This window comes from Pezoporus flaviventris, unplaced genomic scaffold, assembly GCF_033815535.1.
Source record: "Pezoporus flaviventris isolate CSIRO_AGI_PZ_B2104156 unplaced genomic scaffold, CSIRO_AGI_Pfla_v1 ptg000005l, whole genome shotgun sequence".
NCBI classification, from domain to species: Eukaryota; Metazoa; Chordata; class Aves; order Psittaciformes; family Psittacidae; genus Pezoporus; species Pezoporus flaviventris.
The window spans coordinates 7682253-7826431 of record NW_026892553.1 but is presented as its reverse complement, the minus strand read 5'-3'; the positions used below and the strand labels follow the sequence as shown (position 1 = coordinate 7826431).

General features: G+C 46.2%; 1 protein-coding gene and 1 long non-coding RNA gene across 3 annotated transcripts; both read right to left on the bottom strand.

Annotated features, from left to right (window-relative positions):
• Nucleotides 1-13385: 13385 nt before the first annotated feature.
• On the bottom strand, nt 13386-24672 carry LOC133265212 (uncharacterized). Its single transcript, XR_009741888.1, has 3 exons — nt 24581-24672; nt 15090-15198; nt 13386-13812 (listed from the first exon to the last, which is right to left on the bottom strand). It is a non-coding gene; the product is annotated as an uncharacterized LOC133265212 (long non-coding RNA).
• A 43627-nt stretch (nt 24673-68299) lies between these two features.
• LOC133265433 (gamma-aminobutyric acid receptor subunit beta-4) lies at nt 68300-141079 on the bottom strand. Of its 2 annotated transcripts, none has more exons than XM_061445952.1 (9): nt 140073-141079; nt 136024-136112; nt 113522-113589; nt 93765-93985; nt 81357-81439; nt 77033-77170; nt 75217-75369; nt 72190-72434; nt 68300-71697 (listed from the first exon to the last, which is right to left on the bottom strand). In XM_061445952.1, exons 1-9 carry the CDS (start codon nt 140150-140152, stop codon nt 71320-71322), a joined length of 1455 nt encoding a protein of 484 aa, XP_061301936.1. In that variant the 5' UTR covers nt 140153-141079; the 3' UTR covers nt 68300-71319. The 2 variants fall into 2 exon arrangements, with proteins under 2 accessions (XP_061301936.1, XP_061301935.1); XM_061445951.1 differs by having other exon boundaries at nt 72178-72434; nt 140073-141078.
• Nucleotides 141080-144179: the final 3100 nt, after the last annotated feature.

Here is a 144179-nt window from a genome sequence, read left to right as displayed (position 1 = left end):
TGCCTCAAACTTGAAGGAGCAATTGGAATAGTGGTAACTTCTTTTTAAGATCATAGAATTTACCTCCACTACTCATAGCAGTAGTTAAACTAACCAAACCAGCATCCTGGACCATCAGAGGTGGTCCAGGGCTCTTTTACCTGTGTAGAAAGAACTGAGAATGTGACGCATCAGAGCAGTAGGTCTTTCTTTTTATTCCATATACTTCTAATGAGATTCACTTACAGCTGCTACAAGTTATACACTGGCTGCCTCATGCATTTTGCCTACAGGGTTGTAGATCAAGTTAGTAAAAAACTGGAGCAGGCTTGGTGTAATTCCACAAGTTATTTATACTCCTGTGTAACTTTGTGCACTCTCAGAGGTATCCTATTGCTGCTGTTGTGGAAGCTATAATTCTTTCTGGCTGCATCCTACCTTAATGAGAAATCACTTCCATGTGCAGTTTCACTAGTATTTCTCTGCCCAAATAAAGAAGGAAAGACTGAGGCCAAATTTTAAAGATACTGAACAGACAATAGCTCAGCTTCATTTCAGTTGGAGATATAATTGCTCAGTACTTGTGATTCCCTTGTTGACAAGGAAAAGAGAGAATGTCTTGATACTCAAGTGTTTATGTCTGTTTCTTTTCACCACTCGGGACCTGTGTAATTCTCATTGAGGGATGCTGGGAGTTTTTCCTACTCTGTAATTTTAACTATTAAAATAATTTTAGCAACAGGCAGTGACTAAAATTAATCCTGTAAGATTAATCATTAATCCTCCTAAGGAAAAAAAAACACAAAACAAGAAACCTACCAAACCCCAAAAATACAGCAGAAAGAAAAGACCTCTGAAGAATCAAATGATATTTAGAAATCAGTTTGCTATGATGTCTGTTCTAAATGTAGTCAAATGAAATAATATTTGAAATTAATAATATTGCTTTAACGTAGTTTGCCTTAAAATGCTCACCATTTCCCATGCTGTCTAATTCACATCTCCTGGAAGAGCCAGTGATAAAAAGCTAATTTCAGTGTCAGCCAGGTGGAAGTTAGTTATACGACTTAGACTGTAACCTGCTGCTTTATTTTACAGGACCTCATAAGTAACAACCAGCTTCTGCCCATTCTTTGTCCTTTAAACTCATGTAAGACCTCACATATAGACACAGAGAAAAGGAGAGCAAGAAGAGGAATGTATTCCAGAAGGGAGAACTTGAAGGTAGTTATGTAGAACCGTCTATTGCATTTGTTTATGCAGTGTAAGGGAACATAAGTTCTGTGCTTAACTATTTTCCTTTAAAAGTGCATATCACAGATTTCAAGTGTGGGCTGTACCAAACACAAACAAGTGTTTTATTCATTCGGCTGCGGGTTTCTCCCGTTCACTCCTCTGCATTCTCTCTCATCACTCTCAAAAACGCGAAACGCACGTTTCCAAGTGGGGGGATGACGGGGCAACTACGATTGAGCTTTTTCTAAGCAACCCTTGCTTTTTCACGATTCATTAAACCCTTTCTCCCTCGCGTGTAATTGGACCCCTCTCATTTACATGCATGAGGGATGCATAATTCTGAGAGAAGTACCGCGGTCCAAAAAAAAAAAAAAAAAAAAAAAAGGAGGAAAGAAATAAAAAAGAAATAAAGGAAGACGGCTTTTGGGCCAGGGTGCAGGAGACACGGGGAAACTTGGCGAGAGCGACCTGCGTAGCAGCGTTGCATCTCTGGAGGGAGGGAGCTGGTCCTGCTGCTCGGTGCTGGTGTGGTGCTGTGCGGGGAGGTGAACTGCTGCTGCTGGGAAAGCTTTGGGCTGCCTTGAGTGACCCCGGGGCTGGGGCTTACTTCAAAACCCAATCTTTGCTGTGACCTCAGCTCCCCAGAGAAGTGCTGCTCTGTGTCTGAGGCAGCAAACAGCTTGACTGCCTGGGATCCTCTGCCCGTTGGCACCTGATTAATTAATTAATTATTGCTAATAGAGCATTTGGTGCTATGGTGAAGCCTCCAGGGCTGAAATCCCAGCCACTGAAGCTGAACTGGCAGTTTTAGGGTGGCAGAAGTGAAGAGGCTCTTTCTCCCTTCCCCTGCACTGTGGAAAAAACCTCTTCATATCTAATGGATTTTTCCCTGTGAGACAATAGTCTTGTTCCTCCAGTTCATAGTGGGGAAAAGTCTCCAGCCAGAAGATGAAATATTTGACTGAGTTAAGTTTCTACTTTGAAAACTGCATCCCATGTTTGGGGTCCTCTCTTCCTCTGCACAGGCTCTGCTTGGCACATCTTTATGCAGCTCTTAAAGTTGTGCCAGTCCTGAGCTGCTTTATAAAAAGCTCTAGCATCATGTCTCCCACTAGTAACTCCTGGTTTATTGGTAAGATGGTAATATAATCAAGCTTGTTGTGACCGAGATACTGAATAACAAAGCTTATTTTTTAAGCTGTGGTTTTGACTATATAATGCATAGTCCAGACTGTCTGTGTGTGGGTCAGACAAAAAGTTAAGCACTGGTACCTGCCCTGCAGGAGAACTGCTCTAGCAATACTTGCTCTGTCCTACCTAGGCATCTCTGCCTGTGCTGCACTTGTCAGCACTCCCGTAGGGGGAACAAGCAAGAACTCTATTTTCCCTGGTACAAAGAACACTAATGCTGACTGATACTTTGGGCAAAGTATAAATACTGTCACATTTCAGGTGAAATCTTTGCAAGAGAGCAAGCAGCATATGGAGCTTTAATAATTTACTTCTAGAGACAGCACTTGGCTTTATGTGTCTTAAGGGGCAATGATTTATGGTGGTACTAATTTGGTTGTTTTCAATCCCTTAATAGAAAAAAAGGATGTGTTAATAACCTCTGGTGTAGCACTTAGGGTTGTGTCTGTTGTTAAATGTCAAAACTCACTTCAGAGATTATTTTTAATCAGATTTATTTTTATAATTGTTTTTGCTAAACTAATTGGGTACATTTGATGGAAGAAACTATTTAAACACAATCAGGGCTAATATTTGTTTGCACATTGTTGACAGGAAAAGTTTTTAAGGAATTAAATTTTTGAAGAGTACATAAATATATTAATGAGCGTTTCTCCTAAGCTCTTACTTTATATGCTTAAGCCCATCTTTTAGCTTAACTTCCATTTAGAAAGTTGAAAGAAACTAGGAAATCCCTGCAGAGAACAGCGAGCCACACTTCTGAATTTCAATGTGTCCTTCTAGACAAGCGCCTTTGATTTTAAATGGTAACGTTGTTGCTTTAATCAGGAGACAATCCTTATATATTAGTTGTACTGGCCTATAATTGTAAGAGCTAAATGATACACAAAACTGGATACACATCTTTGCAGGCCGATTAATGGGGAGGACTGAAAGCAAAAGTAAACACTAACCTTACAAAATGGAAGAAGTTAAAAGATAAGTGTTAAGGACCTTTTTCTTTTTGGAGAATAAAACAAGATTTAGTAGCTTTCCACTTAATTTAAATGAAAAGAATCGCTACCTTACATATTGCACTGATAATGCAGGGGAGAGTGAAAACAAAACCGTCTTTGTAGCAGTGACACCTCCTATAGTTGTTGTGAAGAAACTTTTCCCCTTGGTATCTACTAACCAATTCTAATTAATGCTGCACATTCCTCCACTGAAATCATTTAATGCATAACAAGGGGGGGGGGGGGGGGGGGGGAGGTGGTAAAAAAAAAAGAGAGAGAGAAGAAATTCTCAATGCTGATGATTGCCCTGTTCGAATTATGGGAGTGAAAACCCGGGCCCCCTAACCTACTGTCTATAAAGCAGAGCTTTCAAAGAGAGCTGCGACCTACAAAAGCTGTCAATCTCCCTTGCCCCGAAAGCCTGGGTTCACATGGATTCAAGTGACAGCCCTCCTCCCCCTCGCACAATACATCAATCTGTCTCTCCCCCGAGCACCCACAGCCCATTGTGCGAGCCGCAGGTGCCTAATGTAGCACCCATGGCCCCCCTGAGAAGCGGCCCTGCACAAAGGGCCCGGCGGGTGCGCGGGCAGATGGGCAGAGCCGGGGGTGCCACATAACCCATGGGGGGTAACTTTGTCTGGGGGGTGCCTCTGCTTCAGACCAGCATCTTCCCCCTGCCTTGGTAAACCCAGTCCTGTGGCAGGGGCTGGTGTGGGGTGTTTGGTGCCGGGTTTCTGGCATCTGGGAAGAATGGGTGTTACGAATGAATGCAGTGCTTTCTAAGGTATCTGTGAATACAGAGGTGATGGCTGCTCCTGCCTGGTGCGGTGATCTGTGAAGGGGCTCAAACTCTCTTCCCATCATCTTAATGGGCAAACAAGCCCTGGGGGTGTCTCTGTTCTGACCTACCTGCATCTATTGGGCACAACGGCAATGTAGAAGGGTGGTGTAGTCACCCAACTGTCCAGGCACTGAAGGATGGTTCTGTGCAGCTGTGCTGGTGGTGGCCCTAAAAGGAGTTGACTGCTCATTTGATAATGGGCTTTGGGCAGTGAAGATGTGGCCTGTAATAGTGTCCCAGGCTTTCCCTAGATGGTGGGTAAATTGCTTTTTACTTGATGTCTCAGTTGCCTGATGTAAAATGGAGTGAAGGTTTTTCTCTTGTAAATGTGGGGAGATAGGATGTGTCTGTGGGATTGTACAGTGTCCAGCATGGGAGGACATTTCTGCCATAAAATAAATTAGTGGCAGTGGTAATGTAGATGATAAAGAAGACTTTTATCCTGTGCTGCGTCCTGCTAATGCACTGCACAGTGGCAGAAGCGGCACTGGTTCATTTTCTGCTGTGTGAACTGTCAATATTTTCCCCACCTTTAGACTACATTGTTTAGTTGGGTCTGGATAATCCAGAGGGTATTCATGGAGTTATCAGGAAACTGCACAAGGAAACTGGGTGTGGAGGAGAGGGAGCTCATCCATGCGCATACCATTATGAATGGCACATGAGCTGCTGTTAGTGTTTTTCTCCCAACACTTAAAGCACAGGTCTTCTATTCTGATCTCTTTTAGTGGAAGTAATATAGTCTGCTCTTGAGTAATCCCAGAAGTTACTCAAGAACTTTGCCTTTACTCAAGTTAAAATTTTCATGAAATATTTTATTCAATTCCCCTTTATGTATACCAAAACCAAGCAAGCAAACAAAAAATAACAGCACAAACTTGACTTCTGTAAGTTCCTTACCAGGTAATTTTGTTCTAAAATGCCCCAGCAAGTCTCCCTTTCTCATCACCACTGACACAGCCATATTATTTCAGTGCTGCATCCTCACCTGCAGGCTCCATTGGGTTGTGGGGACATCCCAGAGCTCAGTAGCGTGTCAACTACAGCAGCGTGACTCCTGCAGCACTGAGTTGAGTGCAGGCTAATTGCTGAAGTATTTCCTTTGCTTTTGGTGAGGTTTTGCTTCAGTGATTGCAAATTAAAGTGACACTGCAATTCAAGTCAGCACAATGAAATGATGCTCTCACTGCTTTGATCTTGGTCCTTGGATAGATAACTCCTTAAAAATAAAAAAGGAACTGCCGACTAATTTGGTACTAAGCATCAGTCAGAGATCAAAAATGTCAAAGTGCAGAGCCTGCTTGTAGGTGTGATGATAACATCTGTAGGTGAAGACAGGTAAAAATGTTCTGGTCCTCCCGCAGCAGCTAAGTGTGTTCCACTTTGCTGGCTGAAGAGCTATGTTTCAGCTTTCATTTCAGATGGATGTTTTACAAGCAGAAGCCAGAGCTGGAGCTGAGAGAAACAGTGGAGCAGGGCAGTCCAAGCCAGCCAGGTAGTCTTAGTGGTAAAACTGTTTATTTTGGGTAAAAGAATCACAGATGTAGGATGCCAGATCTGTTGTGGTGAAGTGAGAAGCTGAATGCATGAGCAGTAACAGTTTGATGGCTGTTAACTTTCTCTTGGTTGGGACTGACAGAGCAACTTCAGCCAGATTTTGAGCCTCCTGCCAAAGCATATGACAAAAGCACATTCATATTGGCATTGGCTTATCTTAGCAATTTCTTGCAGTATGAGATCAAATGAACATGTTGTCTGATACTTCTGGTTTTCTTCACTTGCCTTCAAGGCTAGATGAGTAGATTATTCAGTATATCAGAACATGGGAAAGCTCAGCTGTTTCAAGCCAAGTTTTGTCTACAACAAGATTCTATTTGTAAAAATTCTCTAGCTTAAAGTGTAGGGCCAAGTCATTAATTTGGAGGCTTACAGCAATCATCATCTTCTCTTCTGGGAATTGCCAAGTAGCAGGTTTTATTTCCTTTTCAAGGTTGCCTCAACTCCAAAGTTCACAGGTTCACTGTTTAATGTTGTTCATGAAAGACAGGGATGTCCAAACTTTGCTGGGACAGGGCAACAGTGCAAACCAAAAATTATCTGGGTAGCACTGTATTTTGCTTTCCTTTTTGTCTTAGCTTCTAAATTCTTGTGGTCACAAATGACATGGAAATGTTTCCCTGGAGCCAGCACTTCACCAAAGATTTGAGAGAGAGAGACACCTTTTTGCCTTGAGCAAGGGTTCAACCAGGCAAAAAAACCCTGATGTGTTTGACACCTCTGTCATGGTTATCTGCACAAGGAGCCAGGGTCTGGCAGTCCTGGGTAAACAGTGCTCTGAATCAAACTTTGTTCTCCTGAACTTAAGCACCTTAGGAGAAGTTTAAATGTATGGCTGGTACAGGAAAAGATGTTCTAAATATGGCATCTCTCTTTGAAGGTAACTGTATCACTGCTAACATTAAAAAAAAAAACAATAAATCCACTAGCTCTTCAAAAGACCCATCTGCTGCTTTCTTATAAAACCAACCTCTTGCACATACACAAGTTAAAAATAAAGGCAAGAACCTGGACACCAAGATGAGCTTAACTCATCTGAAGTACAATTTGCAGCAAGGAAACTGGAACTGAACTACAGAAGTGATTCATTACCCATATATTCAGCTCCAGCAGAGAGTTGCAGACAGCTATGCTGGGCCTTAATCGCTTCTGTTAACATCATATTCTAGAGCTCATTAGTGATAAACAATGTGTATTAATATCATTCAGACAAGAACTAAAGATTAAGGTGGAAATCTATTTGCTGTGATGGCCATTAGTCAATTCAGAGCTGTTGAATGATGCTTGAGAATCTAATATGAATTGGGTGAGTCAATATTTCATCAGGCAGATCCTCTCATCTTCCTGTGGAAAGTTCTTTGTCTAAAAAAAGTTACTTAATGAAAAGTGCATGCATGAAAAGTACACACACTAAGTACTGCCTTATTGGTCTCCTCACAAAATGTGGATAATTGGATAAGAGTGGATAAGTGTAATTATAAGAGTGGACAAGGCCAGTTTGGGGTCTGATAGAAGCATGTCCACTGCTTGTCACGGTGGTAAGTTTGGCCCAGTGTTGACAACTTAAATGTTTTCAAAACATAGAGGGTTCTCAGCTTCAGTCCCATTTTCGTGGTCTGGGGAGGTTACTTGCTTTATTGTGAGCAACTATGTGTTGGGATATATAGAATCATAGAATAGTTTGGGTTAGAAGAGACCTTCAAAGGTCACCTAATCCAACCTCCATGATTTCTCCAGACCTGACTGGCCAAGAGTACAATTTGTTACTCATTGTTCTTAATTCATAGTAATGAGATCCCACAAATAGCCTAGCATCAGATGTATGAACATCTGATACCAGCGGCACAAATAGCCTTCTTCACACTCAGAAGCTGTAGAAGCTGTTGTAGAGTAAATTTACCTGCTTCCTCCCCACACACCATTTCTTCTGTCTGAGTATCAGCAAATGTCGATTTCCCTTCCTAACTTTGTTCTGAATGTCTTTTCCCTTAGAATGTAGAAGACCCACATTGCTGGCAGCCTGTGTGATCTCAGGAACAAGCATGGTGCATGTGACACAAAGCACAGTGGGGGTCTTGTTCCTAGGCTGGGGAGGTAAGTCACATCCATCCATCTGGTGTTTTAACTCCCAAGTAAAGGGCTGATGTAAAGGGAGGAAGTACATCAAGCGAAGGGGGAGGAATGTGGTCCTGCGTATTTGAATGAGAGCCCAGTTCTGGCGTAGAAGTTTGTTCAAGGATTTGGAACATACTGAGAGGGTTCAAAGGAACTTGAAAAAGGGAACTTAAAGTCTTTAATGTTAAATTTGGGAAACTGTCTGGTTTTAGTTTATTTTTAAAAGCAGTAGAGAGGTAGTTTGGCTATTGAATTACTTATAAAACAGGAGAGCTGGAAAGGAGCCATTTCTATGTGTGTTTCTGAAATGATCAGCAAGATTTGACAGCTAGAGGCATACATTTGCTGCCTTCAGTGAAAGTGCCATTTCTTACCAATAAGGGGATTGCACATTGAATGATCCTGCTTGGATGAGCTCAGAATGTCATTGTTTAGAATACCTCTCCAAGATATACTTTATGCACCTTCTGGTAAAATTCTGTAACCTGTGTATGCACAAGGTCAGACTACATGACCCTAATGCTGCCCATCAGAGCCCTCAGAACCGAAACTTCTATGAGTTTAGTTGGAAAGCTGCTAGAAAATCAGCTGGATTCATTTGTATGAAATCACATGGGATTTCTCTTGACAGGTTTCACGTGTAAATTGCCTGTGCCTCACCAAATAAACCCCAATTTCTCCTACTTCTTTTTTGGTTGCTATCTCTGGTGTGGTCCATCTAAAGAAATTACTCTGGCAAACACCTGAGGAAGTCAGCATCAGGGTTTTTGTTATCAGAGATCACCTATTCCTGATGCTGAATGTCTGCAGCAACGTTCAGGGTAATATTTGCTAATGTCAGCACAACAATCCCATGTTTTGCTTTGTTTCTCATTTATTCTCTAGTGCATTATTTTTTCTCTTTCCGTCAGAATTAAGAGGGCATTTCAGTTTACAGGAGGCAGCACAGCTGGTCCGTGTGGCTGCATTTGCCAAACCCCCAGACTTTTCAGAACACAAACTGCCTGAAGTTACCCTTCTTGTTTTGCTCTCCCAAAGGCTCTAGGTTTCCAATTCCCAGTGCCTTTATTTCTCCCAGCTGAGAGCTGGATCTGGTTTGTGGGTCCTGCAGTAATAACTGAACAGCGAGGGGCTCCTCCTTAAAGCCGGGAAGGGGAAAGGGAAAACGGGAAAGGAAAAGAAAAAGGAAAAGGAAGCTCGCACAAGCACTTCTGCCCAGTGCCCGGTTTCAGCGGGCACTTCAGGAGCATCTCTCTCTTATTTGTAGGCAGAGAGCGCCGCCTGCCGCAGGTATTACATTGAGTAAGATGCTTACAGCGCAGGCAGGAGCAACATGTAATGTTTTAACTTCAGATTTTTTTCAGCTCCTTAGATAATGAGGAGCTGAAGTCCAGGGCGCTAGAGAGTGCACTGATGGGATTACAACAGCTTGTTTAGGAAAAGGAATTAATTGCACGTTAATCCTCTTCTATTTCGATTTTGCAAACGTAAAGATTTTATCTTGTATCCTATAGCTTGTATCTTATATACAAGATTTTCTTGTTTCTCTTGTATTTTATATCTATGTCTCATATCATCTTATATCTTTAAATGTCATACCTTATTTTATTTTATTTTTCATTTTACTTTTGAGAAGTAGCACACTTTCAATTATCTATAATACTGACACCATTCAAAACTGTATGACCTAAAACGAGTACCAAAGATGCTTTTGTAACTTAAGCTTTTAGAGGATCATTTCAGCAGATCAAGAGCAGCTAGTTGCCGCTGTTATTCAGACAAAAATCTTAATTTACACCAATTGAGGGTATTAATTTTCTGTTTTAAATGGTGAATGGCAAAAAACCTCCACCCTGATCTGTTAAAAAATGATCTGTCTGTGAGTCAGGACCCTCTCATATGGTCTTGTAGACCGATCTGATCAATGACTGTCAGAGCCCCGAGGGCACTAATAGGCCCTAATGGCCCTGAGCAGCCAGTCTCATCAGGGGCCTCCCCTCCACACCCTGCCTGTTTTTAATCTGAGCCCTGAGTTGCAGTATCTGCTTGATCTGCCCTGCAGGAATGCTGATCCCTGGTTCAGCCACAGCCATACCCTGGCTACGTTTAGGTCCTGATCTGTGGACTCATGTCCTGGACCAATATTGGTTCTGTCTCATCACCATGGTCCTGCCTGGTCATCCTAGGGTTGTGTCTGATGATGGATATTTTTGTTTGACCTGATCCTGAGCTGTGGATTGACTTCTAAACTTGACTATGGACCTGCCTGGTCACCATGGACTTGTCTGGTGATCCAGGATCTTGGCTGAACCTCACTTAAAGCACCTAGCTCCAGAAAAGAGCTTCTCCATATTAGGTATCCCACATGGTACGAAGTGCAGAAAGCTGCATGTCCTGTTCCGTCAAGATTACCCCCAGAGTGCCAATAGGAACTATGTCAGGGGGTACCTTCATTGACACACACTTGTCTGAACCGAGGGGAGTCCATCAGATCCTATTCAAAAATAGTGCCTGTGTCCTGGAACTAGCTGGTTTTGGACTGCTGGCTTTTGTGACAAGCAACAGTCCCTTGCACAGTGTTCCTGTTGTTAGCGTCGAGACAAACCGGGATGGTTATATGAGGTGCTTTACTGAGGTGCCGGGAACCAGGGGTACGCACCCAAATCTGGTTCCGATTCCCGTTACATCGCGTTCGCAATTTATACACTAAGAATTTCGTAACTAATACATATTCAACACAGATTACATCATTGACTAATCCATATGCATCAAAGATTGCTACATCAATCTATTACGACATCAGCCTCTTCTGCGCTTGTGCCGCCCCCTCTGGTGGTCGCCCTGATGAAGTAAGGAGTCTTCCTCAGATGAAGTAGGAAGTCTTCCTCAGGTTGTCCTTTTCACCTTTCCTTTACTTGGCCAGGTCCCAATCGTCTTCCGGACGTTAGCATTCTCTTATCTTCACCAGGATGCTTCTGGTATGCCGTTTTTGGCTATCTTAAACTTAGGTTCTGCTTGGGTAGAGTTTTACAATACATACACCTATACTCCCCTCACCATGTGCAGTTATGTTAGCTCTTGCTACCAAGACTACCATTGTATCATGTAGTTACAGAGTAACTATGATACAAAACGGCAAAGTTACAACGTCTTCTATTATACAAAGCCTCACTATTGATTTATAAATTTCTCAAATATAATCACTTTACTATTTTATATGATTATTTTATTGTAAAAACTTCACCCTCTCTAACACTGTTGCTCAGGAGAAATGTCTGGAAAGAAAGGAACAGCTCTATCCCCAGCCCTGGAGACACGTGGTTATGCTGTTTCATGCCACCTGGCACAGGCTGCCCAAAGAATATCGTGCCTTTGGAGTAAATGAGGATGAACCAAAACATGGTAAGGCTCTATTTTTAATTTGTGATTTTTTTTTTGGTGTGGGAAGTCAGTGGAGTTGTATTCATTTAACCCCCTTTGGGTTTCTCCCACTTGCTATTGGGCAGAATAGATTTACTTTTCATGTCATGGCAGCTGGAAGTAGGGCTTTTTATTGTGAGCACTTAGAGCTCTGAGGTGGAACTTGTCTCTTGTAAAGACATCACCTGAAGGTGGCTTAGTGCTTCTGGAGTCTCTTACTGTGAGGTAAGAAGTCTTACATGGGAGGGAAACTGACTGAGGGGAGAAGCACTTTCATTGCAGACTTTGAGCAGAACTCCTGGGTGTTTAAAGCAGTTCTTGTGTGGTGAGATTACTCTGAGACCTTTATGACCACTTCAAAATCAGCTTGTTTGAGGCCCCATTGCCATGAGGAAGAATATGCAGAGATGCTGGGGCAGAGTCACCTGCAGAGGCTGACCTGGAGCAGGTTGGTCCATGGAGTGATTCAGGCCCAGAGGTCACCCATCTGACTGCTTGCAGGCAGCAGGTCTAGTTCTGGCAGGTGTCTCAGGGCCTTGCGCCATGGAATTTACAGCTTCCTCATGTTTTGAAATGATGGAGTTATTTCTTTAGGCCCTTGTGGTCACTGGACTGTGTGGAGACTAACAGGGTCTTGTGTTATGTCTGGGCTGTGTGATGGCATGACAGGAGACCTCCTGCACAGAGAATGGAGAAGCCACAGGCAGTGCAGCAGCCCCCTGCCTGCTTTCATTTGGCCAGGCTGGATTCCTGGTGGGATCTGGGTTAGCCCATGGAAGAGGTAAGAGCCTTTTCACCAGCAGATCCAAAGGCAGGTGCCTTCCTTCCCCCTTCAACATATTTTAAAAGCGCTTTGCAATGACCTTTGGTTCTTCTGCCATCGTGTGGCTGAGAGAAGGATGCAGGTTATCCACTGTGCATGGTAAGAGCTCTATTGCTTTAGTAGTGACACCTTAGTGGATAAAAGGTCTTTTAATAAGGATTGGCTTTGAGCTTTCTCCCTTGCCTCAGCTCTCTATCAGGGAAATAGGGATTTACAACACTCCCCGCCAGAGCAGGGGAGCAGTGGGAAGGGCTCCTCAGCTTGATGTGGAGGAGTTTGAGATGCCCATCCGAGCAGATTCTGGGATGCAGGACGCTGAGAGCCTCCAACAGCTGAGGTGTGCAGGGCGTTGCTGTGGGGGCTGGTGGGGAAGAGCACACACTATCTTCAACCACCCTAGAGATGCAGCAGTGCTTCATCCGTGCCCTGCATGGCTCCTGAAGAAAGGAGCTGAGTTCTGCCCCACTGGGACTGTTACAGAGCAGGGTGTTAGAAAGCCAAGTCAAGTGAATGCCTGCTAGCACAGCCCACGGGAGAAAGGAGCAGAGAAAGGTAAAAGCCATTCCTAGTGTCGAGGTTCTTGTCAGCAGTATCAAGGGGGCAAGGACTGCAGTGGGAACAGGAACATGTGTGAAAGCACAGGGAACAAGCCCTTATGGATGTGGTGGGGTCTCATTGCTGGCATCTCAATCTGTCATGCACAAATGGTCCTGATTAAACCACATGGGCACTGGTGCTGGTGCTTGTGTGTGTTTGTAAGTGGATGAAATCTGTGTAAGAATGCATGAATGGCTTAAATCATGTTAAATAAATAGCACTCGTACAAGTGCTGCAAGTCCACCCACTCCTAAAAAGGCACAAAAAGCAGATGGCAACTTCAATTTCCAATATTTATTCTTATTAAAACAGTGCTACTCAAACTGATTTATGGCAGTGATTTATGGCCTTGCAGATAGAACATATTAATGTAAGTAGTTGGAGTTACACTTTCATCACTTTTGTTAAAAGGAGGAGAGAGCAAGGTGGTACAAGAACATAATTTGTAAAGGGGGTGGGAGGGAGGGAAGGAAAGAGGGGGAGGACATTTCCTTCCCCAGCTGTGATGCACTGAAAGGAGAGGAGTGATGCAGCTGGGAGATGAATGCGACTGTCGGCTCCTGCCTCTCAGTACTGGCAGCACAAAAGTTGGATCTTCCCCAACAAGGACCTGGGTGAAAAGCAGGGGATGAGGAGCCATGTGGGCTGTCTTTTTGTATGCTGGGAGCAGGAGTTCTCCTGCTGTGTCTTAAATTAACCAGGTGTTGCATTGTTTTAGCTGTGGCTTTCTCCTAATCCCATTCCCAAGAACAGAAATGACGCTTCATGTTGTTAATGTGGAATTCCTCAGGGAACAGTGTGGGGAGCACAGGATACTGGAGCAGAGCACAAGGGTGCATCCAAATGTGCTGTGAGAACTACATGCTTTAGGCCTGATTCCTTCCTTCTGGAGCCTTTTACTGATGGATGCAAACTCCAGGGACTGCTTCTTCTGAAGGCTTGTCTGGAAAACAAACTCACTTTTTGGTGCTCCAGCTGTCGTGTCCACAGATGGCCCCAAACAGCAGATAAGAACATGGGCAAAGATGAGTCATGAGTTCTTCAACAGCAAGTACCTGTGAGTCCAAATGTGCACTTGGGCATCTTGGAGCAAAGGGAATTCACATCCCAGCTTGACTATGCAAGTCAGTGGTGATGTGGGGAGCAAAGCTATGCTGTAGCCTTCCCTCAGTTGAGAGAAAAGGTTCCAATTGCTCACAGCAGTTGGGGGGGAGAAGACTTAATTCGCCGGGGGAGAACAGAGGACACGACACCCACCTACTGCTTGAGCATGCTTTGCCCAGCACTCTGTGCAAGTTGCTGTCTTGGCACAGAAGTGGTGCCACAGGGTCTGTATTGGCCATTCCCAATGGAGCAAGTGATCCTCAGCTCTCCTAGGACTCTTCTGTCATTACACAAGGAAAAAGCAACATTGCTTCAGAGCTTCTGCTGTTTGCACATCTCCTCAATGCACTGCCTGATGGTAACTCTTCCCTATGGGGATTTTTAGATGAGTCTTACAAATCCTCCCTCACCTCCCCCCAGATGTTTTATTTTCCCTGCTATGTCTTCGTTACTTCCATTACAGTTTTCCCAGTGCTCCACACAAATAAATGCAGAGAAGAAGGGGGGGGGGGGGGGGGGGAAGAAATTAAATCAGGAGAATTCAAGGCAATTTTCCATTGCCTTACCCTAACATAAGTACCATAACAGGGTCACAAGCCAGGTTAAGTAAAATTTACAAGAAGAGCTACACTCCTGGATGCAGAAGCTGGAGTAAACAAATAATTTTTAGCAGGCTATTAAGTAAAGTGGATGCTAGGAAGTGAAGCATGACAAAGAGCAGCCTTAGAAGTAAGAAGTGAGATAGCCTCCCTGTGCTTTTGCCTAGCACACCACCAATGCTGATTGAGTCAAGATCGGGTCAGCTCCTGCAGGACTTTTCCCAAGGCACTAACTAATCACAGAATGGCCAAGGTTGGAAGGGATTACTAGAGATCATCTAGTCCAACCTCCCTGCTCAAGCAGGGTCACCTAGAGCTCAGGGGTATGTCCAGATGGCTCCCAAATATCTCCAAGGAAGGAGACTCCACAACCTCTCTTGGCAACCTAATCAGAGCAACCAGTCCCGAAACACTACAGACCTTCCCAGGCAGCACTTTTTATTTGCCAAGCTGCTCTGACTCACTCCAGTACATCCACAGCCACTCACCTACCAACCCTAATGCTACAGATTTGTTACTGGGCCTTAGGGGCACCACCTCAGGGACTGCTGGGACCCCTCTTGTCAGCCTTTGGGAAGTCAGTGGTCAGGTCCCCAAAGGTAGATTAGGGTTTAGATTTGTTCACTCACCAGTTCAGGTCACTTCTGTATCTTCTGACATTCCTTGTCTAGAGTGGGCTTGTGCTCCTCACTGAGGCTTAAAACTCTTTCTGTCCTTATTGTATTGAAACAGCATCACCTGTGTGGGCACAAAATTCTTGTAAGGAAAAAAAGCAAAACTGCATAGCTTTTGAGCGATGGCAGCTCCCTTGCCTATTCATATTCATGTAGTGCTTACAGCACGAGACTCAGTTTCATCCAGGGCAGCATTGTTTCAGTAACATGGTAAGTCTTTAATAGGTAGCACAAACCCCTAAGAGCAGAGGCTGATTGGTACCATGTTTTGGTCTTTTCTGCACCCAGGGTAGAGGACTGTCCTATAGAAATTTTCACAGTCTTGATGTGGCAGCTCCCAGTCAGACACCAGTGCTACAGTCTCCACAGTCAAGCTGGACACAAGAAACTTGGTTCATAGCACTGAACTGAGATACAGCCCAAGAAACACAAGTATTTATACCTAGTGGTTGATGGCAGCTTAAGTTCTTTGTGTGTTAGAAGGTGTCCAAAATTTTCTTCTTCAGGTTTTGTTCCATCCTGATACTCTCCTGTCAGAAAAGGAAAACAGTGACTATGCTCCAGCTGAAACACCTCAGACCTGTCTCCTTGAATTCAACCAGTGCTGTACCATTTCCAGTGTGATGGTACACATCTCATACTCAGTGGGGTGCAGCTCTGAGCCTGGGTTATACCCTAGGCCCACAAGGTAAAATACACAGGGAGCTCATGACATTGTTCATTGCAGGTTCAGAAATGTGCCTGTTTAACAGATGCTTTGCGCAGGGCATGGAGGAGCACATCTCAACCACTGTGCAGTGATTCACAACTGCCTGCTGGTACCCTCGTGCCAGAGGCTTTTGGCTAATTTCCACCCCTCTGCCACTCAGTGCATGGTCTGATTTACGCAGACCTGCTCCGAGTACATTTGCAGAGCTGTATCTGAAAAGGCTCATTCTGCTGTCTGACAGCTGCAAGGGTATAAAGAAGATACATGTTACCCACTCCCCTATTGCCTTCGTCTCACCTCTAGGACATTTCTTACTCAGTAGGCTGAATAGGTCCATTTTCCTGACAACCTCTCTTTCCTGGAACAGAAATGAAGCTATGCAGTGCTCCAAACCACATAATGAACTCTAAGTCTCTATGCCCAAACATGGAAGTATTTACATATATAAGCACTAAAAGCTTCTTCATAACTTACCCACTTCAGAAGGCGAAGGACAGCAGAGAGGTTGACCATGACTTAGCTTAAAAGCAGCTAAACTTTTCACCCTAAGGGCATTGCAGCTCCAGAGCCCCTCCCCAGCATTACAGAGACCTCGAGCTCTTCACAGAGCTTTTCACAGAGCACTTACTTACTGCACTGTGCTGCAGACAAGAGGCTCAGATCACTCAGCAAATGAAAATATCAGAACACGCTTAATTTAAAAGCTAAATGTAATATCAGGATGATGCTTGACAGTGTTCCTTTAATAAAAAGGTGATGTTATTTGCCCAAAGATTTATACCTTTCAAAAGAAAATTTGATACTTGATGATATCTCTTTTTTAAGTGCCTATGCTTTCCATTCTTGTAATCCTTTTACCCACTATAAAATCCCAAAGGCTGTATTAACTTGAATTAAACTGAGAACCTTTGATATGTTTCGGATTTATGCTGGAGACCGTGTTGATAATTCAGGGATGTTTTGTTACTGCTGAGCAGTGCTTGAACAGAACCAAGGCCTCTTCTGCACTTCACCCCACCTCACCAGTGAGGATGCTGGGGATGCACAAGGAGCTGGGAGAGGACACAGCGAGGACAGCTGACCCCAACTGACCCAAGGGATATTCCAAATGACATCATGCACAACATATAAAGCTGGGGAAAGAAGCAGCAAGAAGGGGATGTTTGGATTGATGGTGTTTGTTTTCCCAAATAACCATTACGCATAATGGAGCCCTGCTTTTCTGGGATGGCTTAATACCTGCCTTGATCATGGGAAGTGTTGAATTAATTCCTTTTTCCCTTTGCTTTTGTGTGTGGCTTTTGCTTTACCTGTTAACTGTATTTATCTCAGCCCATGAGCTATTTCACTTTTACTCTTCTGATTCTCTCCCCATCCCACCGGAAGGTCAGGGAGAGGGGTAATGAGTGAGTAGCTGTGTGGGGCTACTCACTCATGATGACAGCTGGGGTTAAACCACAACACATGGTTAAGTTTACTTACCCAAGGGACAACAGCCAGTCATGTTCCCCCCCAGCATCCTTGTGAAGTCAGCAGTGCTCTGTAATTCACCTACTCAAATTGAGACATAATAATCCACTCCTGTGACTTGATGAAGGACCAAGAGCAGAGCTAAAGGTTCACCCTGATTTTCCCAGCGGCCATCCCACAACACGCCACAAAACATGCTGTAATTCAGCTGTTCAAAGTAAAAGAAGTCAGTGTCACAACTTGGGCTAAAGGAGAGTAGAGCTCTTCCGCTGCTCTGTGATAATTACCTTCAATGGCTTTATTCTCTGGTTCTGGTGGGCTGAGCCTGCTTCACCTGTGAGGGCAGAATGTACAACCATCAGGGGCATCATTCCAGAAGACATTTGCATTCTGCGAGTCTTGAATTTCACCTTTCCTCTGTGGTGTATGGCCCTGTCCCCTCCAAATGCTGTCTCCAATGGGAAGCCAAACAGACACACACAAATTCAAGTTCCACATCTCCACCCAAGCTCAGCTGACATCAGTAACTACTTTGTTTCTGAATACCTCCAAACAGCAAAGAGAGCTCTTTGCCCTGCAACAGCACATTTGATGCCTTGTGCTGATGCATTGTACTTTATGACATGAACTTTGAGAGTGCCCCAAGGTTATCAGCTATAAAAGCGGCTAATATGACAGTGGAGGTTTATCCAAGCATTGCTCCAAGCCCTGAGACTGGCAGCTCATCAATAGGGAAGGGGCAGTAGGCACTGAATGTTTTAAATCAAAAACCACGTCCTTAAAAGAGGATACTAACAATAGCGATTCTTTCCCCCATCCCACTAGGGTGGGAGTGAACAAGTGGGTGCGTGGTGCTTAGTTGCCAGTTGGAGTTCAACCACGACACAGAGGAAGCCACTCGAACTGTAGCAGGCATGTTTAGATCCAGAGGAACGATGCCATTACTGCCAGGGTGACAGCAGGCTGCCCCTGTTCATATCTGGGACAGCCACATGGCAGGCATTGGGAACCCCTCTACACGTTCCAGAGCAGAGGGAAACTGAGCAACACCTCCAATGCCACAAAAACTTATCTACGAGGAACAGTTCACATACAGGTTACCACTGAAGTGCATTGCAGGGGAATGACCTCAGCTTGTCTGCCTCTTCCTACGCTCAGCTAATTTCAAGAAAGTGCAGCAGCATGGATTTCAGAGTGCATTTATTAAATCACCTAATGTGGTATGTCCTGTGTTGCTACAGTCATTTCACCTTAACCCTGCCGCATGGGAAATGTCTGCATAAACAACATAAGCCATTATAGTGTTGTGATGCATAAACCCACGGTGGAATGAGAGAGAACAATTAATGAGTATAAAATTTTGTGTTGTTTTTCAGTTGAAAAAGAAGCCTGGGAATTTGAAGAGCTGTTTTTTAAAAAGCTGCCTAGGATGTCAAGGGAGAAAACCAAAAGAAAGAAAAGAGAATCAGCCTTTTGCATGTGATTCATGCCTAAAAACACCCACGCAGCTCATCACATTGACCTCAAAAGACAGAAATGCTGCAACAAGATGCTTCCAGAGAGGGAATCCATGGGCACTAAACCACAGGGAACAAAGAGTCCATGAATTACCCACTCTTCAGAGCTAATCTGCTGAGCAAATATTAATACAATTAGTGCTGATCCCTGAGTCTCATTGTTTTCAAGATATACTGAATTTTTTGAAGGATGGAAACTTGTCACTGCTGTCAGCAGATCTGAGCTGGAGGGAAAAAAGGCTGAGAAAAACCTAATGAAACAAGGAACTGTTTCTTTTCTCTCTGTGTAAGCAAAAAGCAACTGGGTATAGCCAGAGTGGCAGAGATGATGCCTAGTGTTGCTTTCATCAGGCTGCTCCAGAGAAACTGCTCTCTTGGCTCTTGAATTGGTATTGCCCATCACTGCTTGCTCTGCTGTCTCAATCTGTCATATGTCAAGCTAGTCTAGATTTACCGAGAAGGGAAGGTCTGAAGGGCCTGTGCTCATTCTCTGGGTGCCAGCACAGTAACCTGTGCTCCTGAAGAATTTCATATGCCCCAACAGTAGCTCATCCCATCCCAGGCAGGAGGTTCTTCATGGCTCCCTAGAAGAGAAGAGGCTGTGTATTAGGGTATGACGTAGAACAATAGGCCACCCACTGTCTCATCTTTGCAATCCTCATTGAATCCAAACATAGATCTCTTTCTTCACCCCAATTACAAGGATAAAGAAGAAACCTACTGCTTGGGTACCTACAGATGAATCTGCATGAATACTTACAAAACTGCTTTCAACTTCTTTTCCCACTGCTTCATGTGATATCTGGTCAGTTTCTGACTTCTTCACATATTTTTGGACTTCTTGAAAAGTGACCCTCTCCATAGAGGTAGAATCACTGAAGAGTTTGCACAGAGACCTTCATTTCCTCGGTACACACCCAAGTTTGAAAATTGCAACCCTCAATGTTCAACCCAGCCAATTCTTGCTAAGAGACAAGGGTTATGCTGCAGCTATCTATTGTGTGAGTGTCATAACCGCTGGCTTTGAATACGTCTGACTAGAAACAATGAACAAGCTGAAATACACTGGTCCGGCTCTGAAATCCACAGCAAGCATATTGAAGTGTCAGCCATAGCTTCAACCCTTTGAAGATAAGCAAAGCCTCTGAATGCTCAGGCTAGCAGTGTCCTAAGATACTCATAACTAAAAAGAAAAATCCATACGGCAGCCCAAGCACTGAGTCCTCAGCCCAGCCCCCTCTGAACAGTGCACTTGGAGTTATTCTGCAATGAGACAACATGCACATCAGAACAAGCAGCTCTTGTAATTCATTTATACCTTATTTGCATCCAGGATAGGTTTTTTTCATATTCTTAACATTGTTAAACATAGTCCTTGGAAATTCCTGGCCTAATACTGATTATGGTTCAAAAATGATGTGTTCCTGAAGGTAAAATATCTTGTGAAAATATGGACAATGGCCTCACACAAAGAGTTGTGGTCAATGGCTCAATGTCCAGCTGGAGACCAGTAACGAGTGGTGTCCCTCAGGGATTGGTGTTGGGACTGGTCTTGTTCAACATCTTTGTCGCTGACATGGACAGTGGGATTGAGTGCGCTCTCAGCAAGTTTGCTGATGACACCAAGCTGTGTGGTTCGGTTGATACCCTGGAGGGAAGGAATGCCATCCAGAGGGACCTTGACACACTTGTGAGGTGGGCTGATGCCAACCTTATGTAGTTTAACTATGCCAAGTGCAAGGTCCTACACCTGGGTCGGTGTAGGCACAGCGACAGGTTGGGCAGAGAAGAGATTCAGAGCAGCCCTGCAGAGAAGGACTTGGGGGTGTTGGTCAATGAGAAACTGAACATGAGCCGGCTTCAGTGTGCGCTCGCAGCCCAGAAAGCAACCGTATCCTGGGCTGCATCAAAAGGAGTGTGACCAGCAGGTCGAAGGAGGTGATCCTGCCCCTCTGCTCTGCTCTTGTGAGACCTCACCTGGAGCATTGTGTGCAGTTCTGGTGTCGTCAATACGAAAAGGACATGGAACTGTTAGAACAAGTCCAGAGAAGGGCCACGAGGATGATCAGGGGACTGGAGCACCTCCTGTATGAAGACAGGCTGAGAAAGTTGGGGCTGTTCAGCCTGGAGAAGAGAAGGCTGTGTGGAGACCTCATAGAAGCCTTCCAGTATCTGAAGGGGGCCTATAGGGATGCTGGGGAGGGACTCTTCATTAGGGACTGTAGTGACAGGACAAGGGGTAACGGGTTAAAACTTAAACAGGGGAAGTTTAGATTGGATATAAGGAGGAAGTTCTTTACTGTAAGGGTGGTGAGGCACTGGAATGGGTTGCCCAAGGAAGTTGTGAATGCTCCATCCCTGGCAGTGTTCAAGGCCAGGTTGGACAGAGCCTTGGGTGATATGGTTTAGTGTGAGGTGTCCCTGCCCATGGCAGGAGGGTTGGAACTGGATGATCTTAAGGTCCTTTCCAACCCTAACTGTTCTATGATTCTATTCTAAAAGATGAATGAAAACCAGTTAGCAACACTCTAACTTATCAGTTTAAGCATTTTGTAAGAATTCATCTTTTACTTTCCAAATATAAACACTTTTAGCATTAAAAAATATTTGTACTGGATAAAAATCATAAGTGAAATAAAAATCTAAGTTTAAAAGTGCACCATAATGAGTCACACAACTGTCCGCCAGTCTTAATGCATAATTTCTAACAGGAGCTGAAAGCAAAGGGAAGAAAAGCAAGAGCAAAGCAAGGATGCAAGATGCTAATACTCTGTAACACCTTAAAACCTTTTCCACCCCTGCGACTGAGGCACATACAGTTCCTCTGTCTTTAGCAACACTAGGAGGAATGCCTTTCATTAATTGATCATTTTCCCCTTGATGGCATGTAAACCTTTGCCATCCGTGATGTCTCTTTGCAGGAAGATCTGTAGTTCAGCCCCTTGCTGAGTGAAGAATCACAGCCTTTTTCTTGCTTCCAAACTGTTCCTATCAGTCTTATTTGGTGCCTCCAGATGCTTGCAGTAGAAGAGAGATCAACAATCAGTACCCAACCACTGTCCCTATTCTGCTCATATATATACAAGCTGTGGGCATATAGATGAGATGCTGGAGTAGATATTGGATAGTGTAACAGAATAGATATTAGAATTCAGTGTAATAATAAAGTATTTTGATAGACTAATAAATGTCCCCCACCCAAGTCTTCACAAAGCAAGAAATCCCAAAGGTTTAGTTTTCAACATTTCTGCATGAAAACCAGTTTTAAAAGAGCAGAATTTCCTTTGACACACAAAATCTGACTTCTGCTAAGCAGTGCTGTTGAACAAGCACATTCTGAAGCACTTTTCCTGTATTGTTTCTTTCCGGAGACAAGCTCCGTGCTGTCCCCTTTCCAGGTGACGTCTGTTACTAGTGAGAGGATGTGACAGGCCGTTTAGAAGTTTCCTTTTTCACGTACTCAAGAAAGGATTGCTCTGAAGCTTGCCACAGTGAAGTGATTTCTTGCCATTTTCTCTCTTTGTGCTTAGCTGCAGGTTTCCACCTCTGGTCTGCAGCACCCTAGGGAAAATACATACTACTTGTAAGCTGTCAAGGCAAGGCAACTCACTGAAGGAAGTCATAATCAGGAGGCTTAAATTAGCTGTAGAGGGGACTGCACCTTCCCTGGAAAATACCGATTGAAACTGAAAACAGAGAGGGCAGCCCTGGATGTTGGTTGGTAACAGAAAAATGATAGAAGCAGCATTTTTTTCTTCTCCCTTCTTGCTTCTCTATATTTTGGTCTCTCTGCATTTTAACCAGGGCAGTGCAGTGACTTTCCTGTCATAGATGCTTGTTTTGGGTGGTTTACGTTATTTTTTTCCCTTCCTCCTTTTTTTTCTTCTCCTCATTGCCCCTTTTCCTTTTCTCCGAAGAGCTTTCTTGGACCGAAAATGGCAGCCACCTGCTTCTATTGTGAGGCTGCTCCCAAATGCGAACAGCCACTTTACTGAACACAACTGCCTTTGGGCAGAAGCAGCCCCAGCTGGGACTAAGATCTACAAGTGGACAATTAGCAGCCAAGTAGTGGACTAAAGCTGGTTATTTTTATTGCTGCCTGAGGAGATAGGTCAGACAAGGCAAAACATTAGTATAACCAGCAAACTGTAAGCATCTGAAGCTTCTGCAGGCTCTGAAATGCCTGCGTGCCACATTTTTGCACAGCACCAGGTAGCAGGAAGATGTTTTTCACATCATGTTTGTAGCAAGAAAGCAGGAAGCACTATGTTATTGTTAATATCAATATCTCAGCTTTAAAAGCCAATTTAGTATTTTTTCTTTGCTCACCATGTTATGATTTTTCTTTGCTGCCAGCACCACTGGTTGCTGACAATGCCAGAATGGCATCTTTCACTTGCGTGTGCTAAACCTACATCTCCAGAACCAGTCCAGAGGCACGGGGCAGGCTCCAGATGAGCATCTGTCAGAGGAACTGCTGCCAGAGGAACTGAAAAGGAGGTGGCCGCAATTTTCTTATGCTTCTTTGCACATCAGCACCATCAGCTAGCAGTGCTGTTTGGCAGAGCTGGGCTGCTCTGTGAGGTGAGGATCTTGTTGCAATGGAGAAGTAGCCTTAAGCTGTGGATATGCCAGTGTGAAACTGCAGTGCCTGCAGGGAATGATCTTCCTCATCAGAGACATTTGGCTGGACTTTGCTTCTTTCCAGTTTTCAGGCATGTTTGATTAGAGGAAATGGGACATTGGAGACAGAACCGGAACCTGCTTGCCTGAATCCTCCATGTACTGTTATGACTGCTCTTCAAGCCACAGTGACACCCCATGTAGTGTCAACCTGGCAGCCGAATTCCCAGAATAGATGCACGTGATTTTTTCAAAGCCTGTTGTGATGTCAGAAAACTTCCCTTTTTAGCTTTTGCCTCATCTATCAGCTAGACCTCGCTCATGGTTGCTGAGCCATAAATAGAGTCTAGTGGTTAACGTAGGCTAAGATTCATAAAATCATTTGAATAAGTTAAAGATCATTAAGAGGGAGCCTGAATATCCTAAATAGCTTTTATTGCCTTAACCTCATGGCATGATGAGAGGCATGAAAATGTGATGGAAATACACGATGCTTCATTGTAATGTAGGGAAGCTCTTCCAACATACTTTACATCTATCATCGTGAAAGACTAAAGGCACCAAGTAGAGATATGTTTTTACTTGGCCCAAAAATGTTGAAGGCTGAGAAGAGGGGACAGACAGGCGGACTTGTACACCGCTTCCAGAGCACAATTCACCTTCCCCTGAAGTAACTGAAATACCTCCTAAAGGTGGACTATAAGTGAAGCTTTGAGTGAAAGCTTCCTATGGAGGCACCTGAACCATACTGAAAGAGGATTTAGAGTCTGCCCACCTATATGTGCCTACAGCTTCACCAGTGAATCCCCCCAGCAGCCAGGGTCATGAGCACAAACTGAAACCCTCTGGGACTTTCTGAGGTTGTGCCAATTGACAGCGCACTGACCATTAGTCTTCCCAGACAGAACAAAAGCCACCTCACTTCTAACCATCTATCTAGTCAAAGTACTGAACATCCCTGCCACAACCAATGAATCAAAACTATCACGGAGTCCAAAGAGCTATCTGGCTAAGAAGCTGGTAGAGATGTTGTACATTTAAGCCAGAAGCATTTGCTGATGTTTCTTTCTAGTTGTTTACCACACAGCAAGAACATGCAATGACACAATACCTGCAGATACACTCACGTGCACCCACTTCTTCAGGAGCTGGTGAGCCCACCCATGGAACACCTATTGCTCTGGCAGCTGATAAAATCTTGCTTTGCAGTGTCAAATCCCCTGGAGAGGAAAAACCAAAACTTTAGGGAGTGAGCAAAATATTACAATCTCCCCGTCGCGCCACTGCCCGGCAGTGAAGCACTTTATCTTTTCTGTCTGCATTCACCTCCTTTTTCCTCAGCTCAGAAATGGCAGCTTTGCTTAAATACTCAGAAAGAAACCTTTAAATGGTGAATTTTGGAAAGCAGGAAGACTGCTTCTTCATGTGTAACTGCCCATGAAGCAGTTTGCCTTCTAAATCCCCTATTATGCAGGACAGAAAGCTTCTTCCAATTCCTTTACTAAATGTCTCTCTTTAAGGATATGTGCAAGGAGTTCCCCACCCTGCTCCCACCTCAGCCCCCTTTCATTCACCTCCTCACTGTTGCTGTAATTCATGTTATGCAATTCCAGATGACCCAGGACACCCAGTAACACTGAGCCAAGTGGAGCATTATGTGTGAATAAAAGGAGCTATGGAGCAAACCCTGATGCACCTCATGGGAAAACTCCTGCATGCAGCAGGCACATTTCTCCAGCACAGAGTCATGGAGCTGTGCTGCAGCACAAGAAACAGCAAAGGTCAGAGTCAGATGGGGCCTGGTATCTAAGATAGATGGGATTTGATTTATTTTTAACTGGTTTGTCAGTGGCTGGTGTCAGGCTGCAGTGAGCTACAGAAGACAGCACAGGTTTATAAAATTACATCTCTAGGATTATTTATCTCTGTGGTGGAAGTGCAGGTCCCTGCCTGGTGACTTTCATGTTGTTTCAGATAGGGATTCTTAGGAGATTTCAATTTCAGATTAAAGATTTATGAACTTTACGTTCGTGACAGCATGACAAGTTTGCAGGTGATCTGTCTGCAGGCACGCGGCAGCTGAGGGCAGAGCTATTTTAATCCACAGGGCTGTTGTTTTGGTGGTGGTTTTTGTGTGTGTGTGGGGTTATTTTTATTTTCCTTCTTCTGTTGTTTGGTTTTGGTGGTGTTTGTTTATTGTTTTAAAGAAAACAGGAGACTTGCACCTTGGAGATGTTTAGATATGTTCCTACAGTGGCAGTCAGGTTAAAAGTCAAAGTTCAGCACATTTACTTATCCAGTACACTTCAATATTATTTTTGCTAATTGCAGCTTCAGTGCTCTTTCACTTAAACCATACTGAGCCTGCAGTAAAGTAAAAGATGGAGCATTCCCATGCCCTGTGCTACTCCTGCTCATCCCTGGCAGTATTCATCTCTCTGCTAGGGAATCTCTTTAAGGATGGGGCCCGTTCACTCAAAACACCTGCTAGTCCAGGCATGGCAACACCATTACAAGCCCTCTTGATTTGTCTCAGTAGCTGTCCAGTGCTGAGCAAGTTGACCTTAAAAACCTCGATGACTTCGCACATTAAGAGCCCCTGATGAGATCCCTCTCATGGATCTATCCTAGATTAGTTTCCACTTAATTCATAGGGTATTAATCTTTTAGAAATTGTTTGCTGCCTTTAAGCTGCACTTTGCAAGAGGCTGAAACACCAAGGGAGCCGTGGGTTGTAGATCAAGTATATGTAATCCTTTCTGCATGAATATTTAAGGCTGAATTTGTGTGAAGCCAGCAATATTGGTTTCTAAGCTAAAGGTAAAATTAGTGGGGGCAAAAGAATAGGAATCAATGAAGGGACAGCAAGGGGGTGTGTGATCATACCATGCAATCTGGGATAGTTTTAAATCCGATTTAAAGCTGCAGTTCCCATGGTCTACCACTAGATGGCGATAAAACCAAAACGCTAAAGCTGACTCGGCTTTATCATCTCTTCCCACCGCAGCTGGAGGAGTTTCCCCGCACTACGCCACAGTCCAGCTCTGCCCGTGAGCCCAGAAGACACCACTTGTCCCTGCAAAGTCCAGCAGACTGATATCACCTCCTAACCACAAGTCGCAGTAGTTGGGCTCTGCTGCTGTGCTAGGAAGCACATTGCATAGGTGTACCTGCCAATGGCCGGTGTGCAAGGTAAGTGTAAAGATTGGGAGAGTTTTGCTGTTGCCAAATAGGGTCATTCATTGCCAGTCTTGCAGTGAGGCAAACCTGAGGTACCATGGTCCCAGCTGCAGAGGGCTCCAGGAGGGGACGCTTGCCTTTTCTTTTAAGGAAGGTCTCCACAGAGCATCCTCCTCATTATGGCACACGTACCCAGGCAGGGACTGCCACTTCCACAGTGATTACCGTTTCCCTCTAGCAAGACTTGAGTAGTCTGGAAGGGAAATCTTAAGTAGAACATTTAAAACGCCAAAATAAATGGGACTGCTTGAAGCACCGCGCTGCTCAGCAGGCGTCAGGAGCTAAATTATTCCAGAAGCACCGCGTGCCTGTCAGGAGCAATTCTGTATTGGCAGAGAGAGGATGGACAAAGCAGCCTGATAGATCCCTTCCTTCCATTCCAGCATCTATAATTTCTCTGTTAATCACTTGTAATTGTGTCCTACATGTCAGGACACATTTTGATTCCTTGCTTGATAAAGAGCTGGGGCCAGTAAGATTATTCAATTAATTGCACAGTCCAATACCTCCCCCAGCACCAAAACCTCTCATCCCAAATCAGCCAGGATTGTCTTTCTGTACCTCTGCAAGAGCCCAAGGGGGAAGAGAGCAGAGCAGAGAGAAACGTGCATTCCCCTCATTTAAAAAATGTGAAACACATTCAGGATGTGTAATAGTGTTGTAAATCTTATTTCCATAAAGTACCTCCAGGGCTAACTCACGAGCCATCAATCATATTCCAGCTTCTCCCAGCTGTTAACTCATCTTCAGGGCTTTTAATGAAAGATTTTGCATGCATTTTCTAAAGGCAAGTCATACCAACAGGAGCTGGCCTACTCGGAGGTGAGGTTTACATAGTCTGGAACAAAGACCACCTTAGAGGCTCCCAAGCCCCTGCCCGGCAGGTTTCACTCCCCAGCAGAGTCCTCCCCAGCTCTGAGCAGTGTTACCTCACCCTCCATTCAATGATGCCCCATGGTGATGAGGTTTGGCTAAGGGACAGGCAGTGATGTATTTCCAGGTCACTTCCTTTAAGCGCAATCTGATTTATTCCCAGCCAGTGCACTGCCATTGTTCAGTGACAGAACCTTTAATTATTCCTTTAAATCTCATTTCAAATTCCAAGCACTGCCTCCCTCCCTCCAGCCTCCTGGAATTATAATCTGATTGTGTGGATAAACACACTGTTTCCTTTTATCCCACCCGTCTGAAGGCTCTTCTCTCCAGGAAAGGCCTTGTTTCATCTCCGTGTCATGTTGGGGAGGTGACAAGCTCAAAAAGGCATGGGATCTGCTGTCTTGGGGACCAGGGAACACAATTGTCCCCAATCTGGGAATGCCACAGAACATCCAGAGAGATGGGATGCACCTCTTTAAAATGCTGCACATACAAATCTCCCTTGGCAAGACAAGTTGCAGCAGCAAGGTGACCAGGCACTGGTGTGCTGCATTACAATGTCTGTTCAAAGCTGTTCTCCACTGACATCTCCCCTGCCCCAATCTGCTCACTCATCTCATGGGCCTCACCAAGTCCTTGTCTCTTTCTGCTCCTTGCAAAAACAACCTCTCTGATAGCCAGGCCTGTACCTCCCCATTCAACCTGCATGATTTTTCCTCCAGATGAGCCTGGGATAGCAGGGGAGAACTGTCCTCATGTTAGCAGCCAGGCAGCAGGTCTGCCCCCAACCTCTTCTTTCCTCAAGCTCTTTTTCCATATGCAAAGCCAGATTTGGGAGTATTGCATTGTCTAAGTCCATCCCCCAAATCAACCTGCTGGCTAATCCTGTTTTAAGCATATTCCACATTCAAGGGAGCATCACTGTGGTTGCAGAAGACCTTCTTTTGCTCCACTTACTTGCACACGGTAACATTAAAACCAGCCTCAAGCTGCAGGAGCCCGGTTGTCAAAGTGGCACAGTCTTTCCAAAACCAGTTTCTTCTCCACTGTGAAGGCTATAAAAATTAAAAGCCAGCAGCTACTTCAAAAAGGGAAAAAGCTGGGCATCTTCCCAGTGTCAGGACAGGCAGTTTTCAGTAGTGGTGCTCACTCAAGGTTGTATTCTCAACTGATAACTCAGGTTTTCATTGATTTATTTAACCACTTAAAAAGCCCAAACAAACCAACTAATTTTAAAACTAAAAAAATTCTACTTCATACTGAAGCATCCAGGTGTTCAGAGCTGTTGTTTTCCAAGGGAAGTATTTAAAACTTTTAATTCCTTTTCTCAGCTAAAGTTAATCAGCAAATTCGCCTCATTTCCTCAAACTGTGTCTTTAGCAGAAGAAATCACTGGCATTGCTAAATCCAGAAACATTTTTCTTTCTTAAAAAATAACAAAAGAAGATGTGGGTAATAGAAAGCCAAGTTAAGCATAGGTGGGACCGCATTAAATCTAGACAGAGGCACAGTGCAAGGAGAGACATGTCTTAGTTTTTGCTGGAGGAGAAAAGATGTAGAAGTTTAGGTATAATTGTTGGTGGACAAATAAAGCCTCTGCTTGTGCAGCCTTCCCTGTAGTTCTTTTCCTTCCAGACCAGCTTTAACTTTCTACTCTCACCATAAGCAGTTGTGGTTTCAGTGCCCTCCAATGATCCAACATCTGGAATGGGACTAACAACTATTCCCAGCTTCTCTCCCAAGTGCTTTGCCATCTTGAAGGACCCTAATGACTGGTTTAAGGCTAGCAGGGAACCTCCAGCTGCTCACAAAATCCAAGCACCCTCCAGCACGGTGTGAACTTCCAGCCATCTGCATCAGAAGTGATGGAAAGCCAGCATCTGGACAGGCCATGGAACCAAGAGACTGTACTTGCACATCTTGTAAAGCTGCTACAAGCTGGTTGCTGCTGTAAAGCAGAGAGAGGTGGCCGGTATTGCCGGTGACCTGGCTCTAATCCTGTGCTGAGGACGCAAAGCAGAAGAGGCCTAACCTCACCACAAGGTCATGCAAGTGTGTGTAAGGATAAAGCAAGAAACCAAAACAACTGAGCAAGTCAGAGTCAAAATGCTGATTGCTGCTGCATTTTGGGCAAGAAAGCACAGTCCGTGCTCCAACCTTTTGACTGTTGACATCTACTAAAACCCATCTCCCCAAGCTCAGCACCAGCACAAATGCATTCTCTCTGGACTGCATGCGTGTTGCTTGCTCTGTCTGCAACTCTCTCCTCTCTCCTTCCTTCTCTTTATTGATGTTTCTTCCTTTCTAGAAGCCTTCCTTCAGAGATGACAGTTCAATAGTGTAGCTATTCCTGATATGCCACTCTCCAAAGAAAGGGGAACATTTCTCTCCTACTAATCCATTGCCTACCGTGCTGCAGGCCTCACTCTTCCTGCCTGTTGCATCTCAGTTTAACACCACAAAACAGTGTCCTAGGATTACCTCATTAAAGGCAGAAGAATTCAAGAGTAGCTATCTGGCACCCTGACTGTATCACAGCTAAAATGTGGTCTTGCAAGTGACAGAGGCAGCCAAAAAGAAAACAACCATTAAAGGAAAAAACAACCCCAATTCCTTTTCTCACCTTTCTTTTGCTTTCATTCCTAAAAGATGATGGTTTTGCCTTAGCATTTCTGTAGGTTCCCCACTGCCCCACACAGCCTTTCACTATGAACAAAAAGATTGTCCACATTATTACCAGACAATCTTACTCACACTTTAAAGCTGTTTGCTACTTACCTTGGAAGGTACCATTCATATCACTGCTATAATCTTCGTACTTCTTTTGAGCAGGAAAAAAAGCCAATACCAAGTGCTATTAAACCTATGTGATACCAGCAGTTATCTTTATGGTTACCACTGCATGGAGTGCCTGTACTTCTTTTCTCCAAGCCTCTGCTGAGAAACCAACCCTCCCCACAAAATTCCCAACCCATCACACATTTGGCAGCTACCAATAATTTGTTTGGAGTCACACGGCTGCAACTGAACAGACCCATTATGAGTTCTGTGAGCAGCTTAATTTAGTTGTTGTGGATAATCTGTTTGTTTCCTTAGTGCTACATAGTTCAGATTGATTTTGCCATTATTTTCAGCTCCACAGGAAAGAAAATGTGTAAATAACTTCTTTTTTTTTTTCAAATTGTGACAATCATTAACTGTCAACAGACCATCAGACAGTCAAAAGCCAGCAGCAGAGATCACTCTGTAAGAAGGAAAAGACCACAAGCTCAACAGGCACTCTCAGGCTCAAGCAGAGCTAGTACACAGTGAACACAGCAAAACCCAGGCAGCCCTCCTACTTCTGGCCCCACACAACCATGGAAATCCATGTTTTCCTCAGTGAAAAGAGGGATTATGAGCCCATAAGGCTGTAACACGTCCTTGCACTTCTGGGAGAGTGCACACACAAGACATAGCTCTGAGCCTTGACTTTCTCCTGCAGAGCTCAAGACCTTCCTGGTCAAATCTCATACGCAGGCATGCAGCAAGCTCTCTGCCAACTGCCCTGCTTGAAGATCACTTGCTGGGACCACCCTGCATCCCCTCAAGAACACATCCCTGAGTGCTACCAGGGAATGTTAAAATCACTCCCAGCTCTGATTCCAGACCTATGATACAGCCAAAGCCGACTTTTCTGTTCCAAAGCCACTGCTTACTTTGCCTTTTCTTCTGACTTTTCTTGCTCTTCCCCACCACTTACCCATCATCTCAGACAAACCTACAGCAGCAGCTCCACATCTTCAGACCATCATCTTCACATCAAATTCTCCTGCTACACCCAGCCTTCACACCAGCCAATAGTGCAACACAGCACACCCCAACACTTACCTAAAGGCTTGCATCCAAAAACTGCTCTCAAACTCCACCACCAGCCCAACCCTCCTCCTGAAGCAGCCCTCTCCTGCTGGCCTTTGCCCCTTTTAGCTCTAACTCAGTATAGCTATGGCAGGTAGGGCTGACTGAGCAGGGCTTGTGAACAGGGTGATAGGTACCCCTGTTGTATTTGAACACCAGTTTTTGTGAGATGAGGCTTACTCATGAAGGGTGGGCAATCACATACCACCTCTTTTTCCCCTTAAATATGAGATTTCAGCAAGTCAGGGAGAAGTATACTTCCTGTTTAGAAAGCATTGCTTATGTAGAGCTTGATGCTCCTCTACAAAGTATGAGCAGGTATCATAAAACAATGTTCCTACTGCTGCTTGCTTCCAGGATTAAAATCGTGTGGGGACTGGGACATAGTTCTCCTAGCAACAGAGATCCTTCTCCTTACAGTTCCTAATTCACAACATGTCAAAGCTATCCATGTACCATCTCCCAGCCATGAGAAACAATCTACCCTCCATTTCATTCCAGCCAATCTGGCTATTTTACGGCTCAGAACAGCACACATCACTTACTGTTGCAATCTGCAGCACAGCTATACCAAGAGCAACACTCTTTATTTCCCAGAAGATTATATAAAGTCTTTAACCAGGCCAAATATTTTAAATAAACATTTGAAGACATGTTTGCATTCTGGGAATTCTTCAACGCTAGCAGATGGATTGATAGATGCACTAGATTAGTTTGGGTACAATATGATCCAACATGATACTCAAGTGATTCAAGCAAGGAAACCACATGCAGTGCACTGCTCAAGGAAAAATTATGTGTTTTCTTGTCAGGAGCATCAAGATGTTTTGATGCTAACCCTCTCTCCACATACATTTCCTATACAAATACGCTCTGCTATCATACATGGCCAGATGGCCACAAGTCCCTCAGTGTTTCTTGAAGTGAGCATCATAAGGAAAATCTTGTTCCCACATGCCCTGTATTACACAACTCCAGGGGAAACTCTAGTGAAGCATTTCCAGTGAGGCCAGTGCAGGACTGATGGCACAACCAGTTTTGATGGGGGAGAGATGTGGACACCAGACAGGGAGGAGAAGCATCAAACGTCAAAGCTTAATTTTATGTTAAGTCAGGTCTTCACATCGCCTTTTCACTCACCTCCATATAATAGATTACCCTTTTCCTAAATATGTGTTTGAAAACAGTTCCTGAGTTTATCCTGGGAGCTGGAAAAAGAAACTCTGAGGTTTTTGTGTCCAGCAAAGCTGCCTGTGGTACACCAGCCTGGCTGTCTCTGAAGGCAGCATCTCTTTCCCGAGGCAGGCTTTTGAAGAGCTGTCATACTGTGACGTCTAATGTTCAGCTCATGTGCCTTGTTCTTGGATGCCAGCCTTTCACCCTTCATACTCAGTGTCATTTCACTGTCAGAGCAAGAAGAGCTGCTGCAGAAACTGCAGCAGTCATGATTGCTAGCGCTGGGGTTGGTGTACCCTCTGTGCAAAGGGGAATTATGGCATGGTGGCAGCCAGGTGATGACTTGAGTCTGTTTACTCCTGGCATAAGGCTCATATTCTGGCTGAGGACTGACATTGACACCTCAGTTTACCTCTTTCCCAGACTTTTCACTAAGACTTCTCCTTAATGAGTGGTTCCTCCTGTTTTGTGGGGAGGGGTGGGTGTAGCTTCACCTAAATGCATGACTTTCCCCACCTGACTGTGCCCTTGCTCTCCCCTTAGTACTGCATCTTTGTCATAGCACTTACCTCTCTTGGGAAAATGACTCATGTACGTGATGATCAGACAGTCTGATAAAGGAAAAATCACACATATTATACCAGAAAGGAAAATGAAATATACTTTCCAGGCCTCTGTGTGCACTAAAATAGGCTTCATTTTCCTGGGCCAGCCTAATCTGGGACACTCACCTACCTATCATCCATGGGCCTAAGAGCTATATGAAAGCTCTGTCACAGTTTCTAGCTTTGTCTTCCACTACTCTTGACTGAACTGCTGCATGGACAGTAACTTCCCTTTCCTTATGACCATGGCTCACCAGAGCCTCTTGCCATCACCAGTCCACCTTGTTCAATGTGGTGAGGTTGTACCGTGGCTGCTGAGGATACTGCTGGCACCATGGTCACCTGCCTTCAGCTTGGTTTTCCTTTCCTGGTTTTCTTTCACTGCTAGATTTCATGCATAGACAAGACAGGAAAGGGAGGATGGAAGGAGAAAAACCTGCCCCCATGCTCAGACTTTCAGTGAATAAACAGCAAAGGCTGAGCAGGATGTGATGGTTGTTTGCAGCAGGCAAATCTAGTAATTAAAGAAAGATGTCACCTGGTAGGTGAGGAATGCAATGAACCACACTTTCTGCTGTCCTGTGCACAGCTCTTCTACTGACCTTGGAAAGACAGAAGGGATAAGACCACACAGCTCATGTATTTGACTGTGAGCATAATATTAGCTTGCGGAAAGCTGCATTTGCAGGATGCAGCTCAGCTCTGGTGAAAGCCTCTGGCAAACTCCTACTGTTTTCAATAGCATGCATGGAGAAATCCAGAAACACCAGGCGCTCTGTTGATGTGACTTGATGGATTTGTCAAACACGTTTTTGCAGTTTTACCATTTTAACACAGTTTTATGTGGTGCAGAATCACAGGCTTTTTCTGTGCTTGATGCAGCTTAACTGCTTTGAATTGCTTATAATGGAAAGCTGACCTTTTGTGTGCTGATGCCATACCACATCATGTTGAGGGAGGGAGTTTGGAGGCAGCATGTGCCAAGGTTAGGAAGAGAGCAGTTTGCAGCAGTGGGACTGTACTATGTGTGCAAGTCTCAACCTGGGAAAGTGGGAGGCGAGCTGTACTGGTGGGATTGACAACTTTGGGAGGTTGAAAGGGTGTCCCTGGGATCAGCAGATACCCCTTGCACTGCGCTTGCAGCATGGCAACGGGAAAGCATTCCCATCCCTTAGCAGATGGTGTGTGGCCCATGCAAAGGGCAGCAGGGAGAACTCAGGTGGAAGGGGCAGACCATGGCAAGGAAATAGTTGCCTGCACACTGTAAGGGTTAAATGTTTCTTGCTCTGCCAGGCAGTGTGGCCTTAGGGTCTGAAGAGAAGGTAAGTGTCGCAGAAGATATGGGGAAGAAAATGTCAGATATTGCTAACTGTCCCATGGGCGAGGGAAGGGAGAGGAGCTGCACTCTGCAACATGCAAGGAAAGGCTCCCTGGCTATTGCTGGTTTTGAAGACTTGGTTGAATGAACTCACTTTCTTTCAGCCAATCTTCAGAAGTCTTGGAGCAATTTAAACTGTTTTTGGTCGACAGCAGCTGCTCCACTGCCTGTGAAGAGGAGTGTGGAGCGGAACATGAAGGAGGAGCAGAAGGAACAGTAGCGGATAGCAGCAGCGTTGCAGTGGCTTGTTTGTTTGGGTGTCAGCCAAACTGGAAATGGGGACACGTGTGAAGCAGGGTCAGGGAAAAGTGAACAGCAGAGAAACTGCTGAACATCTCAGCCAAGACTTTGTCAGTTGCTCAGCACTAGCACAGCTGGTGCTGTTGTGAGGATGCTTCAAGCTGTTGTTAGTCCCTGATCCTCAGAAGCCTGGCTGCAGCAGTGGAAAAGGAGTGGGAGCAGGGTTTCTCCAAGAAATGTGACAGCCTCTGACTGCTGCCTTCAGAAGTTGGTGATGGGTTGTGCTGCGGGTCCCCCATGCCTATGATGGAGGTCAGAGCCTCACCAAGCTCCTTTACAGGCCATAACTGAGATCATCTATATTGCATTGCATCTCTCATCTTTACAGATGTGACGAGGATGTGTAAGCTGATGGGGCTTGAAATTATGGTCTCAGCCATGCCTGCAGTCCACTTGGACAAAACAGTGCTTTGCCTTCTTGTCAGGGAGCAAAGGAGGACTCTTCTAAACAAAGGAGGACTCTTCTAAAGTGTGGTGTCCCCACTTACCACACAAGCACACGCTGTGAACTACAGGGAGATGTTTCCCATGTTCACATGGACAGGAACTGTTAACTGGGTAGACGCAATGGCACTAAGACAGAATAGCTTTGTGCTGGATGTGTATGTGCTCCACCACGTACACATCTATCTCCCAGCCAGAGACCATCTGTGGCCTTGCTAATGCTCAGTGGGAAGCAGGAGAGGTGGAGGAGGCGTGGGTGCTCCCTGGACAGCAATACAGGCATTGGGGGCTGTAGGAACTCACCAGTGCTCATTTCCAAGCCAAACCCTGGCTCTTGGACTCAGTGCAAAGAGCCTCAGACATCAGGTACATTAACAAGTAGGCTTTAATGGTCCTCAGCAGGCAACCTTGGCCCTGCCAGAGTTCCTGCAGCACAGTTGGGAAGATCAAAGCTGTCACGCATGATTGCCAACCTGACTGATGGTGATACAGAGGAACAAATACAATTAAGCAGGAGGGACAAGGCTCTGCCTAGGTCTTCCCTGACAGCAGTGGGAGGTTGGAGAGCAGCTGGTGTTGATCTGATGTCATGTCCTGGGTTGGGTACTGGTCCCCAGCTTAGTTTCACACAGTGCTATGTGGGAGTAACTCAGCTCTTGGCATCCAGTTTTCAGCCCTTCCCTCTGCTCTGAGTGAATGGGGATGGTCTCTCCTCCTCTCTTCCTCCTTCCCTGCTCTGCAATTCAGGGAAGCACCGTGGTGCACACTGAGCTCTGGTCTTTTCAAATCCCTCACCAGGAGCCCAAGTGGGGGATGGGGAACTTCCCTGCGGTAATCCCACTTCTGATGCTGACTTTGTAACAGACACTTATAATGAATTAATTATGCATTATTAGCATCCATTATTCATTCCTATTATGTGTACATACATGTGTGGCACTGAATAATAAGGGAATTATGCCAAACAGTTAAATGGCCCTCCACCGAGAAACAGCCTAGAGACGAGGGACTGTATCACAGGCAGAGGGGGGTTATAGGGGACTGGCATCAAACTGGATGGGGGAAGGATGCAAACAGACTATGTAGGAGGAAAGCCAGGGCAGAAGGCAAGAAACTGGAAGAGATGTATGAATTACAGCTGGTTGAACAGACTATTTTTCATGCGAGTGAACCTAAAGCAATCAGAGGAAATCTGGGTCAACCTTTTTGGGAAAACAAAGTAAGACCCTAAAGGTCATTAAAGTCAAGCCTAAGTGGTTCCTTGAGCAGGAAAAGTTTCCTTTATTGTCTAGTCTGGTTTTTAATGTTAGGCTAAATAAAATTTGCATTAGTTTTGAGATTTTAAAAATGTCCATTTCAAAACATTTTATTTTGATGTCAAACCAGAAAATGTTTCAATAATGTCCTGCATGCTTTCAGCTGAAATTGTTTGTGGAATTTGACCCAAATTTGGGGTCTACCTCAGAAAGGAAAATTGTTTGGCAATTTTTCAGCCATTTGTTTTGATTATTCACAGCATGGTGGGAAGGGAAGAGGAAGGAATCACCCAGTGCTCAGGGGAGAAAAGCAGATCAACCAGCACAGCTCAGAGATGCAGTTGGTGTGCAAAATACCAGAGCTACAGCAAAGCTGGAAAGGGGAAGCTCAGGTTTTCAGAATCCATCTTAGTTGGTGGAGATAATTACAAGTTCCACATTCCAAATTTCTTCTTCTGGGAACGCTCTTCTTTGATAAACTCGTTCTAACAAATTTATCGCAGCCTCTCTAGTACTCAGCACATATCAAAGCCATTTTTAAGACTGAAGAGAACACTGTGGGTGAAAAATAGGAACCAGTGCTAGACTTTGTAGGGATCTGTACTACTGTAATCAACTGTAATCAACTGTAATACAATTGGATCAACTTGCTTATTTCACATACCCACTACTTAATATGTTAATGAATGTCTGTTTCTGAGCTTGGGTCAGCTGAAACTGGAGTCCAGAAATCTCAGGAGAGGCAAGGACCAGTGGGACTTGTGCATGGTGTTCCCTGTAGAAACACAGCACATCTTGTCTCTGTACTTGTTTGCGCTGACCTCAATAGAATGAGCCCAGCAGGAAAAAACCACTCTGGAGGGGTTTGGGGTTTGGGTTGAAGACTACTTGATTGGGTCTAGAATACTTCTCTTAGTCCTTTCCAGTTCTTTATATTCTCAGGGAAATGTTTGTACCAGCATAGTTCTAGTGAAACAATTAGACAAAGAGGAACTTTTTCACAGGAGAATCCAATATGTTAACAAAGGACCTTGTTTTCTAAATCAATACAATTAAACCAGCTGCAAAAAGGAAAATCAACAACTTCTTAGGTGAGCTTTAAACCTAGGCTTTTAAGAGCCTTTCATTAGACAGATGCAAATGCTGTGAGGATGCCCTGATTTCCTATTGCAAGTTAGTGTGAGGCCATGAGGAAAACATTGCAATTAACTCCCTTGCCTCCAAATAAGCACTTCTTAACCCAAACTGAGAGTACACAGACTGCCATTGTTCTCTTGAATCAGCTACTAGTTCAGACAAGTAATGCAGGCAGAACCTGATCTATGTGGAGATGGTTTGCTCCCCACATAAAGAGCAATGACCCATTCAGCTATTTTGTCCACCCCATGTTCTTGCAGCAGTCTAGGTTGTCAGTAGTTTATAGGAAGCAGGAATACAGGGCTAGGGCTTATCCTGGCCTGTTAAAACTGTGCTCAATCTAATGTGTGCTTCCCCTTCTGCTGAGTAAAGGGGGGGCGGGCTGTGATGGTGAAGAAATGGCCTGCTTTCCTCAGGGAGGCTGGAAGGAGCATGTGAGGTTTACATTAAGACCAACAAGTCCCAAGGGAGAGAGAGGTCCAAGGCTCAGTCTGCTGCAGCTACAGCTGAGTTTTGTCATAGTCAGGTCTTGTGGGAGTTACAAGTCACAAGTTACAAGTTTTCCCCAAGATGCAGGAGCTTATTTGCAGCTGCTGAAATTCCCAGAGTGATGAGGGCTGAATCAGCGATCCTCACCCTCCCCTTTCTGTTCCTCTTGCATTTCCCAAACCCACATCTCTCGTATACCCTTTCTACCCAGAAGAGGCTTTGCTGCACAGGAAAGGTGCATCAGTTTTACGTAACACAGAGTTGAAGCCAAGGCAGACACCTGCACAAGCCCTCTTCTTGGCACCCATTGTACAAGCTTTCAGTGCCAAAAGCACCACCTCCTGCTCCTCAGTGACAGCACTGCTAGTCTCAGGGCTTTATAGCCAGATCCAAGAAAGGGAACTGATCGATATCTCTCAGAATCATAGAATGGTTTGGGTTGGAAAGGACCTTAAGATCATCCAGTTCCAGCCCCACTGCCATGGGCAGGGACACCTCACACTAAACCATGCCACCCAAGGCTCTGTCCAACCTGGCCTTGAACACTGCCAGGCATGGAGCATTCACAACTTCCCTGGGCAACCCATTCCAGTGCCTCACCTCTTACAGTAAAGAACTTCCTCCTTATATCCAATCTAAACTTCCCCTGTTTAAGTTTTAACCCATTACCCCTTGTCTTGTCATTTCAGTCCCTAATGAAGAGTCCCTCCCCAGCATCCCTATCATCTTCTTTGCACTCCTACCTCCTTAGACAGCAAGACTCAGGTACCAACCAGCCTCATTTCCCTTCAGACTCAGGAGAAGGGTGCAAGGAGCATCCTCTAGTGTCCTCTGCTGGGTTGCTGAAGTAGCACTGCTGGTCTAGCAAGGGGCTGTGCAAGCTCCCATCATGGCCACAGCTGTGACACTCCCTTAATAGCTAGAGAGGGATGTGGAGAGCAAGGCACAAAGCCAGCTGCCAGCACCACATGCCTTTGGCTAGCAGAGCTCAGCCCTGCAGGCAGGTACCAGGGGCACCATGAGCAGCATGCATGGAGCAGCCAAGAGTGGTTTATCGGCAAGATGCTTCTTGGGGCATCCCACTAGGACATCAGGTCTTTGTGGGAGCAGCACCAGCACTGGGGCTGCAGAGAGGAGCTGCTGTCAGACTGCTTGTGCTCAAAGGGACCTCACAAACAGCTGGGTGAGTGGCTGACAGCCTGGGAAAGGAGCCATTCAAAAGCAGAGGGAAATAATTTTTCCAATTCAGGTGTGGTTTTGATGTTTCATATGCTTTTTTTTTCTTTCCCCCAGCCTAAATGAGGATGGAAATTTCAAATGGAAAAACAAGTTCTAAAATGAGCTAAATAAGCACGTCTGAGCTGCTGAAGCATTGTCCTGGTAATTGTTATGTTTCATTTCTCTGTGATTTTTTTAGATGCCATAAATTTTGAACTATGACTGGACATGAATTTATGTAAAAAAGACTGGCTTTTTTTGAGCATATTTATATAGGGGTTTTGGTTTTATTTATTTATTTATTTTTTTAATATATACTTTATTGAGACCTTCCCTGTTCCACATCTGCTTTTGGCTTTACAGAGTTTGCTCTCTGATTACTAAAAATGAAAAGAATTCACCCAGGCACACCCCTGCTCCCACCCCCCATCTTCCTGCAAGGACTGTATGAGGCAAGGCCATGATTACATTCATATACCCAGGGGACCCTATATCTGGATTCCCAGAGGAAACTAAAAAGTTGGAGTCCTGTGGCCTGAGGCTCAGCCTCGGGTCACAAGCACTGGGTGAACTAAGGCTAAATTTCAGCTTCATAAATAAAAGATGAAGGAGGGCAGACATAATTTGCTCTGTGGGTTTTACCCAGGGGCAGGGATCGAAGGCGAAAAGAAAGCCATGAGTGGGTTAAAAGCACAGCTCCTAAATCAGGGAAAGCCTGGATTTGACTTATAATAGTAGAGGAGGAAGCTGATGGAAGAGCAGACAGCACATTTGCTGCAGGGAGCCAGTCTACTTTTTGCTCACCTGAAGATCCATAAGAAACATTAGGGCAGCACCAAGAAACCATGAAACAAATCCAAAACATGCTTGGTGTTGTACAGATGTAAAGGAAAGAGACTGCTTTGCTCTGAAAGGTTTGCCTCTGGTCATCACCCACTCTGCAGTGGCCAGTTCTGCACCTGGGGCACTTCTGTGTCCCTCTTGGGATCACCTCATCCCCCTGGTCCCACCGTGCCATGCTGGCAGTCATCTCCTTCTCCTGCTAGGGACAGCAGGAACAGGACAGGCACCATGAGCAGTGTTTGGGGAGAAAAGGCCTTTTCTGCTTTGCAGAGCAGTGCCCAGCTTTAGCACAGGGTGCCTACATCAAGCTGGGCAGTGAAGAGCTTTTTTCTGTGTATTTATGGAGATGTTATGTGGCCATTGCTCTGGAGCCTTTCCTTGCTATTGCCCTCATGCAGCCACTTAGCTCTGTTCTTGTACTCCTTCTTCTGTGCCCCTGCCACCACCCTGCTACCAGTCTCCCCTTGCCCACCAGCACCCCTTCACTCCCCAGCTCTGGGGGACAGGGCTCAGCTGACTGGAGGAATGGTATCCATAGACAGAGGGCTGGCAGGACACCCAGCTGTGCCCTTTGCACTCCATCCTTGCTGTGCTTTTCATTTTTGGCTGGGGAAAGGGGAGCAGGGGGTATTTCATTTTGCTGCTTTAAACACGTGCAGGATCATCTACAATAAGAACATTGCTGTGGTCATTAAAAGTGAGACACGCTGACTCCCAGCATCAACACTGCCACCGAGGGACAAGGTGAGAACCAGCAGTCTCTCCAGGGAGTCCATGACTTTCCTGAGGTGGGAGCAACTGGTGTATTTGGGTTGAGGTGAAGACACTCTCCAGATTAGACTCCAGATAAGGAGCCCGGACATCGCCTGTAGAAGAGGGGAAAGACCAAACCGTCTATCCCTAAGACATAAAAAATTATCCCCTCCGCTGGGATAAAAGCATGTTATTGTCTTGGCTTCCAATCACCACTGCTGTATCATGAGTTCTTCACAAGACAAAGCCACGCTGACCTGTTCTACTGATGGTGGCATACCTATTTTGAGGTTGGCCTGGATGGCCTGCACTACCAGTGTCTGAGGCATGGAAACCGGGGGGCCACCTGGAGAGGATCCCTCACCAGACCCCAGTAAGACCCAAACCATTCTCATCAGTGTTAACAGCAGAGAAACAGAAGCTTCTTCCAAGGTAGGCAAACCCTGGAGCTGGTGGGCTCTTCTACACCCCCTGCTTGGCTCACAACGTTGTGGCAGAGGATATGTTATGTCTGAGAGACAGCAAGGTTGAATTGTGGTGTGGTAGGGTCCTAGATTAGCAGCATGTCAGCACAGAAGCACTGGCGCTGTGAAAGATCAAGCAAGAAAGGTCAAATCCATTACATCAACTTCTATTTTGGCTGAAAATATATTCGTTTTTAACATTAAAAAAATGTTTCTCCTGGGGTTAGTATTTTAGTGGCATTTATGGGAAAAGCAGACCCCTGCTGTCTTGCTTTTCAGGAATATTTTTGGATTTGTTAAGGCTCCTGTGGTCTCCCAAGCTAAAAATATTATTTGGGTTTTGGTTATTACTGCTGCCAAATATAAATCAAAACCAAAGCCCCAAATAGAATCTCATTAGAGGTTGTTTAAAGGTCAATTTAAAGAGCCCCTGTAAGACGGATTATTAAGACTGTGTTAGCGCAACCTGGCCTGGATCTTGGAATGGGTTTGGAGAGGTGCAAGTTCCCTTCCTGTCAGCAGACATGCTCCCTTGTCCTGGTGCACACCATAGCCAAAAGCCATCCATCACTAAGCTACAACCGCTCACTGCAGTTGCTGGTCATTTGGTCATTTGCCAAGGTGAGCGGCTCCAGAGAAGATGCCTTCAACATCAGAGCGAGGGGAAACGCAGGGTCCAGGAGCCTCCATTCTGAGCAGCAAGAGCCACCGATGGAACCTCAAGCCCTTGACAGGACTTGGCCAGGAACTGAGGCCGGTGTGGGAGCTCAGCTCTGGCTGCAGGGGAATTAGAGATGTGTGCATAGCCACAGGGATATGATGTAATAGGCATCACAGAAACACGGCGGATGGCTCCTATGACTGGAGTGCTGGAATGGAAGGTTACAGGCTCTTTAGGAAAGATTGGCCCTGCAGACAGGGAGCAGGAGGAGCTATTTATGTTAGGGATAGGCTGCAGAGTATGGAACTCAGTACCGGTGATCAGTTAACAGCTTGTGGGTCAGGGTCAAAGGGAGAAGAGCTATGGGGGCATTACTGTGGGGATCTGTTACAGAACTCCTGATCAAGAGCAATCTGTGGATGAAGCACTCTATAGACAGATAGGAAAAGCCTCACGCTCACAGGCCCTTGTTCTCATGGGGGACTTCAACCACCCTGGCATCTGTTGGAGCGACGGTATGGCCCGGCACAAGCAATTCAGGAAGTTCCTAGATTGTGTAGAAGACAACTTCCTTCTGCAACTAATAGAGGAGCCGACAAGGAGAGGTGCCATGCTTGACCTTGTGCTCACCAACAGGGAAGGGCTCATTGAAAATGTGATGCTTCAGGGCAGCCTTGGGTGCAGCAATCAAGAGATGGTTGAATTTGAGATCCTCAGGACAGTGAGAAGAGCGTGCAGCAAGCTCACTGACCTGGACTTCAGGAGAGCAGACTTTGGCCTCTTCAGGAACCTGCTTAGTAAGGTTCCATGGGATATAGCCCTAGAGGGCAGGGGGCTCAAGACTGTTGATTGATATTCAAGAATCACCTACTGCAAGCTCAGGAGTGTTGCATCGCAACTTGAAGGAAACGTGGCAGGAGGGCCAGGAGACCTCCTTGGATGGATAAGGGGATGCTGAGGAAACTTAGAAAGGAAAAAAGAAGCTTACAAAAAGTGGAAGTGAGGAGAGGCAGCCTGGGAAGAATACACGGATTTTGTCCAAGAAGCTAGGGACCAGGTCAGGAAAGCCAAGGCCCAGTTAGAATTTAATCTGGCAAGGGATATGAAAGATAACAGGAAGGGATTCTATAAGTATGTAGCAAATAAAAGACAGACTAGGGACAACATGGGCCCTCTCCAGAAGCTATTGGGAGAACTGGCTACCCTGGATTTGGAGAAGGCTGAGGTTCTTAATGACTTCTTTGCCTCACTCTTCACTGGCAAATGCTCTGACCACACCACCCAAGTCTTGGAAGGCAGGCGCAAGGACTGTGAGAATGAAGACCTTGGGCCCACTGTAGGAGAGGATCTGGTTCGAGACCATCTTAAGAACCTGAACGTGCACAAGCCCATGGGACCTGATGAAATCCATCTCTGGGTCCTGAAGGAGCTGGCGAATGAAATTGCTAAGCCACTGGCCATCATATTTGAGAAATCATGGCAGTCAGGTGAAGTTCCCAAAGACTGGAAAAAGGGAAATATAACCCCCATTTTCAAGAAGGGGAAAATGGATGAGCCATGGAATTACAGACCAGTCAGTCTCACCTCTGTGCCTGGCAAAATCTTGGAGCAGATTCTCCTGGATGGCATGCTAAGGCACATGAAAAACAATAAGGTGCTTGGTGACAGCCAGCATGGCTTCACTAAGGGGAAATCCTGCCTGACCAACTTGGTGGCCTTCTATGATGGGGCTATGGAACTGATGGACAGGGGTAGAGCAGTTGACATCATCTACCTGGACTTGGGCAAAGAGTTCGACACTGTCCCACACTACGTCCTTGTGTTTAAGTTGGAGAGACATCAATTTGATGGATGGACCACTCGGTGGATAAAGAACTGGCTGGATGGCCGCACACAAAGAGTTGTGGTCAGTGGCTCAATGTCCAGCTGGAGACCAGTAACGAGTGGTGTCCCTCAGGGATCGGTGTTGGGACTGGTCTTGTTCAACATCTTTGTCGGTGACATGGACATGGGATTGAGTGCGCCCTCAGCAAGTTTGCCGATGACACCAAGCTGTGTGGTTCGGTTGATAGGCTGGAGGGAAGGAATGCCATCCAGAGGGACCTTGACACACTTGTGAGGTGGGCTGATGCCAACCTCATGAAGTTTAACCATGCCAAGTGCAAGGCCATACACCTGGGTCGGAGCAATCCCAGGCACAGCTACAGATTGGGAAGAGATTCAGAGCAGCCCTGCGGAGAAGGACTTGAGGATGTTGGTCGATGAGAAAATGAACATGAGCCGGCTTCAGTGTGTGCTTGCAACCCAAAAACCAACCGTATCCTGGGCTGCATCAAAAGGAGCGTGACCAGCAGGTCGAAGGAGGTGATCCTGCCCCTCTGCTCTGCTCTTGTGAGACCCCACCTGGAGCACTGTGTGCAGTTCTGGTGTCCTCAACATAAGAAGGACATGGAACTGTTGGAGCAAGTCCAGAGGAGACCATGAGGATGATCAGGGGGGCTCGAGCACCTCCCATATGAAGACAGGCTGAGAAAGTTGGGGCTGTTCAGCCTGGAGAAGAGAAGCATCATGGAGACCTCAGAGCAACCTTTCAGTATCTGAAGGGGGCCTACAAGGATGCTGGGGAGGGACTCTTCATTAGGGACTGTAGTGACAAGACAAGGGGTAATGGGTTAAAACTGAAACAGGGTAAGTTTAGATTGGATACAAGGAGGAAGTTCTTTACTGTAAGAGGTGAGGCACTGGAATGGGTTGCCCAAGGAAGTTGTGAATGCTCCATCCCTGGCAGTGTTCAAGCCCCGGTTAGACAGAGCCTTGGGTGGCATGGTTTAGTGTGAGGTGTCCCTGCCCATGGCAGTGGGGCTGGAACTGGATGATCTTAAGGTCCTTTCCAATCCTAATTATTCTATGATTCTATCAAATAACAGAATAACCAAGTCAGAATCCCACAGGGCCTGAAGCTGCTGGGTGCACGTGAGCACTGGCATTTGAGAATGAGATGAGCACATGGAGAGGAAGCTGGGGGCAGGGAGAGAAGAGCTGCAATGGTGTAGATAAGCTGCAGAAGCCATGCTGGGACATCACAAGTTCCCCCGAACAATCTGGTATAAGCAGAGAAACTCATTACGTTGAATTCCAAGTCCCAAATTTGCATCTTTGAAACTAGGATTGTAAAGGAAAAGGTTAGACTATTTATTTTGTTTGTTTGTTTGTTTATTCATTTTCTTAAGTGGCAGCTCAGATTAGAGCTGTCATCAGAAGGATAAGCACTGAGTCCTGGGCTAAATATTTCATTTCCACAGATGTTAACATCAAGTTGGTTACAAGAAACTCTTTTGCATTGTTTTTTCTTTGGGGTTTGTTTTTGCTGTTGCTTGCAGGCTTTCATTTAATTTTATTTATTTATTTTTGCCAGCCTTCTCCTAAATTTTGGGGTGAACAAGGGAACCAATAATTAAGCTCAAAGAAATTGATATGAAACTGAAAGGGGGAAGTAAACCCACATCACCTCTGCTTTTCCTTACAATTTTCCTGTGCTCAGCTCATCTGCCTCATGCAACAGTCAAGGAGGGCTTTGCCCTAATTCATGGCAAAGAAGAGATTTTTCTCGAGTATTACCAGAGGCAGGGATCAAATTTAGACAGCAGGGAGTGCTGCCAGGGTCACTTTTATCTTGCTGTTCCCCTGTGCATCACTGACGTCAGGGAGCCCACCTCAGACACACAGGTAACATTGCTTCTGGTACAGTCAGCAAAGGGAAGCTAAAGAAAGAAATGATGCTGAGGAGCCACAGCTCCTTTGTTATATTTCAGAGAATCACTATAAAAACTTCACATGGGAAATTATGTTTATGCTTCAATGCAGTGAGCAAGAACATTCCATTTCCCTCCTCTGCCATTCAGGCTAAATTCAGCTCTCCCTGACGCTGGTATCTTTGGAATACATCTGCTGAATTTATTCTGGATTTCCACAGCGGCATCTGGGAGCAGAACAGGGAACCTTATTTATTTATTAAGGCTATATGGGTTTGAGATTTGTTGCTGCAGGAGGAAACTTCCTCAATATATTTTATGCTTGGTTGCGGCGGATTCAGTGTTACCTCCAGAGGAACAGAGCCAATTAGCAGAGCCAGGGCTGCAGCAGCCTGCACGCTGCAATCCTCCTGCGCTGCTGCTGAGAGTGCCAGCTTCCAGGAGATCAAGCAGGGTCTTTCCTGGCTGAGGAGCCTTTGACGTCGGCGCTGATGCTGAGGCAAGGGAGACACGGATGGATTAAAATAGCACAGCTATTATCATCTTCACTCAAAATTCTGGTTCAGTTTAAATTCCTTTGTTAGGAGAACAAGAAAACTGACTTTTTCTTTGAGAGGCTCTTCTTCCTCCTGGCTCCAGAAGCATCTCAGTGCTAGGAACAGCAGAGTCCAAGGCCTCACAACAAAAGGCACCATTTGGCTCCCAGGGAGGTTCCCAAATTTCTTCCAAACACAACCAAGTGCTGATGGTTCAAGTTGCGTGTCCTACTGGACATAAGATACAAGAGGCCAACCACATCCTACTGTCCCAATTTCTTTAGAGGTAAAGAACCAACCCACACAGAGAAGTCCCATGGGCTTGCTGTGCTCAAAACATATTCTCTGTGCCAGGAACTGGAGTTCCAGTTTCACCTTCAACTGGGGCAGCTGGCTCCCTTTTTCCTTCACTCTGTTGCATGTGGGAAACCAGCCATTAATGGCATTTTCCACTTTGTAAAATGTGTCACCTCTGGATGCAACTCTCTCTGCGTTTGTGCAGACTGGGATGTTCTCAGACTGGTGTTTAGGAGCTGGCACGTTAGGTTTTCCTTATAAGCCCATTTAGGTACTTGTTGCTTCAGAGCTCGGGCGTATCCAGCTGTACTTTGGTCTAGACCGTGAGGGTGACACCTGTGTCTCCTCTTCACCCCAGCTCTGCCCTCCTGCTTTCCTACATTGTATTACTGCATAGAGACTGTATCTCTCACTGCTCAAAAAATGGGACTACGGGATGCCTCAATACAAAAAAGCCTCTGAGAAAGTGGTTGAATTTTTCTTGCTCTTACTGAAGGGAAGACATTACTGTAAGGCCCAGTGTGATTCTAGCATGGCCCCTTCCTTCAGCACCTCAGACCCCGGGGTGCCAGCAAACAACAGAAAAATACAGAAAGGCTGACACCTGCACCCAGCATCTTGCTTCCTGAACATGAAAGTATTTTATGCCTACCACATATGACGTGACTCAGAGACACCTCCTTTCAGTATGAGGTACGTTAACACCCTGTGCTCAGCAGTGTCTGCCTCCAGCTCGCAGCACACGGGCAGGACAGGGATGTGCTGACAGGAAGAAACCCAGGCAAGGAGGAGCAATGGGTAGAGACATGGTTCTGAATGAGGTCCTTGTGCAGCTGGGCCAGGTCACACACGCACACTACAGCCCACAGCCATCCCCTGCCAAAACTGGTGCTCAGCTAAAGATTTGGAGTGGTGAGCTCCTGTACCCCATCCGTAAAGCAAGTTCTGCCTGTGGGGAAATAGGGAGAACATGAGCAATGAAGGAGGAAAACCATCATAGACATCAGCCAGTGGGTTTACAGTACCTCTGCTCTAACAGCTACAGGCTTCCTCAGTTTCCCACCTTCTCTCCTTCCACAACTCTGTTCCCCTCCCCAACCTCCAGATCAGAAGATGGTTTTCTTTCTCCTCCCTCCTTTCCCAATGGCAGTTCTTGCTGAATTCGTGACAAGAAGATGAGCACGTTTCACACACAGCTGCCCATCTCTGGAGACCACTGGAGCGAGAGCCAGAGCTACATCACTGGGTACTCTGCGGCAGGACTCCCTGGAACCATCCTCCCCTTCCCTGGGGATGGGGCTGCTCTGCTGACGTGCTCGGCTGGGCATGAATAGGGTTCATTAGAGATGGAGGCGTCCTGCTGGCCCTGACTGTGGTGCAGGCAGCACAGCGTCAGCACCCCCCTCATTCACTCTCCTCTGCATGTCTCTGAAGAGGGATTCATCTCCTTTCAACCCTTTCAGAGCCACCCCTGGCCTCCAGCTGGAGATGGGCACTCCCCAGTCATCCACCCCAGCCCTGCAGCTCACGGGCAGCTTGTCCAGGGAAGGAGAATTTAAGATGGAGAGCCTGGGTTTCTATTTAAGTACTGCAGCTACTTCCCAGTAAGGAGATAGAAAGCATGCGAAATGTCTGCCCTCCTGTAGAGCCTTGTCACGAATTTGCAGAGGATCACTATAACCCTTCTCTGAGGAGGGGCTCTCCAGGTTTGCTCTCCTGAGTGTTTGGTAGAGCATCATGCCACTCACTGCATCCCTGGCCCTCACTCTGCTCATCCTCACTGTGCTCTGCAGACCCCTTGCCTCTGACATGATGGTTATCAAGGCTTTTTCTAGCTCTGCTCCCTGCTATGCTGGTGTCATCTTGTTGGATTTCAGGTGTGCTCTGGGCCTCAGCTCTTCATCAAAAAGGAAGGGTTAACATATCACCTTGTCAAGGGGCCATGATGGGCACAAGCAGAAGTATACCAAGGAACATTCAGCTGCATAAAAGATAAATGGAGCAGATGGCAGTGATTCTGCCAAACTCCCCATCACTGCTGACCACATCTGTCTGCAAAGCAGAGCTCGCAATGCAAATTTTGGGTGGGAATAGTTGCATTTGCCCATAATGGCACTCAATGCTGTTCTTGTGATGCCAATGCCTCGATGCCCCTGAATCCTGAGCCCATCGCAGAGCTGGTCTCAGCTGGATTCTTATATATGGCCCAAAGTAGAGCTGGCATCAGGAGCAGAAGTGCATTGGATGGACTTGTGACTGGCTTTACCACAACTGCGATAATGTTCAAGACTCTTCCCCAAACAACACTTGTGCACTAAAAAGTATCCCCTCTGTGCTTTCTTGCATGTTGGAGACCTTAGACTGTTCCTTTTCACTGTTCACTCATGTAACCCAAGTGGGATTTTCCCCTTAAGGCAGAACAAGAACCATGCTGATATGGAGCAGCTATGTGGGTGTGCTAATGTCTGCCTCATGAATGCAGGACATGGGCTCCTAGCTGTCTGTATGAGAGTACTTGATAAGAGAGTATACAAAAAGCTCTTCAGTTGCCTTCTCCAAAATGCAGGGACCTCACCCCTGAAAAGCATTCACTGGTGAAGAAAAGGCCCCTGGCTGCTCTAAGGAACAGTGCTTTGCCCCAGCTCACTAGCTGCAAACCCATGCATACTCCTGACCAACCCATCTCATTCAGGTAAATCCCAAGCTGCTGGACTAGAACTTAAAAGTATCCAGGGGAGAGGAAAGCAGGATTATCGCATCCCTTTAGAAAGATTTGTTTCTATGCAGGGAAAGCCCCATTCTTCCCTCCCTCCCCAGCTTTGGAGGAATTGCCCACACAGTTTTGATTTAGTATTTCCCACCTCTCTTCCTCATTTCAAATCCTGAGGCTCTCCACACCTTCTGCACTGGAAACAAAGCCTTAAAATAAATTAGAGGAGAAAGGGGAAAGAGTGCACACTGATCCCCCAATTAGCACCGAGCACTTAAGCAGTCAAACCTTTGCATGTTAATTGCAATCAGTCCAAACACAAAAAGCTGAAGCGACAAACCCCACAGCTAATTCCAGCTGATTAAGTCACTCCCCATCCCAGCACTTGTGTATGTTTCTGGTTTAATTCCCTGGCCTCTGGACAGAGCCTGCTGATAAAGGCAGAGCTTTATTTTTACTCTCCTCCACCCACATCAGTTTGCTTCACTGAATCCAATTCCAGGGTCATGTCTGCACACCCAAGTTCTTTCCCCTGGTCTGGACCACGGCGTTGGGTCTTGTGGTGCCAGGGACGTCCCCAGGACTGAAGGTTGATGATGTGGGGTAAGGAGCAGTGGAAAGCAAAGTAAGAACCAACACAGAATTCACAATATCCCTGAATAACTCAGGGGGGAAGGAGCTCTGCAGGTCTTTGTTTAACCCCTGACCAAAGCAGGACCACCTTTAAAGTTAACTTGCGTCCTCCAGGCAGATGGTGAGTATCTGTAAGTATGGAGATCCCACAGCCTACCTGGGCCTGTGTTTTGATGACTAAGTACCTTCCCTATGGAAATTTTTTTCCTTTTATGTAATAGGATCTCCCCTGTTGCAATTATGTCTCTCATCCTATTACTATGAAAATTAATTAGGACCAAATTAAATCAGAAAGGGAGTATCCAGACAGAAGAAGAGCTCTCAATTCTCTGTGAAAATCAGGGTGCACAGCACAGCCTCTTCTTTGAGCACAGCAGGCTCAAACCAAGCTGCAGATTCAGACTTTCTGGGGATTTAGCTCCAGATCAAGATGTGTGTAACTACATACACCAATACATACAACTCTCAAGAAACAGCCTCTCTACAGTCTTCCCCAAAAAGGGGCTCCTCTTTCCAGTATTCAGCATAGATATGGTGTTAGATCTAGAATGGTCAGCCCACTCTTCCCACCCCCTATACCACATAGAGCCACCAGTTACCCCTTGAACCACAGCGACTCTCTATTAGACCCTGATGTGCTCTCCTTCCAGACACCTAAGGTAAAAAATCAGGATGGAGACCAAACCTGATGATGTTTGTCACAAGCTGAATTAACATTATCAAAGCAGCTCTGTGTGTGGAAGAACGTGCAGTAGAGAACTGCATGTATACCAGAACAGTGCAGAAGAGGATGTATGATGAAGGGGACACGTGAACCCAAGACTAGAGCTGCACACACTGGTTCAGACTCTGCATTATTGTCCCTGCATCAGGTCCTAAGGATGCCAGGGGATGTCACGTATCAGAACAGGTTCAAGGTGTGGATCTTCAATTGTGGGACTGGCAATTCTTTTTGAAGGTCCTGACAGAGAAAGCTGGGACAGACACTGGGAGGAAAAAGAACTAGGAAAACTGTGTGAGGCTAGTACAGAGCCCTGTAGCACATTTGTTAAAGAAGAGAACTGAGAAGCAGATAGGAGCTGTAAATCTAATGTGACATTACATAGGAAACTCCCTCTGAAGTGGAATGTGAAGGGTGAATGACTGGGACCCCACTGCTCCATGACAAGATGTTGCTCCAGTATAACCATGGCCCTACTCAGGAGGAGCTAGCTGTTGAATGACCCAGGGGACTGAAGGTTTGCATGACCTCTCTGGTCCCCATTATTCCTGTTGCTTTAGCACAGGATACAGCATGAAATGTCAAATTGGTCTTTTTAGCTTAGAAGCAGTGAGGTCTGCAGCTCTTGTACAGAGCTCACTGAAGGGTTTTCTTTTCTTATTGTTTCTCTGTTAATTAGTTCTTTTAATCAAAGTGTTCTTTACCTATGAGCAATTCTTGGAAGCAAAAGTATAAATAGATTGAGGGCTCAGGCTCTTCTCTCACACACATCATTCTCAGGTCCTGCAGCTGGGTGCAGAAGGGCTGGTGCAGCATGGCTCACGCCAATGAGCAAGGGAGAAGCAGGTTCCAGGTCACCAGCACTCCACAGGACAAGGGATGCACAGTGTCACCTTGGCTCTGCCACTTCCAATTCTGTAGGTGCTCAACCACACTCAGGATTAGGTCTTACATAGCCAAACATGCACTTCAAACACACATCCTTTCTGTAGAAGGGATGGTAGGGGGATTGGAACTAGATGATCTTAAGATCCTTTCCAACCCTAACTATTCTATGATTCTATGATAGCTCAGTCTATTTATGTGTAGTACATTGTGTTCAAGAATATCAAAGCCCAGCACTGCAGACAATGCCGAACTTTAATTTCCTCCTGTAAGCAGGGCTGTGCTCATACAAATGTGCTATTTTTAGTTAGACAGAGTAACGAAGCAGTTCTCACAGAAGGGGGGGACTTGAAGAGTGTATGGCTTTACACTGAATCAGACAGGAGGCTTAATTCCTTTTTTAGTCCCACATGAAGAAAAGAAATGAAGAAATGAAGTAGCTTCACAGAACTGGGGCAGGAGGAAAAAGCCCTGATCCTAACATAGGCTCGGCAGTTACAGTCAGGGTGTGGAAGACTGCCCCTCCTCTGCCCAAGGGGGTTTGAAGCAGCAGGTCCCACATCTCTTTGGTGGCGAGGGCATACCAGGCTGCTCCATCCCTCCCGTTCTGATGGCTTTGAGTTACATGAGGAACAAAATGTTCACTGTTACAAGAGATGGACACTGTGGACTGCATCCCTAGAACATATTCCCTAGCAGCAGGTATAGAGTATGTTTCACCTCACACCTACGAGAGGGTAAGGAAATGGCAAGTAGATCACTATCCCCTCTACTATTTCATTGCCTGCCTTTAAGGCCCTCTTGGCTGTGTGTTCAGGAAAATTCCTCATGGGTGCAATGAAATCACACCTGTTCTATCGCACATAGAACAGGTCCTGACCAAAGGAGCTTGCTGACCAAGCACCTGCACACTCCTACCTTCCCTGCTCATTGGGGTAAGGTACTCAGCAAGGTAAATCCCAAGGTGATCAGGAAACGGCCCAAATGAAGCCCAAATTTCTCCCTCCACAGACCAGCTGGGAGCCAGACCAGCAAGTTACGAGACTTCCACCATGCACACTAAAAACTAACCACACCTAGGGGACAGCAACTCCAGCTTGCTGGCGATGTCCCCAGAAAGAGCTACTTGGTCTATGAAGAGCTGAGAAGCAACTCAGACACTGCAGTGTTGACCCCTCATCTTCTGATAAGGCAGGACTCCCCCTTGAGTGCAGCCAGGGTGAGGAAATCAGTGATCAAAGGGAGCCCTTTGGTTTGCTCCAGCCTTTCTCAGATACCTTCCTTCCCTCTTGCTATGTACTTACAGAAATAAATCAGTTAATTAATCAGCTTTAAAGGAAAAATACAAACCCCATGCAGGTAATGGATCTTAATAGTAGCTGTGTTTCCAGGGACAGAAACTCAAATCAATTACTGGAGCTCACCTACTATTCATCTACTTTAGCAAATACATTTGTCTGCTGTTCCGACCACCCAGGTACAGTGACTGCAGGAGGGATGCATGGCATTTAACAATGACCACTGCCTTCACATTTTTCATCACTTCCTGAATAAGAAAACAATAGATCTCAGCAGTTTCAGTGTCAAGAAACAGCCTGTGCAAGCCTGAAGTACTGTACACCATGGAGGACATTTAACACATCCCAGGAAGTCCCTTGCATGCTTCAAGGCTTCCTTAGAGAACTTCTGCCACGCCACTCCTAAAGCACAGGGCTCTTGCATCCCAGCCTCAGAGGGCAGGGCTTTCAGCAGGTGTGTTTTGGCTGTCTCAGAGTTTACCTTTTTAAAGTGAGCTGTCGCAGCAGTCTTGCTACCGAATACTGCTGGATCTTCTGCAGTGATGGGAAGCAACAAGAGCAAAGCTGCTCCATGAGCTGTGACAAAAGCAATTGCAGTACAACAGTACCCAAGCAGAGCAGGGCTGGCAATGGGATTAATTGACAGACCAGTGTGAGACAAACCCAGTGCTTATTCCACCAGCAAGCCGGGACAGAGCCCGGCACAATTCATATCAGGGCTAGGTCTCAGGTGAGGCTGTTCAGGTGATTTAAAACCTGTTAGTGCAGGCAAGGCCCTGACGCAGGATAGCAAACAGCATGACTCAGATGGATTCTTTGCAGGTTCCTGGTTTGCTTTAGTGGGTTTACCTGCTGCAGGAGGGAGGCCTCTGCACCTTCTGCAGCTCATTGATATAGCACAGCAGCTTCAAATATCTGCCAAGAAAAGAGAGAAAAGCCACCCTCCTTCCTTTCTCTCTTTGGCTTTAATGTCGCCTATGCAAACATCTGATGGGACTGAAGGTGTGTTGATAAAAGGAGTGGAGAAAAGGCAGAGCACAATAATGAGCTGCATGACTTAGTCCCTAAAGCTGAAATGGGGAGGTGTAGAGCTGGTTCACAAGAATCTTCCACACCTCAGATGAGCTAAAGAGAACAAACCCAAATCTCTGTGGGCAAGCTTAGTCTGTGTGCGAGTCCACCATGGTATTGAATAATTCACAGCACATTAAACAAAACAAAGGTATTCAACCTGCCAAGAGAAACTGGCCCCTATAGTCTGGTTAGCTGTCACTAGTACCAAGTTCTTCCAGCCCTAGTCTTTTCTAAGTGATAACTATTCTCAACTGATTAACTGTGAGTGTCCTTTTTTTCATTCATACTCTTAGGAGCCTTTCTCCTCTCTCATTTTTATTTCTGCTCTGTGTTTGACTTTGTATAATGCATCTTGTCTTCTCCATTTGCCTTCTGGCTGAAACACTTAACCAGCTGAGGTTTCTCCCTGTGAAGATTTTCCTCTCCTCCTGTGAAGCTTACAGAAGTGCTAACTCTGCATCTTTGTTCCTCCCAGGAAGATGCATGGAGCAGGTAGGGTTGCTGTCCTGGGACTGCAGTACTCTTAGGTTAATTTGTGAAATTCAGACTCAGCAGCTGCTGTGGCTGCTGCTACTCCAAGGGAGAAGAAAAATGCTGATGGTAACAGCTGCCACTATGATTTACGAGCCATACTGGAGCATCTAGGAAGCTCCAGAGAGCTGCATATGGAAGGGGATTTTCTTGTGAATTACCTTCTTTAAGGAAAGGTACTAGGTATATATTTGAGGGGAAATTGCAAAAGACTCCTTCAGTGATGAGCAGTTCTATCTTCCTTTTGCCTGTCAACCCCCTCCCTGCTGTAAGGAATTATGATAAAGTGGTGATCTGAAGACACTTTCAGGAAAGGATCATCTTCTGTAAAACACTGTCCACTCACCTCTAATATCTGTAGAGATGATGCTTTTCATGACCCGAGTACCTCAACATGAGTGTCTAGAAGCTTTGCATAGTGGCATGTAGGTCAAAGTGTGCAAATCTGTAGGGCAGTGAGAACATGGGTGAAACATCCTCTTCTGTTTCACCCTTCTTGACACCCTTCTGTGGACAAGCTTTTCACACAGTTAGGGAGATCCAGGGCTCACAACAGCTTCTGCCAGTGCAGCACTCGCATTGTCATAATAGGTCGTAGGACTTTCTCCCTAAGTTGCACAGCATCTCTCTTATCCTGCCTCCAAGGACATTACGACGCTTCCCACCACTCCAGCTGGACAGCTCTACCAGTAAATGACATCAGCTGATTGGGATGACAGTCCTGTCTCATCTTTCTGAACCATCACTGGAGAGGGAGCAAGCTCTGCTCTGCAGCAGGAATCCTTGTAAATTCCCCATAAGAACCACAAATGTTCTCTGATTTTGCCACGCTCCAGTGGGTAGGGTACAGCACCTAGGGGATCTAGAGACCTGAACTCTATGTTTCTGGCTTTCTTGTTTATACCATTCTTGGGTGTTCCCTCTTGCTCTGTTTACATACCTCCTGGGGCATTCGCGTGCTCGTGTAGTGTGAATCATCATTGCTGTTTCATAACATGAAGCCAGGTGGACACTTTATCCAACAAAAATGTAACAATGAGCGGTCATGTACTTCTATGCCATCCTTGTTTTCAGAGCATAAATTATGGGTTTTTTTCCCTTTGTCCAGCAAGGCTGACCAGAAGCACTGCTGTGAGACAGTCCCAGAAGAGAAAGCTAAATTCTTCCAGGGGTGGTGCTGGGATATATACATATATGTATGTTGCAGGGGAAGGATGCTGAGGAGATTTTGGGCCTGGCACAGAAATACCATTAGACACAAATATTCAGTAATCATTAGTTATTTGCCTTTTCACTTCTGCAAAATCTTGATTTTGACTTGAAACCTATTACCTAATTAATAAACACTTAATAGCACATTCCCTTAATTTATCTGCTGGTAACCAGCTCCAGCACTCACATTTAGGAAAGCTTGTCTCCAAGTCAGAAACTTACTTTTTGTTTTCAAATGCAAACACAGTCCTGGATGTATTCCCGTGAATCGAAGAACATGTTGTTGTTTTTTTGAAGAAGGACTTAGAACTAGGCTCATGGTTAATTCAACAAATTGAATCAAACCAGTTGGCAACTCTGATTTAAAGTTGGCTCATTTTCACCCATCTGACTTCAAAATGGCAGAATGGATTTCGCTCAAACATGAAAAAAAAAAAAGAAAAGAGCTTGCCTTTGGGAAAAGGAACGGAGACTAGAAATAGAAATATGAAATAATAATAGTATTTTTATATCCTTCTTGTTCATCCCATGTTAAGCAGAAGAACTGGCTTGCCAGCGCTCTGCCTGCAGGTGCGCAGCAGGGGAGGGATGTCTTTGTCAGATGACAATGACATCCAAGTGCAGAACTGAGATGCCATAGTGGTTTCTGCTCCAGCAGGATTGTGACCAGCGGTGCTCAGCAGGGTGCTGACTTTCTGCCTCTTTCCTATAAAGAGACTCCATCTTTACCTGCAGCACCCACATTTAAACTCACTATTTCAACGAACTGGGCAACAGCTCCTGTTGTGCTCTTCACAGCTCCCTGAGGAGGGTGCATCTCCGCATAGCAACTGAAAGATGAATCCAGTTGAAAATGTTCTCATCATTCACCAATAAACCCACAGAGTGAAAGAATATACAGTGTGAGGATGTGGGTGGGTGAGGATGGATATACCCTGTGAGATCGGGTACATGTTAGATGGGCCATCTCAAAACAGCACCGCTGTGAGCTCTGTACCATGCCACCAAAATGCTGGCTTTTTCCACGGGGGGAGAGTTCTTTCCTGAGGCCTTGTACAGCAGAGATTTTGGACATGGAGCATGAGGAGCACAGCCTTGTATCTGCCGTATCTACTGATACTGCTTCTTATTTCAACAACTGATACTTTCTAATTGGTCTTGCATGTTTACCTGACAACATCTCCTAAGAGAATGGTGTGAGTGCTAAAGCTGAATTCTTCTCTTGTTGCATGAGTGCAAGTACAGGGGAAAGGGATGGGTAGATCTTTCTTCCATATAATGGATACAGGCTAAAGTCAGACACTTTCTTGACACAGAATAATGAGCTTTAGGGAGCTCCTCTAAATCCTGACTTAGGACTTGGCCTGTAAATACACAATGTAAATGAGACTGATATTTAACCTACAGGCTATACAGGTGAATTTTCAGTCCTAAAACTGAGGTAATAATACAAAACCACTGTCTGTAACGGTTTATATAAATGGCATTTTTAACCAGGAACTCCTCTGGAGGCAATTATTCCAACCACAGTCTTTGCTATCATAATTTGTACCTTCAGTATTGCACTGTTCTCAGCATGATGTCAGAACTTCAGTGAAGCCATTCACCAAAGTTGGTGCAAACCCTGACATGATGCTTGTTAGCAATATCCATCGCTGTGTTGTTCGATCTCAAGCATGTTAGCTTTCTGGTGGTTTATAGGAAGGTTTGATGGTTTGGCCAAGTAGCCAAAGATCTCAAACCTAGCTGTTTTGGAGGTAGGAGGCCCTCAGTTTTATGGAGAAGGAGCCTTCATCCCTTCAGCAGATATGTCCTGGGTTGATGAGTTACTTTTGCCATGTGTTTGCTGCAGTCCTGTCTTCCTACACTGCCCTTTTGGTGTAAGAAACAGTGTCAGAGCTGGCTGTTGGAAAGGAATGTGGGCTATCTCTACTTTGCTCGTGATTTAACAGCTCTGATGGGGCTAAAAAGTCCATACCGGGATTCAAGGTTGAATCCTCTGTCTGATACTGCATTTCCCAGGGGCTGGTGGGAACACACGGAACAGTTAATATTTAAACTGTTGACACAGTACCCGATTTAGACAGCTGCTTCAGTGTCATCCTCATCTGGGGAAGCGAATCGTCTGGGGGAAAGCCGCATGATCTAAACAGCAAGCACAAAGTGCCTAGGCTCCCTCAAACCACGTGCTTTGCTTGCAGCTGAGTTGGCTTGGTTCTACTCTCCAGGCAGAGAATGACTTAGGAGGGCTTTTCAGCACAGGTTCTGTTAGATGAAACTCCACAAGACAACTGGCTGGAAAATGTTTGTTGTTGGTTTTCCTTCAAAAAAATCTGCATTTTTTTCAAAACCTGTGAAAAGGACAGCGAAATCATGCTCATTCGAATGCAGTGATTTCAGCTGCCTTGAAATAGAATCTTTTATTCCATTTAAGTTTTAATGTCCACTTTGCACTCTGACGTCTCCGAATTTCCCTCCTTCTGCCTCTGCTGCTTGAAATTAGTCAATGAAAATTCTGTAGATAGAAATCAAAACATGAGCTATTCTTGGACACAAAATGCTCCAAAGATGTATCAATGAAAAAATGAAAGCTTTTTGACACTGAACATTTCACATGTATTAAAGACATTAGTTTGAAATTTCCAAAACAACTCATTATATAGAATCTCTGTTCTTTCCCAAATTTAAGAGGTTATATACTTGCTTTAATGCATGATAGTTGGCAGAGCAATGCACTAAACTCTGCCAAGTTGCTACCTTCCGAACTCTGGGAGGTTGATCTGCAGAGGTATTTTCTGCAAATACAGTTAGGAAGGAGTGTATTGATAGTCCTACATGTTGTTATACACACTGATCTTGAGGATTCCTTTCTACAGACTTTGTGTCTTATTTTGGATATAAATTCCCAAGCCACTGAAAAGTCAGAGGAACTTGGATGCTTCAATCACTAAGGGGTTTTGAAAATGTGGAGCTCTCATTATTTGAGTATTCAGTAAGTTTATCAGCACCACTGATGGTAACAATATCCCTGCTGTTATTAGCAAAAAATCTTTTCAGAATCCCATGACAGAGGTGGACAGGTATTGAATTTAATGGGGTGGTTATTGCTGCAAATGTTGTAGACCTGCCTTCTCTGGGCTTCCAGGATGTTTGGGTGAATACTGGTGCTGCTTACTAAGGACATGGGTTAATATAGCAAAATTGCTGTAATTTTAATCTAGACAAAATATTCTTCATAAAAGGACAGAGGATAGTTATCTTGGGCAGGTGTGAACCCTGAAGACTGTCTATGGATGTGAAGCAGTTATTAGCATGTTGTCCCAAATTATGGCTAGAAGGAATCATTAAAGCTTTTTCCCTGTTGTAGTATGAGATCTACTCATGGAAACCCAGGGGACAATAGAGTAAACAGAAGAGAACAGGAAGGTACGGTGAGATTAACAGGGCTAAAATCTCACTTCAAATTAAATGAGATGGCAAGATGAGGAATTATTTGCAGCAGTTTAACATACACACAGTTATCTCTTTAATAAAATGAAGGAGGGGTAAAAGGAACATCACAGAAGCTCTCCAGACTGGCAGGTTACAGGAACTGTACCTCACCATCACAGCTTGAAAAGATTTCTGGTTTGCTGCTTTCCTCTGCTCTATTCTTTCATTATTTAAGTGTAAACATGGCAGACACCATCCACTTTCTATTTCTTTTTTCAAAGCTACCAAATAACTGACTTTTACTGTTTCTATACTGAGGACAAAGCCTCTATCTTTCACTTGTGATTTTGGTGAGGCTGAGACCCTCAAGGGTTTGGACATCCGAGACTGTGGACCACATGTCTAGCTCACACATTAGATTTCTAAAAACTTCAGCTTTAAACAATTGTGGGGTCAGTGGCAAGAGATTCCAAGAGGAAAGGGCAACACCACTCCCAGGGCCTCCCCACTGTGAGGAAAGGGCAGCCTGGGGCTTTTAAAGACAAGAACTGTCCTAATGGCTGGTGGTGGGAGCTAAAAGTTGAATTGTAATATTTGAAGAAAGGAAGGTAATGGCTTTATATTATACATAGACTTCAGTGAAAAAAAAATCCAAAGGTATTACCTGCCAAATGTCATACAGTTGGTTTGCTGAACGGGTGGTGGCTTCAGTCAGTGTTGGAGAGGGGAGCAAGAACTGGATTCCATATGTTGGGTGCTGAATGGAGTTCCTAGCATGATTTTTCATCCTGACTTTTCATCCTAGCACCCACACCGATGCCACTGGCAGCAGGTCCCAATTAAGAAGAGGCTCAGATACCTGCATGCCGAGCTGGAGCATATCAGACAGTGTAAATCTTCCTGGTTTTCTGCCTGAGTGTGGCAGAGAGAACATGCTGGAAACCTGCTTGCCACTGATGGAACCATCCTTACATCCCCTTCACTTGCTTGTGGAAGGACTCAAGAGCCTTTGAAAATGTAATCTGTGATCTTTGTTCCTCAGAGTTAGGGTAAGTTACTCACCTTACGGTGAAATAATAAGACTAGGGATTTATTCTACTTTTCCCTTAGGGTCTAGGAACTGTCACAGAGCTAGTGCATATCCCAGCTCTTGGTTAAACCCAGCAGAAAGCTTGGACATGCAGAAAACTTTGCTTATGTCTTAGCAAAGTCTTAAGTCCTTTGGGCACACATTTCAAGTGGCATCACTACAGTTATGTTCTAAGTTAAGGACTTTGTCAGTGAGAATCCTCTGGATGGTAAGGTCAATTTGCTTTCAGAGGCCAGTGATACAGATTTGGCCTATAGACAGCACCTTGAAATGGAAACATTTAAGAACATTCAAACCAGCAGAGAAAAAGTTGACTGTTTCTCCTTTAAAGGCTGTATTTTATAAGTGTTACTTTTGTTTTGGGTAAGAAAAAGAAAAAGGAAACCCCCAAGCCCAAGAAAGATTCCTAACCAATTGATAATTAACAGTGTTCAAGTACATTTATGTCCACATACAGTATTTGTTAAAAAAGAAACAGTTTCTGTGTTTCAACACCTTTTTTTCCAAAAAAAAGAAAACGAAAGAAAAAGAAAAAGAGAAGAAATGAGCGTACACATTACATTGGTTTGGCACTGGAATGGACCATTTTTAAAAACATTTCTTGTCAGTATTTATAATGGTTTGTACAAAATTGTAAACTGTTTTCAAGTTTGCTTGTTTTGTTCATGATCACCTCTCAAAACCTGCTGCTGCAGGAACGAAAACATGCCAAACGGAACCCCGAAATCAAGCCAAGGCAACTCTCCCTGCCCCTTCCCCTTAGAGAAGGTGGAGGAGACAGCTTCTGAAAGCACCCGGCAGCAACGGGTGAGCGCATCCTGCTGCACGGTGGGCTCCGGCTGACACAGGACGGCTCTGAGAGCAGAGTGCCACCCACCAATCACACCTTCCTGCCTCTAGAGTAGACAAAGATGGCTCTTTAGGTCATTTTATTTTATTTCTTTGTTGTTTGTCGTCGTTCCCCCCCCCCCTTTTCTTTTCCCCCTTTTTTTTTTCTTTTTTACAAAAATTTCTACACCTAAATCACTTTCTAGAAACATTATTTTTCCTTCCTTTTTTTTTTTTTTACATCAGTTGAAGCAGAATCTGCTTTTGTGAAAAAAGACAAGATCAAGGTCTTATTTCATGCATCAAATGCAAATCAAAGATCATAAAAATGGGTGGTTTGCTCTGTTTTTTGTTGATTTTTGTTTCTTTTTTTTTTTTGTAACGCTGTGCAGGATGCAATGCAGCCACTCAGAGTACATTAAGATGGTTCACAGCAGTCCCTTTGATAGTATACATTGACATTGATTTCCCTGTCCTGTTGTCACTGTTGTTCAGTTAGTTGTTTGTCTGAAATTCAGGCCACGTAAGATGTCCCCAGTTAGAAAAGACATTGCCGCTTCTTCATCTTTGAGAGGAAGATGGAAGGGTGCAGTTTAAGAGGACGATACATCAATGGTCTAGATTTTCCTGGGAAAGATGTCTGAGCCTTCGAGATCTCATTTTGTTCACTTTGATACCTCTTGGAATAACATCCCTGTAGTGAGCACATTGTGAGAGGGCGTTTATCCCTCAGAAACTGGTTTCTCTTCTGAAAAGAGATGTGGTTTCACACTAAGGAACAATATTATGACATGCCAGGCCATGGAAAGAAAAAACTTCACAGACTGGACAGAAGTTCTGCCACCAGGGTTGAGTGTATTCCCAATGGATGGGATATTTCTGCGTAACTCTTGAGGCTTTCTTTTATTCTCAGTTTTCCATGTTCTTCTCCAGCATCCACCTATTCATCTTTCCGGATGTTAGAAACTTCTGTGTGACAACTGCTGAGCCTTTCTAGAGGGTTGCTCGCTAAGGATCTTTCTTTTTGGTCTGCCAAGCACATTGGCTCCAACCCAGTGAAGCTGTCAGATTCAGGCATGATTTTAAGCAGATGTGTAGTCATCAGGTCTCCTCCTGTGCTGACTTGAGCAAGGGATGGGGCTTTGCTGAACTGGCACACTGCGTGGGTTTAATCTCACCATGCTTCTCTGCTTTGCCCATCCCCTTCTTGCTTTGGTGCAGTTGAAATGGGAGAGGGGGAAGTTGTGTCAGCCTCCCCTCCCCTTCTAACCTCTTCCTTCATCATCACATAGCCTTGACAGAGGCTGAAACTTGGGGATTTCTGCTCAGTCTCTGCTTGTGAGAGGCTCTGGGACACATCTCCCATCCTCTGCCCCCAAATTCATGGGACTGGTGAGATCTTTAATAACAGCTTAGAAGCTGCACTAGCAAAAGATATATTCCTGTTCAAAACACCCTTCCTGGGTCCCCAAATATCCCTGAGGCAGGTATCACAGGGGTCTCCAGAACTTCAGATCCTGTGGGCCACTGCCTCTGGAGAAACAAGGATAAGCATCTGCAGATATGCCAATGACAGCTTTCTTGTGAGGTGCACCTCCTCCTCAGCTTCCCACCTGACATGTCATGATATTGTGCACAGGCATCGCTGCAGTGAGGAGTTACCTCTCATCTCCTGCACCCACCACCAAGACCCTCTGGTCTCGTTGGGAATGGCCATTGCCCCACAAAGCTTGGTGCTGCAGCAGCACAGGCTCCATGGCCCTGGGCACAGCCAGGGAATGGTGATGAGAATGAAGAGACCAACCAAATACACCATCCCCTATAGGTAAAAATAAAGAGGGCCTGCTCAAAGACTGTGAGGGGTTGAGCGAGTCCATCCCAGTGTGGGGCAAAGCATCTGTCAGTGAAGAGGCAGTGCCGGTTCCTTTCTCTGCAGAGAAGAGTTGAGATCAGCCACTGAGAAATGCCTCTGCTAACCTGAGACAGGGCGTTCCTGATGCTGAAAAACTGTCATCATCCCTTGTCTGAGTCCCCAGGAGGTTTCAGCATCACAGTAAAGGCAATCATATTTTCCTTTCTTGCTGGCCTGGCTTCTCCCAGCCTGTTGGTCCCCAAGTCCTCCTCACCAGGCTCAGCAGTGCCAGGGCTATCTGTGCAGCTGGGGAGCGTGAGCCACAAGACAGCATACCCAGTGAAGCACACTGTAGCCAAAGACATGTCCAGAGGGCTGGGAAAGTCAGGGAAAATATCTTTGACCCTCCTGCCTGGACACTCTGTCCATTGGATCCCCAAATAAGACCTAGACCCAGCATCTGAATATGGCAATTAACCCTGGAGCTGCCCACATCATTCAGCTGGCATGGCACTGAGAGCTGGAAGGCATCAGCCTTTAAGGCAAACCAATACTGTTCTGCTGTTTAAAACAGATACTGGAGGAGAAATTATCGCCCTCTCCAAAAAAACAGTGTTACTCACCATGTGCTACCTCATCATTTCTGGGGGAAAAGTTTGCCAGTGTACTTGCTGATCTCAGCCTGTGCAAATGATAAAATGTGAATCCCTGTATCATAAATGGGTCTACCACTCCTCATCTCCCCACTTTGTCACACACATGTTCAATACTATTCTGTAAGCGCTTCCTGGCTGTGGCACTGGCAAGTTTTGGCTATCTTAGATGGGAGCAGGCAGCCCATAGCATAGAGCTGAGAACAGGTGGCTTGAGGTGGTTTGAGTCCATTGTCTCTAGGAGATAGATGATGACAGCATAATCTTCTTGGAGCAAGGGATCACATTCTGTTCCAGGGTTTTCTAGTCTAGAGCACAATAGGCTGCAGGAGCTCATGCTCACACAACTCCTTGTTTTGGCTCTGCAAAAAGCTTGTCCTTGCTTATCCACCAGTCCTGCTTGGCCCACTCATCAGCAGAAATGGCTGAGTCAGAGCTGTGTGGCTGCACTGTGCTGATGCACTCTAGCTGGAGTAGCATCTGCAGTGGAGAGAAGCCTTACTGCTGAACAACAACAGCCTTTCCTAAGAGAACTGACACTTCCCTCTGGTTTGACTTCCACCTAAAGTTTTTTCTTTCAGCCTCACTGCAGTAACACAAACGATACAACACTCATTGGCCTAGCTGTAGAAAAAAGCCATTTCTGCCCCATGGAGGCAAGACTGTCCTCTGCTTTTCCAAAGCACTAAACATAAGATGGATAACTTCTCATATTGCTTTTTGCTCTTGACATGCCTCCCAGTCCAAACAAAGATGGATTGTAACACAGAGGGTCACCTGTATGTCTCAGACTCACTACAATCATCATCCTTGACATTCCCCATTGCTTATTTCTGCTAACTGGAAGCTGCACAGAAACCAGGTGCCCCTCAATCCAAATTCAATCAGTGCCCTACACTTGAGCCTACACATTTGTACTTCTGATGTGTACTTCTGCTGAAGAATTTGTCTCTGCAAGGCCAATGGCCACTAAACCAGATAATTAAGCTCAACACATAGTCCCTGCTTTTCACTCCCTTCTAAACCCATGCTTCACAAAACTTGCCAAGAATTGCAAAGCATCTTAAGATAAATCTTCACATTTTATGAGCAGCTGGACATTTCCTAGCACTTACCATGCTAGACTAAGTCAAAGGGCAGAAAGCAGCAGCAGCGTAAGCTTTTCCAAGTAAGTTCAGACTCATACTGCCTTCATCTGTGTTACTTCATTTATGCAAGTGATACTTGAGATCGTCTTCACCCTCATCACTACATCCCAAGGTACAGTAAGGCATAGTGCAGGTTGGCTCTCCAGGAAGAGACCATGTGCGCAAGAGGTTAGGGTTCAATACACAGCCTCCTCCTCCTCCCAGTGGCCTCAGGGGTGGTAGGATTAAACACTAGAAGTTACTGATATACCATCACTTCCAGCACTACTGCCCACCTCTTCTGTACTGCGCTTGGAGGTGGATCAGGGAGCCAGCCCTAAGGTCACCATCCCAGCGGGCTGCACCTCTGTGTGCAGGCACAGGCACCGGGTTTGCCCTCCAACCCCTGTGGGAAAAGTCTGGGGAAATGCATTATAGTATCAGCCTGGAGGACAGTGCCTCTTTATTACACTTGTCACCTTTCAGCTGTTCTTTACTTCCGAATGTACAGAACCATTTTTATTTGGTTTACATCAAGACATCAGAAATTAAACATTTCCAAAAAAAAAACAAACAAACCAAAAAGAAAGAAAGAAAAAAAGGAATAAAAGAACAAAACCAAACAAAAAAAAAAAAAACAAATGAAAAATAAAACCCAAACCCCAAGGCTATATACATCTTCTCCTCCCCAGTCTCCGCTCCCCTCCCTCCCTTCCCACCCTTTCACCCTCCCTCCCAGCATCTGCGTTAGGTCCTGCTTCCAACACATAGGTTTCACATCTCTCACCCAAACCGATGCTCCCAACCCAGTTTCCATGTCTACTGTAAAGACATCCCACCCTGCTTGGTAAGCCCAGTCGCATCAGCATTTGGTAACCCGCATGGTGTTTCTTGCCCAGTTGGCTCTGATCTCTGACACCAGGGGAGAGCTCAGCCCTTGCTCCAGCTTGGCGTTCGCTCCCCTGCGCATCCCAGTCCAGCTCCTGCAACACTGTCCTGATGCAAATGATTGTCCCTGCCTAAAGGGACTGAGCTCATGCTGATGGCAGTGCATCATGAGTCTTCCTCTAGTTATCCCATTTCTGACCTCACCATCTCCCAGAGACCAGGAACTGCTGCTGTGGCTGGGTTTCCTCGAGTGCTGCCTGCAGCTATACCCAGCCTGTCTGACTCAGTGGAGGTCCCCAGTTTTCAGTGCTCTAGTCCCTTCAAACCTATTGTATTGCACATATATTTTCACTATCTCTCTCCTATTTATTTTGTTTCTGAAGTTACAGGTCTCTCCCATCAACAACTCTCCCCTCATCCCATCCTATTAAGATTTCAGTAACCACGTTCCCTAAAGCCTTTGGTCTGCAGCTCCAGAGGTTTCTCCTCTGCCTGATAACAGAGATTTAAAACCCCCTCCTCCTCCTCACAATAAAGAAAACAAAACCAGTTCCTCCCCCACCTCTTATCTCCTCCTGCCAGAGCCTCTGGAGCAGATCTGGTCAAACAGACCAGCCGAATCAGTTCCCCGCATGGCTCTGCTTCTGGGAAGTGGATGTGCTGTCCATTGGACAGAGGAAGTGCCAAGCCTTGGCAGGTTCCCTACTTATTTGCAAGACATAAGCTGCTGGCGTGGTGTCAGATGTGCATGCAAGAAAGCTGGATGCCAGTTAAGACCTACAGTCCTGTTTGTTTCATGCACTGTGAACTTAACCTATATACACTACGGGCTGGTTTATGCTTGAAGACATGAATATAAAGGTATATATTTTCCTTTTACCTTAGTAAAAAGCCTTACTTTCACCCATGAAATAGCAGGGATTTGCTAGCAGGGCTCTTGTTTTCCTCTTTTGCTCTTTCTCTCATTCTCTTTTCAGTTCTTAATACCCAAGGTGAAGGGGGGATAGGAGGGGGACAGGTAGGATTACAGTCCCAAGGTCCTAGTTCCTGAAGGTCCCTGAGTGACAGCACTATACAGTATCAGAAAATGAAACGATAGAGTTGCGTTGGCCATGTATATCCTGAGAGAGATTTCATTTCCGTTTCTCCTCTTCCTTCTCCTCCTCCACATGCCTGCCTTAGGCTGTCATGCATGGGAAAGTTGCAAAACGTTCTCCCCCAGTCCAGCTTGCTCAGGCAGCCCAGACCATCCCTCATGCTCGTGTTTGCAGTCTCTGCTAAAAAACACAACCCAGCAAGCAGCAATCTTGCCCCAAGCTCAAACAAACCAAGCCCCAATCAGAATTGCCTCCTGCACCACTACAGTGAAAGTCAGAAGCAGCTCCACTTTGGGACATTCTTTCCTCCCTTTTTCCACATTACTCTCCCTTTACAAAGAAAAGGTGGACAGCAGCGGGCACACGAGCTGCAGTGTGAAAATCCCCTCCACTTTTCCTATGAGATGAACTTTGTACCCACTGCATGAGAAGTTCATGCCTTTCCCCATGCTTGTGATGGCTTGAAGCCTCTGAGCCTTAAGTATGATCAAAAATGCCTTTTTTTCTCCACTATCTTCTTTCTGGATCACTGGACCTCAAAATGAGACATGGGTTTGTTGTCTTTCTTAGTGGTGGATCTGGACAGCTATGGAGGGTGAAAATGGGGGTGCCACCTCAGTTATGGAGGAGGGCATTTCTAAAGGCCTTCAGCATTCTTCCTTCACCCCTGTATGGGAACATATTTTCTATTACTCATCTGAGACACAGGACATTCAGTTTTTCTCCAGCTTTCTGCCCTGTCACCAGAAATCATAAGACTGTTCCTGAACTGTGAAAAGTCCTGACCTCACACTCTTTGGCAAAGATTATTGTGTAGGACCAAATAGTCCAGATGTCTGAATATATTAAGACTGACTCTATGAAGTAAAACTGACCTGGTAATACCAGGTCAGAAACATTCAAAGAGAGAAGCTAGGATGACTCCTGATAAGAAAGAGAACCCAGCCAACAGAGAACCGAGGCAATAGCAAAGGAGTCTGGCTTCCAGTCCCAGCAGGTGAAAAAATAAGCTGGGCTGAGCTTTTTCCCTGGAAAGCTTTTGGATTGTCTCTATGAAATTCTGGGCTCAATCTCTGATTGAAGCCTCAAATATGAAAGACAGCCCAGCTGCGCCTGATCTCCAGCTGGAGGCCTTGGGCTGTACCTGCAGGGTGCTGGATGGGCTCAGTTAGGACCCTACTCTGTGTGGGGCTCAGTGCCTAAGCAGCAAAGAGCATAGCGGGTTTTGCATCATCTGTGTGCTATTGCTCCTGCTGGTCTTTGGGACCAGTTGAGAGAGCTCTCAGGTCTCTAATTCCTAACACACATTTGTCAGGCTTTTACTACAACTATCAAATTACTGGAGGTCCTGAGTCATCTCCCCCAGCTTCATAATATCTTACCACATGGCCATTTGTTCTCCCTCCAATGGCTATAGGCTTCTTATAACAGCCTCTTTTTTTCCCTTCTCTGGTTCTTACCACCCTTTACATTGCAATCACATATATAAAGGGTAAGTGTTTAGATATTGTATTTATTCATCAATCAGCTGGTTAGACTCCCCTTGAAAACTGAACCTGCTGATAGGCAGCCTCCATCAGGAAACTGCAGTCATCTGACATGCATATATCCACCTACATTATACTGCTGATGTCATAAAACACAACTTTATGGCTTCCATTAAGACCTTTAAAAGCCATTTCCAAATAGAATTCCACTAGAAAGCGTAAGTTTCTCCATTGGCCAGTCTTTAACTTCCTGTGTATAGGGTAAACAAAATCACCCAATCCAACACTATCATCCAGCTCCATTCACTTTTCAGACTTATATAGACCCATCTAGAACATAAGCTATAACAATATTGGGAAAACCCATTTTCAACAGCATCACTCTTGAATATGGAAACCAACAAGAGACTGTTCTGCAGGACAGCTGGAAATAGTCTGATTTAACAATTGTGCTAAAACCTTGGTGAGTCCAAGGAGGCCTGGACCAAATGTATGCATGCATGAACATGAGAGGGAGAGACAGAGATTGGGAGTGATTGAGAAGGATGGATGCCCTATTTCTTAGGATTCTGTTAGTAGAAAATGCGTAAGACACATTACTGATATAAAAATAACAATACTTATTACTCTGATGAGCCCTGATCTTGCTTCATCCAAGTCAAGGCAAAACTTTTCATGACTTCAGTGCTACTAGCTCAGGCCTATAATGAATGGTTCACATTTTCTGTAGACATAAATGAATGAATGAATGAATGAATGCATGAATGAAAAGATGTGCATTAGATGCATCTGTCATCTGAAAAACAGGATTTTCCCTAGTCTCAGAGGATCACTCTGCTCACCCAAACAATGAGAATCAAGGAAAAAAGAAGGGAATGCTAGCAGGAAAATAAAGGTACGGCTGGATTCAAGGCAGTGTGTGTGTCTGGTATGTAAAAACCTCCAACAGGTAAGAACAAGGTTCTCATCTTTACTCCAGGAATGGCAGAATGACCCTAGTTTTAAAGTTTTGCACTTGTGAATTTATTATTTTCATGGCTTTTGTTAATATTATAAGGGATATTATTAATCATCAGTGATTGCCAAAGTGGCCAATAATTCAGTGATTTTCCTGAAAAGTCACTGGCTCCTTTGGAAAAAGTTGACCTTGCTGTCCAAGGCCATGTTAGTTACCCTTCTGTACCTTTATAATGAGCACCAGTGGCTGGAAGCTGCTGCAGACTTAGGGGCTTCCATAAGCACTGACAAGCTCAGGATTTTCATTGCAAGCTTCACCCTGCCCAGGCTTTGAAGACTGTTTTCTTCCAGCAGGATGATGCTGCATGGAACTCTACAGCATCCTTAGTTACATCTTCTGCAAGAAGGGACACAGGGTGCTCTTCTCTACACTCCGCATATATTAACAGAAATAAAGCAAGGCCTGATAGAAGCAGTACAGATCAGAGGGTTCCAGCCCATAGTTTGCTTCTGAACTCCTTAGGAAAGGGGATAGCTATAATTTCCAGACTTTTTCATTCCGAAGCACAAAGTTAAATGACAACCACCCTTTCCAGCACCTTGCCGTAGGCTATGGTCACTCAGTGGGCTGGAGTGTGAAGTCCCTTGTCTGGCACAAGGAACAGGTATGGGGGGAAGGGTTGAGTTTTCAGAGTCCTGCAACTGCCTTTCTCACCAAACTCAGTAAGAAAGATGCAGGGTGGGAAAGATTGGGAACAACCCCTCCTTTCAGGGCTGAATCAGCTTAGTCTATGAGAGATCAGATGCCAGCAGTGAACAGCAGCGCTGTCCTGATGCTGACCCCCAAAACCCTCTCTTTCCTCAACAAGTATATATTTGCACAGTCTACCTCCCCAGCTCTGTCTTTAATGCGAGCTGAGACTCCGACCTCCAACCTCACAAAGCTGCAGTGGACAAACAAAACCCTGCTATTCCCCCAAAACACTGCCAGTTAAATGTCATCTGTGTTCTCTTTCTACAAAAGACATTACAAAACCCCCCTCCCCAGCTCCCCTCCCCAGAAAACATGCTTGCACGCACACATCCGTGTCTACATACATGCGCACATACACGCACACAGATGCTTCGCACGCACACACGCACTCATACAGGAAAAACAGTTTGCAAACTCCTGAAGGTGGAAAAAGGCAACTTGCAAATGTGCCTTTGTTTTTGATAAGCTCCCTCCTCGCTCCCCCCCTCCCATAACCCCACATTGCCCCTTCCCTCCCAAATAATTGCCTTGTCCTCCCCCCTTCCCAGCTCTTCCAAAATAAATATTCTTTTTTATTTGTTGGTTTAAAAGATTCTTTTAGGCTTGTAAGCAAGAGAGAGGGAGAGGGAGAGAGAAAAAGAAAAGAGAAATCTCATAGCATGAGAATGAACCCCCGCCGTCTCATGAATCCATGAAAGGATAAATATGAAGGGGTTAAGAGCAGTGACAGAAGAAAGATTAAAAAAATATAACAACACTGAGTAGAGAAAGATGAAATTCAGTAGTGAAATGGAAGTGAGGATAGCGCATTAGTGAGCACAGCCAAGATAACCTATCACCCCACCAGCTTTTGACTCAATTTCTTTAAATCTCCCTCCCCCCTTTTTAAAACTTTTTCTTGTTTTTTGTGTGTTTTTTCTTTTTTTTTTTTAGGTCATTTTTTTTCTCTTTTTTTTCTTCCTTTTTTTTTTTTTTTTGATTTTTTGAGTGTTCTTTTTTTTTTGTGGTTTTGTTTGTTTGGTTTTTTTTTACAATGGTTGAAGTCCTTCAGCAGGAAACCAAAATCAAGGCAAACACATCCCTCCCTGAAACCAAAACCCCTCCCATATACCCTTCTCTCCCTTACCCCCCCAACACACACTCCGTGGTTCTACATGTGCTGAAAAGAGAAGAGTAAGCTTAGAATAAATCTAATGAATCAAAGGAATAAATGATAATGATAGTAAAGAGTAAAACCCAAACCCAAAAGACCACAACACTCCTGTGTTGTCATTGTCTGAGTGTCTGTCCCTATCTCTCTCGGAGGCTGCAGGCATCAATTTACATAGTACAACCAGTAAACAAGGTTGAAGAATCCAAAGGTGATTGGAAAAATGATTCGTGACCACTTGTCAATGGTGCTGACATCTGCCAGGTCTGGGATTTTGAGCTTCAGCTTAGATGACCGCCGGCGGAGACGGCTGTTGGCACGGTTGCGGGCTGCAGCATGGTGGGTCAGCGGACCGTGGCGGTCCAGGGTTGGGTGGTGACCAAATCCATCCCGAGAGGCCAGCTGCTTGCGGAACTGGATTCCTGAGCCTTCGAAGGACATGACAGAGTTTCGAGAGTCGCCAACGCTGCTCATCATGTCTGTGGCCAGCAGCTCATTGTTCATCTCCAGAGTGCTGAGGAGGATGTTACCGTAAGGGTCAACCTACAACAGGGAAGACAGACAAAAAGGTAGGGGGCATATCCTGTGTACAAAGCACACACGGACACACCCTCAGGGAGCTGTTTTCTTCATAGCAATACTAGTGACAGGGTCATTTTGTGAGCTCTGAACCTGGACTTTTGCATTTGAAAAGGTGGTCCCACCAGTGCTGGAGTCAAAGGACTAGCCACGTGTGCTTGCAGCAAACTTTTGAGTTGGGTAGTATGATTTGCCCAACACGGTAGAAATAAAAGCCACATGGGTACATCTGGGTACACCTGCTCTATGCAAGAGGATTGTCTTGATGAGACTGGCTTGAGGATGACGAGAAAATGATCAGGGAGAAAAACATTCCCAGTAATCACCAGACAGGGGAAGTGGAACTGATCTCTTGTGATGAGAAAGGCTGCTCCACAGCTCACCCGGGACTGAATGAACAGTGGAGTCTGAGGTTTCCTGCCACAACGAAAGAAGGGGACAAACCTGCTCTCTCACCCTCTTCTCCTCGTAACGGTGGCGCTCATTGTTGGCCTTGCCAATCCGTTCACTCTGTTTCTTTTGCTGCCGGGGGCCTCGCCCGAAGAATATGTAGTTGACAAAAGCATACTCCAGGAGTGCCAGGAACACAAAGACGAAACAGCCCATGAGATAAACATCAATAGCCTTGACGTAAGGGATTTTTGGGAGAGTCTCCCGCAGATGGGTGTTGATGGTAGTCATTGTAAGTACCGTGGTGACCCCTGTAAGGAGAGGGTAGGTGCTCAGTTATGAAGGTGGGATGGTTTCCTGAAATGCCAGCCTCAGTTACCCTACCCTTTTCTCCCAGCTGGACAGCCTCAGAAAGGATGGGATCAGTGCAGCTGGGAAGAAAAGTTCCATTATTTTTAGCCCAGCTGTCCAGTGCAAATCACTGCAGACTACAAACCAGATGACAAGTGGGAGAAAATGTCAAAGCTGAGTATCATCAGGATGATGGGCACAAATATCCTCTGGACCTTGGTCCTTTAAATCCTCCCTGATCTTCCCTCTTTGCCTCAACATGGTAGGAAACATTCAGTTTTGCTTTCAGTCTCTCCCAGCCTCTTCTCCCTTTTTTCTACTTCATGAACACATCAGGTTTCCCTACACGCTACTGAATGCCTCAGTATCCTTGACATGAATTTATAATTGGCTGTGTCTTTCCAATGCCATGAATAGGAGATAGAGTGAAGAGATTCCCTCTTCATGGTGCTTTCTTTCTGTGCCTACATCATAGGCTTCTGTCTGCATCCTTGACCCCATCAATTCCCACCTTCCTCTCACCAGCTTTACCACTCACTACTTCAATTGTAATCTATACACTCTATAGAGGTATAGATTATAATTGAACCACTCTATACATGGTTCTCATGCTCTCCTTGTTACGTCTAACTCATATTTCCTGCACCTTAAATAAACATTTCTTGGTCTCACTGAACACATTTTCCCCATCTACTCAGTCTCCAAGAGCCTGGTGCACCATAATTACTCTCATTGCTTCAGTCTTCCTCGATTTCTTCTCAGCCTCCTTCCTTCTCTGGACTGTCAGAGTGGCCTCAGATCTGTCTCTTTGACAGTCTTCTGCCAACTTCATTAAGATGGCAATGAGCCTTCATGCTTCTTTTGGGCGCAGTAACTTTCCCTCTTCAACCTAATCTTCTTTTCTGACTTCTCTAGCTCAGCTGTCCTGCTTTTCTTACTACCTTGGTGTTCTCTTTTCTTCTAGTGTCCCTCCTCCTCATCTCTCTTTTGGCAGCTCTCTTCATCTCCATGACCTTAATTTGCTATTCTGGTCTCAGCCCTACCTCTACAGTGATGGCTCTCAAACCTCCTTGTGCATCCTGGACCTCTGCTTGTCCTGTTTCCTTTTCACCCTCATGGACTCTTTAGTGTCATTCCTGATAAAAGATTAAAGATTTGAAGAACTAATAGTCTTCAGTTCACAGAAGAGTAAACAGAAGTGAGATATATTTTTGCTCACAGAATATATTATTTTGTCTATATTTAGACAGTAGTCTAAATATCCAGAAATCTGGGGCAAAGAAAGGTGGAATAGAATGTTACCCACATCTCCATTAAGAACTGGACAAGTTGCAATGGAGACTTTGGACAAAGAAGAGCTTTTTGATTGAATAAGCAGGCAAACCTGCAGATAAAGCCCAGAGGAGGCTGTGGAGTCTCCTTCTTTGAAGCTTTTTAAGGACAAGTTATATAGAGAGCTGTCAGGAATAGTTCAGGGAGAGCTGTTACAGCTCTGATCTACAATGTTTTTCTTCTGTCTTCTCTTCTGAATCCAGATGTCAGCATAAATTCAACAGCTGTGCATCTCATGTCCATCCTTCTGCTTGTGCTTTCACTGTGCCAGCAATGTCTGCCGTGGTCTCTTTTTTCTTACCTCAGTGATTATACTCTTGTCAATGCAACTTACCTTTTTAATTTACCATGTTGTCGTTTTTCCCTCCCTGCCTCCCTGCTCTGCCTCTCCAAGCAAGCACAGCCAAATCATCTATTTTATATCATTGTATAGAACATCCCTCCTTTGAGTCTTCTCAAGCTCTGTCTTCTCCTAGAGTCAATTTAAGCCCCCAACCTTTTCTGCAGGACCTGGCCTCTACCTGTGCTTGATTGCCTCTCCAAGCTGTTTCCCTCTCACAGATGAAATCCTTCTCCCTCCTTGGCTCTCCTATTTCCTCTGAACTTTCCAACATGTTGCACAGCCCCATTCTCATATGCCAGCCATCCCCCCTTTTTCCTGTTTCTTCTCCAAAATCCTCAACTGCAATCCACCCCCATTTCCCTTCTGTTGCTTAAAAGACTTCATTTATTTCCTCTTTTAGGAAAACATTCCTATTTAGGGGAACATGTGCTTAAGAACTCAGACTTTAACTACTGTGCCACATTTGCCTTGGTTATGAAGGTCTTCAGCTACGAAAAGTGTCTGTATGGGGCTTAAACTATCATGAAAACGTGTAATGCCATTTCCTTTATGGCTTTTTTTCATCTTTTAGCCATTCACTCACCATCTTTCCTACTCTTTGGCCACCCACCCTCAGCATTCATCATCCAACTAACTGATCCTGGCACACCCATTGGCCAAGAGGTGCCCAGATTTCTCTTAAGAAAACAAGTACAAAGCAGAGTGAAGGAACTGGTGGGCTCATGGCATGTCATAGTCTTACATGTACAAGAAGCTACGACCATTTATGCTTTTGTTATAGAGTTTAAACTTGCACCCACGGAAATTCATGGGAGAACTTATACTGATTCACATAATACAGATGGAAGCTTGGGGAGTACTGATACTTCTGAACAGAAAAAGCAGCTTTTCTGGATAAAAATTTGCTTTCAGAAAAAAATGTAATTCTTTTGGGGTGACAAGCTTAACAGTCCTTTGTGGCTTTCTTAGCTGCTACCTCATGAAAAAGGAGTATTTTCTTACAGATGTCCTAGCTGATCTCCCTCAAAAAAGCACCTTCTACAACATATAAAAGAAAAGGTACATACCCAATGCCACTCGTGCAGCAGAAGCATCATAATTGATCCAGAAGGAGACCCAGGACAGGATGGTGATGAGAATAGATGGCATGTAAGTCTGCAGGATGAAGTAACCAATGTTCCTCTTAATCCGGAAACTCAAGGATAAGCGCAGATATGAACCTGTCAATGAGATATTAAAGGGAGATGTTTGAGAGGAGGAAAAGGCTGTATTTATGGTAAGAGCTTAGGTTAGAAATTGAAATTTTATTTGGAAAATGCTGTCAAGAGGCAGGGATAATAAGAAATTTCTTTTTTTTCCTTTAGTTATGCAGACTCATCAGTTTTTAGATGGGGGCTCTTCAGAGTCTGCTCAGATGGCTCAGAATATTAAGAAGAAAGGAAACTCTACATAAAATACATTATTATATCAAACATCACTGGAGAATGTCTGTTCAGTACTGAAAATGCTATAATAGTGTGTGCCAATTTGACACAGGCTTACACAAGAGACTTTAACCCCATATCTAGATGCAGTGAGATGATTTTCTAATGTTTCATGTGCTAACTTTGCCTCCAAACAGCAATGAAGATCTGAATCATATTTTTCCCTAGCTGTTCTAAAAATGGGTTATGGTCAGACTGGGTAAATTCATATGCAAATAGAGTACTGTTAGTTAATCTCTAGGTCTTTCTTAATTCTTTCCAAGTTGTTGCAACTTCTTCCTAATCTTTTTCCAAACCTAATGAGGACACTGATATTTCTACAGTTCTTTCATTGCATCAGGGTCATTCTGACAGGAACAAAGCAGGACCTCTCTTATGGCTGTGAACCAAAGTCCAAGTCATTCCTCCTTCCCCTAGGCAACACAGCAGCCTGAAACATGGGTGTAATCATGGGTTGGCAGTGAAAATAACAAGACAGTCTTTAATGACCAAGGAAGTAGACTAGGAAAAAGAAGGTCATGTTTTCTCAACATTATATGCCATTTGCATAGCTTGAACACAGTATTCCATCAGTCTTTCCATGAAGGTCTTACCTATTTAGACTGCAAATTTATTTTGGAGGAGCACTACCTCTTGTTGCAGGTCTCTAGATCACCAGTGCAATGACACCCTGCTCCCATGATGCCCCCGAGGCGCTATTGTAGCAACATCACCATCTGCCACCACTGCTGATAGACTCAGGCTGTGATTTCATGGCATTTCAAAAATTGTCCTATTTAGCAGGTGTGTGGCATGCTGTTTTGGCAGTGAACTCCGTGCCAGATCAAAGTCAAGACAGCAACCAAAATCCAAACCCTTCCACCTTTCCAACTGGCAGTATGTGAATCGTCCAAGGTATTCTCTCCAGATCTTTTAATTGGCATGCACAGATGGGTTTGCATCCTATCACAGACCACTTGCTTTTCAACTGATATATTCTTATGCTTACTGTTGCACCTACAGTAGCTCTGGGAGCAAGTTGAAAACCACATGATAAGGTAAAGGCTGAGAATCTTCTAAAGAGGTTCTGGTTTGAGCTCGGTTGGTGTTTTGACTGTTCTGACTAAGAAATGAAAACAACTGCAGCAAAAAAAAAATGTTCCCAGAAATGTCTGAAGAGAAGAAAAAAAAAAAAAACCCTAAAAAAAACCCCAAACCAAACCCCCAAAAAACTCAAACCAAAAGAAATTTGATGATTTGTTGAGCACAGAAAATGCCTCTTTTCCAAATGAATGTGACCCTAAGCTGAAGCCTAGATCCTAAGTTAATGCCTCAGCATCTGAAGCAGGGGAACAACCACACTGATGCTGATCAGCAAAAGGTTTGCACATTCCATGGCATCCCTTCAGCAGAGACTTACCGGTGGTAAAGACCACTTCCCTGCTGACCAGCCTCTGTTCGATAATGGTGAACTGGGGCAGCTCTAGCACCTCCATCCCCGTGACAGCAGAATCATTTCCTTGCCAGAAGAAGACAATGTCATCAACCGTGTAACCATCTGCAGAGATGAAGAAGCACAGAGTGAGAACTAAGCTGACAAGCTGGAGCTGGTAACACCCCCATTTTCACTAAGTTATCTGGAAGAGGATCCAAAGGGAGCCCCACACCATCAGATAGCAGGCATAGCTCCTCCCTGCTGACGTACTTTTCTTCTTCAGCTGAGCTTGGCAGTACAGTCCCCAGGGGAAGACAAAAAAAGTAGTCAGAGCTCCCACTTCTGGCTAGAATTCACTAGAAAAAGGTGAGAAGTGGCCAGGCCTTGACTCGCCACTCAATAATCTCCACTGCTGATATGACAGGGACTTGTGCATCGGAAGCCTGTCAAATGCACCAAACACGGCATTTTGGTTTTTAAAACCTGCCTCCTTTTACCAGAAGGGGGAGATCACACAACACATTCCGGTGGGGACAAGGTAAACAGAGCATCTAGGTATTAAACATTCCCAGAGAGAAAAAGATCCACAACAGCAGCTGAAAAGAAAATTGAACATGAGAAAACCTCCTTCTTCTAGGTACCATCAGACAAAATTTGGAGCAGAGTCTCTGAGATCAGGGGTTGCTTTTACCGTGTGCTGGCTGAAAAAGTGCTAATGGAAGAGAGGGAGTCAGGCTGGTAACACATACTCTTCCCATATGTTGCGGGGGGAATGTATGTCTCAACTCAGTCAAGGGCATCTTACCAACCTATACATGCCAGACAGGTGGAAGTGCTGAGGAGCCCAGAGCCACAGTCCCAAGAGAAAGACTCCTGAGATGTTCTAGACTTATAGGGAATGAGGCCCAGAGGATGAAATCAAACAACTCCCTTCCCATCAGTGTGATGTTTACAGCCTTGCCCATTGCCTTTGTGAGCAAGGATTCATCTCCACTTAAGAACTAATGCCGCTTGTGGCAAGCTGGGTTTTGAAGCACTGTGGCTATTGCTTCACAAGGGGTGGCCTCTTAATCTAAGCAAAGTGCAGAGCTGCATAGGAGAACTTCTGTGTGCAAAGAAGCAGTAATATATGTACAGGCTTTGGTATGGCACAGTGCAAGGCTTCCTTTAGAGCATGAACTTCACCTATGCCCATAGACCACATAGATTCACAGCCTGCACTGCAGCATGGCAGCCTTGTCCACAAGCCCTTGCAGCAGAGAGGCAGTTGGCTTGTGATACTTAGCAAGGATAACAGCCACAAGAGAGCTGGCACCAAAACCAGCACCAGTGGGATCTGGGAAATGATGGGTTGTTGAATGTACCATGGAGGAGATATTCTTCTACCCAGCCTTAAGAGCCAAGGGATACCACAGATCAGAGCTGAACCTTTGAGGGTGGTGTAAGAAGTGGAGAAAGAGATAAGAAACCTGGTCTGATCTCATAGCTGACCCTGCTTTGAGCTGCGGTCTGGACTAGAGACACCCGGAGGTCTCTTCCCAAACTGAATTATTTGATGACTGTGTAGCCTCCAAACCCACATCCTGTGCTCTCAGTCATTACTGCACTTATTCATGGGTGCTAAGAAATAATAATGATCTTCCAAATGCCATGCAAGATCTGCTTCTGATGTAAAACAGCCAAGCCAGGGCTCCACCTCCTCATCTCATGGCATGACCCTGTTCCCATGGCAGTGAGTGGTAAAGCACCCACACCTATGAGCCCACAGAGATTTAGGACCCTTAGGTTATCATGTCATCTGCCACAGACATTGGGCTACCTCAGGGTGTTGCACTGCCTCAAGTACCCCAGCTTTGTGCACAGGACCTGGTATTTGCATCATCTGTGAAGGGGAAACTGCAGCATCTCGCCCAGAGCACCAAGACCAAGTGTGGCAAGCAGCAAGAAACAGCCACTCCTCCAGCTGGTTGCTTCCAGCAGATCAAACACTCTCAGTCGAAAACATTGTGTACGATTTTACATTTGAATTCATCTGGCTCAGACTTTCAGACTCTGGTGGTTGTTCCGAATTTGTCGAGGAGGTTACCAAGCCCTTTCCACCCAGCACTCCCCCTCTGCAGAGGTGCGCCCAGCCTGTAAACAAGTCACCTCTCTACCTCCTTTGCAGTAAACAAATCAGATTGAGCTATTGAGGTTTCCCATTGCAAAACATCTGCTCTAGCCCTTGAACCACTTTCCAGCATCTTTTCTCAACCTCTTCTGATTTCTCAACTTCCTTTCTTTATTTTCACACCCAAACATAGACAGAGCCCCTTTCCCCAGATCACCAGCAATGTATTCAGAGGCTAATTGATGCCCTGCTCTGATTCATGGCTCCCTGCTTTATATAACCAAGACTCACTCCAGCCCTTTAGAAGAGCCTTCCTATAGCCCCTCCAGCAGCGATGCTCTGGGGTGCCATCCCTTTATCATTCCCCCAGGTCAATACCCATGGGGGTACAAGTCCCTCAGAGTGGCAGCCTGTGCTCCTGCACCCAGGCACAGACCTTTGCATTTAGCTGCATCCAAATGAATTCTGGATGCATTCAGATCAAGAGGTATTCATAGATGCAGCAAGTAAGCCATGTGGACTGCCATCTTCATCATCCACATATTTAAAAGCAGTGACTTCAAATTTGCTTCCTGATCTGCAATGAAAATGCCAAATTACAGTAATTAATTTTAGGCTATCTCGCAGTTAACCAGCTCTATTCCATTTATTCCATGACCTGCTGGTATGGGGTACCCTTTTCTGTATCTTTTTTTTCTATTATGGCATTACGCAATATGAAATCAAACATGTTTTTCAGGAAGCCATTTTTTAAAGTGATTCGAAAGGGAAAGGTTGCTCAGTCTATAAATAAATGCTTTGCTTTGATTTCTAGCTTTAAAAAGAAAACCAGATTTCCATTTTACTTTTAAAAAGCAAAAGAACTTGCACAAAGACAAGGCATTACAACCTGGAATATCATAAAGTGTTGATATGACATCTTAAAATGTCAGATTAACGGCCTGTTTGCAGCCTGCCTCATCAGGGTTTTTGTTGAATCCTGGCACACAGCTAGGCAGGGGTATGGAGTAAGGACGATTTGTGGGATGAAGGGATAGGATCAACAAGCAGTACCAGCACTGGCTCATCTCCTGCAGGTAAGTGTCCTGAGCTACAGTGGAGAAGGAGACCCCAGCTGTCTGCTGCTGCTTTCCAAATCCAGCACCTCTGTACCATGAAAGGGCTATTTTGGTGGGTTTGGGGTTTTGGGGTTTTAATATATAATATTTGTATGCCAGCATAAAAGGACTGTTATTCCAGAGCTGCGTGGACTTGGAAGGAAACAAAATGGAGCCCTGCAGATTTCGAACGTGCAAGTGTGTAAGAGACAAAAGCTCTGAGGAAGGAAACTATTGAATCTCTTCATCTCAGCATGGATCTTAGAAATATCATAAGGAAACATAGCTTTGACTAACAAATTGGCTTGACATGTCCCATTAAGAACAAAATCACAACGTGGGGAACTGTGGGTAATTCTCTGCCTTCTGTTTTCTTGGTTGTACGGTAAACTATTCTCAAAATGCTAAGGAGTGCCAGAAATGACATGTCATTAGTGCCTCCAGCAGGACCTAATTTACATCCCATTACCCGCCACACCAAGTGCTGTGCATCCCGAGCAACCCGAGCGAGCGGGAGCAGGAAGGGGGCTCCCAGGCACAGGCAGGGCTGGGAGGCGGCACGGCACCTTCCAGCTATGGATGCCGTGGGACCTCTTTTATGAAGAAAGCAATTCTCTGATAATCACTGCTGAAACTGCATCATCATTACAGTGAGATCTGCTGCTCTGGACTGCTCCTGTGGGGATACTGCAGTGCATTTTTATGAGGGAGAGCCGGACCTCCTCCACCAGCACGGTTGGAAGAGATTTTCCATAAGAGCCAAGGGAAGATCCAGGTGCGGGAGGGCTTGGTTCCCATTTCCCAAGCAGAGCAGGGCCAGCCATGAGTGAGGGTAGACTCTCAGGGATTTGTTAGGCTTCCACCCCCCTTCTGAGGGTGAAAGTGATTTTAATGCCCAGCCTGCTGTTAGAGCTCTGTTGTCCTGGGCATTTCACACACAAGGTCCCTTCAGGATGGAGTTTGAATTAGGGACCCTGGTGCTGCTGCAGGAGGGGTAGCCCATAAAACACTTGGGAGGCATCCCAGGAGCAGGATGCTGTGGGTTGGACTGGGTGGCATCAGGTACCCCAGGTGGCAGAGGATGGGCATGAGGCATACGCACAGCTCTCGATCTCCAGTGTGCAGTTCTGCTGGTCCAGGGGGTACCTCCGCAGGTCCATCATGCAAGCGGCTGTGGTCGTGATCCTAAAAGGGGAAGGGAGAAGAAAAAATCAGTTGTGTTTTTCCTTAAAAAATATAAAATAAAAAAAAAAAAAAGAAAAGAAAAAAGAAAATGAGAAAAAGGAGAAATGAAAGGCAGACGTGAAAGTCAGGCAGCATTTGGGGCTGCTGTTTCCCTGGAAACCAGGGAGATCCATGGTGGGAGGTGTGCGGGGCGGGGGGCTGGATGCTGCTCAACCTCAACTGTATGGCATAAACCCTTCGTGACTCACGTCAGCAAGGCAGTATCTCTATTAACAGGGTGGGGAGGGATTTGTGTTCCTCCTCTGTCTCTCCCTTGAGAGAGACAAAGAAACCAGAAGTAGGCAGAGCGGGGAATAAGAGAGGCATGTCAGTTTGTAATAGGGAGACTGCCAATACATGCCCATAAAACCAAACAGGTATTGATTAAATCACCCAGCAGTGACCTATGGAGAAGAATAGCTGACCTCATCACCTTTCCTCCTGATTTGCCCCAATGACCTACCTACAGCCTTCTCCCCTCCACCCATGCCCTCTCCATCACACCCACTTTGGCACTGCCAAATCCAAAAGCCCAGACCCCACAAGTGCAGGAAGAGGACATGAAGCAGGGACAGAGCAAATCCACATCTAACTCACCAGCTTGGCAACGTTAACAGACTGCCCCTGTTTCTCAAATATATTACTGCCCTTACTCCTTAATGCAGTTTTCTTCCTGTGCGATGTATGTGCGCAGAGTACTGAAGATGGGGGAGAGATTGGTGCATTCCCCCCCCTCCTTTTTTTTCAATTAACCATCTGGAAGGCATTAATCAAGCTACACATTTTTTTACTATGTAGGCATAACCAGTGAACTGTTAACAAGAAAGCTTTATCTTCTGAGCCCTGTGGCTTGGGAGAGAGAAAAGGGAGGGGGAAAAAAGGAAAAGCAAGAAAGCGGAGAGGATGAGATGGCGAACCAGCAAAAAAGGGGAGAAAAAAAGAGAAAAAAAACCACCAATGGCATAAAAAAAAGACCAGGAAGAGGGAGAGAATGGATGAAGCTGGACAGAAAATTGGAAAGGGTGGGGTAAAAAGGAGGGGGGACAAGCACCCCCAGTGGGGCAGCATCATCCCATGGATACCAGGGCAGGGGCTGCACAGGGCAGGCGAGCAGCCCCGCAGAGCTGCTGGCTCTTTAAGAAATCTCGTGTGCTAAATTTATCTCTCTGCTGTCTGTGAAGTCTGTTTGTAGGAGATGAAGCCTTGAGGAGAGCCTTTGCCACTGCCTGCTGTGCTATAAATAGACCCGAAGAGACGGAGGGAATTTATATATATCCTCACTGAGTCTAGATACAACATTGCAACTGCCCTCTCTCCGGGCAGGGGGCCCAAGTGAGCTCTTAACCCTTTTATCTGTAATGCGGTTGGGGTGGAGGAGAAATCTCGGAGGGGGGAGAAGGATAACGGGACATGAAGCTCTTAAATATTATCACCATGGCTTTGGGATTGCATGCATCGGTATTACAGCCTCCCAGCTTGGCACCCCTAGGAAGGCTGCTGGAAACACAATACCTCATCCTCATGGACAGGGTAGGTGGGCACAGGAGAGCACAGTGGAGACACAGACCTGAAGCATCCCTGGGGGGAAGCTGCACCTTGCCCAAAGTGGCAGGTGTAGAGTCTGTCCTGGCCAGGCACTGAGACCAAAGAGTCATTCACGGGCATGACTCATCCCCCTTTGCTGCACAAGGCATATACTATATATATATATATATAGTACTGCACCCATGGGAAATAGCAGTTACAAACGCATTTTCCTGTTTTCCGCAAAGTGCAAGATGCAAAAATGACATTTTTCCACTCCATTTGTGCAACCCTGCTGGCTAAAACCTTTCCACAGTGTCCACCCCAAAACTGCAGCCTGGCTGGTTAACTTGGCCCCACAAAGGACATCCAAAGGAAGCCTTTTCTGGTTTGAGAGGGACCCTCTTGCCAGGATTTGCTTATCACCTGCAGTGCTGGTTGGAAATGCAGAGCACGACACAGTGAGCTATGGCTACCACACTCCATGCGCCAAATCCTGCTCACAGTAGCAGCCAGCATAAATCCAGAGCTACTCCAATGATTTTTGCAAGATCACACCAATTTATCTCAGCAGAGATTTACATCAGGGCAGAATTTAGCCCTGCTGGTTCAAAAAGAAGAGAGCCTCAGCACAGGTAGGACAAAAAGGAGATAAACAAGACTAAGAAGGCATCTGTCCTCAAAAGGCACACAATTTCTCTTTTTTTCCCATTAAAGGGCAGGCGTATCTGCACTGTATAGTTCAGCATCCTCCAGAGATACCTCAGTTACCTGCAGGTAATCTGCCCTTATAATGCTCCTTAGGCAGGTGAGAGCTGGGACCATGTAGTTTGAAGGATTTGCTCTGTTTTCAGAGTAGAAGTTGCAGAGCCACACGCCAGGAAACACCCGTCTGGAGCAGGTCAGCTGTGGAGCAGTACCCACAGTGAGGTGGGCCTGGCAAGCCCAGAAACGCCAGCACCACAGGACCACATGGATGTGGGACTCCTGCAACATGACAAGATGTGAGGGGTAGGTGGCCTGGGGCACCAGGCTCAGCTCAGGTCCTGCCTGTGGGATTCCTAAACTCTGATGAACCAGCTCTACTTGGGATAAAGCTAGCGGCATCCCAGAGAGGAAGGGGGTGTTTAATTCTTCAGACTTCAGATGTCAAAAAGCATCCTGGACACCAGCTTCCCTTTGCTGTACCCTGCTTGTGGTCCCCGAGTGACCCACAGCACAGCACCTGCCACTGTTGGTGAAAGGTCCACCTATGGCCCTTGTGACTGACCCAACATTCACTTGCACTTAGGTCAAGAGATTTCTCTATCTCCTTTGGTGGCTGTGACTATGGGCAGGTGGGACTCAAAGGGATGAGGGGTTCCACACATTTCTCACAGCCAGAGGGCAATGGAAGCAAAACTCAGGCTCCTCAGTGACCTTGTGGGGCCACAGGACCAACCTCTGCCTCATGCTTTGATGGGTATAAGTGTATTACCTTGTTACACTTTGAGCTGTTGTGAGATGTGTTTGCTTGGCACATAGAAGACAGCATGGAGAAAACTGGATGGAGAGCTGGATGGTGGGGATTTACACTAGGGAGCTCCTGCGTGTCTCAGCAGGGTTAACAGGCAGTAAAAGTGGAAGGGAAGTAAGAGGTAGAAAAATGAGGAGAGGATCAAAGAGCGATGATGGCATGAGCACTGATGGAGGAGGCAGGAGTGGAAATGAGCGACAGTAGAGCAGATAGTGAGGGACAGGAGGCCACCAGGGTAAGAGAACACAGGAGAGGGATATGTGGAAGCAAGGGGTAAAACAGCCTGGGGGAGGAGAACTGAAGAAGAAGGAGAGGTTAAAAGACAGAAAGCAGAGGAGGAGTGGATACTCACTCTGTGAGAAAGGAGATGAGGAGACAGAGAACAAAGCATCACTCTGTAAACAGCTCTAGACAGAGCACGCTGCCTCCAGAAGACACAACCAAAGTGAAAGGAAGCAGGGAGCGCGGGGGCCGGAGGGAATGCCAGGGAAGGATGCCACCTTCCCCGTGGCGTTAGCAAGAGGCGCTGGCGCCCGGCCAGGCTGCATCTTCTCCCTCCCCCTCCTCCTCTCCAGCTCCTCTACCCACCTCCCTCCCTTTTCAAACTCAGAAATTTGTGTGGTGTGAAATCTCTGCTTTGACGGCGATTCACACAGACACTGCATCCGAGATGATGCGCACGATGCGCACAATGAAGGAGCCCTGCTCCCTCCAGCCGCTGCCCCCAGCCACCACCTCCACCTCCCTCTTCCTCCCACAATCTCTGCCCACCTCATAGACCTCCAGTGCAGCCCCCTCACATGTCACAACCTTTACACCTCCTTCCCCAAGAAAGACATTCATGCCCTTGCCCTCATCCTTTCTCCTAGGTCTGTAGGCAGTCATACTATCAAGCAGCCAAGTCCTCACTGCTCTGCTACTTTGCTGCACAACTGGCAGGTGGACACAGTTTATCTGGGGGACACAGGGCTGTGGAGAAACTGGGGGGGCAAAAAAGGAATGTGTATTCATGAGATGTCAAGCAGCTCTGCCAGACTGTGAGCTGATGGAGATCCCTCTTCTCTGCCAGCACACAGTGGATCCAAACAAAGCCAAAGTAGCATGGATACCTTGCTCTGGAGAGCATCTTCAATCCCAGGAGAGGTTGAGACAAACCATCTCTAGAAAAGCAGCCATGAAGCTCTCTAAGTGCTAGATCTCTATTTGCTACTATGAGGAAAGCTCTGCCCACTTAAAGCTTTTGTTGACAAAGCATTTGCTGGCACAGAAAGGGTAATGAACCTCACCCGGCTGTCCCTCTGCCTGCTCTGCAGCTGAACTCAGCAGCAGCAGAGCACTGTCCCACCACAGCTGCAGCTCAAAAGGGAATGCTCAACTTCCTGCAAATAGAAATACTTCTGTTCTCCACAGATACTTCAATCCTCCGACATGAACACCACCAGCCATTTCATTCCCTCTCTGGCTCTCCACATCACTCTTTACTTATTAATGGCTTCTTCTGTCTTACTTAGAATGATTATATAAATTCACACAGACTGAGCATCATAGAGCTCCAAACTGTCATTAAAACCTGCCATGGTTGAATGTCTTATTTCCACCTCCTCCTTATTCTGTTGCTGGCTGCCTCCAAGGTAACTGCACTTTCAGCTCCTGCCTGAGTCAGATCTCTCTCTAACAACTTCAGCTCTATAGGCCTTCAGCCACCCGTTCATCCTCTAGATCATTTCCAGTGTCTTGGGAGAACCAAATTCACCAGCTACAAGTGTAAGGAGCAAAAAATTACTTCCCCCAGATAGAATCTGATTTCAAACTGAGTGGGTCCAGATTCTTTGAAGAGGACTGGGTGGGTGAGAGGGAAGGACTATTACCTTTGAGGAATTCCTAAAGCAAATGGCCTCCCATTTCCCTCAAGCTCATCCCTGCAAAATAAACTGTACTGTTTGCACCATAACTGCATCTACACCAGTGAACTGACCGCACCTGCAACTGGTTTCTGGAGCCAGTGTCAACTGATAAGGAACAGCCTTTGTCTACACTTAAATTCTTACTCTCCAGAAGAAGCGTCTGGCTGCATGCAAAATACCCATTATGCATGGTTACCAGCCTCTCTGGTGCTCCAACTGGGAAATGCCCAAGAGACTGTTTGTGGACACAGACAAAAACAGGAAACAAATTGACTATGTGGGCCACTGATGTCCAGTGCCCAGGAACGTTCCCTGACACCTTTGGCTTCAAAAGGATGCTGCCTAAAATTCTGTATGGATGAGAATAGGAGGAGTATAGCAGAAATATCCCCACTATTGTTTTCCTAATACAAGGAGAGATAGAGCTAACAGTTCAGACACTTACCTGCAGTTATGGATTAAGTGTCATTGCACAGGGACTAACACAAACACTTCCACAGCAAAAGATAAACATTTTCTTAAGTTGCTGGTTGCAGCTTTTTGGATTTCAGATCTCCCAAGAAGCTGAAGATGCTCCTGTCCCCCCGGGATGCAGACTCCCAAAGCTCACAACAGTTTGTAACAATAAGGCGAAGGGATGGAAGCAGCTCGGGTTTTGCAGGATTTGTGCAGGCTAACCCCATGGGGGAAGTTAGACTTGTAAGGGAATTCTGGTGACTAAGAGCAGAGAGAGAGGCAAAAATTGCTGTTTTGCTGACCAGGGAGAAAAAGAAACCCAGACAAACTGATTATTTTTACTCTGTACATTCTCCAAGTCAGCCATAAAAACATGCTAGCAAATGTCACCTTCTGCCTGGCAGTAAACACAAACTTCGAAGGGCCTCGAGGGATTTATAAACCCGTGGTGAATTCTGCCATTCTTTTAACACTGCCTGATCTTTGCAGACTCCTGGAGGTCATGTTAGAACCAAGAGCAAGGCAAGGATACAGAATATTTTCCCCTTGTGTCTGCTTGCCTAAAACTGACTCCATAAGCCTTGGCACAATCCTGCTAAGGTCACTCTGTTTCCAAAAGCATCTGTGCTTGCATAGGCATCCTTTGACAAATAACAGTGTGTGCTGCACTCAGATGGGCAAGGAAAAAAACCCTCTTCTAAACTAGGGTATCAGTCATTTAAATCACCCATTTTTCAGGCCTGCAAAGTTGCCTCGGCTGCAAGGTTTTGCTTTTCTACCTCTTTATTCTATTCCAGATGTGCTGTGCATCTGGCAAATTGTCAACTGGACTGGGGAACAAGAGGGACCCAAGTGGAATATGTTTTAAGAGAGATTTGTTTGTTACAGTTGTTTCAGGCAAGAGTGGCCTGCACTTCACAGAGCAGGAGGTCTCTTCCTTCAACAGCATCAGGCTGGGATGAAGTTGAATTAATAAAACAGTAACTCATAACATAAATCTGTGGGATTTGGTGAAGAATTGACAAGGCCCAAGGATGGGTTTAGACTGACGGCTGGGATAGGATAAGGAGGAAGACTAAAGAGATGCTGCCAGGGCGAGCCGGCAGTTTCGAGCACACAGGTGATTTGTGAGGAGACAGTGGGAATTAGCTGTTTGTGGATACTCCTTGACCTCAATTTCTCCTAACAAACAAGTCAGACTTATAGGAGATGTAGCACGGGCAGCAATTCCAGCCAGGCCCTGATGATGTTTACCTCTGTTCTTACAGCACTAAGGATGGATAAGCAGCTCTGGCTTGCTGCTTTATCCTGTTTCAGTGAGCTCCAATTTCTTACACAGTTTCTGAAATATTCCTCAGCTTCCTTCCAGTATTTCCAGCTAAGTCCCCCATTCCAGCCCTGGGAATGAAAAATATAGAAAGGGATCTGCCCTTAACCTCAGCTGAAGGGGTGAGTTCCCATTTAAATATTCCCTTCTCAGCCACCTAATGAAGACTTCTCTGACCCCCGTATCTTTGTGGGAGCTGGCCCAAAGCAGAGCAATGTGATGGGAGCCAGGTAAGGCTGCAGGACCAGTTCCAAGGGGCTGGCTGGATGTACACAAGCCAAACTCTTCTCACCCAGGCTGCCAAAGGAGAGATTGCTATTGTCTTTGCCTAACCTGCAGAGGGAGCAGGCAGAGCTACTGGAGACAGGGTAGAGCCTGAATCATCTCTCACATTTCCAGAGAAACCTCTCTCAGGGAGGGAAAAGAAGCAAAAACAGCCAATTTCTTCCCTTCTGGTCTATTTTCTGGGGAAATTAAAATTGCCAAGTGACTTCAGAACATGAAAAACTCCTCAGTCTTAACCCATCAGGCCACCTTCTCTGCAGAAAATCAAGTAACACCTATGGAAAGAGCAAGGACATGGTTGCAAACTGCAGGTGTCAAGTGAGACAGGAGCAGGAGAAACCTTTCTATCAGCTGGAGAAACCAATAATCCTGGACTGGGTCCTAGGGAATACAATACAGACAGGGCTGGGTCATGACCAGGTCAGGCAGGTTGGAGATGGGACATGTGAAGAAGTCTCTGAGATGAGCTCCAGCAGAGCACCAGCCATGGGGCACAAGGTCTGGCCCTTGCTGCAATGTGAGGGCTGATGTCCCCTGGGAGCCGCTACCTTGTGGGGAGCAACTGACTGATGGGAATGTACCCCATGAAAAGCAGAAATGAAGCAGATACACCCAGCTTCCCTCAGTCTGAAACAGCAAGTTTTGAGCTATTTGAAGGATGCCAGGTTCTCTCCCCTTTAAGTACTGAACAGGTATTTACACTTACGAGGACAGCTGGGGTCTGCTTCCCTAAGACAGCACGCACTGGGCTCAGAGCCCTGATACGCTTCTGCACCTTTGTATGCATCCGAACTGCCTCATCTCTACAACACACCTCACTGCAGTGACAATCATGGACAGGAACTAAAATATCACAACACATGCACATGCTCCCCACCACCACCTTCGCAGGAGGAGATCCCTCATTCTCCCTGCACAAGATTTAGTCTCCGTCATCAAATTCCTCTGCAGATTTTCAGTTGCTCAGTTTACATTGCCTGGGCTCCTCGCCAGCCAGGCATTGCATCTCACTTGCTGTCCACCCAGCTTTGTGCCTGCTTCCCAGCATCCCACTCCCCCTGTGAGCTCAGGGATGCAGTCTGGGCTCCTCAAAGCACCTGTTTTGCTGGAATCTGGTTTTATCCCTTCATCATTTCAGTATGAAACCAAATAGCCCCAAGATTTCCCTGAAGCATCTTCTAAAGCTGGTTTCAAATATGATTTCAAATTTCTGCATGAGAATTTCAGCATTGTTACAGTTGTTTCTATTTTTAGCTCTATAGCAAAATACTGATGACATCAGCATTTGATAAGTGTCAGCTTCTTTCAGTACCAAATGGATGCTACACGGTCTAGAAAAGGAAATGAAAGTCTCAGATTGGGATGCATAGCTTGTATGTGTGACAATGTAAAGCTTATTGAATACTGTGGCAGGAGAGGACCAGTCTCTGGAGGTCCAGGGAAAGCCTGTGTGTTACTCAGATGTTGCTTATGGTAGTAAAGCAGTTTGAAATAGCGAGGAAAATATTGACAGAGGTGAAAAATTCTCTAAATAAAATTAGGAGTGAAGCATCAGCAGTCTCTGAAATGCTTTTTCTTAAAAGAAAAATTTCACCCTAATATTTTTTTTTTTTTTAAATTTGATGAAACCAATGCAATTTCTGGCAAAAAAACCATTGGAGGAAAGATACATGGAATTCAGCCAATGCTACCCAGCTCTTCTTCACTATTTCATCCACCTCCCTCCACCACCCATAGCTGATTGATTTGTCTTTGTGGGTAGCTCCTGTAAGCCTCCCTTCACGCTGCAGACTTTTCACATCATTTTAACACTTTCCTGCTGTATGCCACACCTGACCAGCTCTCCTCCTATGCTTCACAGACACTTCTAACTCCTGCAAGGTGTTTGGGGGCCAGGTGAGCTCATGCCACCCTAAAACCTCTATCACCTCTGCCAGTCTGCATCGTCCCATCCCTCTTGGTGTTTGCAGAGGCAGGAATGCCCTTTGGGCTGGATCTGGGCTCCAGGCCCCTGTTTGGGCTTTTGGGATGTATGCCATCTGCTAACTCATTGGGGAAAGCGGTAGGGAACTCCAGTCCTGACTGCAGCCCCGCAGCAGCCCAGCATCACCACCCCAGCACAGCTCACTGCTGTTTATGCATTCCTTTTGTTGAAGACCTGGCAACCAGCTTTTAATCCAATCCCAGTGGGAATTAATTTTGGAGTAAGCTCTTGTATTGCACGCTTTCCTAAGATGTAGCTATATTACATCTGCTGCACTGCCTTCATCCATTGATTTGCTAATTCTACCAAAAACAAGCGTATGCTTTCCTGACACACAGCTTTCACAATGGAGCGGACTAGAGGAATAAAGGGCTTTATTTACTCATGCAAACAAGTTATCTGAAGCCTGATCTCATTGTCGCTAAAGTCAGAAGCAAAATACCCATTGACTCCCGTGAGAGCTAACTTGGACCTTGGGGTCTGATCCAGAGCTTGAGCCTGATCCTGAACACTTGCTGAAGGCAGGGGCCTGCCAGGGTGTCATTCTCGCTGGTCTCTGACATCAGAGGCTGCTGGAAAGAAAAATGACTGTTGTACCACAAATAGCACGATTGAGTCACTTTGCTACAGGATCAGCTCAAAGGAGGGGGAAGTGACTGGCAAGAAGATATCAGGAGAAGGAGCAGGGCTGTGCTATCTCCTTCAGAGAAAAACAAACAGGCGAACAAAGGAAAAGGAACAGAAATTGCCCCCTTTGGCCTTCTTCCATCAGAGCAACTCCATTTTATGAATCCTCCTGAAAAACACAGGAAAAGACAAGAATAGGCTTCAAAATACAGGAAGGACCTGCACTTTTATTCCTGTTTGCAAGACAAGCGTGGGTGTCTTTTTGCAAAGATTAAGGGAAAGGTGAATATTTAATGACTACTTTCATACTTGCTCACACCTGCCATGCATGTGGCTGTATTTTTGAATAGGATCACAGTTATTTGCACCTGCAAAACTGGACCTAATATTTCTGTTGTCAGCGAAGTCACAGATGCATGAATCAGTACAGAAAGCAGCCCTAGAGAAATCATTGTTGATACCACTATGAATAAAGCTAAGAGGGACTTCAAGCATTCAGGCACCCCCCCCCCAAACCTCAGTGCTTTCAGAACAGTTAAATCCAGCCACCCCAACCTGAAGTACAGCTGAGGAAGAGGAGCTGCAGTTGCTCAGTGCTTTGTCTTTGCAATTGCTGTTTTCTCCAGGGGCAAGAGAGCAGCTTCCAGGAAAACCAGCCAAAAGTTAAAACAACACAGGCAGCCCTTACAATGGCCCTGGAAATAACAGGGGCAAACAGCTGTCATGCTCTTTCTTTTGGCCTGGATGCAGTTTTCCTCATCTGACCCGTTAACACAGGTCATGAGGGAGAGCTGAGCTCTGTTCCTCACACTTCTGGGCCCCATGGGAAGGGAAAGGACTTGCATAGTGTCCCAGCCCAAGAGCAAACCCTCCAAGGACTTCCATTGCCTGCTACCTGTGCTGCAGGGCTCATAGTGTTCATTATCGGAGCTGACTAAATGGCAGCTGATAAAAATACACTGGCATTTCTTCTTCTTTTGCTGGGCAGGTGTGTGCAAAGATTTCCCACCAGCATGGGGGAGGCAGCTTTGCACTCAGGTGGGCTGGCTCAGCAGCAGAGAGAAGCCCGAGTTTAACAGCATTCTTTACCTCCTCCTTCCCAACAGGCTGAATTTATGGTCCTACCTACCCCAGCTGGCAGCATCTTCTTGCTTAGCTTTGTCTCTTGTTTTAACACAGTGAGGGAATTTGGGGCAGTTAGCTGTGGGAAGGCTGCTGGTGGGTCAGTAAAGCTGGCTCAGGGTTCCATGGTAGTATCAGCTGAGCAATGTGCCTGGCCCAAGGCAAAGAGATGGATGTACCTGTCCCAGAAGGGGAGAGGCAGAACTGGGACAGAGTCAGCAAGTGAGGCTTGTTGCACCTTTTGCTGTCTGTGGGGCTGGAGCAAGAGGCATCCACTAATTAGAAGGGAAAAAAATAGTACATACATCACCCCACATATTGCAGCCTGTCCCTCAGCACCAGCAGTGACTGCTGCTCTTTGGCTTCCCAGGGCTCTGCCATAGGGAAAGCACAGGGTGCAGTCACCTCGCTGCCCTGGCAGGATGATGCCCTGAGCAGCCTCCTACTTTGCTATGCCTACACCCATTCCTACCCTCCCCGAAACATCCCTGCTACTTAAAGAGAGGAAAAAAATCATAACAAGTCAGACTTTGCCACAAAACACGAAGCAGCAGAGGAGCTGATACTGTAAATGGGAAGGGTGGGTGTACCCTCTCTTTGAAGGAGAAAGGTCTTTCCTCCCCCTTTGCTGCACTGGGATGTGAGCCCAGAGCTATCGCTATCATTTGTGAATGTGGAGACAGGTCTAAAAAGCTAGCTGTGAATTCTGGTAGTCAAAAAGGAAAAAAAAAACCCCACAAAACAGAGAGGAGAAATGCTCAAAACAGACAAATACAGGGCTGAGAAAAGCATTGCCTAGATTTCAGCTACAGCATCCAAACCCAGTGCTCTTACCTATAGGTGCAAGCTCCCCTTTTAGCCCTCTGTCTCCTCCATTTAACTTTCTTACCTACCCTGGCATCTCCCCATATCCAGATAATGCCAAGCGTTGCCACCTCCATTGCACACAAGCACAGCACTTTCAAAGGCTGTGGACTTGCCTACGTTAATTCATTCCAAACACTACAAAAAGCCTCATCACTGAGTACCATTTCCCTACTAGATATCAACTTTCAAGCCCTGATCTTCAGAATTACACCGATAAAGAGACATTCTTCTTTAACTGTATAAAAACATTTCTCCTATCTCATGCTCAAAAAAGACTAAAGTGGTTTAACTCAAATGCTACAGAAATTCAGTTTTAAGTATGAATGTAACACAGTCTCATCTCAATAGGCCAAACTTACAGAAAGTCATAAGCAACTGAAAATGAATGTTTCAAATGGAAGCATTATGCAACATGAATGACAGTGACCTCAAATGCTCAGAGCAAACTATTCCTATCTCCAAGATTTGTCTATAAGAGTACAGGAAACATTGGAGACCTGAAGGAAACAACCATGTCCAACCTGCAGAAAGGACAGATACTTAAAACTGTGCAACACTCGAGTATCTTGTGGTCTTTTGGGTCCTTGCCTTACCAGAACATCTCTGGAAGTGGGAGAAGTTTAGACGAGATGTCATTCTTGACCGCAGCCAACAAAGACTCCCCTTAGACTTACCTCAGGCCATACAGGACAGTCCCATCAGGATGCAGCCGAATCATGCGGTTCTTCACTGTCACCCCGTGCAGAAAGGACTTCTTGTCATTCAGGAAATAGGTGTCAGGCAGCCACAACTGGTCAGCCACCCGGTTGTCCAGGGTCAGATTGAGAGGAAGGTCATTATACGCCAGGCGTTTGTCTCGCCAGCTCTGCTGGAAGTACATGGTGATGGTGTAGTCCTAGGAAAGAAACATGGAAGCGTCAGCCTGGCTCCAGGGCAGGGACGTAACTCTGTCCCTTTGCTATTGCCACTGCCCAGAGCTTTCGTGGGTCTCCAAATTCCTGGGCACCCAAACGTTTGTGCCCACACCTCCAGTGGTGGGGTCTGCGCTTTGTTCTGGGGAAACGGAAACAAGACTGAGCTTTGTAGGGGATGAAAAGACATTACATGACTCTGATTAAGCAAAACTGCATCCCACTTTGTTGTGCCAGTCTGCGTAGAGTTTGTCTGCAAAGGTACTAGTAGTTCTGACTACAGTAGCACTAAAGGATGTCAACCAACAGTGGGCTACACTGCACTTAAGACTTCAAGGATTGATCTCCCATTTAGTCACATAAAGGTGTCTGGACACAATGCAGTCACGCTCAGCCACTGCTTCTTACCACACAGTTGGTAAAAGCCAGTTTTAGTTTGAGCAGAAATTCTGGAGATTCCAAAGGGCACATAGAGAATCTCACCTCGAGGCCAAGGTTTCAAAGTCAACCCAGGCCAGCCGTGACCAGCTATTAGCACTTGCCTTGTTATATGAGCTAAGTTGGGAGCTCATTGCGATTCTCAGGAAGGGACATATGTGAAGGAAATCTGTCACCAGTGGAGCATGATCCACCAGTAAAGGGGCAGTTTCCTGACTATCCCCAGCTAGAACAATGCCATACATATCTTCTGCTCCTCTCCTGCTCAGTTGACACTGCTGCTAAGACAAGAATTTTATAGAAGGCAGGGAGAGCTGGTAGAGAGGGGCTCTAGTTCTGCAGAAACCATACTAACTGCTGGATGGTAACAGGATCAGCTTGTTCAGAGGCTGTGGCACCAAAGTAAAAGAGCAATTGTTTCTTCTCAGGTAAAACGAGTAGTACAGGAAGGGGTCTCGTACCCACCAATGACGGAAAACATTCTCACAGCAGGTTTTAAACAGGTTCTGAGCCAAGATTTTTGGGAGTAAAACAACTGACATTAAAATAACAAGATGCTGTTAAAGAAGTGGGCAAAAGTCTTGCTGACAGTGGCCTTACAGAAGTCAGTGATTTTTCAGAAGCCCTTAAATAAAAAGCATTTTTGCAAACACATGCAATGATCTACAATGGGGGGGCAGAGACACATTTTCTTTTCCCAAGCAGATACCTACAGTGCCACAGGAATCCTTTTGACCGCACAGATTTGCACAATGGGCATTTCTGGTCTGCAAATTCCAGCTCTGTGTGAGGGGCTGGTGAGGACCTTGCTCATGTGGTAACATCTGGGCTGAGTACAGAGGTATCCTGCTGGCCTGTTTCCTCCTATTGACTTCCTTGAAGCCAGGTTTGATTAACACATCTGAAAACAAGCTCAAATAATCCCACACTATGGGTATGCCAGATTTTGGGCATCTAAACATGATTCAGAAATCTAGAACCATATGCATATCCAAAAGGTCACAGAACAAAATCTGCGGTGTAAACTAGATACAAAAGCTATATCTGTCACTTTCTGTGTCATATTGGAAAGAACAAAAAACACAGTGACAGCTTTCTGGCCAAGAAGCGGTTTTGCTTTGCTTTGTAAGGGACTGTTAATCTCCTGCCTCAGAAGCCTCACAGTCCATCTCTCAGGGGCACAAACATACTCATTTCGGTTAAGACCTTGCAAAGGAACATGCTTTTCCTGGTTCCCCTCCCAGGTGTTTGGACCTGCATTGCAGTGAGAGGACAGAGGAGAATGCCTGAGTTCCTGGAGCCTCTTACCCTCATTGGTAACAAGCCTGTGGGAAGAGGCACCATTTCCATCCTCCCCCTTGAGGACTCCACCCGCACATCTTGGCAAGCTGCTTCACTGACCTGCATTTCCCTAACGCTTGACAGAGCCCTGCAACACCTCACCCCTCAGCAGGCCACCCTGCTGTCACTGCAGGCTCCTGCCAGCCTTCAAGCAGCAGCAAAGAAGAGGTGGCAGTGATTCTCCAGAAGACAAAAGGGACAAGGTGCTTACCAAGTGATGGGAACAAACTCAGAACGGTGCAGGAATAAAAGCCTACACCCTAACCATAAAGCTGATGGTGTTCTTCAGGTGCAGAGAGGTTTCTGGGGAAGAACCTCCAGCCCAGCCCAGCCCCGAGTTGAGCAACGTTCTCCAATCTTCCTGGACTTCTTGGCACAATAGATTTCTTTGGGCAGCATCATGGATGTCTGGAGCAATTCATAATAATGGTTCATGTAGTGCCTGAGGTTTCTCTCAGCCCCTCTCTTTCTGCTGGTTTGTGTGCTCCACTTCACATTCTCTTGCTCTCCCTATCCCATCACACTGCTGAACAGTGGGCAGGATTTCTGGGCGGAAGGAAAAGAACAGGACAAGTGTCCATCCCACAGAGGTGTTTCCAGAGGACTGTAAAATGCTCAGGCAGGGCCAAGGTATGGCCAAGGCCAGTTACTGCTGTGACAAGGATGGGAGAGCTTTACAGAGAGCTCCCTGCCAGGTACACCTACTGCACCAGGACCCACACTGGAGGGAGCATGAATGTTCCAGGTTACCCCGTGTAACCTCCTGCTTCATCAGGTGGCTACTATAGAAGCAGGGGCAAGCCTTGTAGAAGGGAGATACATTGCAACATTACACTGCATAAACCTTTGGGGATTGTTCAGTGTGAACTGGGATTTCTGCTTCTGAAAACCAAAGACTGGAGAAAAGGAATAGGGGCTTCTGAAGGGTGGACATGAGCAGAAGTTCTGTGCTTCTATCTTCTACCTGGTCCTCCATTTTCCACCCCCAGGAAAAGCAAGCTTTCCAAAGATAACTGCAAACTTTCTCTGGCTAGGTTTTGTAGCTTAACTGGTCATGTCAGCCTGTACCTACCCTGACCAGCATCCCACTGCAGGAAGCTCAAATGCTGTAGACAACAGCACTGGCAAGAGGAAAGCTTGTTTTGAGACCCAGATGAGCTGTGCTAAGACTCACTGACTTACAAATCACATGCCCCTTATGCTAAGAGAGCTTGTGCGCTTCAAAAAAAAGCTGTTCCTCTCCCCTCCATCTCCACTAGCCCTTGGTTTGTCCCAGAAGTCTGGTACCCAGTAGCTCACAAGCTGCACAGCTCCAGCGCTGTTTCCATCCCCTTTACTTACCACAGCACTGCTGCGCTGCCCTCCCTGCCCTGCAAGATCCCCTGTCCCTGTTACATGTGAGACCACTCTACAGCTCCCCTCCAGCCCCCCACACAGCCAAGACAGTTCCTGATGCTGCTGGAAAGCTTCTCAGCATGGCCATCCCTGTGGGACCCCACTTCTCATGCTTCCATTCAGCCTGCTCTGCTGAGCAGCTCCTTGCGAGCTATCAGTCCCACCTCATTTACCTCCCCTGTGCCCAGGTTTTCCAAAGGCTTTGCTCTTTCTCTCTCCTCCTTCTTGCTGTATGATGCACACAAACAGAGGTGAGAGCAACACGTGGAGCCAGCGCATGCTCATGTTGTAGAGGTGCCTCCATGTAAGGAGGGAGGACAGGTCACCTAGAGGCACACAAAAGCCCCTGGGAAGGAAGAGGAGCTTAGCTGGTGGCCTCACATGCTGAAATGACAGCTACTGAGGACAGGGCTGCTAGCATCCATCTCCAGACAAGAGGAGGAGACTGATAATCACAGCCTTTTCTGAAACTCAGCAGAGACCCCAAACCAAAGATGATGTAGTGATGAACAGTGAAAGGCTGAAACGTTACAAGAGGGCATGGATGAAGGGAGGTATTTCCTGCAGGACCCCAGAGGCAACAAATTCACTGAAGCATGCACAGGGATTCCCCAGTTTCTCAGAGGACAGGAGAGATAAGTCTAAGGGAACAACAGCAGCTGAGGCACAGCAAGAAGGGAGATAAGTTGGCCCATTTTCAGTATAGCATCATATGTCCCTTTCTGCTCACCACAGTGAAAGGGTCCAAAATTAAGGATCCCCCTTCTTCAGAAAGAGCTGCCCTTCTCCTGCACAGTTGTGTGTCAGCATGCAGAGCAAACATGGTATATGTCCCAAGGGGTTTTCTTACAAGCATGCTTGCACTCATTTGGAGACACAGTGGTACTGTGTCAGACCAAAAAGTCGTTCTACATTTGTAGCCTGTCTTCAGGAACAGTGAATAGAATAGCAGGGAGGAATATAAGCAAAAGAGAATCTGTTGTGATCCTTAGCTCTCCAGCTACTTGAAGCTTAAGGATCTCCTGAGCCAGAGCTGGCAGCTTCTGAATTGAAGCTACTCAGTTTCTCTTCTGAGAGCTTGTTTTATCTCTCAGAATATTGAGCCTTTGGTATCTGCAATCTTGTGACTATGGAAAGTGAGTTCCACTGTTTAGCTTGTCACTGGGGGAGAACTGCTGAATGGGTTAAACACAGGACAGAGCCGTATGATGACAGTGTCTGACATCCTGCAATGGACATTGTACAAGGCAAAGTAATGAAAATAACTTTCCACAAGGCCTGTGGTATTAGCTGAACAAAAGCATGGAGACAGGAACATAACAGTGTTTTGGGAGGTCTAAGCATTAATGTGGAAAACACAGTCAAAGTCATAAACGGAAGTGACTAACAGGAAGGAATAGCCTAAGGAAGCAGAACCTCCTGCTGCAAGGCAGGAGCTCCATCTCCCAGAAAGACACCAGGAGCATCCCCCCGGGCAGGCTGCTTCATAAACCCTCAGCACATCTCCTAGGAGATGCAGATCACTGGCAGGTTGGCTCACATCATTTTCAGTTGTGCTGTGACCTACAGAGTCCCTATTACTAGGCTTGTCTAGAGGCAGAAGTGCACATGCTCATTGGGGCTACACTAGATTCAGAAGTCAGGATTAGAAATGGGAGGAATAACGTATGTGAAAGGGTCAGATCTTTGCTCAAAATACAGTATTTCTGTCAACCTGGGTGTTGCCTGTGCCAAGTCCATTTTGTGGGTGGCAAATGACTCTGATACCTTTTGGAGGCTTTGAAAGTAAAGTTGACAGTTTCGGGCTGCCAGTGGAGGTTGTGTTTCAGCAAGCACTTGTAAGGTACTGGAAGCAATAACTCTTCTGCAGGGGAGGACACACACTGCTCTTCTGCTGCTGCATGACTTTGGGCTTGAGAGATAAAGGAGATTTCGCAACTTGCCTCTAGCATTATCTGCACCACTTGACTTTTTCCTCCCCATTTCTCCTCCACCCTGACTTTGATAAAACACCTTCTTTTGGAGAGTTGACCAAATGGAAGTCCTTCCCCATATAAGCAAATGACATATGGTCTCCTTGTCCAAGATCAAAAAAGAACATTAGGAAAGCCAAGATGCTCCAGAAAGGAGGAGAAAAATGGAACATCTGACTTAGTAAAAACCAAGCTGCCACTGCCAGAGACTAATGAACAGTTCGCTGGCTTCAACTTCTTTGATGATTAAACACCATCTTCTGTTCCCGTCATTCTTGAGAAAGAAATTAAAGGACAAAGTAGTCCTCAAGTATGTTTCATTTTAAGGAGAGGGTAGGGAAATAAGAGGAATTATATTCAAGGGGAGGAGACAGGATGTGTCTGCAATCAGTGGCCAAGAACTGGAGCAGTGTGAAATGTACAGAATACATGAAGGACGGAGCTAGAGGGCCACAGCTCTTCCTTAGTAAACTCACTTAAAAAAACTACTTTGCCCTCATAAGGGATTGTCCATTTCCATGAAGATGAATCAATGGGTCCCAGACCTTAACAAGTACCAGCAAATCTGACATAAGTAAATACCTGATGGCAGTCTTTCTAGCTCTAAGACAGCACAAAGTCTGTTCAGACTCTTACCATTGCTAAGGGCAGGAGGCAGCAGCTCTTGTACTTTCTGTACTTTTCATGGGGAGAGTATTCTGCCAAAATACTGCTTTTAATTTCTCTTTTGGTACAAGCCAGTGCCCAGTTTACAAGTCTGATATTCTGCATAACTGTTATACATAAAGTGACAACTGTTTTAGATACTGCCCTTCTCCCTGTGCTTCACACAAGCCATAGTCTCTTTCTACATCCCCTATTTTTGAATAACCAGATGTCAGCACTGACTTGGGCATCAGGAAGAGCATCTTCCACCTGCAATCTCTCTGCCAGTAATATAAGGTGACAGGAAAAGTTAGCTTCTAGGATCACTCTATGCCCTCCTGTGCTGCAGGTTTTTGTGCTCTTGAACTCATTTCCTTTAGGACCTGAGAAATACTTTGCATGGAGATGCTCCCTTCACTAATCTGATCTACTTTTGCATTAATTTGCATGTGTTTAATTGCTGAATGCATGTCCAGAAACTGGGACAGGTATCAGCTATATTCTCAACAACTGAGGGCGTGCAAGCAAAGCATCACTGTGTTGCCCTATTTCTCTCCTGCCATGCCTTAGCCCTTCAACATCTGGGTTGGCACTGATCCTGCAGGTGCGAGATAGAGGACATACCTAGATGGGTCCTAAGCCAAAAGGGCATTATCTGCCCACAACAAGACTTTCAGACTTCAAGGCCTGCATATCAATGCCTTATCTGAGCAGAAGGCAGCACTACATGTCATCTGCTTAATAGCCCCAGTGATGGTGGAAATAGAGATCAGGAGGAGAAAGCCAGAACTGATGGGCACAGGGATGAATATCACCTGCTCTATGAGCACATGCAACACAGCAACCCTGTTCAGTGTTACAGGCAGCAATCCCAAAATCACCACCTGCAGCATGACATCTTCCTCAGCAAGCTCTTAGAAAACAATGCCAGGCAGTTTCTATTCTTAAGCCATAAAAGCTGTGAGCTACCGCATACTATTTCTGCTGATCTGGTCTCCTCCCTAGGTTGTCCACAAACTTGTGAGCTGAGCAAAACTCAGTGCCCATTCTACCCCCAAAGCAGGATTTTTTGACCTTCCAATTTCTGCATCACTAGCTAGTTTCCACTCCAAACCTCACTGTAACATAAAAAATCCTTCCCATGCTAAACCAGCACAGAAAGCCATGTTTTGTCCAGACAGCCAAGTAAGGCTAGAGATGTAAGGCTATACATTAAATTCATTACAAGGTGGTGCATGGATTTGACCTGTTTTCAGACAGAAAGTCAAAGGGAATAGTGCTTACACTACCCTCTTGTCCTAGATGAGCTGGGAACTGCTAAGGACTCATTGTAATACCAGGAGAGCTAAAAACAGGCAAGATGCTCACTTAAAAGAGGGGGAGTTCAGGCAGCAAATCCCCAGCTGGGTAATTTCTTCAGAAAGACCATCTTTACCTTCCACTGTTTGCCTGCACTAACCTAGTATGCTACACAGCTGCCTTCTGCACACCTAGAAGTCGTAGGACATAGCTGGTGCCTGCATCCCACCTCTTTTCCCCTCTCCCAACCCATCTTTTTGTGCTTTCCCAGTGACACCCTTACTGCCTTACAAGCATGTCGCAAGTGTCCTCCTGCATGTGCATATTGGCATATCTAATACACAGCCATTAAAGCTAAAAAATGTTTTTAATAATCACTTTGCATTTAATTAAACATGCAACAACCAGCTTAATAGAGTAAATTAAATTTGAGTGAGACATCTGAACAGTGACTAGTGAAGATATCAGTTTCTAAAGCCCTCAGAAGGACAGGGGAAGAAAACTGGTTCATGTCAAGGGAAAGGTGATGCTAGAAGACCAGTGATGCTCCTTAAACCTTTCCAAAGGGGCTTCACAGCTTCTGCATGCACCATCAGAGAACTTTCACCTGGTGATGGTTTTCTTACTTGTTGCCTGCTGAGATGCTCACTTCAAGAGATTAAAACTCAATAGGCTTTCTAGCAGGAGCAACTTGGAAAAATGTAATTTCTCCAAAACGTTCCCAAAACTTTTCATTCCTCTGTGTCTCTCATATTTAAATGAAACATCCCCTCCACCTTGCCAAGAGCTTTACTGGACACCAATCAAGTCAGAGACGGCCCCAAGCAGGAGAAGCTCTGCAGCCCTCCACACAGACACTGGCTAGTAGAGATTATGGAGGAAAAAGGCTAGGGGAATGGGAATCAAAGCAGTTAAGGGATTTAGTAGCTCACTGGAACTAGGAAATCTAGAAAACACCTCTGGGTATCAATTTCATCTCACTTAATGCTAATCCTGTAGAAGACCTTGGGCACTTTCACCTCTGCCTCATTTTCTCTTAGCTGTAAAAATAAGACACTGATTCTAACTTGCCTCCCTGCTGCAGTTTGGGATCCCCACATCTCTGGGCAAGTGCTAAGTGTGTAATGGACAGAAATTGTTTTTTCTCCCTGGGGAAAATATAAATAAATAAATAAAACTGGTAATTCCCTGTAGCAGTCCAGACTACCAATGCAGTTTTGGGGCTGTATAGGTAAAGAATCATGTTATGAATGAAGCAATGCTACTATATATGGTGAATAAAATGCTGTACGCATAGCTCTGAGCACTGAAACCATGAGGCTGTCTGCAACATTTATCAAGACATGCAGTAATTTAAAGACACTGTTTTAACTTGGAGAAGGAAAGCTCGACATTCCAGGTTCTGAAAATTGTCACAAAGACGTCATTGCCCAGGAGGTGGCCAGAGTCTAACAAATCCTTTAAATGATGTAAGACAGCTAAGGTGTCCTGAGCAGATCACCTCAACTAGGCTGGCACAGATTGGCTTGACCAAACAGTTAGAATGGGTTTATTTCCTGCAGAAAGCAAAGTTGGATCATGTAGGAAGGATAACTGGGCGTAAGCAGATAAGATGGTGAAATGCGGAAGAGTAAAATCTATTTCTGGCAATAGAACAGTTAGGTCAATGATGGTCTCCAAAAGGTAAAGAATAACAGCCCTGTACTTTGAAAAAGAAGACCTACTTTTCAACAAGCCCAAGTAAGCTGGATGCAACCTATGGCACTTGAAAACCCTAAGACTCCTGCCTGCAGAGACCCAGTTGTAGATCTGGGGTGACTGCTTCTACATAGGAGTATTCTGCACAGCCATATCTGTGGTCCCTCAATCTACCTCTGCCTCCATCCATGGGTTAGTCTGCCCTTGGTTAAGTCAGGATAAAACCAAAGGAACCAATCCAGGCTGCCACCAGCAGCAGAGAACACAATATGGCCCATATTATCATTCCCCCACTTTAGCAACCCGAGTCTTTGCTGCAGGTTCATAAACCTGATGGATGGGTGCCCTGTAGTTAACTGACAATAGCATTCAGAAGGCAGCTGTATGAAACACTCCTGTTTCTGCTGAGCAAGTCAAGCTGGATGCATGAAACAAAAGGAGATTTCAGCAGGCTGTGGAGGTCCACAAGCAAGCAGACTTTGACTTCATAGCCAACTGGATGGCAGAGAGCAAGCTGCAGTCTCTGTCCATGCTGAGTGCTCTCTGCAGTACCAGGACCAACAGTCCTGGAGCCAAGGAGCTCTATTTGCAGAGCTGGCTGAAAGTTATTGGCAGGGAGCCCATGTGAGCTCGGTAAATAAAGTATCCAGATAATAAAAATACCCAAAAGCGCTATTTGATTTTTCTAAGGGTTCTGATACAGCTAGTAACACTGAGAGGGTACAGAAATCTGGTGGAAAGGAACAGGAGCATAGGGTAAAGCCATCCTTCCAGAAGAGTAGACACAAGGTAGGTCTGATGGTTCACAGCCTGCACAGCTAAATACCTGACACTCATTCATGGGGGGACAGTTGAAAACGAAGAGGCTTTGTGTTCAGGAACTAGACTAAGACTCAGGAAAACTAGGCTTGGACAGGAGCTTGTGTATTGTAAAACCTCAAGTCCCCTTGAACCTTAGTTGCAAACTCTTTATGGATAACAGGGTATCCATGACCTAGGAATGTATCAAAGGGGATGGACCGGGGAACACAAGCCAATGGCTGCCTTCCTCTGCAGTCACACTGAAGTTAAAGGAGCTACTGTGATAGAAGTTTGCTGCAGTGGAAAAAGGAGATGAGGTCCAACCTGTGAGCCGTGAGTGTTTTGGGTCTCCTTCCCCCTTCACTAGAGCCTCAGATGGGAGCTCAGCACACCCTGCAAAGAGGGAATACTCCAACCTGGTGACCCACTGCACCCTGGCACAGACACTAGAAGGCCAGCTGTGCATACCTTGCAAGCAGTGACATAGAAGAGGCCAGTGCATCTTGCCTTTTACTCCTTCCTCTGCCATTTTTCTGGCTGAAGCTGACCTGAGACTCTACTTGTGTCAGGCAGCAGAAACTACCCTCATTTCACCCCACGTGCATGGACACTTTCCTTGCCCCAAAAGATCCCTTCTGTCTGACTGAAGGACCTTTCTGGATCTCCAAACAGCTCAGCAGATACTCTTCCTTTTACCATCCCTTTTCCTTGAATGTTCATTTTTCTCTGTAGCCTAGCAACTCAGCACAGACTCAGAATATTAACAACTCCTGTCCCCACACACAATCTTCTCCAGAGGCCTGAGAAATGTGATAGAAGAAAAGCTGAGAGGGGTAAGAGCAAGCACGAGAGAGGTAGGGAGCATGCAGGGAGCTTCTACCAGCATTCAGAAACAGCAAAGCTATTCAGCTGTCATATCTGCCACCTTCACTTAACATGTACATAACATATAGAGCTATATATAGCCGCATTTATTTACATATTCAAATAGCAACACCACACGCACACACTTGTATTTGGATTTAGGTTCTATATTGAGGCGCTGGCACTCTTGCGCACATGCACTCTCTGCTGCTAGATGCTTTAAATGTATATATGACAAGATGTCAGAAGGTCAGATTCTCAGCATCTAATTTGGTTTTCAGTCAAACCACACAAAGATTTCACTTGTGGGAAGATACTTCAACATTCTGCAGTAATTCTCTCCAATGCTGCAGTATTGCTATTGAAACAGGTGGCAGTTTGGAACATTGCTCTCAAATACTGGCAGCTTTTTAATATATATATAAAAAAAATATATATATAAAGGTTGTGGGAGTTCTGCCTGTGTAAAAACCTGAATAAAACTAAAGCAGGAAAAGAAAAGATGACATTTTTATCCTGGGCAAAGTTTGCTGCAGTAGCAATTCTAACTACTACAGGAATGCCAGGGTGCAAGCTGAAGCAGTTCATGCCACCACCATACAACACTGACAGGTTCAGATCTAAAGATAACTTGGCTGATACAGGAACAGATGGAGCACTGCAATACATAGCACTGTTCAGCTGAAAGCATGCTGCAAACTATATAGCCATGGACCCTCATCCTCTCCAACATGACTTCTTTCCTGCCGTGGGGTGGAGTCACCTAACGAAATGCAGAGAGAACTTAGCCTCTTCATGAGAGCACAGAGATGCTCTCATTTGGGAAATTGCCTAGTGAGAAAAACGTGTGAACTCTGCTTCTGAGCACTGGAGCAGGGTTGACTCAGCCCTCCTGGGGCTTGAACTGGTGATACTGGAGGACTTCAAAAGCTGCTTCATAGAGATAACAGCATCATGGATAGAGACACAGGGGGAATCATTTGGAACAAGCATTGCCACCACTTTTTATTTGTGCTGCAAACGTCAAGGTCCAGGCTAGGAATCAGCCAGTCTACCCCGCAGCTTTGCCATAATCAACACTTTCCAGTTATGCAGACAAAGATTTCTGGAAATTCTCCCATTAAAATATCATGTGAATGCTGCAAGATGCCTAGGAAGAAACAAGCATTGTAGAATAGAAAGCCTCAGGGGCAGAGACACATTCTCTAGTCCAGCAGTTCACGGTCTTTCTTCAACAGAGAGCTTGTTTCAGCTAGGTTTCCACAGTTCACCATCTAATGGTCTATGTGCATGGCAAAATCATTCAATTCAGCCAACAAGGACATTCATTCAAGGGCACAATTAATGTTCAAAGCATCAGAGCCCTTCAGCACAAGCATAGGGGACCCCTTTATAGGAGAAGGGATAAAGGTGTCCTCTCCCACATGAGGACACCTCCAGGCAGTACAGTGGCAAGGACCCGGCAGGACTACTGCTTTACCAGTCTACACATGCACCAAGTCCTTGAGACCTGTGTCTCAGAAGGAATTCCTGTTGCTTTGTGCAGACCCTAGCTTTCAGCTGGCCACGGCATTGGAAGAAACTCTACTGTGATCTTTGGGTTGTTACTTAGCAACTTGACTCAAAGATGTAGTGAATTTACTGGGCTGTCTCTGCAGCCAAGCAACACCAGGACCAAGGGCATAGGGAGAATTTTGTCATGGGAATGGGATAAACTGTGAAATATTATGGAAGACAGATAAGATTTTTCCCTTCCGCAAGTTGCCATAAATGCAGTAAATATTGACACATGAGTCACACTGACCTATTTTCTCCTCTTTAAGCCAGGACAATCTCATCTGTTTGCAACCAATTTCAGGACCAATGAATGGGGAGCACTTCAGGCCTTTTCACAAGTTTGTTTTATTCTTAACTATCCTGTGCAAGAGCTCTTCTCCTGTGGAAAGACCATTCTTGTCTTTGGGGCAGAAAGGGGACCACTGGTTATTTAAATTTAAGCATCCACACCCCTCTACCATCACACTGCAAAGTACCCCTGAGGCCAGATGCTTAACTTGTCCTCATGCACTACCGTAGTTAAAGGGATCCTTCAGCATAATCTGTGGGATTTATGTCAAAGAAAAGCACAATATGGTGAACACATATCCACACCTGATTCTTGTCTTAGACTGTATAAGAGCCTCAGCAGTAGCAGGATGTCACCACTGCAAGGATAGACGAAGCAACCTCAAATCTAGCAATGGCAGATAAGATGGGTCCCTGACATCTGCTTTGCTGCAAAGATGTTTCTAGAAGCTCAGTCAATTTCTACTCTTCCCATATACCTAGATGGGCCACAGAGCAGGCAGTGGCATCTCCTGCCTGCAGAAGAGACCAGCTCAAAGCTGCTATGTCTAGAAGGTTTGGAGGTTACTCTCCACCCTGCTAAAACTATCTTTTGTTTCTCCAAACATCCCTCTAGCAGAAGGAAAGCATGAAGATGATGCTGCTTTCCTTCAGCTAGCCAAGTGGTTGTATGTTTACGCACAAGCTACTTGCTGTTGCTGGGGATATCTCACCCTAAGTTAGAGTTTACCAGTCTTACTACACCACACTGTAGGATCTGGCTGCTCTCCAGCACCAAGGCTCCGCTGCATCCTTTGCTACCTGCCACACTACCATCCCAGAAACCTACAGCAACCCAACAGGACTACAGTCCCTGCAGTTCCATTACAGCTCAGCATCAAAACTGCCTCTTAGTTTCACTAAATTTTGGCAGTCTTCAATATTCAGCAGCCTTAAATACCAAGATGTAATGTATACGCACAGGCTCAGTGTAGATACCACAGTATCACAGGGCTGGAGATACCCTAGGCTACATGGAAACATTTACAGCACTGGAGTGTCATGTCATACTTGTATCTCATTGTATATAACTCCCCTCAGACTGCAGGATTTAAATGCTTTAACCTTTGCTTTTTAAAAACCTTTGGATACCCAGGGACATAGAACAGACTGACTGGGAAATATCTGTATGTCATTTCTCCACTGCACAGGGATGACAACAAAACAGAACATTCTTAGTTAAGAGTAAGAAAAATGCTAATATATTTGAAAAAGATATATGGTAGTATAGATACAGTAAAATAGTAGAAGCCTCTTCTTAAAAAATCTTGGTTTCTAAAGCTCCAAACATCTATACCAATGGAAAATCCTTTTCAGGGGCATAGTGCAGTGAAGTTGCTTATATTCGTTATTACAAGCATACAGAGGGTATGATGAGAGTCCTCACAGGCTACTGCCAAAGCTGCATCAGCCCCAAGGAAACCAGCATTTTGCATACACAATTTGATTGTCAGAACAGTTTGAGAATAGATTGGACATCATGCCTCCAGATCAACAATTCACATGGATATATTTTTTTCTGCCTTTCCCTTCTCCTTTCCTGAAAAGGTCCAAAGGCAAAGAGCTCTGAAAAGGAGAATATAGAGCCTAAGAGGTTGCTGTGTTCGGTACCAAAGAAAGCCTCTCATGGAGCCTAGCCATCCACACTGCCTTCTTTCATCAAATACGCCCAGCATAGAGCAGTCAAGCACACATATTACTGTGCATGACTTACACTGGAATTGAAATTCAACTAATTGGTGCTTTTTCATATTTCAGTGAAAACAGAACTCCAAAGCTTGATCAGGACAGATTCCACCACAAAGGCTATCTCAAGCATGCCTAATTAATAGAAGGAAAATTTGATGGAGTGAGAAGAGTGATGCCCCATTGACAATGGCATAACTGCCCTGGTCAAGATCACCCTTACACGCAACCTGATCCACTTTCTTTTGAGATAAAAGCCAATTTAACACCCTTGCTGCTCATTGCTGTCTTGGGATGCGTTTTACATCTCTCAAACAGGGAAAACTTCTTTGCCAAACAAGCCAGTTTATATTTCAAGCAAGCTTTGGGAAGTTGGGAAATAGCAGGCATTACGCCAGCACAAGTACAGTCGCTCTGACAAGACAGTAGCATGGCAACAGGTCATACATGAGTAGGGAGCAGGAAGCAATGAAGCATCAAGGCCAGCTCTGCCAATCATCTTGCACCAACCTCTAACCTATCTGCACTGCAAAAGGTATTACCAATCCCACAGGCATCGTTCCTTTAACACGTATATTCCTGCAAACATTTCTATCTGGAAGCCTTGTTTCTTGCGCTATCCCTCTACAACAATCCTTTTGTAACTTTTCAACTTGTCACCAGGTTTATAAAACTTTAAAGCTAGTGCTATACAAACTGAAACGATGTTATTGCAGATGTAGGAGAGCATCTTGGGATGAATAAATTATAGGAGTCACAAAGAAATCACAGCTACATGGCTGGATGCTCCAAGCTGTCTACGGTGTGCAGATATGCGGGAGAGAGCAGGTTTAAACTGCACAGATCATAGGGCACGAAAATTGAAGCGTTATGAAGGGGAACCATCTCGTATTTCAAATGCATACAGAACTTCTGTTGTTCTTCTTATTGAAATAGTTCATCAATGCTTGAATCTGTACTGTCAGGTACTAGAAAAATATGTCCCCAGAGATTACCTAGAGAGAGGAAAGGCTACAGTTGGAAGTATTAGCCTCTTGTCCCACCATAGAGAAAGTACAATATGCCCTGAACATGCTAGTCTTCAGCTGTGTGCTGAAAGGACATATAAGAGTGGGGAAAGACTTCCAGCTCCTTCTGAAGCCACTGATTCAGGATACAGTCAGAATTGGATCCACCAAAGCAGGCTGGTTGAAGCAGACCACTAAGGTGATAGTGACTTTGGGCAGTACTCAGACCATGTACCACAAGGACAGAAACCTGCATGCTGCTTCAGCTGCAGGGTGTCTTGAGGTCCACACTGCCAGTGCTTTTCATTCTCCTGGGTCAGAAGAACTAATAGGCTCTCCAATAACCGGGGTACCATACTAAGAGTTCTGAACATAGCACTGTCCAAGTACCACTATGCACCAATGAGCATCTATAAATACCTGCATGTGTTCCATGCTTACTGCGATCAACCATCTGTAGCAAAATGGCATTCAGCAGATCATTCATCCAGCCCATTTCCTTTAAGGAGAGCTAGGATATACCATCCTTCCATTCTATGCAGATCTTCTGAGCTACTGAACATTATTATGAATATTTTCCTCTTTGCAGACTGCCTTTAAATCCCCAACTTGCAAATTTGTGCAGGATATGAAAAGACTCCCAGCTAGACATTTCATCTTCATGGATCAGCACTTCCCAGAGGGTTTGTCAGTCAAACATGCCCTCCCCGATACCTATTTGGCCTGTCCTTGGCACCTTTTCCCAGGCATTTCAATTGATGTCACTGATCTTGGCTCCCCAAATAATCCTTCTAGTCACTGACAAGAATGGAGGCTGCAGCTCAGCATTGCTTCACAGGGCTAAGAGGAGTAAGCAGTAATAAAGCATTACTCTAGCAGGTGAGCTTGAACATACGGCTGACCACACACAGGCGGCAGCTATGATGAACAGGGTGCCATTTTTTTTAGTAGTAGTTTTGGTCCCTTATCACTGGGAGACCATTACAAGGCCAGTACTGTACCCAAGAACATCCTGCATGCTCTCGTGACTCCATCCTCTGAGAAATATCTGGGCACGACCTTCAAGGAGATAGAGGTACATCAAATTTGTACTGTGTGGCACCAGGAAACACACAGCATGTGCAGGCAGCAGGAAAGCGTTCTGTATATCAGAGTGTCTGGGAACTTCCAGCATAAAGACTTAACTGTGTTGCCTTTGTAGAGAGTCCTCTATCCTCCAGGATTGAAATGTCACTTTATCATCGCTTTGGGAATACAGTTCCTATGCAAGTGAAGGCAAGGAGTATTCTTTAGGTCATGAGTGAAGCTGTATTCCTCCACATCCAGCTGGACTTGTGTGGAAAGCAACCTCTGGAATCATGAAACAGCTAATCACTGACAGCACTTGTTCCCTGCCATCACACAGCCAGCAGGCACTGGGAGTCCCAGGGCAAGACACAGGAGAGCTGGGGGCTCTCCTCAGCCTGCCCAGCCCCAGCACCAGGGTCATTGTTCCCAAAAGGATGTCTGAGGATTAATTAATTATCCTACAAGGGGCAGTAAGTAATAATACTCCTTGTGGAACAATAGAAACTATTTGGTTGCCATGACAGCACAGCTTCACTTGTGTGCCTTTAATTTATTCATTGCACAGTCCCTTTCCCAATCACACATGATGCCAAAAAATGCCTTGTTTTTCTTGCCAGTATCCATGTCCAGAGCAGGGATAAGGCACAGCCCTTTCCCTGGGGCATCTGTCACATAGAAGACCGATGCCCAGAAAATCTCTTCAGGAAACTCATATCACATGAGAATTCCTCTGCTCCCTAAATGTTTGTTCTTCAAGAGGATTCTGATTTTTCAACCCCTTTTTGAAGCTACCTCTCCATGGTGCTTATAGACCTTGATCTTGTGTAGGTTCTCACATGTTCTCACTTTTTCCCCATTCTCCCCTTGCCTTAATAAATGCAAGAAGCATGGGCAGATTGTGCTTGTCAATTAAAACAGAGAGCCAGGAGGGGTAGTGAGAAGCCTAGAAGTGACATGCCTTCCCAGTATCAACAGAGCATGGCATGAACGTGAAGGGAAAGGCAGAAGAATATATATCCATTAAAACGCATAATGTCCACCAACAGGGCTGCCCAAGTTCTGCAAGATCCAGAGCAGCATGTGGATAAAGGTCCATGCCAGGAAACCTGCTCTCCCATGCATCCCACAGAGACATTATTGCTGCTGTTTCTGCCCAGCTCCATGCATACACATTTGCTCCAGCCATTCTCAGGCAGAGGGAAGCAGTTGTTTACTGGAGAGGGGAGAGCATCGCATTCCCATGGCAAGGGTTGGAAAGCATTGCTAAGGCCTGGCCACAGATCTTCACAACAGGTATGACAAAGCACTTTATCAGCCTTTGTAGTCCACAGACACATCTCCAGCAGGAGACTCATCCTGAACCTGCTTCTGCAGTGCTCAGCTATCTTCTCAGGTCTAGAGAAGATGATCAGTGCAGGTGGTACAGGTAAGGTGAGAACTAAATCCCTCACTCCTTTATGTCTGTGTAAGCTGGGGTCTTAAGCTACAGATCCAGACCCCAAATTGTTCATTCTGCAAGGAAGGTGACAGCTGGTTCATTGCATAGGAAAATTCAGGTCCAAGTTGAGACTGGGGGAGGAGATGACTCAAAGTTGAGCTCTGGCCTGACAGGCAAGATAGATGGAACTAGGTTAAGCCATCTGGCTCTTCTAAGTTGAGCCTAACCTCAAACACAACTAACCAATGCAATGGGAACATAGGTCTGTACTTGATTTTCTGACTGTACACACTGCCCAGTGTCACTGTTACTCGACCAAGGTGTAACACACCATGCAGATAAATATGGTAATGGTGGGATGATAGCAAAGAGCCTGCAGAAGAAGCTGTTTCATGAGAACGTGGATGTTTATGGTTGGCCCTTCACCCTGGGTCATTTGCATCCAGGATTTTCAAGCAGTTTGGAAACAAAAATGACTTACTCAGATTGTCTCTCCTCCCCTCCTCCCCACCATGCAACAGCAGAATAGCTGGTGGGCCAGGGAAACAGGGCAGGAGAGTCCAGAAACAGCTAAATAGGACAGGAGCACTGGGAGACCAAGGTTTTAATTGACTTGAACAGCAAGAGCTCTAAACTGGCCTAGGATTCTCCTGAATGGGTAAGGAACTGAGGAACAGGACAGCTGCTGCCAGGAGATACCCACCAGCCTTCCACTCCACTCAGCCTCTTGGAAAGGGGATTGGAGGAAAAGCCTCTGGGTAGGAAGGCAGAAGGCAAGATTAGGCAGTGATCAGTGCAATCTATGTCCTCTGCTAGACGCTAGGGGCTTCTGAGGTACAGATACCACAGGCTTGGATGTGTATCCAAACCATGACCAATGTAAGTTTCAAACATCACCCCAAACTGTTGCTATCCGAGCAGGTATTTTCTTCTCAGTGGTATGAAAAACTCCAGCCTAAAAGTGCCAACCAAAACCAGAGTTCCATCAGATGCCTCTCTTTCCAGTGCAGATCTCCAAGGAAATGCCAAATTGCCACCAGTAAACATGAAAAGCCACCGTTTCCCAACTTGGCAGGCGCAGGCTGCCTGTAAAGCCACCACTGCCTTCGTGTCAACTGAAAAGTACAATTATCATCTACTCTTTTAAGGCATAAGCATTAATGGCTCTGTAAGGTGGCTGTGCAACCAGCACAGAAGTATAAGGGATGTGAGTATACTCTGGATAAGATGCCACTAGCTCCAGAGGTGCCAGCAGAGCTCCTCCATCCACGTGTTCACAGGGATACTTCAGCGTGCCAGTATAGACGTTGACTGACCCTACTGGAATTTACCACACATTAGGAAGAGAACTACAGTCTTCCAGCATGTCCAATCACATCACAAGTACCAGCAGCAGGGGTAGGTGTGTACCACAGAGGTCCCACATGCCAGTCCTGTCTTGCAAAGCATTGTTTCAGTGAGTTCAGGCTTGTTTCAGCTTAGGGTTGGGCTGAGGCTACGGGGGACAACTGAGAGGCAATGTCAGTAACACAGGCTACTCAGGGGGAGGAAGGTTCAAGGCTCAGACTGAAACCAGCATGCTAAGAAATTTGGGAGAAAAATGTAATTTCTAGAGCTCAGTTGAGTGTTTGATTGTCTCTTTCATCATACGTGGGGAAATCATCCTTGAATCCCTGATGGTTTAGTGAGGAAGAATTCTGTCTTAAACCAGAGCTCTCATCACCCCTCAAAATTCTGTGTCTAGAGCAGAAGAAAAAGCCCACTTCTTCAGTACCAGAGAAGTGTCACTCCTCCTCCAACACCTTCCCAGCTGCAGGAAAGATCTGTAGTAGGAGGTGAAGGAAGCAGGGGTGTGACTACCCTGCTTTTCAGAATGCACCCTCAGATCTGAGGTGGCTCCAAGGAGCCATTGTCTTGGAAGCACACCTCAAACAGAAAAGGGAAGAACAGCTTATTAGGTTTTTTTTTGGCTCCCAAACTTACCATGTTGACTTCAGAGATCTGGTCAATGCTGGAGATATGGATGCTCATTCCCACTGTGACAGGGTTACCTGAAACATAAAGGGATTGCGTTAGGACCATATTCAAGCCTTCCTGCCTTATCTGCTATTAAAGAATTGCCTAGAAATGCACGGATGTGATTTTAAACAGCCTCACATTCCCCAATTATCAAAAATTTCTGAATCACATGTATTCTTCTCTAATCATTTGAGCACATTTCTCTAATTCCAGGCTTTACAGGCTCACCCTTAGAAGCAGTGCAGCCAATGCTTGATTCTTCAATTCCTGGAAGTTAATTACCCCCTAGTTATACAATTATCTCTGGTTATTCCAAATAATGCCTTCAGAGACCATCAGTAGGCTCCCAGTGGGCTTGCATAAGGTGTTACTGATTGACCATACAAAGAACATAGCAATCAAGCCCATGCAACACACTGGCTGGAAAGATACTTCAGCTCACTCCTCCATCACTCTGTCAGCTCTGAGTGCTCAGTCTGAAAACCCCAAGTGGATTTTAATACCCAAGATACCAGACAAATACAGGAAGCAGATCTATGAAGTGAGAAAGCAGCAGTTGTATAGCGGCTTTTCAGAGCAGACCTGCACTTGGATTAGAGAACAGATTCCCCATTTCAACAACAGGCATCAGGGCACATGTCACTCCACATCCTCTCACCTGCAGCCATCGGCAGAGGTTTGCTAGGAAATTCAGATCTTCCCTTACCCCGTGACCAAGCCACTCTCATGCTGCAGTAAGTGCCACTGACTGTGACATGCGAGATGAGCTTGTGAAGGAGCACCGCACAAGGGCAGCCACAGCCAGACCTATTGCCCTCCCAGGGCAAGAGCTGTATTACCTGTATTAGTCTCAAGGCAGAAACCAGACATTTCAGCCAACTCTTCCAGATGTGAGCATCCCAGCTAGATCCAGACTCATATCCAGTTCTACTTAAGCCCCTTTAACAGGCAGCTCCCACAGCCAGCAAACAGGACAGCCCTTTCACTGAGGTTGAAGCCACCATAAAACAATTTGTAGAGATACACATCTACTACAAAACCCTGCAAAACCCCTCCTCTAACTTGAGATGGGGTTTCTGAGTACTACCCCTTTTCTGTCATCCCCACTGTGAGAGCACAAACCGAATCCCACTGCAAGGAAAGCCCCTCCTCTCACATGTGCAAGGTGGAAAATGACTCCTTGCAATGCGGCACTAGAAAGGGAATGGCAAACAGTTATGCCACTCAAGGTATTAACTCTTCCATGGACTCATTAGTAGATACAAGTGTTGAAATATTTACAGATAATCATGAAATGGCTTAGAAAGTAATCAGGAGATTGGGGGAGAGGGGAGAACCACACAACTGGAAATGAAGTGATTTTTTAATTATGTGTTACCAGAAGTAGGGAAGTAGTGTCATTAGGGCTGTCTTGTGATTGGGTGCACTGTTAACCGCGACCCTCTGCTGCAAATTAAGCGGCATTATTCTTTAATGGAATATGAACAACACTGAAAACATCAGAATCAACAACTGTAATTAGGCCCTGCTATGCAAATAGCCTTAAAGAGGTACTGCTCTTTCCCAGCACCCCTGACTCACTGGTAGGGTGCTCAGGACACCTTGCAGAGCCTCTGAGAATCCCTACACAGGCACAGTTCCAGCCACATCTTTGGTGTATGCTACATTCATCTTTCACAAGGGAACCAGGTGGGAAAATAACCAAAAGTCACTTCAGGGAAAGCCAATTCTCCTTCACCCTCCCTTGTGCCAGAGTCTCAATGCCATAGGAAAGCTTTTAGGGAAGTTACCACTTTGGTAGATTGTCCTTTTTTCCTGAAACTTAGGCCTTGTGATAGAAGCCATGGCAGGAGAAGGAAGTCACCACTTGCCTGCGGATCTTACAGACTAGTTGGTTACAGGAGGAAAGATGGGGCCATGCACAGGGCTACAGCAGAGCTGGGGTGAAGCCAGCCCCTGACTCTGGAGACTTTCTGCCATTCCCTGTTGTTTCCTCCAGCAGTTGCCCTACTGCCTGCTTTACTTTCAGTTTGTCACCACTGGTACCTGTGTCACTGTGGCTATGTGTCCCCTCCTTCCTCAGTGCAAAAAAGTGGTTCTTCCCCCTGCTGCTGTGTAGGAGACCCAATGAAACCAGCAGGTTGGGTGGCTATAGCAGGGGAGCACTGACAGTGGCGATATACAAATATTTGTCAAATACAGACTCTATCCAATCTAATCTATCTGTCTAGACATTTGTGCTGTGTTCATCACCATGGTATCTGAGCGCCGGAGGTCATGCAGTGACTCAGTGTCAGAGCCATGGATAAGATCCAGACCTCCTGACTCCCAGCTCCAAGGCGAACGCTGGAGTGGAGATCAGCTACACTGCTCCCCATCACCCTGGCTCAGCTGCACCCAGCTCCCATGCGCAGTCAGCAATGTTCCTCTTGGCTACTCTGAGCACAACCCCATCCATCACAGCAAGTGGGAGGCTCTGCTGCCTGCTTGCAAGCCCTGGTGTGTATGCCCATCAGCTCACAGGCAGAAGTGTGTGACTGTCATACAAACACTCCAAAGACGAAGGTATGCAAAGTCCTGCCTTTACTGGACCAACTCTTAGCTTGACCACAGAGAAGCCATTTCACCCTCTCCATCCCTGTTGTGAAGACTGGCTTGAAGTCTCCTCAGGACAGAGACACAAGAGCATGTACACAGCCAACAGAAAAAGCATGCCCTACCTTTACTGCAGCCTGACGATAAACTAGACTGGTTGGTGCCCAATGTTCAGGCTGTAAGTGGTACACATAATAAACAAAGGACATCAATTCTGCCAACAATAATAGCTTCAGGCAAGAGGAATACAAAAGTAGGGTATTTAAACATGGGATAATGTCATCTGTGAATTTATCCAAAACCATAGGACTGCATTCGTGTATCTGAGACAAGGCAAAAGAGGAAAACCTAATATTAAAGGTCCATGTTTTTATCTGTGCCTTGACAAGTGGGTGCAAAGACCTATTCCTTCTCCCCTTAAAGAAAAAGCTTATACCCAGGAAAGATTTGTAGGCAAGATCACGAGCGAGGGAGTGTGAGAAATTCTGCCACATTCACCCAGGAATGGCGCACTCGCACATCCCCTTTTCACACTGCCACTGGAGGAATCACCAACATTTTGTCCTGAAATTAATTTGATGCCTGTGAAAAATGTACTTGGGAAGCTGGAAGGGAAGCAGACAAAAGAGTTATAATAAAACCTGCCTTTTTTTTTTTTTTGCAAATGATACTTGTCACATATAAAAACAGTCAAGGTAGAGAACAAGTTGTGCTAATCTGCAATATTTTCCCAGCAACCAGTTATTACTTTCACATTTTATAGCATTTAAAAGTTCCAGAACCTAGAGTCATGTTGCTACGGTAGAAGTCATTCCTATGGCACGACTGCAGAGGAAAGGTTGCTTCCACCCCGTGTCTGCCTGCACTGCAACCAGAGGTGACGGCGGCCTTGATCAAGACATAGCTTCCAGATGTCAGCCTGGTACCTCAGTTGTAGAAAGTAGCAAAGACATAGCACAAAATTCAATATAACAGGTCTCTAGACAGTGTGTTCTTACTTGGACAACCGCCCTGTACTAAGGTCCAAGCTCCCCTCTTCTCCACTCCTACCCCAGAACGTTAGACTAGAGCAAGCCTGGGTTTCTTTGCCATCAGATCCCCAACTGCAATAGAGATACAGCCAAAAAAGACTCAAAACCAGGGCAGACAAACAGCTTACTTTATCATCCACTGAAGCCACACCAGTTTTATGAACTACAGCCAATGCTTTGAGGAGCCTGGTTGATGCATTTCTGACCACGTGAACTTGGCAATGTTGGCAGAGCCGAGGCTTGCGGTTGCTAAGGGACAGGCATCAGCCTCAAACCTACCCTTTTGCTTAAACTACAGGAGCAAATGCACCAACAGGGATCTTGGGAGGTTGCACAGCCCTTATCTTCCACTGAAGCAGACCAGAGATGCCTTTAAATCACCAGTGTCAAAATTCCACGGCTCCCCTGGACAAGCTCATCCTGCATTTCACTGCACAGGATTTTCCTAAATTTCCAAACTGAAACTTCTCTGCAGTGTAAAGGCAGGTTTGTCTCATCATTTCCCCCCAGTGAAAGCGAAAGAATAGATCAATCATCCTTCCTTAACAACAGCTTTTATGTACTGAGAAACCATGACATCCCTCTCCTTCCTCCACCAATACTAGATTAAATGCACCTGATTTCTTCAACCTCTCCTCAGAGGTCATGTTTTCTAAAGCTCTGACAATTAGTGCTGCTCTCCCCTGGCCTTTTGCCCATTTGTCTACATCTCTATTTTAAAGCATGGTACCCAGAAATCAGCCACAGAAGTGAACGTCACCAGTACAGAGAAAAGAAAAAACAACCTCCTGTGTACAGCATTGGAGAAGCATCTCCAAACCCACTGCACCCACCCTGGGAGCTGCTCACTTCGTGTAGGAGGTTAGAGATGCTAAAGGGGCAGCCTAGTTCTTGCCAGTAGAGTGCATCATGCATGCAGGATGAGGGAGTACAGTACTGTCTGTTTAGGACAAGAGAAAAGATTATTCAAGACAGCTTTGTGCATGAGCCCCAGCATTCCTTGCTTGCACCCTGCCTGTGGCATCACCAGTCTCTGAGATCTCTGCAGCAGCAGGAAAGCTGCTTTAAGGCCTTCTGCTGAGTAAACAAACCCAACCAGAGATATTAGAGGCTTCAGCCACTAAGCCTACATATAGAACAGGTCTGTGCCTTACCCTGCAATGGTAAATACCCACATAAGGCATAAGACCATGTAAAACCTTGCTCCTCATCCCCAGCTCTCCAGAAGCCAAAGGACAGCAGTGGTACTAGAGACCAGAAACAGCAAGTCCCAGACATGATTGCCCTGCACAGGCTGGCAGAACTGTTACTGCAAATGCAGGGTAAGACAGGCAGGCATGAAGAGGGCAAGGTTTGACGATAAATGTAACTACAGGATTGCAGCACCTTATCTGCATTTTCAGTGATCCTCCCCCCAAACAGCATCAGCAGTTAGGACACTGTCAGGCTTGCCAAAGCCATGATCAGTGGACAGACTGTAATTACACTCCCAGGACTTTTTCCTTCAGTCTTATTCCTGAGCGAGGGAATCAGTATCCCTTGATTCAGTATCTACTTGGTCTTTCTGCAGAAAATGGTTTGTCCAAGCTGCTGCCTCTGCTTTGTTCACAGCACTGAACCTCAGGGCACCCTGGCTTTATGTTTACAGCTTAAAACCATGACCCACGTCACTGCTACATGCAGCGATGAGTTGGTTATACAAGGGCTAACAGACATGGTTAGTTAGGAGGAAAGAGCTCCCAGGTAATAGAGATGCAGAAGGTCACACATTTCGTATGCGCCTTATCACTAGCTGAGGAGCTGCTGCCTGGATGCAACCATATGATCTCTTAAGAAGCCCCACTCTGTGCCTCCCAAACGTGAAAACTGAATCATTTTCAGCTGATGGACTAATTAGTCCTGGGCCATAGATTTTTTAACATACCCAAAAGATAACTCAAAAGATACTCAAATTCACAACGAAGGAGTCTTTACCTGCACCCCAGGACAGGAAGGATAGAAATGCACCTGGATTTTCACCACATAGGAGGATTGTAAGAAGAGTTCACAAACTGGTATCTTCATAATAGCTGTGCTCACGGATCTCAAGACTGATGCTCTGCTACAGCAGTTAATAAGAGAATGTCTAAAGGATGCCATCCCAGCAGGCTACTCAAGCCAATCACAAAGAAGTTTTTCAACAGTGATTTTCCTGTTCCTTTCCTATTTATTTATTTTTTTTATAGCTTATGCACAGCATCAGGCACATACTCAGTTAAGTGTTAACATTGCTTTAGAAGTGAGAAAACTTGACTGTGTATCATGAAAGCAGAAACATTTTGGGAACCACTTTCACCCAGCACCAGTGATTTGCGGTGACATCTGGAAGTGCCAAGTTCAGCAGGGTCTTTTAAGAGCCTACTTAAACTTTTCCAACAAAATCTAGGTTTAAATATCCATTAAATATTCTCCAACCCTTTTTCCCACTTGGTTTTTCACTCTTATTTCCATGACCTCACCCACAGCCAGCACTTATCTTGCAGGCTCAGCACAACAGCCAGGGACATCAGACACATACAGAGGCTGCTACTCCTAGCATATATCACTCCATGACATCCATTGGATTTAAAAGAGCAAAGCATGCCATGACATTGTGATTTTGGCCACTGTTACACAGTACCTGAAAGAGAGATGGTCTCATGGCAAGTCAGCAAATATGACATTGCCTTCTTGTCTGTGGGGGACCAGGGAGCTATTAGGGACTTGCTGCTGCTGAGCAATCTTCTCCACATGAAGCACGTGATACTTTTCTGCAGAAAGACAAGGCCCTGGTCTCCCAAATATCTGGGGCTGTCAGTAGCTGCTACTTTCCCTTGGATTCATTGTTGTGCAGGGGCATGGAGACTGCAAGGAGGTCTGCCAGAAAACAGTTTCTTCTGCCTGACAGGTTTCCTGCGTTTTGCCATACTTCTTTAGGGAGTGCTTGGTGCTTTTAAAGCCACTGAGCCTGTGCACAGAACAAGATTGTCCCTAACCTTGCTAGGTTTTCCATCCATCCCCATCAGAGCAGACACAGCGTCACCCTGTGCAAGGAGGCTAATGAAGATTTCCAGCCTTTCCCATTTTGTTCTCCTGGCAGCCTGGCTTTTCACCTCATCCCGTCAGGTGCCTGAGTTTGTGCTATTCATTTAAGATGGGCTAATACTAGGGACTTCCAAAGAGAAATGAAAAGTTAGAGCAAGCTCTCACCAAGACAGTGATATCAGGGACAGCACATGTTTGATGGAGTACCTGAGGGAGGGTACAACTACAGCAGAGCTCTTGAGCAGACTTTTGGGTATCTACACACTGAGCAAATCAAGGGCTTCAGGAAGAGACAAGCTTTCCTCCAAGCAAGCAATAAGGCCAATTCAAGTAGCCAAGAGACACAGCACTTGCAGAGCAGGCAGAACTGACCGCTCAAGTACTGCTATCCTGTGATGCTCTTTGCAAACACACAGGTTAACCTTGATAAAGGCAGCCACTTTTCCAGCATGTTGTCAAATGAAGCTGTCCCTGTAGATCTGAATAGATACAGAGCATTTTCTCAAGCAAGCTGTGCCTGCTTGTGAGCCAGTGCTGAGGGATCCTTATGGAGGAATAATGCTTTCCCAGTGCAGATGTACCACTCGTTCTGTAACTATTCTAGGGAAAGCAGAAAGCTAAGGAGCACAATCTGTGAGGCGCAGTGGATTACCTAATCTATCTCATGGGCATTTTTAATGGATTAGTAGGTATTAGAGTGGAATATTGCAAATATCCCATGGAAATTTGGAAGTGAGAGAGAACAATCAACTGGCTGCAAGAACAGTGTAAAGGTTGTCCCAGAGGTATCGAAGGATTACAGATGAAGCTAAATAAGGGTTGATTTTAAAAGATGTTGGTAGAGAGCTACCCAAGATGAATAAAAACAAGGTCTAAAATGTACAGTCTTAAAAATGGAACAAAAGAGTAGACATCAACCCTTACAGCGTCTGTACTACTGGTGGGCTCAGCAAAGCACCTGTACACACACAGGGCTTTCAGCATTGAGAAAAATTACTCACTGCTCAGAATGCCATCTGCTCTTGGAAGAGGCCTGGGTCAACATGCAGGAGACATTGATTTTTAAAGCTGTTTCATCCTCAGTGATGAAGATAGCCTTCCATATTCATCTCTCTTGCCCAGCTGATGCATGCTTGGTAAGGTTACAGCAAAATGAGGGGAAAATAACTTCCCAGGTATGTCAAACTGCATATTTGCTCTCATTTACAGACATACACAACTGCATCAGCTTACCAGACTTGTTCATTATGAACCTGGCACTACCAGTGGGTCCCAAGGAATCAACTCTTTAAGAGCAGCTTTACTGAGAGCACCAATTCTCAACTACCATTGATTTCTTGAAGCAGGCAACACCCAGCTCAGACCACAAGCAGTTTACTTTGCAGGGCTGCCACAGCCATCAGTTTCTTTGTTGGAGCAGGGTGGTTGCAGAAGGCAGATCCAAATCTGACTATCAGGAGAAGAAGGCAATACCCTGAGTTTCTGGTACACTGTGCTGCTAGAGCAAGGATCTCTCACCTCCTCTCCTCCCAGGGACATTCCTCCTTGTGTCCTCCAGGGTATCCACACAAACCAGCTCTGTAGTTTTGCAGGCTGCAGGGCACACACACTGTGTGTTTTGCTTTTACATCCCTCTCTGCAGAGCTGGCCACTAGAAAGCACTGCGTTTCCCTGTGGTTACACTGAGCTATCTCTGGGCAAAGCAGAGACACTGAGCACCCCAGATCCCTTCAGCTCTTTCTCTCCACCAAGAGCAGCAGCAGGAGGGCAACAGAGCCTTACATTGTAGACTGAATTGTAGACTGACAGCAGATCAACACAAGACAGGCAATTTTTCCCCAGCTGCAGTGTGAAGCATCAGACCCACACTGATCAGCCACCCCCATGTTTTTCCACCTGAGAAGACTTCCCTCCTACCTCTGTCAGGATCCTGGCAGGCAAGCACATCTCCCCTGTGGGCCCTGCCAGTGCAGCCGTGGGGCACAGCTCTGCCCTCCTACCTGGAACCTGGGCCGGGGGGGGGGACGGGGGACACGACTCAGGAGCAGTCCAGCCCTTTTGCTTTTACTCGGGCCCTCAGAGCTTGTGGTTGCTCAATCGCCTTACAACTAACCCAGGTATTTCTCTGCATGCCCATAGCTACCACTCTCCTAGGTCAGGCAGGCTCAGAAGCCTTTGGCACTCTTCTGCTTCTCATTTCCTACCCTCACTCCCTGTTACCCTGCTTTTTAAGAGGGCAGACCTTCAGAATGGTTGCACACAGACACTAAGTATTTTGAACCCTAGGAAATGTGCAAAAGGGAGCAAAGGCATTTAGTCCCACACACACAGCTTTCCACCAGAACACACTCATCACAAGCCTCAGTGCAGGCAGCTGCCTTCTCCTGCCTCTTCTCCAGCTCATGAGGTTAGCCTCAGAGCAGACCCTCTCCCAGGACTCCCTCACAGCCTGGAAAACACTTTTATAACCCAAAATGCTGGACACCTGCACAAGTGCTACAAGGTCCATAAACACCTGTACATTTTCAAGTAGGATTAAGGCTGAAACCCTACTGCTGGGACCTTCCCAGCACCATGACATTGCTTACAGCAGCAAAGGAGGCAGGAGAGCAACAAACTACCTGGGAAAACCACAGCACTATCCTCCTATCCACAACCAAACAGCTCCTAATGGCAGCGGTGGTACTATATGTAGGGTAGCCCATCCCACCTCATGCTATCCCAATGCTTGCTGGGGACTGATCCAACCAAGATCCAACCACTTGGCTCCATCACCCCACAGGACCCTCCACCCTCCTTATTCTCCCATGTTGCCCATCAGTCTCACTTCTCATCTTCCCACTCAGGGCACAAAGGTGCTGATCCACCTTTTCAGCGTTGGGTTTCTCTAGCACATTACCAGTGAACATCTGCCACATAGAGGATCCTGTCTCTTATGTGCACTGGAAATACCATCCCCAAACAACTGCAGACCTGGCCTATACTTGAGTATGTGACCCATCTAGGAAAACACTCTCACACATTACCAAATCCTGAGCCATCTAATCCCCTTAGCTGAAAATGAGCCGAACCAAATTAGTTTAAATGGGTTAACACAAGCTTCACCGTTTATACCAAATCCATTACTCTGTCTTGGAAATATTTGTAAGAACAACCAAATATCTGGAATTGTAATTTTTAACAAAATGACAACAAGAAGGTGTTTTCTTTTTTTCCCCGTTTCCAGATTTTAATGAGTTAGTCACACCTCCTCATCGCTGTTTACGTTCTTGTCTTTAAAGGATACCAAAACACCTAATTCCTGGATAGAATCCAGTTGGACACATGCAGTATGAAGGGAAAAAAAGAAAACAAATAAGACAGCCAGGTCAGGATGTGCCAAACTTGCACAGATATTGAAATCAGGGCTGGGACATCCAGGAGCAGGAGGGGCAGACCTGCTGTGGACCCCTTGCTGTACCTCCATGAGATGCTTTTTGAATATTGTCCTTTATCACTCAACACAGCGCAAAATCGGTGGCTGGAGGACCCAAGGGAGAGAAGGTCAATCCTTTCTTGCTACTTTGTGCAGATAGAGCCCTTTCCCTGTTCCTTCCTTATCCCTACCGACAGATCCTGCTAGTGGGGCTCTTGTTAATGCTGACTATAGATGCCCCCCACCACCATGTCTGCACACCCAGTACTTTCCTTATCCTATGAAGGGCACATGGTCTTTTAGTTCAGCTTGAAGGCAGAGCTTTGGGGTAGTACAGTGCCCAAGACTTACACTCAGTGACAGTCAGGACATTACAGTGCAAGTACTGAAGAAAAAGAGTGGGTCAAGCCTGAAAATATCATGACATTCACATTAAAATCATGAGTCTGAGTTAGAAATCATGAGAAGCAAAGCACACACAAAAACAAGCCTCCCTCTTTCCTAATGTTACACATGGGATGATATGTTCTTATCTCCTGGTTTCTGGGTCACTTGGCTGTGTCTTGTTCAGGTTGTTTTGCTTTTTCTTGTCTCGAGACAGAGAAAATCTTACAAAACTCAGTGGTGACTGAGGGGTTTTGGAAGAAGAATTCAAGTTTCTAAGTTGGTCACTTCTGAAAGACTGAGCCCTGCACTGGTGTTTCCATCATTTCAGCAATGATTGATTTGCAAAGGGGTCCTGGAAATTCAGCAGGTCAACAGCTACCAGGGTACATTTTACCCCAGCACCTCTTATTAAGAGCTAGAACTAACTGCCATTTGCTCACCAAAATAATTGCTTTCACTCAGGATGCACGGATGAGCGAATCTTGCAGAGCTTTTACATATATATTCATCTCCAGCAATTCATCAACATAATAATCACGCATTATTAACTTGAGTACTCATCACTTATTTTTTCTCTCCAGCTTCAAATACTAGCAAGGAGCTAGTGTGCAATAGGGAAGAAAAACATGTAGGGGAGCTTGTGATGGGTGTTCTATTTTTGATATGAAAGGAGGATAAGAATCAAAACTCAGCTCATAGCCTACCCTGTCCCTCACTTCCATAAATCTCCTATGAAGCTGAGACCCTTCCCCAGAGGCAGACCGGGCTTTCCTGCAGACCTCCCAAGAAGGAGGAGATTTCCTTCTTCATTGGTGAATTGAAGGTGACAATGCCCCATCAATGAGCTTCCACCTCTAACCTGGGTGTCCTCCTCTCCTGATGCGACAGCCTCTGATGCTACACCTGCAATGGGCAGCCCCCTTCTTCACACATTCCTATGAACTGCCCAGTGCAGCCCCCAGACCTGGCTTTTCCCATATTACAAGTTTCCCCCAACCTGGAGGAATCTGCTGTGGTCTCACTAATGCAAAGCTCCTTAAAGAAAGAAGTCTGCAGATGGATTGCTCTGCTATGGCCAGTGTGTAGGAAAAGAGCAAGAAGAACACCAGGAAGCTGCCTGGTAGCTGAGGGGATGTGTTTGGAAAGATGTCCTGATCAGGAAACCCACCCTGGTTCTGTGGTGTAGCTGCTGTTAAGACCTGTGGAAGATGAAGGGGCAGTTTGGTGTTCTCACATCTCAGCTGACTGATGAGCCCTGGTCAGGAATGTAAGCGCAGGATGATAAACAGCCAGAGGAATCAAGTAAGGCACACCTCTTCTGCGTCATTACTCTTGGTAGGGGCTGGTCTGTGTAGTAGATAAAAGCTTACCATGGCTTTTAGCGGCTGAAATGACCCTGCGGGCTCAGAGAGCGGAGTCTTGCACTGAGGCAGGGAAGGCTCTGGTGTCCCTTCTTGCTGACAGCCCATGGTGGGATTCATTACAGAAGCACAAGAAGAGTGAAAGTTGGAACTAGTGCAATAGGCAGGATCTCCTCCCCACTTAACTCCTGTATGACAGGATCATACACAGTGAACATGTCATCTGCCACATACAATTTTCTGAAATATTCAGCCAGGGATCAAATCCTCAAAATTTCAGTTTTTCTGAGAAGGATGGTAGGGAATGCCCTCCTGCTCCATGCGCCAGAAGGGGAACTGTTTGTGAACAAACTTAATGCCCGCTGCATGTGAGAGCCTGTCCCATGGCTATAGCCCTTCCATTTCTCTGCAGCAAGAAGGGGGCCCACTTGCCTGCTCCCTTTGAGGATTTCACAAAGAAAAGGTCACGGTTTGGTGACCAAGCTGTGGACCAGAGCATTAAAGGTGCTCAGGCCTGTTCTCATGAATAAAGATCAATACCAGGAAGCTATTCCTTGTTCTGCCACAGGTTTCCTCTGTCATCTCCACCAAGCTGCTCCCTCTTGAAGTCCCCTACATGTAAAATAGACGTAGCAGGGGTCCATCATCCCATGGGTAGTAGGGAAGATTAGTTAGTCAGTGTTTGTACAGCACAGGAGACTTGCTGCTATCTGTCACATAGAGCTCATAATACCACCTTAGAACAAATTATATTTGTGCATAATCAAAATCACATCCAGTTCAGCCCTGATTTGAGAATCCTTTTTGGCTTGTGATGATGTCCAGAGCAGAGAGAGCACAGCTTGATTCCAGAGCCCGGGCTGAGCTGGAAGAGCTGGCAGGTAGAAATATCTTGTTTTGACTGGTAAACTGAGCAAGTTTGACGTGGAAACCACTAAGGGAGAATAAATATGGAACAACAAGATGTAATTTTTACAGAGGCCCTTTTCCGACTATAACGGCATTTTGAGCCATCCCAGATTTGAACTAAGAGGTCCTGAGGTCTGAGGAAGGAAATTCAAGCCACGATAGGTTTGTTTAAGGCTCACTCCTGTCAAAAGCAGAGACATCTGTAAGTGCACAACTACTTAACAGCACTATTCCTGCAGGACTACAAAGAGCAGGAGAAACAGGAAAGGGAGGGGGGAAAGATCAGAGAGGAAAAAGGTTTTTATCTCCAACATAGAACCAAGGATAAATGCCAAAACCAGAAGAATAGCATATAGGAACTGCATGGTCAGTGTTCCCCAAATCAGCCTGAAATTCATACCCTGCTCAAAGCAAACAGCAGCTCTCCTACACCCTGGGAAGGAGTGCTGACTGAGAAGAGCTGTTTACTTCCATTTAATGGGAACAGGATCAGATGCTGGATCTCCAGAATACTTGTTTATTATTTGACTGATCTGCTCCTGCTATAGGGCTCCACCATCCCACATTTCTCTTTCTCACATACGTGATGTGAAATCCTTTAATGGGCTTTATGCCAACATTAAGCACATCATTTGCCTTCTCCATATTTCTAGCAATATGCTAACGGGTTTATTATATTTCACATGAAATATCAAGATATAAAGAAACATTTAACAAACCCCACCAAGGGCTATCCACAAGAATGGATCTTACAGACTTCCACTCCAAATGCTGTCACTACTGCTGAGGAACCACCTTACATCAGTTCAGCTTGACACTTCAGTAGCCTCCAACTTCTTTTTCTTTGAAGCAGACATAGGTGGCAAAAGTGACATGCACACACAGCCTGTGTTTCATGTAGCAGTAAAACTACAGCACATTCCTTGGCTTTTATATTTTGTGCTATGTGGGTTAAAAATATCTTGCTGCCTAACTGGGATATTTGGAGACTTAGGAAATGAACAATGCGGATATGTAAAGCTGCTCTGATGAACAGCTCTAGGGCTGTGGGAATATATTTTGAGTAATCAAAAGGACTTGTACTAATGGGTTTTACACTCTTTTTACATTGTGCTTTCAGTGGCAGACCCTTGAAGGCAAGTTTACCAGCAGGAATAATCTCAGAAATGGTGAGTGTTCTGTAGATGTTATTCAAGGAGGAAGATGGGTCCAGGTGAGATGGCAAACAGCCTCCTGACCGGCTATAAGCAACAATCTGCTTTTAATGAGTTAATTAATTAAGATACATAGGAATTATTCTACTAATCAGAACGTTGAATGCATTGTGTTCGGGCATAAAAAATCTATGACTAAGAAAAGAGGCAAAATTCATGGACAAAATGCTTTGTTAAAACACTGATAACATCTTTCTTTTAGAGAGGAATCTCAGAGCCCCTCATTAGCCACCATGAACTACTATAGACCACCTCCAGCACTGCTAGAAAGTGACTGTGTCAGTGAGTGGCTGAGCTGCAGGGTAAGAGTGCATCAGTCAAGGGTGAAAAGGAAGGAGGAGGGCAGCCAGTTATGATTATCCAACATGTGTTTTGGCACAAACACGAGAACCAGCATCTCCTCCAGTTCCTGTGAAAGTAAACTGGCTTAATGGATGACAGCAAGACTTCGTGCCCACCACATAATACCAAATCCAGAAAACAGTGATTGGTACCACCAAAAACAGCTCTAGGCACATAGATTGATCAGAAACCCAAGTTTAATTTGACTCTGGGCTGAAACTCACGGTAACTCATCTTCATTGCTATCTTCATTGAGCCACCAGAAACTCCCTCCACTGCTCTGTGTCAGAGCTTCCTGTCTCTGAAGGAAGATAATAAGAATCTTGGAGGGCCATAGATGAATGCACAAATATGTCCAAGGTGCAGCAAGAAGCTCACAAGCTCTATCACACTGGGAGAAGGTTCTAATATTGTAAAATATTTTTACACTAAGAAAGTATATATGTGAAATCTATATGGATTAAAGTTAGGTGGAAGGATGCCCACTGATGAATGGATGTTACAGAGCCAGTTCTTAATTGAGCAGTCCACAAGATTCTTGTTCACTCCTTTTCCTTGTTTGACAAAGGATGGATTTGCTGGGAGGATGACGCAGGATTAAGTACCGGAGGATAGTGCTGACAGTGGGGTCCCTGCCTGATTTGCTGAAGAAGCTGATGTAGGTATGCAGTGAGTGAGGGGGAGGCCTCTGGGAAAGGGAAGAAGATGTTTGTGTAGCTGAGTCCTGTTCTCCAGGACTGGATGTGTCACAGGGGTTCCTAGTGCTCCTTCCTACACAAGTCACCTAAACCTCACATGTTTTGGTGAGCTCTGCATGTCTCTCTCTTGAGGCACTACGCTGAGCTCTGAGATGTGGCTGAGATCAATAGGAGCTGTGCTTCCAATATGCAGTGTGCTGATGCCAATGCTGCCAAGTATCCTGGAGAATCAGGTGTTCTAGCTGGGCCCCCCACAGCAGGGGATGCCTTTGGCTCCTTGGAGGGGAGGTGTGAACATGTTCATGCTGCACTGGTGAGCTTGACAGCAGATATAAAGCCAATCAATTCTGTGTTGTCAGTGGGTAAGAATGTGAAACAGTCAAGAAAGTATCAGTCCAAGATGGTCTTTGCTTGCTCATTCCCAGGCTTTGCATCAGACGTTCATCTCACTCCCGTCTGGCTCAACCTGTCCTAATCACCTGCCATGACCACCTCAGCTAATCCCCATTGTCATGCTCCCAGCCTGTCCCCTTCTTGGATGCGGGAACAAGAAAGATCAGCTCCACGTGTAAATGGTATCTCTGTGCTCTGTGGAGGAGTTCAGGAGGAAGTAACTGTTGGACCTTGCCTCCTCGTGCACCCTCACAAGGGGACCAAATACAGATCCACAGAGAAACCTCAATTCTGGCTTTTCTGAAGTCCTGAGAGTCTGACTTTACAGCCTCAAAGTCCTTTTCACAGCATATATTTCCTATAAAAAGAGCAAAGTGGAAAAAAAAAATAGAAATTCCATCATGTGGCAATGTGCTAACATCCACATATGTCCCAAGAAGGACTGGATCCTTTCATTTCCTGCCACTTCAGTTAATGAAGAAAGACACAACAGCAGGAGGTTGTCATCATCCTTCTGGATTAGTCCTAGAGAGGATGTGACCCATGGTCTGAAGCCAGGAGTCACGTAAATGAGAGAGGAATTGAGGGCTGCACAGCTGCAGACAGTTTTACTGACCAAGAAGATCCTTTTCTCAGGAACTAAACTGGGACTACAGGCAGCCTTGGTGACATATCCAGCTTTCCTTCAGACACTGGGGCTTGCAACCTTCTCCAGACAACTCCTGCCTTTCCTTCCTCAATTTACCCCTTTCCCCAGTGTGATCCGTATTCACCCCTCTGCTTTCAAATCCTCTGCCCTGCCAGGGTATAGAGCAGGGTGATATTTCCTGCTGTAGTAAGGCTCTGTGAAGTGCAGCATTTGAGGCTAACCCTGTGTCCAGCTTTGGGCAATTTCTCCTGTGTACAGTGAAGGAGATGGCCCGGTGGGGGGAGTGCCTTCCTGCTAAGCCTCAATTCCCTGCCCTGGAGCGTGCAAAAGAGTTGGCTCAAGGCATCTCAGAAGCGTTGGGAAAATTGAATCTGGCTGCTCTGAGATTTAAGCATTTTTGCTACAGAAGCGGAGGGGGAGAGAGCTGGAGAGCTGAGGACTAAGCCCTGGAAGGGCAGGTTTGCGGCTCCTACAATCCTGGGACAGGCAGCCCAGGATCAGCGGGCTGCCCCTTCCCAGCCCCACACCATGGCCCTCCCACGTCAGCACCACCACTCTGGGATGCTTCACCAGGACCAGAGAGAGTGACCATGGTTCTTGTCCTACCTGGGTTAGAGACAGCCTTGGGAACCTGCCTGCTGAGCATGTATCTGTGCCAGCCTTGCTGAAGATACTGCCCAACATCTTAGGAGAGGAAAAAGCCCAGCAGGTACCTGCATCGGCTCATTCCCAGAAATCTCTGAATCATTTTGCCTAAAATTTCCCCCCTCCCCTTCAAAAAGTCAAAGCGAGCTGCATGGAAAAAAACACAACCACTGTGGCTGAGTCTTATATGCAGTAGAAAACAGGGACCTTGTCAAGAAACCTTATCAATGTGTAATACCACCAGACTTGGCTATGCAAGAACCCAAATTCCCGTTCCCCCCAGTACAGACCAACTAAGAGTAGCTGTTTCCCAGACACACAGGGTTGGTAGGGCAGAGCTCAGCCACCCCTCCAGCTCCTGCTGCATCCATGCCAACAAAAGCAGCCACTTTCAGAGCCCTGAGCTACTGACGATGTTTCACTGCAACACTTTATGCATCAGCAATCATTTATTTCCACAGTTCGAGGTTTCCGGTGATGCTGTTATGCAGGGAAGGACTGAGGATTTCATCCCCAGGTCCAAATTTGGAGTGACCTTTGAGGAAGGGGAGCCCTTGGGGAACAAGCAGGATGTGGAAGCAGGCTGGGTCTCAAGAAGGGTGGAGGTGTGATGGAGAAGAGAGGGGCTGAGGGCAAAAGAAGCAAGGGGTAGAAAGGAGGGAGTCCAAAATATTGAGGTTAAAGCCGGGTTTGGGTGTCAGGCTTGAGAGAGGTGAGACTGGGCAAAGGTGATGAGACCTGGGAATCCAGGTCCATGCCCCAGAACACATGAGGAGCAGGACACAGGCTCATTTCAATCCAAGACCCCCTAAGTGCTATTTGTCCTTAGGGAAGTGTGAATTAAAAATAGAGCAGGGAAAGCTGGTGGATCCACAGGCATGAAAACATTGGGTTTAGTGTGTAAACCTGAAGGCTTCTCGGTCATTCCTTTTTCACCAGGCTTTTTCAGACACCATGCACACCACCCAAGAGAAACAATAGGAGCCCTGCAGTCTGGGTGGGCTGCACGTAAGGAGCAGAGAATGCCCTCACCTTGCTTTTGGCTAACAAGATCTGTGATTGCTGCTGGGAAACCATAAAGTGTCCCTCTCCATCCATGCCTGGGAAACAGAGGCAAGTCCTTAAACTCTCACAAAGTTTTGGGCTGGAGATGTTGCACCAACAGAGAGCAGCTGAGTCACGGAGCTCAAGTGGGATCCTCCTGCCATTCCTTCATTTCCCTCTCTACCCTGGGGCAATAACAGTCTTCAGTTGCTTGCTGTATTTTGGCTTTCTTTTTTTTCCTCCTATGGAACTAATGCTTCTGAAAGCAAGTGCCTGAGAGCACTTACAAGAACCAGGATGCTTCTCTGAAAGCTCCCTCTCTTCCCCACCCATGGCCCTGCAATGCTTCCCAGACCTCATCTGCAGCATCCTCTCATCCAGTCCTAAATGGTGAGCATCCTGCTTCACTTACTGTGGTGTCATTGTTGTGCTCACAATATGCCCACTGAATACTGCCCCTGTACTGTCCATCCCCAGGCCAGGGCCAGCTGGATTTGATCTCCCTGTGAGATACATTGCCATGGCCCCTAGAGCTGAGCAGGGTCCCCAGCATTCCCTGCCAAAAGACCTCCCTCTGCATGATTGCTCTTCTTGTACCAGGACAGAGATCTCCCTCTTTAGCAGAACAAAAGCCCTTGTCTGCATCTGTTTTCTACCCTGCAAATCCATCCTCCAAGGCTGCTCTAGATCCCCACCACAATCCTGGCCAAACCCCTTAGATCTGCTGTGCAGTGACCCCCTGCCCTTTCAGTCCCAGGCATCTCCTTGCTCAGCCCATGAAAACTGTGTTTTCTGGTCCCTACATGTTCCACATCTCTTCAACATGGTGTGCTACCCTATGGCTTGGGGGACTGTCCAGGCCTCCCCAGGCTGGAAGAATACACAACCTGCACCCCAAGAACTGATGTACCTGCATCACCTTCAACACCAACTCTTCCACTTCACCTCACCTGATGATTGACCCCCCTAGACTGCCCCCACTGAACAGGGATGTCTTTCTGGAGGAGTTGCTCCCCGATTTTTCCATCACATCCCCATAGCTCCAACTCTCCCTCTTTCCCCCGTGTGTCCCCTCCATTCAGCCCAGCTCCCCAGATGAGCACGTCACGTTCACTGCCACAGCACCACCCCTGAGAGCCGACCTGCTCATTGGCCTAATGGGTTTCCAAGGGGGTGATGGAGAGGGGAGGAGAGCGAGTGGCTGATGCTTCCCAGGCACTCAGCTCGGCCCAGAGCTAACGAGGCATCTCCAAATTAAAAAGTGAACTGCAATCCCCAGCAGGCCTGTCCTCCTTTTGGCATTAGTCGGAGTTCTCTTTCTCAAAAAGAGGACTGGAGAGCAGCGAGTTGCATTTGGAGCCATCGAAGCAACACATCCCAGGGATGCTGGAACGAAGGGGTTAGGCTGCGGAAGCACTGGCTCTCTTTGTGAGGGGCAAGATCTGCCTCACCATGGGAAGGAGCACAAATGGTACGTGGGAATAGGCTCTTCCAGTGCCTCTACATTCAAAGGTACCTCCTGCTCCACGGGCAGCAACTGTGGAGGAGGCACCCGAGGGTACAAAGGTGGTACCCTGCCTGTGGGACTGAACAGGCAGGGACAGTGCAGGGGTGATGATGTGAGGGGAGGATGGTAAGAAGGAAACAATGCTCCTGTAGGAGGAAGATACAGGGAAAGCCAGCAGGGAAAGGGCTGAGGTGGGAGGGGAGCCTGGTTTATTGCTTTTGTGGGTTGAATTTCTAACATGGGAATCATCTGGGAAGGATCTTTCTCTGCCCACACGTCTGGGGTGCCCAGCACTGCCCTCCTGCCCCCAAAGCCCTCATCCTTGAGCTGCAGAGGACCGAGGGCTCTGGTTTTTAGAGGTGTTCTCTGGAGCAGCTCAGCCTGGCTCACGGGCAGCTGAGTGGTAGCTGCTTTGTTCCAGTCCTCTCCATTCTGGCCGCAGACAGCTGCCTGTCCATCCAGACCTCTCCATCACTGCTGGGCCAGCCCTGAGGCAGCCTCATGCCATTCCTCCAGGACACACAGCTCCAAGCAGGACCTGCCAACCCTCTGAGACGCTCTCTTGGCCATTCACAGCTCACCCTGACTGGACTTCCTGGGATGAGCGCACAAGTGAGTGAAGAGTGATCTCCGTCCCCAACAGAGATGGCTTACACCCATCTTGGCCAGCTAGAAAGCAGCCGAAGAGTGGCAGGCTGGTCCAAGTGGAGCACAAGGTGGGCTGCAGGGCAGTGGACTGGAAAACAGCTCAGGGTGCTGGAAAGGGGGTTCAACCCAGTCCCATGCATCCCTGAGAGACATACACAAATGTTCTAGGGTTATGCCCAAACTGTGCCTTTTTCAGCTGAACGCAGTTCACTGGGGCGAGATTTGCCATCTTCACAGCAGGGCTGTTGGATCAGCTAGAAGCCATAAGGGCTTCTAGATCCTTGTATGATCCCACAGGATTTCTCCTGGCAATGGATTTAGCCCAAAATCACAGAGAACCGGTGAGCACTGGGGATAGCAGTGGAGCAACGAAACTTCCCCCCCCTTTCCCCTAGGCTTGTAAGGCTTGCCCAGCTTTCAGAATCACCTTTCAACACATCCTCAACTGTAAGTGCTGCAGGGACAATTTTGACTAGATAAGCTTATCTTAAAAGGGAAGGGGACTAGATGTGCCAAGAGTGAGGGCATCCCTGCACACCAAGCACCAAAGGCATGGCCACTGGTGCTGACAGCCAGGACTTTGCACTCATGAGCAAAGAGAAGGGCAAGAAAGGGTGAAAGGCAATGGTGAGACGAGTGCAGGAAAGGGGGTTAACATCATCTTTCTATATCTCTGCTTGAGTGAGTTAAAATGCAGCTTGTACTTTGGGAATTCAAAGTAGAATCAAATAAAATGCAATGGCTGCCCAACAACATGCACTTTACAGCCAGGAAGGATGCTGAGCCCAGCCTGTTTATCACACAGACCCATACAGGGACAGCAGCACTGCCCTGAGCCCTGTGTGCCCTGCTCAGGTTGAGGGAAGGGGTGTCTGTGTCCTGGGTACTGCAGGGACCTGCCATCAGAGAACATAGGCTGTGAAATGCAGCTGCACTGATGGACTTCTATTCCCATGGCTCCCCGCTGCACCCCTCTGCTCTGTGCCTCCGCGGAGCTGGACCACCTACTGTTTTACTGTATCAGAATCATCTCAGTGGCTTACAAGATGGTTTTCTTGCAGTTTTTATGTCATCTCTGCAGTTCTCCCCCTCATAAAATGTGACTGCAACAATTCCTGTGATTGGGACTGTTGAGCTAATAGGGACATTTCATGTTTCTTAAACAGAGCTAATAAATCAAATACCCCCATATCACATGTCCAAAGCAGAGAAGGGAGTGGGGGGATCCCCATTTCCTTGCAGAGCACTGCAAGCCCCTCTGAAATGGCTCCCACTGCACAGAAGTGACCTCCGAGATGGCCCTGAGCGCTACAGAGGTATGAACATCTCCCAAAGCCCACAGCCCTCCATGAGGCCAGGGTTCAGCAGCTCCTAGTGCTGCCACCTGAAAGCCCCTGTTCCACCCCAGGGTAGAGTGTGGTGGGGACTGTGTGCATGAGGAGGGAAAGGAGCCTCTGATGAAGGGTAAGGGGCAGTCAGTGGATGGGGGCAAGTCTGAGTAGGGTGCAGGGAGACCAGAAGCTTCAAGGAGAGACAGGTTTGTTCATGGGGTCACAAGAAACTGGAATACACAGGGGTGACTTCAAAATCTGATTAAATCAGTGGCCATATTCCTCCACCCCCAGCTTCAAGGAACTCTGGATTAGACCCCTTGAGAGAAAACTCCTCCTTGTACCACCGTGGAACTGGCCCTGGCATCTCTCCTCCTTATGAGCAAAAGCATGAATCTGCTACCCAGCAGTCATTTGGAGAAGAACACCTCTACATGGTTCCTGTCCTCCTGCAGGCTGAAGATCTCCCAGTCCCACACATGTCCTTGTGAGGAGGTAAAAGCATTGCCCAGAAAAGACTGAGAACAGCCAAGCTCTGCAGGCTGGGGACAGAAGTCCTCCAAACCCCCCTCCCTGTGCCGTCAGCTGTGGTTCTCCACTGCCTGCTCCTCTCCAACAAATGGTCCTCAACCATACCTGGGAGTGTGACAGGACCTAAGGTTTATCCACCAGGATGACAAAGAGAAGGCCCTTCCCATTCTCCTTTTTGCTCACAGGACTCAAGAGAGGAATTGCAGATCCTTGCATCTCCTACTGAATAGGAGCCAGGACACCAGCTCCCAGGGAATATTTTATCCCATATTGTTGCTTGAAGGGGCAGCCTGGCAGAGCAACCAACAGACCAACGTTCACCCCAACCCTCTGCAGGGAAAAGAGCTAAAATAAATGGCAGTGGGAACAGAAGTGGAGGAGGGATGACCTGGAGTCTGTGATGGAGGGAAGTTTGGAGTAAAGGAAAAACAGGGTGTCTGTCCCAGCAAAATGTCCCCAGGGACATCACGCTATGGACAACCCAGTTGCGTGCAGGAATGGGTGACAGTGGGAGGAGAGGAGCCAGTGAGAGGAAGGAAACCAGGAGAGAAGAAGGAAAGGTGAAGGAGAAGGCAAGAAGGAGTTGAGGGCTAGCAAAGGAAGGCAGGAGGTGTCAGATGGGAGTGTTTCATGAGGCCAAGCTGAGAGCATGGACACAGGACAGCCCCCGTGCTCCGCTCCCTGCGACCAGCCATCACCATACCTCCAAAGTCAGGCCTGAGGCGGACGTCATAGCCCTTCAGCAGTTTGTCCACAATCTCTTTCACCACAGAAATATTCCCAGTGGATGGGCTGAAAGACAAAAGAAGAGAGTCCTCATCATCCCTTGTGCCATCCTGGCTGTGCAGCACTGCCGCAGCATCCCTCGCGCCCCTTGGCACCAAAGTTCCTGTGTGTGCTACAGACACCCAGCTCACTCACGTTGAATGTCCCTGCACAGGTCTTGGCCTGCACACAAGCCCCAGAGGGCTGCTAGGGCTCCTAAGCCATCCTGGGGAGTGACACAGGAGTCTCAGCAGTAGTTTGGCTCTTCTGTGGCTCACCCTGACTCCTGGGTACCACAAACTACATCCCCCTGCACTCCGGCCCGGTATGTGCCTGCATCCCCGCAGTGCCACGAGGCTGGTGCACCCCTCAATGTGGGCACCACACTCACTCTTCTGGGCCACTGACCCACACATTTGGGGTGCCTCACTGTGCCCTTCCCATGGGTGGGTGCACACACACACACACACACAGAGGCAGAAATTGTCCTTTCTGTTCCACCAAGGTGTGCACTGGGTGGCTCCAGCCTCTCTTTTGCAGAGCTCACTCCCTTTTGCCTTCCATGCTGGGCATTTGCTCCTGGTCTCACCCTGCACAGCATGGACTGGTCACACAGTGAGGTCTCGACTACAGGAGTGCCCCCCAGCAGTCACCCGGCACTGTCACACACCCCAGTGCAACCTCTGCTTCTCAATGCACCCAGGTATTTCTTCATATTATTGAAGTAAATAAAAAAACAATGCTACTTTAGTCCTATGGCCTCAACATACAGCTGATCTTTGGCAGGTAAAAATGCCTTTTCTGTCACTCAGTATCATTGTGGCTTCTTAGCAACACAAACCAAGAGACAGAGGCAGGGGAGGAGAGTCCATCTTTCCCTCTTTGTGCCAGAGCAGTGATCCTTTCCCTGCCAACCCCATGACTTGTACACAGGAGGGGCATCTGTCCTCCCTAACACCGATCCAGCCATTTCGGAAAGAAAGGAGCTTCTTCTAAAAACAGCCCAAGAGCCAAAGCAAAACTGAAGGTGGGAAACCAGAAAGCAGAGGATGCTAAAAATATTGAACCTATTCAGCGCTGCAGGGTATATAGGTTTTCTGCCTGAATACCCAGCCTCTGTGCCACCCTCATTCCCTGCTTTGCATGAGAATAGAGACACTGCTGGTGACAACTGCTGCTCTTTGCAGTCACCTACCACAACAGCACGTCTCCCTGTCAGCACCACCTCCCACATCCATCCAAGTCAAGCTGGAAAGCTGCACCATAGCACTACCACTGCTAGCCAGCCCTGTTCCTCACTGGATGCAGGGGTTTGCACTGACATGTCCATGTGTCTGCACACACATAGACAGACACACAGACGTGCTCTCCTGATGGTACGAAGGATGTTTGAACTCCTTCCTATGCACACAGAGATACAGACACATGAAGGTGCCGGAGCTCGAAGCTACAGCTGTGATAAGTGCCCAAATGTATGTACATGTATGTGATGATAAACAAGTCTGTGTGAAGGTGACTGTGGGTGCAGATCTTGCTTGGGTTATGGAAGTGTTCAAGACCAGGTTGGATGGGGCTTGGAGCAACCTGCTTTAGTGGAAGGTGTCCCTGCCCATGACAGGGAGGTTGGAACTGGGTGAGCTTTAAGGTCCCTTCCAACTCAGTCTCTCCATACAGGTGTAGGTGGAGGCATGTGGGACCACTGGGAAGTCCTGGCATGCATTAAGGCTCTGCATGCGCAGGCTGTGTGTGCGCAGGGATTTCTCAACAGAACAGTGAGGTGCAAATAGGAGGCAGCACACTTCCCAGGCCCAGCTTTGATGTATGGACCAACCATTCAGCTCAGTGACAGAGGCTGTGTGTGGGGGGGATGTTTGAGCCACATTCCTGAGTGTGCAGCTTAGAGGGGTACAGCTCTTCACTGCATTGCTTTAATCACTGTAAAAAGGCCAGAGAGGGACACACAGGTGGACATCTTCACCGCACTGTGTCTAGGCTGGCAATGCCCACTTCACCTGTGGATCTCTATGCAGGTATGTGAGGTTTTGCAACATGCTTATATATATAAGATCACCATGGATGGATAGTGTGTACCAGTATCTGCTCATTTCTAGACAGTCATTCCCAGGTACACAGATTTCCATAGTCATAATTTCCATATTCCTCATATAGACACTGTATTTCTCAAGGGATTTAGACACTTCTGTAGAGCTTCACACAGGACATAAACTCAGGAGGCAGTGTCATCTCCTTAATACAGGCAAGGAAATTGAGACAGAGGCAGTAACCAATGTGCCAGGGGCCCTGCAGAGCAGGGCAGTGGGAAGAGAGATACAGGGCTTCTTTCCTCCTCATCAGCTACAAGTTGGCCCAGTGAGGACATACACTGCCACCCTGAACAAGGGCAAGGCCTCTTGCCTCTTGATGCTATTTTTGATCCAAAAAGCCATGTCCCCCCTGCTGAAGAGGCAAACCCAGCTGCGAGCAAGCAGCTGCATTTAAGTGCTATTCCTGGCAAATGTGGGTCTGCATCCGCTCAGGGAGCACGTTCATCCAGCCCGTGAACTGGATTTTTTAATGCTGTGTCCCTGACTCTCTGTGGGTGTGCGGGTGCTTTGCATATGCACATACACTTGCAGCCAAACGTCTACATACATGTGCACTGTGCTGCTGGCTGGGATGTGTGGGAGCAGCTGAAGGCATGTGCACATGGGAGAGTGTTTTGTCTCCAAGGTGTACAGATTATACATGCAGACTACAGGTGAATAGCAGCCCTGGACATAAGCAGATATAAATACCCATGCAAGGTCATGTCTGAGCAAAGGCTTTTGATATGGGCATTGCTTGGACACTGCCTCTTAAGCGTGCTGGTGTATGTGTCCATACACAGTGGAACCAGGCATGAATGGTGTGGGTAAGGTGGGCATGGATCTGCGCATGTGCGTGTTTATAACTATGGGAACATAAATCTTTGTATATAGAGATCTGCAAGGGACCTGCGTGTGCGTGTCGGGAACACACTGCTCAGCGCGCCCGGCTGAGCAAGGAAATGCCACAGCTCCCCTCCCAGCAGGCTTCATGCACACCGTCATCACAGAGGTACAAACCCACCTGCATGTGTGAGCAGGGAGGGCGAGGAGGAGTAGGCAGTGCTACTCCTGTGTGTGAAGGCAGTGGATAAACGCCTGTGTCGGAGCAAACAGGTGTTCTCCGTACACCTTGTCCAGGCTGGATGGGTGCCTGGATCACACGGAGTGATCCAGGCATAAACCAGGAATAGCTGCAGCTTGGGTATGCAGGGTATTAGAGCAGATTTACATGCCTACACGCAGAGCAGGTCAAGCATGCTGTGCTCTGTAGGTGCGTTGTGAGACACATGTGTGTGCACCCGAACAGGCATGGATGAATGCGCACATGCAGGGATGTATCTGAAAGCCTCGCACCCACAGATGATGATGTTGCATGCCATAAACCTGCAGGGAAGCACAGACATTGCCTCCACTACACCGCAGAGCCGGGGCTGTGTTACAGGCTGGATGTGCGTGTGTGCTCTATGTGTGCACTGTGTGTGCAGACACAGGCACAGCCAAGGCAGCCCTGTGCCGGGTGCGTATGCACACAGCTCGGTGCCGTACACTCCTTCAGCTCCCACAGGCACCATGTTACACAGCAAAACGTTTCATTTTGCCATTTTCCCCCAGGTCACGTACTGGGGCGGGGGGGGGGGGGGAGAGGATGCGCTGCAAGTGGGCTGCGAGGTGGGCTCCATCTGCAGAAAGCCTGTACCACATCTCATGTATGAGCATCCCTCCTCCTCCTAAAATGACATGGGCTGGGAAATAACAACAGCAGGCAGCAGGGGAAGTGATTTGGGGAAAGAACCCCCCCCTCCCCTTTCCCCCGTACAAATCGATGGAGAAAACCCCAAACCAAACAAACAAACCCTAGATCAGCCCTCCTGTCCCTGCAGCCTGGGATCGCAATGCTTACCTTTGTGCACAGCAGGCGAGACAAAGAGCTGCTAAAGCAGAGACAATTCCACTCAATCTGTCTGCCTGAAATGTCCACATTTCCACAAAGACGAAGGAGGAAAAAAAAATCTTTGGAGGGGAGGGGAAAGAAGGATGGATCTTCTGAAATCCCCCTCCAAAAAAAGGGGGGGAGGGAAAAAAGAAACCAACCCCCCCCCCAGGCAATGATTTCCTAGAGAAAAAGAATAATGAAAAAATCCCTAAAAAATATGGGGGAAAAATATTCCTCCCCCCCCCCCCCCCCCCTTCAGTGCCAGTCAAAGAATTCGTTTCTTCTTCCTTTCAGCATCCTTTCAACAAGAGACATCCTCTGGCAACGGAGAAAATCCCAAGAGAAAGAAAAATAAAATGCCCCAAAATGGGCTCAGCAGAACATGAAGCGGAATCTCACAGGTACGAGGGAGAGGGGGAAAAAGGAGAAAAAAAAAAAAAAGAAAATTAAAAAAAAAAAAAAGAAAGAAAAGAAAAAAGAACTCAGCGTCCCCCGAGCACTCCACTTGGATTATTTTTCCTCCTGCTCTTTTGCCATCCGGTTCTGCAGATGTTGCATGGCTTCTGCTACCCACCTTCAGAGGAGGAGGAGGAGAGAGTGTGTGTGTGTGTGTGTGTGTGCGTGTGTGTGAGGGGGGAGGCGTGCGTTATCTAGCAATATGATTTTATTCTGGATTTTACCTACTTGCTCCCCCTTCCCTCTTCATTTTCCGAGGGCGAAAGGGAAGCAACCCAGCCCCACCGTGCAGTTCTTTTATTATAGGGAAATCTCAGCCTCGTCACTTGGAAGGTTTGGGGCTTTTTCTAAAAGGGTTAAAGAAAAGGAAAAACAAATGCAACCCAGAAAAGAAATAAATAGATCTATGCATGTGTAGAAAATGAATAAATCCCTGTCTGCAGAGAGAGCTGCTCTCCGAGAGAGGACTGGATGTCTCCCTAGTGCTGTTGCCGCAGCTCCTGTGGAGTTTTGCTGCTCATTGCAAAGTCACAAGAGGAGGGGAGGAGAGAGGAGGGAGTTTGTGGATGGGGAGGGGGACACTCCGACAAACTGGGATCCTGACGTCATGGCTGACAACATTAACCCCTGCTGCCTTGCAGAGGGGATTTTTTCTTTCTCTTTTAACCAGGGGGGTGTGAGCAGGGAAGAAGATGGGAAAGGTGATGGCATTTGGGCAAGTGGGGGGACATGCCTCTGAAAGAGTGGCTCAGCTGCAAGCACTGATGGGTGGTGTGGTCCCTGAAATAGTGTGATCAGCAAAGGCTGAACCTCTCCCTTCAGCAAGAGATAAGAAAGAAGGTGATTTAATGAGGCTCTTTCCATGCCAGGGGGCAGAGTGGCCTCCTCCTGGGGTACTGGGGAAGAGGTGAAGCCTCTGATGGGGCTGGAAACTTCCCTAGGGCAGGGAAGCCCAGCTCAGCAGGGGTGCTCAGCTTTCCCTGGAGGGTGCTGTTATGGGCACAATACAGTCTGTGGGAACAGGAAGCCTGAACTTCCAGAAATGCTGCTGAGGATCATCTCCTGGTGCTGTGGCTTTGCCTGCTGACATGGTAACAGCCATTGAAATCTTCACAGTCACAATCTCCTGTGCATCAGATTCTCATCTTTACCTTAAAAAAGTAATATAATTAAAGACCTCTACATCAGGTATGCAGTAATGTATTTCCATGGAGGATTTCCTCCTAGGAAAAAGAAGAGATCCAGCAGCACTTTGAATGCAGAGCAGAAGCCGTGGCTGAAGGAGGAAATGTCTGAGCTCTCACACCAGGACCATCCCGCATGCCATCACCTGTATATCTGCCTGGCAGCTCAGGGCAGACCCTCCAAGCAGGTAAGCCTCCACTCCCCCGTGCTGGCTGACAGCTGTGTGTGAATGGTCTCCAAACCCTTCTTGGCCAAGAGAGAAGAGCTGATGTGTCACTGCAGTTGGGCAAAACTAGGTCCAACAATAGCCACTGGGCAGCAGCCTCATCCTGCCCTTCCCTGCAGGAAGATCAGTGCCAGCCGTGGCTCTGGGGCTCACAGTGCTCCCTTCCCTCATGCTTGGGTACTCTACACATCCTTCTCCCAAAAAGGGAGATGGAGAGTGACCACTTTGAAAAGCCCCGCCATTGCAGGCCAGACGGAGCTGTTGTGAGGCACAGACATTAAACCAAGGAAAAGCTGGGTTGTGTAATGCACTGTACTGGTGTGACAGCTCAGGCCATGTCCCAGCAGGCAGGTCCTGGGGGCAGCCAGCATGTGAACCTTGTGGGGACAAGGAGCGCTCAGGGAAGGTTTTGCATCTACAGCAAGGCTGTGGTGGAGTGCATCTTCTCACCTGCTGCTGAGCCTGGTGGAAAACGATCTCTGCTTGGTTTAGAGCCTGGACCACTCCTTCTCCTCCAGACCCCTGTGAGTTAAGCTCAGAGCAGTGACCCCCTGCTGTGTTTTCTCCTAGGCCAAGCAGATAAGTGGCACTTGCCACATGCCAGCAAATGTGTCTATGGGTGCTGGGATGAAGCATGGCTTTGACTGCAGACCACTCACTGGGGCTTCCCAGGCTGCAGCTAGATGTAGGGACTCAACCATGACACCCAGCTATGTCTGGTGGTCTTTAGCTGCTTCGTAGCCCCAAGCAATCACTGCCTGTCTGCCTAGGCTTTTGGTGCTGGACTGACTGCTGTGCCAAGGGTGCATGCCCTCAGATGTGCCCTAGCTTTGACATGCCCTGGTCCCATGAGTAATACATGCTTTGCTAACCCCCCCAGAAGCTTGTGAGTCCCTGATTCCTGTAGCTGAGGGGTTCATCTTTGCAAGGGGCTGTGGGAAATAGAGCCAAAGCAATAGAGTTTCCTTTTGTGCCTGTTGAAGAAGAGGAACCAGCCCAGCAGCCATGGACTGTGCTTGGTCAGGCTCAACCCCAACCGTTTCCACAGGGCAGTTAGTCTCCTGTGTGGTCACTTGTGCCTCACCTGGTGTGCCTGGCTCTGCAGCACAAGGCGCAGCCAGCCATGGCACAGATATGCCAGGGTCCTGCAAGATCTCCCCACGTACATGGGTACAACTGGGAGCCCTGAGCCTGGGATGAGCTGCCTCTCGGGTGCCAGTGATTGTACAGGTACAGTATTTACCTCATCTGCTGCTGCCAGCACACAGGTCTCCTGGCAGCAGAGTGTTTCTGAAGCGCTTATTCTGAATTAAGCTGCTGGGTACCAGGGAGAAGCTCTTGGGGAAACGAGAAGCATTTGCCTCTGCAATGGCTCTGGGCACCAGAGACCCCATTTAGCCCCTCCTGGGTCCTTCTAGTCCTCCCTTTTCTGGCCCCTTAGCACTGCTGTCTCCCACCAGCTATGATTGCATGTTACTGGCTAAAAGGTAAGGGGAAAGCAAATGTCAGAGGCATACATGAAGAGGAAAAATTACGCTCACAAATGGTGACATTTGTGCTTGCAACTTCACCCAGTCGGGAGCAGAAACCATGTCACATGAATTATCTGACCACTCAGCCACAACGGGAAACTTTGGAAAGCCCGTTGCTTAACAGTGAATGCATTCAAAGCAGCTGTGGTGTGATCTTGAATAATCTACCTGAAGCCACTTTCATAAATAAAGCACTGCTTTGGAATTAGTCACCCATCTCTGCTGAGTCTCATCAAAGCTGATGCACATTGACACATGATGATGCTTGCTGAGGTGTTTGTTTCTTGCCTCTGGAAGATGGTCATCCTTGAGCTCCTCCAGGAATCCCAACGCTGGGCATCCCTCCTGGGACTGTCTGCTCTCTAACAAGAGACCAGCAAAGGGTTTTTCTGAGGTTCATATTCTGAGCCTAAAAAGAGCTCGAGAAACTGCTGGGGATGATGTGCTGTGGCTGTAATCACCCTGAAGAGGCCAAGGAGGATTGTGCTCATAGCCATTTGCTGTTCTCCACTATTAAATCATTTGTTTTCACTCCTCTCTTACTTGTTGCTGTGCTGCAAGCTTCACACCCTGACCTCCCTTCTTATCCTGTGCCCCCCACTAACTCCAAATTGGAGTCATTGTGACAGTGTTGTGCCAAAAGCCTCATGGCTAATGGTCTATAGCCACCAGAGA

What these genes read in the sequence shown, in the direction of transcription:
- LOC133265433 (XM_061445951.1), bottom strand. Translation starts at nt 140,152, where the DNA reads ATGTGGACATTTCAGGCAGACAGATTGAGTGGAATTGTCTCTGCTTTA. An exon ending in CTCGCCTGCTGTGCACAAAG is followed by an intron (nt 136,113 to 140,072) that starts GTAAGCATTGCG and finishes TTTGTCTTTCAG; the next exon opens with CCCATCCACTGGGAATATTT. An exon ending in AGAAGAGGGTGAGAGAGCAG is followed by an intron (nt 71,698 to 72,177) that starts GTTTGTCCCCTT and finishes TCCCTGTTGTAG; the next exon opens with GTTGACCCTTACGGTAACAT.